This window comes from Polyodon spathula, chromosome 4 (assembly GCF_017654505.1).
Source record: "Polyodon spathula isolate WHYD16114869_AA chromosome 4, ASM1765450v1, whole genome shotgun sequence".
Classification (NCBI taxonomy): domain Eukaryota; kingdom Metazoa; phylum Chordata; class Actinopteri; order Acipenseriformes; family Polyodontidae; genus Polyodon; species Polyodon spathula.
The window spans coordinates 32401389-32545567 of NC_054537.1; the positions used below are offsets into that span (position 1 = coordinate 32401389).

The 144179-nt window shown below is 36.7% G+C and overlaps 1 protein-coding gene and 1 long non-coding RNA gene across 2 annotated transcripts; one reads left to right on the top strand and one right to left on the bottom strand.

Annotated features, from left to right (window-relative positions):
* Positions 1–32392: 32392 nt before the first annotated feature.
* Positions 32393–48166, bottom strand: LOC121314433. Its single transcript, XR_005950102.1, has 3 exons — positions 48084–48166; positions 42621–42681; positions 32393–32466 (listed from the first exon to the last, which is right to left on the bottom strand). It is a non-coding gene; the product is annotated as an uncharacterized LOC121314433 (long non-coding RNA).
* A 189-nt stretch (positions 48167–48355) lies between these two features.
* LOC121314432 (cadherin-2-like) lies at positions 48356–106744 on the top strand. Its single transcript, XM_041247703.1, is given in 16 exon segments — positions 48356–48559; positions 51324–51432; positions 87412–87635; positions 91092–91265; positions 91933–92088; positions 92552–92696; positions 93172–93344; positions 94332–94469; positions 95384–95569; positions 95850–96103; positions 96382–96491; positions 96830–97114; positions 97334–97567; positions 97801–97940; positions 98900–99064; positions 105770–106744. Coding segments are annotated over 16 exon segments (2757 nt in total). The 5' UTR covers positions 48356–48502; the 3' UTR covers positions 105977–106744.
* The last annotated feature ends 37435 nt before the right edge of the window (positions 106745–144179 follow it).

Genomic DNA, 144179 nt, shown 5'->3' on the forward strand with positions numbered 1-144179 from the left:
GATGAGGTCTTACTAATGCATTGTACAGTTTTAACATTACTTCCCTTGATTTAAATTCAACACTTTTCACTACAGTATATATCTGATCATCTTGTTGGCCTTTTTTATAGCTTCCCCACAGTGTCTAGATGAAGACAATAAGACAAATAAGTCAACCTAAACTTTGAGGAACTAGAAAAACCTTATTCTAAGAAAGACTGTTGAAAGTCATAGAGTATACTGTTATACTATAAATTTACATGTACAAATAACGGACTCACTCTCTATTAAATGTCATTTGCCCTGTGTCTTCCCAATTCTGAATCTTGTCTAGATCATTTTGAATGACCTTTGCTGCTGCAACAGTGTTTGCCACTCCTCCTATTTTTGTGTTATCTGCAAATTTAACAAGTTTGCTTACTATACCAAAATCTAAGTCAGTGTTCTTCATTGCAAGGCATGGGAACCACTGGCGGCCCCTGGTGGACTTTAGTGCGGCCCCTGACATGCTGCCCCTGACAATACACAAATGTGAAAAAGGCGGTGTGGCAGCCCTCACACAGATGTCTTATCAGCGAAAGTGGCCCCCCTCTGAAAATTAGTGAAGAACATTGATCTAGTCATTAATGTAGAATAAGAATAGCAGAGGACCTAATACCCTGGTACTCCACTGGTTACCTCGCTCCATTTTGAGGTTTCTTCAGTACTTTCTGTTTTCTACATGTTAACCACTCCCTAATCCATGTACATGCATTTCCTTGAATCACTACTGGGTTCAGTTTTAGAATTAATCTTTTATGTGGGACTCTGTCAAAAGCTTTCTGGAAATCGAAATAAACTTTACTCATTTGCTTTGCAATTATCCATTGTTGATGTTGCATCCTCAAAAACATCAAGCAGGTGTTAGACACGATCTCCCTTTCCTAAAACCATGTTGACTGTCTTACCATATAGGTAATTTTCCATTTTGGATCTTATTATAGTTTCCATAAGTTTACTATTGTGAGGATCTCATCCAGCCCAGGGGATTTATTTATTTTAAGAGCTCCTAGTCCCTTTAACACTTCTACCTCGGTTATGCTAAAGTTATTTAAAACTGGACAGGAACAGGTCGAAATGTGGGACATATTGTCTGTATCCTCCTTTGTAAAAACCTGTGAAAAGTAATCATTTAATATATTTGCTATTTTTTTCTCTTAGAAAAAATCTCTTAGACATTTAACCTCCTCTTTGAATGTTCTCTTGCTGTTGTAATATTGGAAAAACATTTTGGAATTGGTTTTAGCCCCCTTAGCAATGTTTATTTCTATCTTTCTCTTGGCCTTTCTAACTTCCTTTTTGACTTGTGTTTGCAGTGCCGAGTACTCTTTCTGTGTACTTTGTTTTTGGTCCTTTTTAAACGCTCTGAAAAGTCATTGTTTTCACTGAACATTTTTTTTTTAATTGATCTATTAAACCATTTTGGCAATTTTGTTTTAGAATCTATATGGCTCTGGGTAGAACCAACTTATGATGTTATGATGTGAGAGAGACCTTACCTGATCCCAGAAAGTCTATGAAGTGGCGTTAGCAAAGAGGTATGGGTGATGCTTGAACTTGGGGTGAGCCTTCCAGGAGCGAGTGGTGCAGTCTAATTGTGATAGTGGCCAAAAAGGATGGCACCAACTGTTTCTGTATTGATTTTTGTAAGGTAAGCGCTATTGCCAAGTTTGACGCCTATTGCCTCAGGTCGACAAGCTTCTCGATAGACTGGGAATGGCTAGGTTTATCTCCACTCTGGACCTGACAAAGGGGTACTGGCAGATCCCATTAACCTGCAGTTCTAGAGAGAAAACCGCATTTTTAACTCCTGAGGGGTTGTTCCATTTGATAACCATGCCATTTGGGCTACATAGTGTGCCCACTGCCTTTCAGAGACTGATGGACCAGGTTTTACACCCACATCGTGAATATGCGGCAGAGATTCTGCCAGGGAAAACCGTGAAACGTCATTAAGCTTCTTTATAAGACATTGTGAGTATTCCAAGCTTGAAATGTAAGTTTTAATATTTAAGTATTTTTTGCAGCCATAAGAATGAGTGTAAATAGATGTAGTCTTTCTTTTTGTCATTTTTACAGTGCAAACTTCAGCACTAGAGTTGTACTTTCAAGCTGAGAGAACAGTCCAACAATAATATTCTCTAAATAACTGGTACTGATTATAAAGTTGCCTTCACAGTAGAAAATTTAGCTAATAGGTATTGGAACCCACGCTAAATCTCTTATTTGGAGTAGCATGCAATATGCAGAATAAATATACTGTTTTTTTAAGTTAACTTATATATTTCATTTTTGTTGCTGATGTGGAGCTGTAATAAAGGGGGCAGTGTGCCCTGGACTGGATGGCCAGACAGTTCATTCCCAGGGTTAGATTGACTGTAAAAAAGGGTGTGTAGGGTTAGGGTTAGGGTTAGGGTTAGGGTTAGGGTTAGGGTTAGGGTTCATTTTTGTTGTTGATGTGGAGCTGTGACAGAGACAGAATGATTCTTGGTGATAAATCTCCCTCCTGACCTGTGAGGGCACTGTATAAAGGGGACAGTGTGTCCTGGACTGGATTGCCAGACAATTAATTCCCAAGGTTAGACGGAAATCAGTCTAGAAAGGGTGAGAAGCTACAATACACTAAACTGGAAGGGATACAACATGGCAGCCACAGATTGGAGGAGTGGTTGCACTAGTTTACCAAGGGGTCATGATTGACGGTACAAAAGGGGACATAGTGAAGTGATCTGTTCCTGTATTTCATTGTATTTCTGTCACACCTGGTCAGCAGCTTCATTTTATAATAATCTGCCATCAGTATCACACTAGCACAGTACACTAGAGAAGAAATAATAAAGTAAATGAACATTCAACCTAACAATGACAAGAACTCGGAAACAGTGGGGTTCAGACTAATAACAGGACCATTTAAGGAGATGTTTTTAAAAGAGCAAGAAAATGAAAATACAAGTGAAAAAAAAACACCTGTTGCTATAAATCTCACTAAGTTGGTATTTTGGTTCAGTGAGGGAAACAAGTTAGCTTTTTAGCTTTACCAGGTACCAGAAAAAGACAATTTTTTTTCAAATAACAGCTTGTCTGTAAAAAACTAAAATCAGAAGCCTTTGAACAGTGTCTTTATTTTAAATGTATTATTTATATTCTCTATTGTACTGTGCTTGTTGAAACAAGGGCGAGAATGGCGGCTGGTTGTTTTCAAATGAAATACACTTTTGCATGTTTTAAGAAACATAGAATATATAAAATAACATATGGGTCAGCAAATATTATTACCACACACAAATATATATTTCTTGTTGGTTTAGGGCTGGTAATGCACTTGTATCAATCAATCAATCAATCTTTATTTTATATAGCACCTTTCATAGTGGACCACCATCACAAAGCACTTTACAAGATGCAGTAACAAGAAGAAAATCCATAATACTTTAAATACAGATAAATGCATAATATATGATATACAGTAAAAAAAAAAAAAAAAAAAAAAAAGCGTAATTCATTAAATACAGTGGAAAGTGTATAATACATGATAGTAGCATAATACATGAAACAGTACATTAAATACAGTGGAAAGTGTATAATACATGATAGTAGCATAATACATGAAACAGTACATTAAATACAGTGGAAAGTGTATAATACATGATAGTAGCATAATACATGAAACATTACATTAAATATAGTGGAAAGTGTATAATACATGATAGTAGCATAATACATGAAACATTACATTAAATATAGTGGAAAGTGCATAATACATTAAATAATAGCAGCAACACAGCATCTAATAGCACATATCAGGCTTAAAGAGCATGGAAAGCTAGAGAGAACAGGAGGGTATTTATTAGTCTACTTGCTCTGCGCACTGTGTTTGTTATGTGTGCTGTTTGCTTTCCAAGCTGTACTATTTGTCGGTTCCTGTTCCCTGTTCATGGTTTGGTGTAATTCTCAAATTGACTCAGTACGGCCCTTTTTTATTTTGAAGGTTTATATTTGTATTATAAGGGTCTCGATTGGGCTTAAAATATTTGAAGTGAATGATAAATCTATGTAAAAATTTCACTGTTCCTGCAGTCTTTAAAAAAAAAACTCAACTATTTCTGAAATTGAAAAACAGAAAAATTAGATCCGGAGCAAAACATTTCTATTGTGACAAATCTACCGATGGTCATAACAGATGTTGTTTTTTGCTATGACATGCATTACTCATTATTTTTTGCTAAATACAGAGAATTAAAAAACAGCAACAGCACTATACATCAATCACTAGAAATACTTAATGAAGAAAAGTAATTGATAAACTGAAAGCTCAATATTTTCATAATTAGCTACAACATTTAGACTTATGCCTTCTGGTGCTTTACCTGTCTAACAGAGCCTAAACTATTACTTTGAGAACCTGAAATGCAATCACAGAACAACAAAATACAAAGTGATGAGAGTTTTGTTAGACCCCCTTTTTACTTGACAAAACAGCTGTTTCTCCCTTTTATTGATTCCTGCTGACATAGCATCTGTTGTTTGAATCATTGTAAGTGGTTGGTGACATACAGTGCCTATAGTAAGTATTCACCCCCCTTGGAGGTTTTCATAGTTTGTTGTGTTACAACCTGAAATCTTAATGCATTTAAATGTTTTTTTTTTCCCTTTGATTTACAAACCTACTCAACACTTTGAAGAATTTTTATTGTGAAACAACAGTTAATTTAAAAAAAAAAACCAAAAAACTGAAATGTCTTGGTGTCACAAAGACGGCTGCAGTGGGTGATGTCAGACCAGAAACAGGAACCAACACAAAATAAACAGAGAAGTGGAGTTTTGGTGAAGCTAAGTGCTTGCTTGCGCTCAGCATTTAATAAATGAACAGACAGAAAATAAAAGGTTGTAAGACAAACAAAACACAAGACAGAGCACTTTTGCCAAAATAAAGTGACAAACAAAACTCACTACACAGACAAACATGGTGAGAAGTTCTTACTTTAACTATTACTATTATTGTTACCTCCGTCTCCAATCCCGTTCTCCACTCACCGAACACACAACCCCAAGTGAGCCAGATTTGTGGAGTACCTCAGCTATTGTTGACACATCGATAGTTTCTCCCATCTCAGCCATGGAACACTGTAGGTCTTTCAGAGTTGTCATTGGCCTCCTGCTGGCTTCTCTGACCAATGTCCTTCTTACGTGGCTTCTCAGTTTGGGAGGATGGCCTGCTCTAAGCAGATTCTGGGTAGTGCTGTATTCCTTCCACTTCTTAATGATCGACTTGATTGTACTCCAAGGGATTTTCAATGCCTTTGAAATCTTTGTATACCCTTCCCCTGATCTGTGCCTTTCCACAACTTTATCCCAGAGTTGTTTGGAAAGCTCTTGGTCTTCTTGGTAGTATCTTTGCTTTGAATGCAGTACCCAACTACGGGACCTTACAGAGACAGGTATATTTAATCAGAAATCATGTGTACCATTTTTATTGCACACAGATGGACTCCATTTAACTTAGTGTGAATTCTGAAGGCAATTGGTTGCACCAGATTTAGCTTATTTAGAAGTGTCATAGCAGTGGGGGTGAATACTTATCTAATGAAGACTTTTCAGGTTTTTATTTTTAATTGATTTGTTTTTTCACACACCCCCATCCCCCCATTTTTTCACACACTGAAGGTGTTGAGTAGGTTGTGTAAATCAGGTTGTAACACAACAAACTGTGAAAATGTCCAAGGGGGGTGAATACTTAATATAGGCACTATATCTCAGTATCTACATGTCCAAGATCCAGAAAAGTTTGATATTAATTCAAGTTTTTTAAAAATATACAATTTTCATTTACATAAACATTTGACAGGACAATTGCAGTGTGTGAAAATAAATTGGACCTGACTTATCTGACAGGCGCTGAATAAATGGACCGCTAAGGGTTAATGGGTAATTAAGGCTCCAGCCACAATATAAAAAGACCCACTCCAAGCTCAGACGAGGAGTTGTTGAGAGGAGTTTAGAGGAAGTACTAATGAGAGCGAATGCTATCCAGTGAGCGAACCACAGTACGGTTTTCAAAAAATAATTATTGTTTGAGTTATTTTACTTTGGCACATGTGCCTATTTGTTTATTGTCTGTTTTTTTCAGTGAATCTTTTATTTGTTACTATGGCAGTTTGGTCCCGTACCTTTTGCTTTGCACTTATTCCTGGTCCGTGATGTTATCCACCAGCCATCCTTGTAACAGACTTCACTTGGAAATGTTTTAATCTTGCCAAACAAAGTAGACTGCTCTAGGAATTTGGATTCCTGACCAATTCCACATGGCTCAGACATTAGTGATGAAATAGATGGCATCCGATGACCTGCACATCCTGTTTACAAAGTGACAGCTGGTGCCAGCAGGTGCCTGTAGCACTGCTTTCTAAATCTGGCAGGTTCACAGAAGTGACTCTACAGTAGCTCAAAATGTTCAGGCTCTGTGGATAGGCACTGCATGCTGTCCTTTATTGTGGTGGTAAGGTGGTGATTCTGTTCAAGGGCAGACGTTCGGTACAGAGCATCTATCTTTCCATATGTCAGGATGACGTTGTAAGGAAACTAAATGGTGCTGAAATGACACTCAGTCAAGATAGTTAGATTCCAAATTCCACAGTTTGAATTATTCAAGTGGTATCACTTGTCCTTGTGACTTTTGTTTGACTAGCTTCTGCTTCTGGTTTTAATTCTCAGCTTTATTTCTGGCTTGATACTGTCTCTGTATCCTTGGACTGCTTTATCTATTTTTACAACAGAGAAAAACATCTCTGTTGATAACAGCATACTTTACAGCTGTGCTTAGCACAGTGTGCTTTATAACATTTGTTTAACCTTCATTAAACCTACAACATGTGTAGGAGGAGTGGAGATTTTACTAAGCTACAATTTAAAAAATAATTATAATTCTTTCCAAAAAATTAGTGATTTAAACAATCATCTAGTACCATGCATTGGTTGCAAGTAAATCTAATAAGTAAACCTGTATTGCCAAATGTTGGATTTTGCTATTGTAACATGTCCAATGAGTTGTTTTCTGACATTTCTGGTAAAACTGAAGAGAAGCCAGAAACCAAAGGGGAAAATTACTGTAAAAAATATATTTATGTAGTGCGGTGCTTGATAACAGAACTTGTCAATAAGGGTTAATAATTACTACTCAAAATTTATATTTCAAATTGTATATTGCCAGGCATTTTAAAACTAATCACAGCAATGCAAAAACGTATTTTATGTTACATATCATAAACCTTTAAAAAATACATTATTTTGTTTTAGTATAGATTTGTCTGCAAAACTTTAACCAGCAACCTTTTAGCAACTGAATTGAACACATTCAGGGTTTAACATCAATTGACTCTCTCCCTCAGTGTGCAACCTTTGAATATTCTTGTTCATTGTCTCACTGTTTCTGATATTTTTGCTTATTTTGCATTCTGCATTTACTCACGCTAGCTTTTGTATTCTTCTTGTGGTCCATCTCTTACTTCCCTTATTTGTTTTTCTGTTTCACTCTGCCTGACCAGTTTGTGTTGACTTACAAAATCTGTCATGATAGTAACATGCAAATAGTTTTTTTTTCTGTTATGGTAAATGTGTAGGCCATAAATAAGACAATTTAATCTATGGACATGTATAAAGATGAACATTTAAAAACAGTAATAATATATTATTTGCAAAAAACTTTGTCAATGCATCAGTTAGGGTTGACAATGACAAAAGTAGGAAAATGTGATGTAAGGAAACACAAGCAACCACAGACAGCCATCATCAGTTAAGACGAACAACATACAACTCTGCAGAAAACACAAGAGACATCCATCATCATGGTTTATTAGGTGTATGAGGTTTACTGCTATGCCAGTCTGTTGGTAGGTCATGTATATCTGGGCACTGGTTATGCAGGTCTAGTAGGAGACAGAAGCATAATAGTGGCACCAACATCAGACTGTACCTCTATGAATTCCACTGCTATGATCAGTGTCCAGTGTGGCATTCACGTGTCTGTCAGTTTGTTGGGTGGGGGTGGGGGGGGTGGGGAACTGCATGCAGGGCAACATGAAGGGAAGTGTATATGTATGGTAAATCGTGAGACATAGGTGCATGATAGAAGGACTACCGATAGTGTTGTAATATGAATCCATGTCCTAAGTTTATTGTATGGAATTACAAGTGTTCAATAGCATAATACAGTCTTTTATAAATGAGGAAGGGGTAATGGGCCAGCATTAGCATTCATAATAACATGGATAGGGCGAACGTGAGCACTTTAATAACAGGACACCCATGTGACAGATGTATGACAAAACGATATTGTCACTTGCAAAAATTGAAGTGTATGAGGTACATGTATGAAACTGTGTTTACATGGGCAAGTGGAATGTGCTGTGTCATGTCAGTTTGAGAAGGCAGCACCAACAGCACGGATCAACCAAGGGTTTTTCAGTGTCATACTGGATGAGCAACAGAATATACTTTAATGGGAGGGAGGGCCTCACCGTCAGACTATGTTGGCAGATAGCACACACATGCGTTCTGTAAATGTCAATCCTTATGCAGTGCGCCTTCCCAGACAACCTTGGCAGCCTCCCAGGTCTCTAGGGAACACTTAGAGGTCATACACCTAGTGGACCATGGTGATGGATGTCTCTTGTGTTATCTGCAGAGAGTGGTGTGTTGTTCGTCCTAACTGATATTTTCTGTCTGTGGTTGCTTGTGTTGCCTTGCCCCTTCCACTGCTCGTATTTCCCTGGTTTTGTCATTTTAATATCAACCCTAACTGATGTATTAATTAAGTTTTTTGCAAAGAACTCCCTTCCTTTTTGAGAATATATTTATAATTAGAAAGTCTGTATATTCTATTATAGAGCACAAAAAGTAAAAGTGGCTATAACTGTAAACACGTTTGATTAAACACGTCATAGGTGTATACATGTTAAACACTGACCCAGGTTTATATATAATATACAATTAATTTTTCTTCAACTATTCACAGTGTTTAGCTTTTCCATACTTCAGCGTGTTTACATTATAATCATTTTATATTTTAATTTGTGTTTAGAAAGTAAACATCAAGATGTGTTTATTAGGCATTTCATTTTATGTCTAATTCTTATTTTTTTACAGTGTAAGTAGTTCTCTAGATACAGTTTAAACATATGTATTCATGGTATTGATAAGAGTAGATAAAAACATATACTCTATACACCTCCATTTTCTGATACTCTTAGCCCTTTGCAGATGGTCCATTATAATTTCAGATGAATTCGCTTGATGACGTAATTGCACACAACAATGTGCAAAGTATGTTTTTTTTTTCAAGTTAACATTAAAACCTTGTCTTCAGACAATCAACCAAACCACAGTTAGTCCTGTATGCAGGTCAAGATTGAAAGGTTTGCTGAGCAATTCGGCGACCACAATGTATTCACATACAAAGAAAGAATGACCTGAGATCATACTAAATCACCCAAAATGTTTAGAAATAAACAAAACATTCACTGTAGTGAAATATCTGTGTGACAAACTTCAGGCATGACAAACCAATCAAAATATATTTCACTAAAGCCCTTAAACAATAGAGTTGAGTTTTTGGATGCAGTGCAGCATTTCAGTATATATGATTGCAGTGTTTACTCCATGGCATCAAAGAGCAATACTTTACCGGAGAGCTTTCTAAATCGTTTGGCAAGAACCAGAATGCTTACAGATCCAAAAGAAATATAATATTATTTTATAGATGTTGCTGGAACGAATGCCAGAAATAGAAGAATATCTCCTGGATTATTAACTTCTACACACAAATAGTGAAGATTCTGCAGTAGATGAGCCTGGGAACATTCCAGTTTTTCTTGTTTAGTTTGCAATAGATGTTAGATATGTGAAATAAGCCCTGGTTATAAATATACTAATTTGTGTATAGATAGTAAATTGTTCAATTGTTTAGTGTAGACTAGCAGTGTTGTAACCAGAGTTGACATTCTAACGAGGTCAAACTTAGGTTTCAAGCTATAGCTGCATTATTTATATGACTGCTTGGTATTTACTATTCAACCTCCAAATCTGTGGTACATGGCAAACCAACAGAGAAAGGAGTCTTTTGTTATTTACCAGAATTTTTACACAGGTATCAGCATTGATGATTAAAAAAAACAACCGAGGACATGGCCTTGGTGTCCTCATAGGTAGTAACAGCCATGTAGACTAGTGTGCTACTCTTAGAATAATGCATCAGCTAACTTTGTTGTTGTTAGTGTAACCCCCCCCCTTTTTTTTTTTTACATTCTTGGTTCCTTTTGCATTTTGCCATTTATGAATTTGGTCCAATGTAGTATATTACTTGTATAGCTATTAATTAGTTATTATAATGCAGTATTTATTTATGTATTCTTTATCACTTATTCACATTATTGTGTACCTATATTAGCTTTTTCTTATACTGTGTGTGTGTGTGTGTGTGTGTGTGTGTATATATACACACACACACACACACACACACACACACACACACACACACACAGATATATATATATATATATATATATATATATATATATATATATATATATATATATATATATATATATATATATATATATATATATGAATCAGTGACTGGAAATCCTGGCCTCCATCTGTCATATGATTAGTTCACATCAGTGTCAGTCCCGCCCCTTTTCAAAGGAATGCTCTACCCTGCACTCACAACAAGAGAAAATGGCTGAACACAGATTCTGTGTCACTGTTTTCTGACTCGACAGTGTAAACAAAAATGACAGCCAGGATATAAACTGGATTATGCAGCAGCTGCACGGAGAGCTGGATGCCTGTATGCAGTATGAAATTTAAAAAAATAAAACAAACAAACAAAAAACACATTTTCTGTTATTTATTTGTTATTTATTTCTTTACTTATGCTGTATCAGCTATATTTAAACTAAATATATTTGCTGGTAAATCCCTTTTGGGCTTATAAGGGGGGAGGTGGCCATTGGGTCCAAGTGTGCCACCAGCAGAGGGTAATGCCTGCTGGGTCCCTATCCAACCTTGTCTCACTTATTTTCTTGAATGATGTATATATTAAATATGAACTACTAACTCAGCCATAGTGGAAAATTAACACTAGAACCAACAGGGCAGTCATTTTGATGGTTTGAGGTTTTCAAATTTAATTTACTCTGCGAGTCTGAAAGTTATGCGGATGTCCGTTTTATGACTTTTCCTAAATACATGTATTAAATACCCTGACAGTGTTTAAAAGGCAGGATCATGAAAATAAGGCAGTTATAATCCTGCCCACCTAGAACCACCAAAGCATTTTGACTGCCTTTTATAATAAATGTTTTTATTTTGAATATAACCTACAATATTTTAACTTTAAACTGTAAAGCACCAGGCTGCTGCAGCTCAACCTGGATTCAGTACTGCACCGAGTGACACACACAAGAGAGAACATATGTTACTTTCATTAAAAAAAAAAAAAAAAAAATTAGCTGTTTACACACTAGTTTCTTTTGAAATGTTTATTTTATTATAGTTTTCCATTTTTGAAGTAGTGTTATATATGTGGTGGTTTACAAAATAAACCCTTTTATGCTTAGTTGTTCATTTAATTACAGTAGTTTCGGCTGTGCATATGTTTGATATGACGTGCTTGAATAAAACTTTTGAGTTGTATCCGATAGTTTGTCTTTCATTTTAATATGGATGTTGTTTAAAATGTAACTGTCATGATGACTGCTGCCGGGTATGGTTTTAGATATGAGTATAACCGTGGCAGTAATAGTATTAAATGCCCCCTCGGGATAACTATTGTTACCTCCAGGGCATTATAGCCCCCCGTCAGTAACAATAGTCTTCCCTCAGGTCAATAATTTTCCACTATAGCCCTCCTCTCCAGTCCATATATATATGATATATATATATATATATCTATATATATAATATATCATATATATATTATATATATATATCTTACCGTCCCCAAATTCTATGCTGCACTTAGAATTTCAGAAGCTACTGCAGCTCAGTATCCACAACAAAACAACCAGTTATGAACACAAAGTCTGCCAATCCCGTGGGACTCAAGGTTACACAAAGTCTGTTGTAAAGGTTGAAGTTTAATTCAAGTATGTTGGATTGTTTCTTCCCATATATGGATCGTAGCTGATGTCTGAGACAAGAAGATAAAATAAGGAGCTCATATGTCTGATGAAGAACATAACTGACCTTGCAGATATACTGTACTCTACCGTACAGGATAAAAATAAGTGTAAACTGTAAGAAATTCTAGTCTGCAAGGTGGGGATTTGGCTCACGTTTGTCTTCTTCTGAGCACCACTGTGCTAAAATGTATTGAAGGTTCTGCACAGCAAGTCTGCTTTATATTTAAGTTTAGTAGAGACGTGCTGAGAGTAGGAGGGAGGGGTCGAGGGTAACACCAAGGTTCATGGTGGATGAGGTGGGGCAGAGGGTGGTGGTTTCAACAGGAATAGAAAGAGAGATCAGCAGTGGGAGAGGAAGAGGGGGGGAGAAAAGGAGGTCTGATTTGGAGATGTAGAGTTTGAGTTTCCAGGAGATGGCTGAGAGGTAACTACAGGTTCCGGAGGGGAGGAAATGTCGGAGTCAGAGGGAGTCAGAGTCAATTTGTATTTTGTTTTTTCTCATTGTACTCTAATTTGTATACTTTTAAAGGTGATTATATATCTTGTGTGTATTTTTGCACCTTGGCATTGACACCAAGACTACAAATGATAGATGTTTACCAGCTATTCCTGGTAAATATTTTTAATATAAAATAAATAAATCATGTCCCCTCACTATTTTATTATGAACTGGGTTAGGACCTGCCCTAAGTCAGTGAGACAGGATGGTTGAAGACCAATTACCCTTCCAAATAAGAAAGACACTGTGATTTTCAAATCATTAATGAGAACTGGTATAAATGTCAAGGTACAGAGTACCTGAGTAATTGAAGGAACTCTCTGGACAGCAACGGCCTGAAACCCCCCTTCCCAAAGGTACAGTGGCTCTCAAAACTATTTACCCCCCTTGGACTTTTCCACATTTTATTGTGTTACAACATAGAATCAAAATGGATTTAATTAGGACTTTTTGTCACTGATCAACACAAAAAAAGACCATAATGTCAAAGTGAAAAATAAAATCTACAAATTGTTCTAAATTAATTACAAATGTAAAACAGAAAATAATTGATTGCATAAGTATTCACCCCCTTTGCTATGACACACCTAAATAAGCTCTTGTGCAACCAAATGTCTTTAGAAGTCACATAATTAGTTGAATGGAGTCCACCTGTGTGCAATTAAGTTGTTTCACATGATTTCAGGTTAAATACACCTGTCTCTGGGAGGTTCCACAGTTGGTTAGTACATGTCCTAACAAAAACTACTTCATGAAGACGAAGGAACATTCAAAACAAATCCGGAATAAGTTTCTTCAAAAGCACCAATCATGGGTAGGATATAAGAACATTTTTAAGGCATTGAGTATGCCCCGAAGCACAGTAAAGTCCATTATTAAGAAATGGAGAGAACATGGCACAACTGTGAATCTGTCTAGAACAGGCCATCCTCAAAAACTGAGTATCCGGGAGAGAAGGGCACTAGTCAGGGAGGCCACTAAGAGGCCTATGGCAACTTTAAATGAGTTACAGTCTTCCACGGCTGAGCTGGGAGACACTGTGCATACAGCAACAATAGACCGGGTGCTTCACAAAACTGGCCTTTATGAAAGAGTGGCAAAATGAAAGCCATTGTTGAAAAAAACCCACATCAAATCTCGGCTAGAGTTTGCCAGTAGGCATGTGGGAGACTCTGAGACCAAGTGGAAGAAGATTCTATGGTCTGATGAGACCAAAATAGAGCTTTTTGGCCTCAATGCTAAGCTCTATGTTTAGCGCAAGCCTAACACCGCACATCATCCTGAGAAAACCATCCCTACCGTGAAGCATGGTAGTGGCAGCATCATACTATGGAGATGCTTCTCTGCGTCAGGGCCTGGAAAGCTTGTGAAGATAGAGGAAACAATGGATGCAGCAAAGTACAGAGAAATCCTTGAGGAAAACCTGCTGAAGTCTGCAAGAGACCTGGCACTTGGGAGAAGATTCATCTTCCAGCAGGACAATGACCCCAAACATATTCATAATATATGTATGTATGCATCCAATAAACCTTAAGAGCCTGTTATTTATAATATAAAAAGGGGAAATAGAAGTCACCCATATTTAAAAGATTAAAATCTAGTTTGGCTGTAACTTATTGATTTTTTTTTTTTTTAAATACTCATGCAGATAATACGTAACTGTATAAGGCATAAGAATCATAATGGATATTGACTGTGTTTAAATATTTGAGTAGCAATATATTCCCTAAAATTACCATTGAGATCACTTAAAAACAGTGAGTTGTTGACATCATTATTAATTTAAAAGGCAAGACTGGAGAGAATCTTATGCAGCAAGGCACGGAGAACTACAGTACCATTACCAGCTTTGTCAGAGCTGTGATCTTGGTAAAATAACGTTGCAGAAAAGAAACCACAGCAAGAAGAATACTTCAGTGGTGAAGGTGAACCCAGTGGTCTTCCAATAACTTTTGTAGGCACTTTCATATAGACTGGAACAGAGAAAAAAAGCACATGCAATAAAAAAGATTGCTGACCCCACAAGGTTATCTGAATAAGGAATAACTGCCACCTCTACTGGGGTTCTAAGCAGTGAAATAATAATAAAAAAGATACATTTATTATTACACTAGTACCAAGTAATATCTAATAAAGCTGTCATTTAAAAAATTAGCTATATATCAACCAATGAGGGTTTTGTGATTTCGTGTTTTTGTAAACGTGTGACACTGACCATATTAAGTGTAATTGCCTCTTGTCTGGCAGTTAATGCTGTTTACAACTAGTTATTATTATTTTTTGTATTATTTTGAAAAAAGGGTAAGTAATGTAGGAGAGCAGTTATGCCTCAGTGTGTCATCAGTGAGTGTCTCAATAACGGAGGCAAAACTAGCTTTCATCATTCTTTTGACTAGAAGCCTTATTTACTTAAGAAACCACATGTCCTGTACCAGTCATACTTGGCTTTGAACATGTCTCATATTTCCAGGAAGACTTGTATTGGGGATATGTTGGGTGATTCTCTAGTAAAAAGAGACAGCCAAAAGAAGCAGCAATATGAATAGGTTTGAAATAAGAATGAATAAGAACAAATTGTTTTACATTTTTGTGTAATTGACATATCAAGTCCAGTGTGTCATTAAGTTTCACCATAGATTGTATTGATTTCCATTTGTAAAAGTATATTAGACAAAGGAAACAAACAAAAAAAACTGTACTATGACACTAAGGAATTACAGCAGTTACAACTGAATCCAAACATAGATACTGTACAACACCATGCATTGCCAAAATGTGAAACTCTTGGTTTATATTGGATTATTATTATTATTATTATTATTATTATTATTATTATTATTATTATTATTATTTCATCCAGGCCTTGACATTTGCTTAACAGTCACAATATAGTGATTACACATTTTTTAAATACCAGGATTGACTGTACTTGCCAATAAGATATAAGGTCTGATTTTGTCTAGCCAGTCAATGCAGACTGCATAGTCTTTCATTACTTACCAGCTGTCATGGTGTTAAACAGCTCTTTTTGCTCTACTCATTTTTTGTATGCCGATATGCTCCTCACTCCTGCATAGAAGAGGTCTATTTTCACTAGTTTTGCTCTTGCAATACAAAGTAAATCCTTGTTACTATTCATGTCTGCATTCCTATTGTAATGAACAACACACCCTTTTGTATTCACTCTGGTATGCTAAACAGGAGCAAACAGCAGAGTGAATGAAAAATACCAGTAATTAAAAACACTTTAATTGATTTAGCGTTTGAAAAAGATTAACCTCTAATTATTCATGTAAGTCCCAGATAGCGGTTTAATTGTTGTTTTTAACAACCAGTATTTTAAGGAAGCCAATATGGGACCATTGGGTTTAAAGCCAAATGCATTTTTTTTTTTTTTATTCATGCAATTCTTAAACAGTGGCGAAAGCCCCATCCGCCTCTCCATTTTATTAATGTAATGTTTATGCTGTTACTGTAGGCTCTATTCATCAAAGTGTCTTATTAAGGAATGTTTTGCAGCTGTTTTAGAAATAGTTGGAATACATCCAATCCTTCTGTCCTTTGTCCTTGTTTGTTAGTAAGAAATCCAAAGGTTTTCAACTCTGAGGTTTTTCAACTCTGTCAGATATTACCTCTGTTGATTTTAGCATGAGGTTGGACTTCATCTAAACCCCTGTAAAAATGTGTATAGATTTGCTCCATTGTAAATGCAAGTGACCAGTCCATCTACAGTGATAGCTGCTGTTAATCCAGTGTTTTTCATTTTGAAATGCCTACATTTGCTAAATATAAAGTTGTCATATCAACATGCTGTTATTGAATTGAAGTATGTTCATAAATAAGCCATAAAGCAATGAGAATTTAGTCATAGTTACTTCAAAAAAGATGTATGCCACAGTCTATGCATTTGCAATATGTTATTATGCAACAGTAAATATACATGCTTGCAGGAAATTATGCAATGCTGTCATTCTGGACTGCTCAATAAAATGTAAATAACATCTGTGAAGATCTGTGCTAACTGTCTGGTGTATGCGTAGTTCTACAGGAAGAGGGCAGCAGCCTTGTATGATCCGACTGTCAGTCATGGCAATGACACGGAGAGGTGGGGAAGAGGGTGTGTTGGCTTTCCCTCTCTCTAAGTGGCCGAGAGGCGGGTCTTGAGGGGATTGATCAGCCCATAATTACTGCACTTGGTTATGCATTTGGGTGGCCATGATTGGGAACACCCAGAGATGTGGCTGAGAAGGCCAGTGTAAACAAACATTAGCAAGAAAGTCAGTGGTTGGAGCGAGAGACAAACCAGTCAAGCACGGCTGAGGAAGACAGCTAATTTAGAGAAAGTAAGTAATAAATAAAATTGTTACGTACCCGAGGGAACATGTTTGACTAGGAGGGGAACCTTGGCCACCCCAGTGTATAGTGCATAACAGAGTGTAGGACGGAGACCCGAGCTGACTGGCTTATCGGCAGTGGGGGCACTGCATAAGCAGCACCTTTATTTTGTAGTTTTATTTTCCCTTTTCATTTCACGTTTTGTTATCATTATTATTGTGAGCGCCTGCGAGTGCGCCAACATCAACCTGACAGTCTACCTGTGTTGGTAACCCTGTGGTCCTGATTACCGTTGCCATTATTTAGGCCATGGACAACAGCGCCCCTGCAGGCCAAAATAAATCAGTGCGTCAGAGTAGCGTTTCAACTACAGTTCTGTCCCCTGTGTATCAGTGAATTCCCCACCACCCTACCATAAACATTTATAAATATGTATTTATAAAATTACACTTTTGTCCCATTTTTTATATATTTTAAAATGACTCTATTCTGAACATAAACTTTCACAGATGTGGAACACACCTTATTTAACTCTATATATATATATTCATATGAGCTTAACATGCAGCCTACAGCACTCAGTATTCCCAGGTGGTCTCCCATCCAAATACTACCCAAGCCCAACATTGCTTTGCTTAAGCATTGCATGGTAAGTTCGATTTGAAGAGCTTTTTTGCCATCAGAGATGTTGCCCAGGGGTCACTACAAGGAAGTAGCTCTTCTTGACCCCCATTTAACCCTATGCCGCCAACGCAGAATGACCATATTTGGACATGAATATGACCAATTTGTGTTTAAGCACTTGTAGTTTTGTAACCATAAATCAAAACCCAATATATTAAGTAGACCGGACAATTTTCCAAGGATTTCAAATTTGAAAACAAAATTGAACGTAGAGCATATTGTAACTTCACAATTTCTATCACAAATTTCACAGAAATCGTTTATTTGACTTCTACAGTGATACATTTGCATTTTATTTTCCTTACAGTATTTTACATTACTCTTCACCTCCCCTGTTAATTTCATACTTTTATTAAGTAGAAGCAGCGCTACAGTAGCTTTACACAGTCCGGCATCAATGCCATGCATTTGGTTACTACAGCAACAAGGTCAAACAAACACGGCTTCATGATTGGTGAATTACTCATACTGTACAATGACGTAACATGCGAGCGAGAGGCGGGAAGTTTAAAATGGTTGTTTAAATAGTGTTGATTTATTATTAGCTTGCAGTGTATGATTAACTAAATGCAGACAGTTGACAAATAAAAAAAAATCTCAACTCATTTCCACAGATTGTGTTCAGATCTACGAAAGGAGGGCGTTGCATGCAGATAGTGGGATTCTGTTTTTCTCAACTTGTAATGGATCGTCTTTGGATCATCTGAGAAAATGAACTATTGTCAAGCATCTTGATAGTGCAGTACACAAAAACAACGAAAATCAAACTTGAAGTTCAGGCTAAACAATTACCAAACAAGCAGGTCACAATCACAGGATTGAAAGTGCAGAACCACGTAATGTCAACACATTTGAATTAGTAGAAGCCTTAGTGCAACAAACATACCAATACAACGGCTGGTCAATGAAATATTATGAATTTTAATTTAAAAAATCCCCAATTGTGGAGCCGTGCCTAACAGTGGCACACTGAGACAAGAGTATCTCCCTAAAGTGTAGAAGCACACAAAAAATATTTAAATGGCAAAATGAATGATTGAGTCTGTTTGCATTGTATGCGACGAGGACACTGATGATCAAGCCAACTGTGTTTGGTACATTCTTTTCATCCCACAGAGCTTGACAGCTGCTAATTTGGAGGAGCTTACTGCTTACTTAGTAGATACACTGCTTCATTAGTGCGCTTGTGGAGAATGGCATTGATTTCAATTGTGTGTCTGCCCTTGTAATAATAGACAATGTAACAGAGGGAGAAACACTAGATGTTTATGTCTATGCTCAGTCGTATACAATGTTTGTTTTTTTAATTATTATTATTTTTTTAGGTTGATAGGCTCCAGTAGCATATATAATTTATTAATATTTTGACTGTATCTGTGGTTTTAAAATTTAATGAAAAATATTTTCTGTTTTTATGATTTCGTCATTTCAGGTTTGTATTTAACTTTTCTCACGTGTTTAATATTTGGTACAAAAGGCAGCAGAATAGTCTATGGGAATTACACAGTCATTGTAAGTAATGTGGCAACATAAGTTTAAAGGTTTACAAAACTCAAAAATGTTGCTGAATATGTCATTCAAGGTTGTTTTTTAAAAATCAATTTTGACTGATTGTTACTGTTTTTTGCAACCAACACAGACCATTTTAAAAGACTTGTTTCCAGCAAGTATGTTTTATTTTTAAACATTTCATATTTTTCAATAGAGACTTGCGTTCCAATGTTACAATGTACTTATACACCCTCAGCCAGTCCGGGAGATTACGAGGCAGGTGTATATGCAACACTTTTGGCTATGTAAATATATTTATATAGGCACCATGTACTTTTGATATTTAACTAGGCTATGCTTAAAATGGCTTTAAAATGTACAAAATAAATTGTAAATGTCCAATAAATGAATGTACACAGAGTGCGAGTTGAGGTGCTGTCATAAATACAAGCAATCAAATGGCATATAATGTTAGTGATGTTTCATCAAACACCTCTTGAAATATAAATAGTGAACTTGTAATTGACTGAGCGAGTGCTTTGCTGTCTTTTGATTAATATTACAAAATGAATCACATGGAGATTAAGTTGAACAAACAAATATGTATTTGATATGAAGAGTTAAACATAAATGTTCCATTAACAATGACTTTCTCTGCTTTGTCTCACAAGATGCTGCGATTTGGGACAAGATCCCCGCTCTACTCCTACAGAGCGTATTTTTGTCCTTAGTGTTTCATTGACGTTAATGTTCTCGCTGATTCAGCACCAAAAAGCCTTTCATAATTCCCCACCACTTTGTCTTCTAATACATTTAGCTCCTGGTCTGTAGGCGTATAATTAGCTTAGTGAATACAGCTACCACTGATGGCTTCCTCCTGCCATGCCGTAATTCTGGTCATTTACCACCGTTATGTAAATGAGGCCCATAGCATTTTAGATTTTATTATTTTTTTTATTATAAAACTAGAATAAACAAATCAAAACTGGGAATGTTTCATTGCAAAAAAAAAATAATTACCACAAACACACCATTTTATATGTTTAATAACATTGTATACAAGATAATAAATCAGTAAACTATTTACAGTACATTTTCAGAAAGATGAAACAGAAAACATGCAATAAGAAAACAGTAAACATTAAGGCAACATGCAATAAGAACACAGTAAACATTGAGGCAACATGCAATAAGAACACAGTAAAGCGAGAGGCAATAAGGTGAGAAAGATGATGAAACTGAACAACAAGCACCCTGTTCATGTACAAAGACCTACTTATTTTTTGTTTTAATGGACACAGTCGGATTTGGGCGAGAGCCAAATCTGGAAAAAGTTCTGATTTTTAACGAAGTACAGCGGCTTTCCTTTGCATTCTTGTGCTGTGCAAACAACCCAGGTCTGTTGCTGTTTTTGAACTTTGTGGTAGCATAGCCAGCAATTCATTGGATAGCTCATTCATTGGATAGCTCATCGTTTCCAGCAAGTGGAGAGTGTGAAAGGATGAGATTAGTGTCGAGGTTGGTGCAGACGGTTTGTAAAAGGGAATGGCGTCATCTATATTTAGATTTCCTAACTGGCGACACAGGTTTTCCCTAAAATTAAGGTCCAAATAATTAGCTGAATTTCCAGTTTCTGGATGTCTGTGTTTTTAGGTCTGGAACAGCAGACAACTATTAAAGAGTTTTCCACCACATCATAGAATTAAAAAAACACCAGAAGAACAGGATACCAATGTGTATTGTCGTGTCGTATATTATCCTGCAGTTGAAGCAGGGTCTCCTCCAGATCACTCTCCTCTTCATCCACCTGCAGCAGCTCTTCGTCAAGGAGGTCCTCCTCTATGGCGTCCATGCCCTCGATCTCCTCCTCAGTAAGGGCTTCCTGCTCTTCAGTGACTGAACCAGATGCTGGAACTGATTGTCTCTATCCATCTTTTGGTTTACACACACCCACACAAAATAACAAAATAAATACTAATTAATAATAATAATAATGATTCTCCATCCTTTTCCACACACACACACATACACACACACAGAAAATGTAAACTAATAATAAAATACATGTGTGACTGTGCAGTGGGTGTGGGTGTGGAGCAGACGTGAGTCACTTCTGAAATTGCAAATACCCTACCACAATGGTAGGGTGAACTTTATTAACAAAAAAAACACAGTTCAAAGCAACAAAAATATAAATCATAAGTTCCAACAGAGCGAGTCCCTCTCAGCTCCTTTGGTGCACTTCTGGGGTGGCGAAAAGTGCAGGTGCTCAGGTGCTTAAGTGTCCAGCTCTGTTGTCCGGGGTGTGTGGTGTCCAAGGTGAAAAGTGCTGGCAGTGGTGCGGCAGCTCCTTGGCGTCAGGGATCACTCTGACAATAAACACAAACAGGTAGCACAAAAAATACCCAAATAAACAAACACACAGCTCAGGAACCTAGCTCCCGCATTACCTCAACAAGCCTCGCACTTACACAATGACAGCCCTTATATACCAGGGAACTCCACCCCATGATCAGCGCGACTCAGCACACCTGCCAATTGTCTAATGCAACACAGCTGATCAGTGATTTTGTCCCCTAATATGGTCATTCCACCTTGTGTGAAAGGGGCTCAAGATAACTGTTTTGCTGCTTGTGTTACATGATCAGTGAATTTGCCTATATAAAGCCTTCAAAAACTTGTACTAAGGAATGTCCACTGAATGTTTCATTACTGAGCAGTTTTCCAGATATGACAATAGACTTCAACAAAGATCAAGCTTTTTTTGTACTTTCTATTGTGCTTGCCAAGGCATTCCATAAAAGCCTATTTTGATCAAATTCTACTATATTGCTCTTATTAGCTTTGTCTAGAATCATGGAAAAAACGGCACTGTTGTTGAGGCTAACATTTTGTATCTCTAACCCTAGGATTCCATTTTTAATTATAGTGGGCCAGCAATACTATAGCAAGCAATAAATTTGCTAGATCAATTATTAATTTTTCCCCAACATGGTATCACATATCAAAAGCCAAGATCAATGCAATCATTTTTACAGGTGTGTATTACAAGAATATGCCCATGCTTCTGTTATTACGATCATATATCTACTTTATCAACCAGTCGACATAAGAGGCTATTGATCAAGCAAAATTCAGCTACAGAAATATATATAAAAACTTAACTTATACAATTAATGTTATCTTTGGTGAAATTTAGGGGGCGTGAACGAGGACTTTGCGATTTCCTAATTTCTCCTATCATCATTGACTCCCTATTTAAACCCAGTCCCAGCTCAGCTCTTTCTCTTGCGCTAGCTCTTTTTTTTTTTTTTTTTTTTTGCATACGTTGCAGGAAACCTCCCTGCAGGATTCTCCTCAAAATATATCATTCATTTCTCTATCTCATTCATTTCTCTGATGGAAGCTAAGTAACGTCTACTTCTAATGCAGACCTCTACCCAGCAAACAGACCTGCAGCCCCGGCACTATGGAGATCAAAACGCCCCCGCCAGCAGGCTCAGCCTCCGGAGCAGCTATTTTATAAGGATCGGCCACTCATAATTTCGATTTTACCCTGGCAAAGCTGAATTTTTCATTCGTGCTCCACCCCTGCTCGCTCAGCAGCACCATTAATGCCTTGTCAGCAATAAACACTTGTTTATATGGCATAGACAATTGCTCCAGCACCACTGCAGTTCCTCCTTCAGCCTCTCATATGCCAATCTCTGCCACCTCTTTCATTACATCTTCTGTTTCAGCGGCTCCATTGCTTGCCCCAGCCAAGGCAGCTCCGGCCCTGCCCCATCTATCAGCATTCCAGAGTACAACCTGGTTAACGGATCTGCTTCAGATTCCCAATCAGCAGCCGCCATCCGACATCACGTCCACTCCCTGTTAATCCAAAGACAAGTAAAAGAAGAAAGCCAAATTCCACACACGAGACACACATATGGTCAGCACCGCCTCGCGATCACAGACACATATATGCTCCGCACCGCCCTGCGGTCACAGACACACACACGCTCTGGACCGCCCAGCAGTCACAGACATACATAGACTGTGCACCACTTTTAAATCATGCCCATTCATCCCTCCCTCTACCATCCGTTCGGGATCTGCGGGGGAGACAACTTTCTCCTTATAGCCCCACCTTCGGACTCCCTCGCTCAAGCAATCTTAAATCTGCGATCACCGTTTTCTTCAGTAGGCGTCCCACTCTCAGGATAAACCATTGGCCTGACTAGAATTCCTCGGAATCACCTGGGACACTGTAAAATACGAAGCCAGCCTTGCACCTGTCAGCTCATTAACAACTTCCAGTATCAAAATCAATCTCTAAACGCAACCCATTATCTCCCTTTGGCCAATACAATTTCGCAATTCCCATTATTCCCAAAGCAGAACATTCACATCACGCCTTCTTGCTCTCATCTGAACTGCAAAAACCTGGATTCTCACAAAGAAGCCCTCCTACAGAGCTTCCAATGCTCCAGTTCCAGCTGCTGATCGATTCTGTATTAACTAACACATAGGATGGTTGGCGTCTCATCTCTCTAGACATCAGAATGTGGTACACCTTGCTGCAACACTGGAACAATCAACTAATGAAGTTCCAGCAGCTCATCTTCAATTGTGTGGATATCAGTTTTCCAGAATTTTATCATCCAAGCTCGCCATCTTCCAATCGTGCATTCATCCCGGCAGTACGTCTGAAACTCCAAGGAATCACCAAGCCCCCCCCCCCCCCCCCCCCCCCCCCCCCCCCCCTTCCTATAATTGCTCCAAAAGCATCATTACCAGACACTTGTTCCCTTCTCACCTCACCGCTGTTGTCATCAGAGCAGGTCTTTCTCTCCAATTTCACACCACACTCTCCTTTAGGATTGGTGCAGCCTTTTCAGCAGCCAGAGCCCTCATCAGCCATCACCTGATCAATACCAGATTTCCCACCATTTTAACAATGCACAATGATTCTGTAATGATATAGTCAAAAGTGTACAACTCAAAGGAGAATATGATGAGGTTGTACAATGCACTGCTGAAACTGCACTAGAATACTGTGTTTTATAGTGGTCACCACAATACCAAAATTACAATAGCAACAGGACTAATCCCAGGGCTTAAAGGAATAAGCCATAACCAATACTTTAAGCGCAGCACAGAGATTGGCACCAGAGGACACAGTTTGAAATTAAATGGAGATTAGTCCTTAAACTTGACAGTTTTGAGATAAATTCGTTTCTAGGACTGTGGCCAAGTGCCCGCCCCTGTGCGTATTTATGTGTTCTGTGTTGCGTGTGGAGTGTTAATGTTGGTGTATAGATATTGCTACACGGCATATAAATGGGTCAGTGTAGCACAAGTAATTTAAAATATCTAGTTTTATTTAGGCACAGGGATTGCACAAACACTTCATGTGCATTTAAAGTATGTAATAGTATGTGAGCACGGCATTGCACAAATTAGTTCATGTGCTGGGATTCAAGTGAATAATTAATTAGTAATTGAATCCCGGCACAACAGTATATATAGATGCACATTTTACTCACTTGGGGTTGTGTGTTCGGTGAGTGGAGAACGGGTGTGAAGAGGAGGTAAAAACTATTTAAAAAACGAAAATAACAATTGCTAAAACATGCTGGCTTATAAACCAACATACTTCTTATTGTTTATTGTCTGTTTGTTTGTTTAGCGTTCACCCCGTTTGTTAGTGTCTGTTTCGTTTATTTTAAGTATGTTTTGTTTGTGTATTTATTTTGGCCTAAAGTGCCGTGTGATGTTTTTGTTTACACCTTTTATTTTGTTCATTTATTAAACTGCGCAACAACACAATTCACATTTCTCCTCACAGTACTGTGTTTCTTCCGGGCCTGACATCACCACTACAGCCTACAGGACCCAGGCAAGCTTTGATGTAAATTGTCTTCTGTTCATGTATAAGCGTTCATACTTTCTTAAATCGATGTTACCTTATTTCTATAATTTTCAAGCCTTTAATAACAATTACTGTACCTTTAATAATGCATAAAATAACATTAACATACATAAGTACTTAGTACACAAGTATCTACTGATGATATACAGCTAGTAACCTATTGTATCATATTAAGCATACAAACATTCAGTAAATGTTTCTACACTTTGATACTTGCTGTTAAGGCATTGTAATAACATGCAATTGAAATGAATACAATAAAAGTTCTTAGCTGCTCAATAACAGACAGGATCTCCAGCCCTTGCTGACAAAATAGAAGAAAAATCAAGAACAAGGTGACTGTTTTATTTGCTTAACTGCAACAATTTAAAGCACACAATGCTCCATCTAAGGTCTTGGTGGTCTGAATAATTCAGTAACTTTAATTTGCCTCAGTTTGCTGGTCCTTTTTTTGGCAGCTAAATCTCGTTGTTGTTTTAGCAGCAGACTCTGTATTCGAAATACATTTGTAATTCATCACGTGATTTCAGGTGTGTTTGGTTGATTAGACAGTGCGGTTGATTAACCCTTAGCTGTCCATTTGTTCAGTGCTTGTCAGGCGCATCAGGTCCAATTTATTTTTACACGCTCTGTTTATTTTACATGCTCTGTTTAAAATGTAATTTTTTTTCAGAGTAAAATAGGTTTAAAAGACGCTGAAACGTAAAAGGACACTCAGTAATGCATCTCCAGCCAAGCCCCACCCCTTGTTCACTGTATTTTTTTACATATCTTTTTATAGACAGACATACTGATAAATCCTCTCCTGATCACTCGTTTTATCACCAAACTCCTCAGTAATGCGATCCAAGTCATTATTTTATTATTTATTTATTCTCAAAAAGCACTGCAAATGTCTGTGATATTCTTTGAGCACTGTATGCTATCTCCTTTGTTTATGTCCGTGTTATCTCTGTGGTGCATAAGGCTATCAGATCCGACTTTTTTTTTTTTTTTTTTTTGGCTTAATTCGCTCCTATTGGACTCGCTCGACCATTGAAAGGTTTTCTTGGTTTTTTTCAGAGAGAAAACAACTAGAGACCTGTGCTTTACATCTTTTTGATGATGTCGACATCAGACCGCAAAGAGTTAAAGATTGGATAATTGAGTCTCGACTAAGATATATATATTATATATATATATATATATATATATATATATATATATATATATATATATATATATATATATATATATATATCGTAAAAAACAATGTATAAATCACACCAGTGTATAAGTCGCTCCCCCTTTTTTAGGACCCACCTAGAAAACAGACATACAAAGGTTTTTACAGTATATATGTAAGGTATAAACCATGATGTGCCGTGCAGTTCCCATGATATATACAACACCTGGGGTGGTGACAAAGCCCGAGGCGTTAGCCTTTAACCACCCCAGAAGTGGTATATATAACCGCATGGCCCAAAGTGGTTTATACCACTTATAACACGGCTACCTACCAATTGTGGGAAGAAAACGAATTGAAATAATTAAAACACATTTAAAATTAAGACAAAACCAGAAACTTTTATTGCGTATACAGCCGCAGTGTAATATAGTCCCAAATTGTATTGAATTTATTTCATTGTTCACTTATTAAAAATAAATTGCACATGTTCGTTTATTGTGAATTTCTGTATTGAAAGTGCCAGCTCACTTCCCAGCCTTAACGGTCCAGCCGTGCTGAACTCGACTTCTGCCAGGAAGGTTCTCAGTGAGCAAAAAGGGACCCCAGGCCAACTCTATCCTATTCTCCGCCCATTCTAGGAGGCAGATCAGTTCGGTCTCACCACCGCGATGGTGGCTCTCTGCGAGCCAAGAGGAAACTATGTCCTCTTTTCTAATTCATAAAGCACTTCTCTTATTTCAATTCCCAAGGTTCATCTTACCCTTTCTTCTGTCGAGGGAATTTCACATTGAACCTGCATTGACATAACAACTTGAAATTACTTCCACTCAATGCAATTTAAACAGTTTATGTAATGCTGTAGCAGTCTGTGTGAGAAGGTAATGCCTCAGTGCTGTCTTCCTACAGATATAGTGTCAATAAAACCTTGAGTATAAAAGTGTAAATGCCTCATCATTTGTATTACCTAATTGTTTTCTTATTATTCTTTATTTTAAAATAAGTTTTGATATTAAAAGAAACCCAGAATAAATGTTTAAGAAACAGGGTGTTAACATCAAGTGTAAAATCATGGGAATTATATACAATAAATGTTTGTTAAATGTTCTCCCATTTTACTATATTATGATGCTGCTAGCTATAAAAACTGTGGGACAGATATACAAGTTGGGGAGAGATGCAGTATTAACACTGTATGTGTTTCAATGAGTAAATAACAACATTTAAAGAACAACAGAGGGCACAATTATATCGAATATTTTATTGTTAGAATTAATTGATATACATTTCAACATTGAACTCCCATATAAACTACTTATTTTCTATTAAAAAAACATATATGGATAAATGGTAGCATAAAATCAAACAATAAAGGGTTTTCACATTGTCATAATTGTTCAATTACGTTAAAAGACAGTGTATCACTTACTCTATTCTCTTGTTTGGTAGGACTATAAATCTGCTATCTTTATAGTGATGCCAAAAGGGAAATTTAATCCATTTGATATGGTTGTTTTTTAATGACCAAAGCATGCTTATTAGTTATACAGCTGCAACAAATCAAACAGTCAACATAAGTACTGTAGACTTTTCCTTACTTTGTAAGGAATTGCTTTATAATTTGCTTGTAGCAAAGTTATTTACTGGAATGAAATAATGATGGTCATTATATAAATTCTTTTCTGTTTGGTAAGTTTTATAAAAACTATATAGTTCTGCTCAGCACAGACTGTGTATATAGTTCTGGTAAAGTATACAAATAGCTGTATAAAGTATGTGTATTCAATCCCCTGTATAAAAGTTTATCACAGTGAACCATGCATATATCATACATTTAATATACAGAACCTTGGTTAACCATGACTTTTACAATGCTTACTTAAAAGGTGCTTTTACTTTGCTTTACAGAAAGTTAACTTTTATAAGGGTCTGTGTTAATCTGGAGTTGAGTGTGCAGAGCTCCTTCAAATTTTAGGTTTAATCTCTAGCAAACCACCCACTGAAGCCACCTCTTCAGCAATTAAGATAGTGGAAAAAGACAGCAGCAATCAATTTCTTAAAAAAACAAAAAGTACACCAGTAATATGTTTCTCTATGCTCTCAAGAGGCAATTTAATACAATCCTTGAGATAAAAGAATATGAAAAGCATGCAGGAAAGCTGTGACTTGTATTTTGTTTGGAAAGAAAACACTTTTTATGTAACAGTAAAACAACAGCTTTTGGGTTACAAATTTAGCTCCATTAAGCCAGTGTTATTCTAAGAATTGTTATGTATATAATATATCCACAATTGTAAAAGTATTCAACTGTCATGGGAATTGACTTTTACATGATAGCTTGAGGCCATAGATGTATTTTTTAAGTTTTTTTTTTAATCTTATGAATGTTGTTTTGTAAAGCTATGCTAAGACTTATTTTAAGTATTATGCATCAATTTTATGAAGCATAGACATCAGCCAATTAGCTTTTATAACTTTCTTAAACAAAAAATCTTGATTTCACAGAGATATTCTATTTCCCTACAGTTCTTATTAGCAGTTTGCATGGTCTGCAATTTTGCTTCAACAGCCTTTGGAACCATATCAACCCACAGAAGGGCACAGCTCCCATTGGGCACAGAAGTGTGTGGGCATTTTAATGTAATTGTACTGAAAAGGAATTATACTGTAGGATCACAAATGTATTGTTACTATTCTAAAATGGGTTGAGAGAACAAATCTCACTAATTGGCTGAACACATGGAACAGCACACTGGTTGAATCTTTTTAGCCTCATCACTTAGCTTTTGTTTTCTTAGAATTTATATACAAAATAAGATCTCAAAGGTGTGCTTTGTTACCCCTCAGCGAGGAGGATGGTATATTTCACAAGTGTTACTTAACTTAGACAGAACAGACTTTTGTCTGTGTACTATACAGACAAAAGACACATTGGCAGATGTGCCTGTATGACCAAAGTAAACCATTTAGATATATCCATACAGGGGTGCAAATCGTTTTGAAAATTGGTGCTAAACTGTTTCGAAAGTTTAGCACCAGATAGCAGACTGGTGCTAAATTATCAAACCCTGCCCGAAGCAGCTTCCCTCTCCTCCCCCGAAGTTAAACTTTCCACACAACACAAACTTTCTCGCCTGTGTATGTGGATGAGTGTGGGTGGGTCATGTGAGCAGTCCAAACCCAAAGAGAAACTATCAGCATCTATGGTTGCTAAAGAATACTTTTTTTTTTCAATAAATAACAAATTAAACAGAATTTCATGTTGGCGGCACAATATGAGGTACACTGGCACTAAAATCTAACTTCATAGCACCAAATTTGCACACCTGCCTTACATAACTGATTTCTGACAGTACATTTCTTTAGGATATATCACAGGGGCGACTAGCACGACAGGCACTTAATATAGAGGATATGCCAAGTGCTTAATTTGTACAGAGAAAGGTACCGAGGAGGAAGCAGTGTTAATAAATAAGGATACAATTTTGTCACTGTAACCTCTCACTCGCATCCAGCACCTGTGTGCAATTTAAAAAAAAAAAAAATGTAAACCTGACATCACAATATTTTGGACAACTTGTCTGCCTCCAGACATGTCCCATAGCCATAACATGACAGTGTATGCCATTGACGTTTTAAGTAGGGGACACATCTCATTTGCATACCTCTGACAATTGGTTAGATACAATCTCTAGGTTACAATCCTAGGCATTTTATAAAGTGGAAATTCCTCTATTAAATTAAATTATTTAAAAATAAATAAATAAATAAAATTAAAATATATTGTGTTTTGGGAATATCAACGTTTTGTTTAAAAGGCACGCAATAGAACGTATTTGTGTTGTTCTGTGTCACAATGAAAAAAAAAATCTGGTCACTGATATGTAGTAAACTGTCGTAAAGACTGTTCACATAAAGTAGTTTAGTTTTATCGTTTTACGTCAGCAGTTGTTGGAATGTACTAAAGCAGTTAGGTTTTATCAAGGTTCACTGAGCAGTGTCGCATCATTTTATTTTGATTTTACAAACAGTACAGTCACTAACTTTTGAACTGCCTTTGAAAACAGGTTTCTTCGTTTTACTGCCTCTCTTGATGTGCTAATGACATGGTGTATTGCTATATGGATACCTCTTTTCACAGTACTTACATGCTTCATTTACAAGTTTGGTTTAGTTCTCCTGTGTGGAGGTTTTTCTGTGGGTTTGTTTGATTTGTCTTTGTGCAACCATGCTTTCACTGCCGCTGTCTGCCTTGGCCGTCGGTCACTCTACCACTATATATACACGCTGCTGTGCAAAAGACATGTTGCATTTTTCTACTTAGATGCATTATGAGAATCAACAATTTAATCAAAGCCTCCACTAGTGTTTTCTACTATTATAACAACCTAGACTTGCATAAAGAAGGATAAACATTGAGTGAAATAGCTCACAACACTTGGTTTTCAAGGTGTGGTATCCAAAGCATAATCAACAAATGAGCAATACTTCAAGATAATATCTTTAAGGAATAGAAAGAAGACAAGCGTTGAATTGATAACAAAACAGGCAGAAGGCACAGGTGTTGCTGTCCATCCATCGACAATCCAAAGCACCTTTGACCATTGTTCCATAGTCCAACTTCTGTGTTCTTGTGCATATTTTACTTTTTAGTCTTGTTCCCTTTTCTTAACAGAGGTATTCCTAAGAGTGGCTTTTTCCTCGGCCTGCTACCATTGAGACCTTCACCATGCAATACTCGACCTAGTTTCATAAAGAATTCGGAAGGATTCTAATTTTCAAATAATAAGAAGACTTATAAATAGTGTCCTCAAATTATTGGATCAACTCAGGGCTCAATTTGCCATTCCTATAGTTAACTTTTTGAAATACATTATACAGTGATGAATGGTCACCCCCAAAGACTACTCATTTGGGTTTCTTTCTTCAAAGGCAAGGTGCTAAGAAGCTGATCTTTCAAATGTACTCTCTGATGTTTTCAGATAATGATGACCCTCTGCCAGGTTTAACGAAAGAGTATGGCGAGAATCTAAACTTTTTTGGAGGGGGGGTTGCTAGCCACCAGTTAAACTAGATTATGAAAAATACAGCTTGAAACTGTGCAAGAATGCAGAACTTTGATTAGGAATGACAAGCTCTTTAGCAAAAAGGGAGACAGGCAGTGCAAAAGTCACATGTAAAACATCTTTACTGAATAATAGATTTCAAAAGCAGACATTTTGTCTTTTTTATAGCCAACACTAAATAAACACAGAAATAATATAAAAGGACGTTTCCTTACTTAAACAAATGAAAATTAAGGAAAGTGGGAATATAGCTTATGAAATATTTGCATACATCTGTTACATTCATTGATATGTTGGTCTGACACTTGAGTTTTAAAGAACCATATGCTATGTAATTCAATTATTTCATGTATTTTGGTAAATCTTTGCAGGTAGTCAGTTATGCAGCGTTACCATGAACCACATAACCCGGTTATGTGCTCGAGTTGCCCCCCCCACACCTCCGTTTCCATGTTTTTTGTCCATCAACTCAGTTCTGGGAGAATTCAGACCAATTTGGGCACACTCCAGTCGACTTGAGTTGGCCATCCATGGAAACAAGGTATTAGTTATATTTGGACTTTCTCTTGGAGGCAGATCTGCCTCAGAGACCAAATTGATTTTCAAAAAGCGGTACTTATTCTGATATAAATATCTGAACTGGACAGTGCCAGCCGAAGGTAGCAAATTATTCACACTACCCAAATTAAATAGTAGTAGTTATTCGTAACAAGTTATTTTATCAAAATAGTGTGTACACTGGCCACATCTAGCTCTACCTAGGCTGCTGCATATTGTTTGCAATAAGAAAAAAAAAGTCATATTTAATTATTATTATTATTATTATTATTATTATTATTATTATTATTATTATTATTATTATTATTAATAAATTATTTAGCAGATACTTTTAACAAAGAGACTTACAGAAATTAAACATATAAAAAGTATATGTTGCAGGCAATAAAATGCAAAACAAACAAACACATATACACAAAATATACAAAATAAATATAAAGGAAAATATAAAGATATATGTAAATAGGAATTCACAAATACCTGTTCAATAAGTGGGTTTTGAGAAGACGGCGGAAAGCAAAAAAAGAGTTAACAGTCCTGACGATAACCGGTAGCTGGTTCCACCACAGGGGGACGAGGGAAGAGAAGGAGGGAGCACGGGAGAAAGGAGAGTGAAGAGAAGGTGTAAGAAGTCAGCCAGTAGAGGACGAGCAGTGAGATCAAGTGGGAATATAAGGAGACACATGGGATTGAAGAGAGAAAGGGGCAGCATGACGAACAGAGTGATAGGCAAGAACAAGGGTCTTAAATTGGATGCGAGCAAAGATAGGCAGACAGTGCAGAGTGCGAAGCAAAGGGGTAGAGTGAGCACAACCTCGCTAGACTTGTATTCCACACTTTTTGCAATATAGCCTAGCATTCTATTTGCCTTTTTAATTGCCTCACCACATTGACAATTAATGATGACTCCACTGTAACCCCGAGATCCTTTTTCAAAGTCTTTGTCCCTTATTTCCATCATGTTCTTTGTATACTTATAACATTGATTATTATGCCCAATATGCAATACTTTACATTTCTTAAAATTTAAATTAATTCGCCAGAAGTTTGCCCAGTTACAAAAAAGGTCTAAATCCCTTTGAATTAGTTGGGCTATGGATTCACTACTACCCCAAGCTTGGTATCTTCTGCTAATTTAACAATCTTGCAATGTTTGTCCAAGTCATTTATATAAATGAGGAACAGTAAGGGTCCAACTACAGACCCTTATGGTACCCCACTAAGCACAAATCCACATAAATCATAAGTGTTGCCATCGTCTACATTAGCTGTAACATCCTCAAAAAAGTCAAATAGGTTTGTTTAGCATGACCTCCCTCTTCTGAACCCATGCTGGCTATCCCCCTATAATATTGTTGCTGTAGAAATAGTCTGCAAGCTTACCTCTTAATACTGCTTCCATCATTCCATCGTCTTATCTTCACTTTTAAATAATGGCACATTTGCAAGCTTCCAGGCTTCAGGGACCTCATCTGTTTCTATACAACTATTTATGACAGTAGCCAGTGGTCTACATATTTCTACAAACTAGCAGCAGGAGAGCAGGGATCTCACTCATACAGTTCTATAAACTGCATTTTAAATGATATTTCATGTTTATTTCAGAATAAATTACAATGTGTGTTCACTGGGAAGCTGTTTGTCTCAGGGCATGATCCAAAAATACATATTCCACAAAAACACAACACAGGGATATACAGTTGCAGACAAATGTATTGGCACCCTACACTAGTTTTTACTATAATTCCAGGTAACACGTTAAGGAAAAGCATTTAGTAAACTTTAAGCATTTAGGAATTTAACATATAATATTTCTAAAAACACACACAAACATATTTTACAAAGAGTTTCATATATCCCCTCTGTTGCCATCTCTATTATAGCTACAGAGCCAAGGCCATTTAATCCATTAGCCCTTCATTTCAAATACTGCCAGTGTCTGGGGAAAACTTAAGCAGGCTTTTTGTGTGGTTTTCTTGATCTTTATACTGCCTGCAAAATGTAACAGGGTTGCTTTCATGAGGTAAAATAAATACAGTTTCTGTCTCATTTAGTAACAGTAATGCAGTATGTGCAATCGATAAACACTGGCAGTTCTATAGAGTTACTAAGTTAACTATTATGATAAATTCCAATATTTCAACAATAATTCCCAGTCAAAAATAATTTCATTATTTTAATACAAACCATTTACTGCATCAAATCTTTATTCATTAGTGTTATATCCTACACACTGGAGGCAAGTATAGAACAACTCAAGCAGTATATTGTACCACAGTTGCATTTATTTTGCAATATCAAAAATGCACTTTAAAATAATGTAACTTTCTCCAGGCCTAAAAAGTGGTGTTAAGTTCAAGCACTGTTTTTTATACACAAATAAGTTTACTTAACTTGAAAAACGTCTGAAGCTATGCTGGAAAATTCCTACTTGACTTGATTGAATGAGCACAAAAAGCTTAATATAAAAGCTGAAAATGAATTTCAATAAAGTAAAGACAAAGACAAGTTAATAATAATAATAATAATAATAATAATAATAATAATAATAATAATAATAATAATAATAATAAAAACATTATAGCCTACTTCACTAAAGTAAAAATGGGCTTATGTTATTTTGAAATACCAGTGATTTAGATTATTACTAGTGTTTAATAACAGTAGTACTTTATTTAGAGTTGGTGTTGAATTTAAACCTGATCGTGGGCCCTGCAGCAACACAAACCTACAAATTTATAAAAGAATAAAGTAAACATAAAATGTTTGGTTTTCTCTTGCCTTTATTTAAATTAATATAATTTAATTAATACAGAATAAAAATAAACTAAACTAACAACTACCTAGCCTATATTATTTTAATTAATTATTTTTTGTAGTCTCCAAACTCCCCAGCACGCTGCTGTACGTGTTAGTGAAGAGATGTGTTGAGAATAGGAGAGGAGGGTCCAAAATAACACCTAGGTTTCTAGCAGGAGAAAGATTGATAGTATCAAGGGAAAATGAGATAGAGAGGTCAGAGAGAGAAGTACAAGTAAAGGAGGTCAGATTTAGAAAGGTTGAGATAATGTGAATGTGTCCAAGATGAAATTGCTGAGACAATCAGAAATGCGAGAGGAGATACGGGAGTCGAAGGAGGGGATATGGAAGGAGGAGAAATGTATAAAATAATAAAAAGAAGGTTGGTTCTCTCTTGCTTTTATTTAAATTAAGTGTTACAGGGTTTACGATGCCCCGTTAATGGCTTCTGTGATCTCCTGATGCTTTTACGACATCCTGACAAATTTCTAACGTCAGAAAACTAGTCCACGGCAAAGCAATTCGTGAAATGTGTGAGGGGCTACAGGCTGATTTCTTGAGGATGATGCCAGCAGCCAATAGGACAAGCTAGCAAAATTAGCGACGAAGAGAAAGGTTGTGCCCCTCAATGTGTGGAGACTCGAAATTGAGGAAAGGATGGTGGAGATGTGGCAGGAACACCTGTGTCTCTGACATAAATGACATTTCCTATCATGATCGCTCATTGAAGGAACAAAGATGGAGGGAAATTGCTTCTGAACTTCAGGTACCAGGTAAGTAAATAATTGTTATAACTTGTTAATGCCAAAGCATATACTGTGTGTGGTAGTATGTGCTCTCATGGCAATCAATTTCTGCAGTCACTCGTATTCAATATTCCTTTCAACCCCTACTGTATACTTATATTTCTAATTTAATCAAAATGCGAGGAGGGGTGTGCATCTGTGTGTGTGAGAAATAGAGAGAATGTAGATTACATTGTTGGATATTTAAACCTATGACAAACTTGTAGTAGCCTACTATTAAAGTTGTATTCTACTCTGTTCAAAAGCGCACCACTCGCTCTTAATACAAAATATTTATTAGTTTAAAGGTCTTCAAATTATTAATCAGTATTTGGTATTCTGATGAAGATCGCTTGATGGCCAATCTCCCACGCCAATCTTTTCATCTAATAAATATTTTGTACTACGAGCGAGTGTTGCGCTTTTTGAATAGATTAGATTTTATTATTTTGGATGCACCTCGACTCGAGTTGGTTCAGAGAACAGACAGCAAGGAAATACATATTGACATTGCTATAATGTTATAACAGTTATAAACTTTTTTGTCACAATATTGAACATTTGTGTATATGGCCCTGAAGTATAAGTTCTCATGCTAGAATTTGCAAGAGTATGAAACTAACAATATCCACAGTCCTATTATACACACATAGTACTTACATGTTCAAAATGCATGACTGTGTGCTTTCAATTATATAAATATGAAGCATTATACTGCAACATGTATTTATATTTATTTTTGGTTAGTGGTAGAAGTCCAAACAAAAGCATCCTCTCTGCAGACACAATATGGAAAGCTGCTGAAACCTTGTCCCAGTAGCTGTGGGACAAAAGATCTCACTTCCAGGCAGAAATGGATTTCAAAGAATCTTTTAAATGAATCTTCTCTGTGTTTTTTTCTTTTTTTCTGTGCAAAACCATACAAAGAACACATCGATCGCCTCCTCGCTTGAGTCCATGATTCTCCCGAATTATGTCTACAATTCTGCAATGAAAACAGGTGCAATATGCAACAAGCTACTTCGTGTAGTGTGTGTAGCTTGTAATCCCCGATCTACAGTGAGAAATCGTAGTTCAATCGGTAAGTGTGAGTGGCGCTGCGTCTCCTGATTGCAAAAATTGTGCAGTGTAAGCCTGGCTTCAGGGAGCTTGTAAAAGTCAAGATAGTTAGACCAGGACAATTCTCCATCTTTTACACATTAGAAATCATACTTAAAAGACATATTTTATACTGAATTAACAAAGACTTTAAATCGATATTCATTTTAACACAATGGAAGGAAAATTAAAGTGACTGTGTTTCTGTGTTGAGGCGGATTATATATTGCAATTGAATGATCTAAATTGCACATTAAACTCTATTGTACTTGAAACTGCAGCAAGCAGGTAAAACACTGGTTATTCTCCTTAACAGAAACATTATCATTGCCTCTGGGACCCAGCTCTGAATCTGGCATTGGATTCAGTGACAGGAAGTACTTTTCAGTGGGATTGCAGAAATGTACCTAATTATGACATCTAATAGTGTCAGCCCGTGTCCTAATAATAAGGCTCTTTACTATTATAAAACCACAGAACAAGGCCTCTCTATACACTTCTCATATTTATACAGTTGGTACAGCTGGTAGCAAAAAGGCTTGACAGGTTTTACACAGCTGAGCACAGTAGATTTGTGTTATATTGTCATGAAAAAATAGAAACACGTTCTACATGTAGAACACATTTTTAACACACTTAATGATGAACAGTGGTTACATCAAACATTTGTGTTTACTTGTGGTGACAGACCAATACACCTTGTCTGGCTCCAACAACAAAGGCACAGGAGATTCGAACAGCAGTCTCACATTTCAGCAGACCAAATCCAATCCCACAATGCATTGTTACTACGGGGCCAGAAATGTGTGGTTTCCAGATGACAGTGCTCCTATACACACTGCAGAGTGGTTTGGCAAACATGGCACAGGCTTTCTCAAAATACACTGACCCAATCAGTCAACATAACAGACCATTTGAACCTCCAGGGGGTTATTTTGGCTTACAGACTTTCCAACCCTCACTTTTTGAAAGAATCAGCGGCACTAGAACACATTTTATCATGGGGATGCTGAAAGCCATTGAACAAAACTGTAACCCATGTATATGATGGAAGCCATGCATTCGGTTGTTATTATGTTAAACATGTTAATAAAACGAAGCCAGCATCAACACTTGTATTTAAGTACAATGTTTACAACATGCTTACCATAAAATGTTTAGATCAAATAAATCGAAAAGTAACGTATACTGTTGTGATCCACTTAAATACTGCAATTTAGAAACATGCACAGTTGTATTTTATTTACAGTAGTTTTCATGAGGGAATGGACTTCTAGCAGGTATGTGTGTTTTTAATATTGCTCCACAAAGCAGCACCCCCAAGGGGTGCCGCTGAGAATTAACAAAAAAACCTTGTTGTGACAGTCAGCACCGATTGGTCTATTGTCATTCGTATTCAAGAGCAATGTAAAAAGGTGCCGTGCACTGCACACACAGCTCATAAGATTCACGAAACTAGCAGGATTTATAACTGCACCAGTATGTACCCAGCACTACTAGTTCCCACAGCCCTGGAAAGAATCAGTGCTGTCCTTTTTCATTTTTATGTTTTTGACAGTCTTCGGGCAATCCAGGTGAAGTGCATAGATCAGCCAGAAGGGGCAGCCTAAGCAGTAACTGACTGTACTAAGCTTGGCTTTGAGGCTACTATTAAGTATACAATTGGGGGTGTACCTATTTATCGAGGATCTCATTTTAACAGAAAACAGAAATATGTAGTGTGCTGATGCAGGTTTGCTGACAGCGTATACTCATTCATTATACAACCTAATAAAACCTAAAACAAAAACATTTGTTATAATTTACTCATTTAAAAGCTACTTTCTGGATATAAATGTTAAATTGTCAATGTGCTGTCTATTACTGAACTGCCAATAACTGATGCTTTGGGTATAAGTATAAAACAGTAATTTATACATTTTAAAAAATAAAAATAAATAAAATAATAATATAATAATAATAAGGCCGAATAATAATAATATAATTATATATTAATAATGATTTCTGACTAAACACGTTGTTATATTTTACTGACAACCAACTGAAGTAAATTTCAGAACCCATGCAAAGGAAAAAAAACAACAACAATCTGCAGCAGTGCCAGCGCATTCCTTCTGGAGATGAAATTACATACAGTAAGTCTGTTGCTCACAAAAATATTACAGTGTTTATTCGAATTTAAGTCACACCCCCAAATACAGACACCAAAAAAAAAAAAAAAGACCCTGAATGCAAGTCACATTTAACTCGTAATGAAAAAAACACAATTAGCGGTTAAATTACTTTTTAATTTCTAGGTGCCGGCAGGGAACACTGTATCACTGTACATTAAAGCATCAGAGTATGTCACCTACTATATTACAAATGCAAATGGGAAAAGAAAATATGTACAGTACAGTACTTTCAGCATTGAACGACAGTCATTGCAGTTTATGGTATCTGGGAAAGGGTAAATTGCCTTGAACTTTATTTCAGTCTGCTTTATTGTCCTTGTTTGCTTAATTTGGCCAAGCAAAATTAGTGCAAGACAGAAATGTGTAGTTCATTTTAGGTTTGAGTTAGGACTTTGGCGTTTACACTAGTGGGGTTCCTGTAGTTAAACCAGGCACAGATCATTTCGACAAGTACTATACTGTTAATATTATGGTATTGCATAGCCTTTCGATTGCGTCTCCATGTTCTGACACATAGATGCCGCAGTTTCTCTTTTCTTCAGCAAACAAAATTACTTTTCTTTTAAAATCTGCATTAGAAAATTTTCATGAAGTTCTCTGTGCCGCCATTTAAACATACCGGTACTGTACCGAGAGTAATTACTGTAGTGGGCAGTACTGTGTACAGCTGGTCTTGTACAAGCGCACCACAATAATTGACATGCGCAAATGTAAATTGGTATCCTAACTAAAAACCTCGAATCCAAGTCGCGCCCCCCAAAATTTAACTTTTTTAGCCACAAAAGTGTGACTTAAATTTGAGTAAATACGGTATATAATTTAGAATTATATACATCCTCTTTAGTAACAACACTCTGGCACGTTGACTACACATAATGGTATTTGATCTAATGTTAACCTCCAAAACTACTATTTTTTTACAGAAAAAAAAAGACTTATAATAACTGCTGGAAATAGCGATTATTCACAGACTAACAGCAGTTAATATTGTGCATTTCGGATTCTATATCATGGTGAACCGGTGTAGTATCAAATACTGTACCCCATACAATTCAGTGTCTCCTGCTCACTGCGCACATGTGCAGAGTTATACTTTTCCAGTCACTACACGTGTTCTGATGATTTTGTCAAAGCGGGTTCACAGCGATTTAGTAGCTCCTGCGGTAACGCGCAGCTGTTGCTATTGATCAGCAGCTCCTGAGATAAGAACGCAGCGAACTCCCTAAACTCTTAATAATGCACCAAAAATACGCAACATAACATAGAAAAAGTACATTGAAAAGCATGCAGATTGAAAGTTATCGCATAAAGAAAATCAACAAGGCAGCAATGCAAACATTATTTCTTTTCTTTTTTTTGTAATATCTGCACTTTCTAAATAAATGGCCAAATAAATAAATCTTTATTTTATTTAATGCCTTTCACAGTGGCTCACCATCACAAAAGCGTTTTACAATATAGTGAGGAACAATGCATAATACATCAAATAGAGTGAAATACAGGGCATAGTACATTAACTATTAAACAGTAAAAAAAAAAAAAAAAAAAAAAAACACATTAAATACAGGCATATTACATTAAATACAAGGCTATGATGCGAATTCTAAACATTGTGGATGCGTGTGTCAAACAGAATCATAGGGCTAGGATGTGAATTCTAAACACTGTGGATGCGTGTGTCAAATACAAAATTATATGAATAAGATGTGGTGAAAAATCTGAAATAGCAATTTAGACAACAGCTAATAACAGATATCAAGCTTAAAGAGCATTGAAAGCAAGAGTGAATAAGTGGGTCTTGAGAGTTGATTTGAAGTGAGCAACTGTGGGAGCTGCATGCACTAAAGCTGGGATAAAATTCCAGAGAGTTCGGGACATGAAGCCAAAAGAGCACTCTCCGAGTGTGGTGCACTTTTGCTTGGGTATAACAAGCAAGACCGAGTCAGAGGACTTCAGCTTGTGTACAGGGACAGGTTGGAGCGATACTCCGGACCTGTGTGATGAACAGCCTTGTAGGCAAGCAGGAGAATTTGGAAAGTAATCCTGAACTTTACAGGTAACCAGTGCAGCTGGGCAAGACAGGGGTAATGTGATCATGTTTTTTTACATCTGGTAAGGATCCTAGCAGCTGCACTTTGAACCAGCTGCAATCAGTGTAGAGTTGCAGTAGTTGAGTAGAGAGGAAATGAATGCATGACATCTCTAAAGTATCTCTGCATCCGTGAGGGAAAGGTAGGGACTGACCTTTGAGATGTTTTGGAGGTGGTAGGAGGAGTCTTTGACTACAGTGGAGATTTAGGCATCAAAGGAGAGGTTACTATCCAGAAGTATACCAAGCAATATTGAGATTCTTGATTTGAGTTTTCAATCCGACTACAAGTTGTTCAGATTTGTTAGTGTTGAGCTAAAGAAAATCAGCAGACATCCAGGCCTCGATGTCTTGGATGCAGGCTGAGAGCCGACCATGGTAGAGTGACATCCAAGGTCTAGTTTTAGGTAGAGCTGGGTGTCATCTGCATAGGAGTGAAACATGAGGCTATGTTGGCAGATGAGGTGACCCAAAGGAAGCATGTAGATGTTAAAGAGAAGAGTCCCAAGAACAGACCCCTGAGGGACACCGCAAGTGACCAGGTAAGCGTCAGCACTGCTTTCATCATAGAACACAGACTGCATGCGTCCAGATAGGAAAGAGGACATCCAGGAGAGGGGAGCTCCAGAGATTCCAGCATACTTCTGAAGGCGGTCAAGAAGAATGCTATGATCGATGATATCAAAAGCAGCAGTTAGGTCAAGGAGGACAAGGACAGAGAGAGCATCAGCATCAGAATTAAGCAGAAGATCATTTACAATCTGGAGCAGAGCAGTTTCGGCACTGTGATGCGGCCGGAAGCCGTACTGCAAAGATTGTTATCTGGAAGATGTTTCATCAGCTGGCTGGCTACAGTCCTTTCAAGAGTTTTGGAGAGAAAAGGAAGATTGGATTTTTGAGCACTGGCGCGACTTGGGCAGTCTTGAGGGCAGCAGGAACCAGGTCTGAACCAGGTACATGTTGAGAGTGTGCATAATAGAAGGAAAGGGGAGCTTGATAGAAAGATGCTCAAACAAAGAGAAGGCTGGGAAAAAGAGAGTTGAGGCGGCAAGCACAGAGTTAGTAATAATAGCAGTGTCCCCACCTCTACCAATGAGGTGTGGCTTGTCAAAGAGCAAGTAGCAATTTGGGGTGGATATATGTAGTGAGTGCTTAACCTGGAAGTGCCAGGTTTCTGCTAGACAGAGAAGATCAAGATTAGTACCAGTTATAAGGTACTAAATATAATTATTAGTCAAAGAACGGCAATTTAGGAAGGAGAATTTACAGTTTGTAGCAGGCAGTACAGGGGGAAAGGGAGTTAGAAAACGGTAACCGAAGCAAGTACTTACCAGTGTTCATTCTAGGAGAGGAGAACATTAGGTGTCAGAGTGGAAATGTGGCCTCAAATAGCCATTTGGAGAGATTTGGAAAAGGTCCTCACTCTACCTGTCCTCGCTCTGACTGCCACAGCTCAGACTGCCCTTGGACGTGTGGCCCTTAGATTGCCACAGCTCAGACTGCCCTTGGACATTTGGTCCTTAAATTGCCACAGCTCAGACTGCCCTTGGACGTGTGGCCCTTAGATTGGCTGGTGCTTAGAATGGCTGGCGTTCTAAGACACTGTTTGCCAGTCTATACTGTCCTGCAGGTCTAGCGCTGGTCCTGTTTACACGTGATCTAAATTCACTTCAATCTACCACAGCTCTGAACACTATAGAAAATCAATTACTTCACCCAGCTGATGTAGTTACATTGGCAAACAAGCATTCAAATTTACTTACCAATCACTATTCTGTTCCCTTCCAACTGCAAACAGCAACACAATCCATGTTTTAAGCAGGTCTGTTGATAGAATCAACAATAAAACACATGCTTATATAAATACATGCTCTTTCATGATGAGTACACAAATTTTTTTAAATACAATGTTTGGTATCACATATTTGTATATCAGGATGTGTGCAGCTGGGACGTGTAACGGGAGACGTGTTGCTAGGCAACCAATTGAGCAGGCAGGGGGAATTGGATTGGCTGGGGGGCATGCCAGCGGAGGCTGCGTGCAGCTGAAAAACCATCTGCGCCACAGCTCGAGGCGACTACACCACCATGCTAGACAGTGGGCCAATTTGTTAACATCAAGGAGGAGAGTGTCCGCTCTGCAGCATAACTACAATTGAACTCTTTGGGTGCAAGATGGTCCCTGTGAAGGCTCTGCCCAGCCAGGACTGTCGAAAAGACCCGGTCACTGGGAAGCCAGAACTTTGGTAGCAATAAGTTTGTTTAGAGAATGTTGAGCCCAACCAGTATAGAGAAGGTAAGGTAGTGTAGTAAGGTCCTTTTTTTATTGAGGCAAACTTTTATTTTTAGCTTTGTTTCGTTTTCTTTATTATATCTGACACCTGGGCTACCATTGCTGATACCCTAGTGTCAGCACGTTTGTTGTTAAATCTGCAGGCCTGTGCGGTGTGTCAACACCCAATGCTCTGACTTATTATTATCATTATTATTATTCAGTGATGATCCACACACATAACACTTCCCTCTGTTACACAGGGTAAAACATATTTTTCAAAGAGAAACATGTTTGGGTATATGTATTCCCAGCAAGCATTTATAAGCACTGCATATCCTATAATGTGACTCGTATTAAGAAACCAAGGGGAAAAAAATGTTCACAGCTGGATATGCTATATATTGCAGCTGTGGAAAATGGTTTCCCCTTGGCTTCTTACTAAAATGGTCACATTATTGACTATGCAGTGTTTATAAATGCCCACTGGAACGTCAGGAGTTGACAGTGCGAATTTTACATTTCCAAGTACCCTAGAAGATGCATTTCCTAAGGGGAACCATTTTCCACAGCTGCAATATACAGCATATCCAACCATGATATTTTTTTTCCCCCTTGGTTTCTTAATACAAGAGTCCCATTATAGGCTATGCAGTGTTTATAAATGCCTGGAGGGTTGATAAATCAACAATGGCAGAAGCGCAAAATACAATAAACTCAAGAAAAAACAAACAGATGTTGAAAAATGTCCCTTTGCATATATCGTTTGTCTGCGTTCACCCCAGCAAGCCAAAACCAAGATGAAAAGGAGTATGCAAGGTTACAAGGTATGGTATAGAATAATTATAATGTGTATTTATTATATTGTACTTTATTAGATGTGAATAGTGAGGGTTTGTAAAATGTAAGAATGAATGTACTGCTAGTAATGGTAGTGGCGATCAGATCCCTGAATGATTGCTAAGAGCTTAACACTTTTGTGAGTGAAAACATTATAAGTCTTTTATGTGCTTTCACGGTAGGAACTAATATGAAACGGGAGGGAGATTTGAGTTTAAAACGTATACATGTTGCTAATTTTCATAAATGTTCATCGTATGTGGGAGTGGGTAAAGCCAGTAAATTGCACAGATAGGGGTCCTATATTCTCAAATCTTACACCAAATGATTACTCCGCCTTATAGAAATGTAAATATTTTTTTAATTGGCAAAAAAGGCTGCTGAACTACGACAAAACTGTGGGTCTAGTGTTAGAAACTGGTAGTTCATCAGAAAGTTGTATACGCAACAAAATATGACCTGTGTAATGTCAGCAAGTGGTACTGTCAGATATCGGTACATGTGCAATCAGTTGCGATCTGATTGGTGTTTCGACAATGTGAAAAGGAGGTACATTGTTTTTTTTGCAGCTGTGCATAAATGGTACATGCTTATTTAACCCTTTCAGGACCAAGCATTTTTCAGTGGGATGCACCCCCAGGACCAAGCATTTTTGGCTGTACTTTATTTGACGCTTCCTAGAAAATGTCACTATAAATCAATTTTTTACAGTAGCATCTTAGAAATGGTGTCCTTTTTTTTTTTTTTTTTTTTAGAACTCTCTGGGGTACATTATAAAGTACGTAAAGTATTTTTAATCATGTATTCTGCTTTCAGGTACATGGATAAAAACATGTTATTCTATGACCCAACGGACGTTCGAATAACTCACTGCAAGTTTTGTTGAAAGATACTGATTGATTGCAATGACATAATACGCATTTATTCTAAGAGTCTTCATAAGCAATAATGAACACTACTCGATTATTTTCTCAAAATAAATATTTATAAATAAAACAGTTATTAATTCCATTATTATCAGTAGTCAGAAAAATGCACCCGATAACTTTAGTTAATGAAAAGTTTTCCTCCATGATTCACAAAAGCGGTTGGAAAAAGTTAATAAATGTAATTCTCTGCGGGAGTTTAAATATTGTTGCGTTCTCGGTTAATGCAGGGAGGCGCATCACACAGGGCGAGGTATTCCACACACAGACGGAGGGCGGACATGAACCCGGGACCTCTCGTACTAAAGCATAGCGCTGATACCGCTGTACAAAAGAGCCAGCTCCTTTGGAAGGAGCATATATCAGGCTTACCGTAAAATTTTAAATAAACGCAAAGTATTTGCAGATCACTAAAATCAGCAAATACTTCAGATGCAATCATGAAAAAGCTGCTGCACACAGCCTTATAGAAACGACATAAGTAAATTACAACATTCCAGCAACGTCATTAAAGGTTGTGTCAGTGGGTAATAACAGTTTGTATTGTAATAATAATAAAAACAGTAAAATCCACTATAGACAGCTCTGTAAATATCAGAACACAAGTGTGTATAAAGGTAGGCTTGCATCACAATTAAAAAAACAAACATGGTTTTAAAATTAATAAAAGCAGCAAGTATCATCTTTATCATCTCTTGTTCACCCTCAAAACATGTACATTGGTAAGCATGGCCAATCCATGAAAAATTAACCAGCAACGAGTCTTCATTGCAAAACAACCGCATTAATTACTGTGTTAATATGAAAAATAAGTTCATATGGTTGGCCCACAACTATGGGGTGCCATGTGTAAAAAAAATATATATATTTTAACATGTCTTTTTTTTCCAGATTTAACTTAAATCTTGTATTTTTCCCCCAGATTTACAAATGTTGTGAATATATATATATATTTAAATGTGTACATTCAGATATAATTTATATATCTAAAATACAAGATTTAACATTTAGCTAAATATTTAACTGGCCAGCTAATATTTAGCTAAATGTTAAATCTTGTTAAGATCGTTAATCACGTAAACATAGAAAAGTGACATTTTAAGAATATCAGTTTTCTGATTCATGTAAACGTACTGATTGATTTGTTCCGAATACTTTAAACCCACCCCAAATACTGAGTGACAGTACATTCCTACATTTCTATTAAAGACTCCCCTTGTGAGATTTAAAACATGATTACAACCAGGGTGGAAGCTTGTTAGCGGTATTTAAAGCTGTACTACACTTAATGTGGAGGATTTAAAAAAGAATTGTGTCGAAATGTACAAAAATGCCTACACACAAAAACCCCGGAACAACGTGCCCATGACTACAGGGATTTCGCTGTGGAAGACAGCAAAAGGTACAACTTAAGTGTGCAAGTACTGTCGAGTTACTATACATATTTTGACACAAAAAAGGGGTAAAGCATTTTGGAAAGTAACCGAAAACACTAATTTCATACAGTATATCAAAAACGAACATCCTGAAAAAAAAACGATTTACATAAAACTCGAAGCCCTAATTATATTGTAGCGTTCTGCCTTATGCGGGTTCGTATGGGAACAAATGAAACACCGGAGACAGTGTATAATCCAAAGCAGTTATAACTGCTATTTTTATTTAAAGATCTGGTGCGCTTTCAAGTGCTCTTTCCTATTCTTTTTAAATTCCTACCTTTGCTTCTCTTTCAGACTAATTACACTTACTCGCCGCGGGCAACGCAGTGTCCATTTTTATATCCCCCGCCCGCCCACTCCCATGTCTCACATCATTGGTCCATTCAACATACAATATTCAATTAAGCTCTGGTAATTGGTTCCTTCTCCCATTCGCTGACTCCGCCCCCATTGATAAAAGTAGGTTGGCCGAGCGGGTCACTCGAAGCTAAATCCAAATAAAAGATGAAAAGAGAGTGAGCAACACACACTCGTATTTATTGCAGTCCATTTTACAAGACTGTCCCCAGTCGGTGTTGCACCTGTCTGGGCGCGGGTGCACCCGCCGCTACAATATTACCCATAACCCGGCGTCTAAGAGACCCAACGTCTATTTCCCATATTTCCCAGCAACCCCGGTGCGTATTAGAGATTTTTACTGTATGCCTCCGTGTGTGATTACATCATCCAACAAGTCATGCTGCTGCCTACCCCTGTGCATGCTACACTATTGTTACATTTTCTTTGCACACTTTTTATTCGATCCTGAGATCAGTATCATCTGATTGAGGGTCCTATTCCATACGAAGCTACACAGCCGTAAGGTTTGTAGTAAATACACAAAGCAAATGTTAATTTTATTATACGTTTTGGGTTCTTTTTTTGCAAACAAACTGGAAACCATTAATTTCTCTAAAAAGAAAAGAAAAAAAAAAACAATTAAAGAGGAAGACAAAATGAGAAGTCCACCGCAAAGTTGCTTAAGTAAAACAACAACAACAAAAAAGTATTGCATATGATACATATTTGCATACAATTTTCTTAATGGTGGAAAAATATGGTAAATTAAATTTAAAAAGATTTTTAATTAAATTTTTCTTGCTTTTGTCGTTACTTTTTGTATTGTTAAAACGTTTAAACTTGCCGGTGATCGCAAATCCGTACGCGCTCGTTCGCTTTTACGCATGGTGAAAAATAGGAGTAATGGACCAGACTGATAAATAATAATATAATAAATAATAATAATAGTAATAGTAATAGTAATATAATATAATAATAGTATAATAATATTATAATAATATTTGTTAGTGCGAGACAACCAGGCAATTGTCGTTAGTCAGTATCATTGTACATTTAAATAGAAAGAGCTGGTAGTTACTGAATTAGGAAACAACTCGAGCAATGAAGATAAGGAAGCTTTACTGTCTATGTGTCCCTCATATGTTTAAATGTTGTTATTATTATTATTATTATTATTATTATTATTATTATTATTATTATTATTAGAAAGTACACATGAAGATAGTCTTCCACTGCGAATAATTTGTTTTAGAAAAATCAATATTTTAATTGGCGTTCCGGTACTTTAAGATTTAGGACCACACCACTGCTTGTAACCTACAAGATTGGGAATCACACTGAGATTACCCCTAAAAAGTAATGTCAACATTAGAGGCGGGAAGAAAGAAAGTGAAGAGAATGTTTTCAGACCTGCACATCTCACACTGCAAACTGCCTGCGTCGTCTCGTCTTCGGAACCGTTGGGCGGGGATAGAAAGAAAGCAGAGAGATTTTCTTTTTGTCATGGTCAAGGAGGCGGGTTTTTTAATCCCAGCCAAACTTCCGGACTTTCAAGGAACATACATTAGACAAATAAGTGAAATAGAGGATGTGACCAGCAGGGAGAGACAGTGCGGTGTCTGTCTGTTCAAGGGGTTTGGTATTGGTTGGCTGTAAGGGAGTTGCAGCCTCAGTACCACGCTGGGAGCTCAGTAGGGAGGAGTACAGAGCAGAGGCTGCTTGTTACTGCTGCCGTTGTTTAAAGCAACATTGTCAACAAATCGGTCAAACTCTGGAGTGGAACAAATATTAAAATACTTATTCTAACGGAGGAAGTAAAAGCAATAGCTATGTACCTGAGAGGAGGCGCAGGGGTGCTTCTGCTGTCGTTGCTTGCAGCTTTGCAGGTAGTGTGTTGTTTTTGTTTTTTTACGAATCCTATTTGTAGCCGGGTGGTGCGGGTATGTTTTATGTTACGATGCTGTAGAAAGCATTTTGTGCCCGGCAGTGGTTCGGTTGACTGCAGGCATAACAATAACAAAAAAAAAAAAGATCGTAGAAGAAAAAAAGAGATACTATTATAACACCGGCAAACTAATATATACAACCCAAGGTATTTATTGCTGAATTGTGCATTATAACGTGATATTTTAAACGAGTGGTGCTCTTTCTATCAACATATTCGGAGTGCTTCCTCGTGTAATTGCACAAAAAAGACTTCGGGATGAAATGAATAAGATTCCTGAGAGGAATTCTAGTATGTCTGTGACTTGGTTTGGATTAGTAGATGTTGTTGCTGTAGTGTTTTGTTTTACAGCCTGTATGTTTCTAGATATGAGGAAGTACTCGCGGTTTAGTTTTGCTAAGGTTACTGTCCATGGTGTTTGAAGCAACGAGTGTCCCGTATCTAATGGCTTGCTGGGTGAATTTGGATACATTGCAGCACTTTAACGTTTGTCACAAAAACGGGGATAATTACTACCAGTTTTAATGTTCCGTTTATTTTGTTATAAACACGAGACCCTTTCGTGTTAATATTTGTTTTCAAAAGCGTACAGTATTTTAATTCACTTTTTTTATGCTGACCTCATGTATTCGTGTACTGTACTGTGCTAAACATTTTTTTTCTTCCAAATAAATATGTTCAGATTTATTTATTTTTGTTATTGCCTCGTTTTAACATGTATAGTTTATATATGGAGATATCTCAGGTATTTTTTTTTTTTTTTTAATGGCTTTGCTAAAGGTGTTTTTTTTTTTTCTTTGCGGTTTGATTTTAAGTTGAAAATAGTGCACGTCGATATTTACTTGAGTATTCCGTACTTAATTCACCCTTTAGTGTCTCAATTGATAGCCGTATTATATAATACGAACTATTACCGGAAGAACATTAGTGCTTCATGTATTATAATTGCAGTTAGATCAAATTGTCGCTGTTTTAAGAGACCTTGACAATGTCTACATTGCCTGATTTTCAATCTTTAATGTTGGAACATAATTGGGTAGTTTTAAAATTGGCAAATTGTTTTATGGCCTGTAGGTAAGAATCAAGATGTTCAGGACATGTGTTTCTCTCTCTCTCTCTCTCTCTCTCTCTCTCTCTCTCTCTCTCTCTCTCTTTTTGTAAAAAAAAAAAAAGATTGAAAGTGGCAAGTGGTAGCGATACCCATGGTGCCCAACCGCTTTGAAACTCCCAGTTCACATTCTTGAGCGTCCCACAATTAAATTAGATTTCGAAGTGGGTGTGATTGAACGGGGTCTACGATCAATGTTGGTATAGACTTGGCAGTTAATTCTAGAAGATGCAGTTTAACAAATTCATTATGTTTCTTAGAGATGACCCACATATTCGAGGGAGGTGTGCAGTTTGTATATTTAATTGTCAATGGTTACATGGACAGAGCTTTTTCATGTGTTTATGTATTTATTTTTTTAAATTCAGCTTCATTCATTATAGATTAGCTACTGTATTGCAATGCCTACCGCAGAACCAATGGATAGTTTTTAGAGTTTAGGGTTCCTTGGATAATTTAAGTTGTATTTATTTTTTAATGAGGTTTAATTGTTTAAAATTAACTGAAAAGTGGCAGAGAATTACTTGTATGTCGTTCAGTGATTTTCATTTTATCATTGAATTGAGAACTGTGGGGGGAGAAGAAAGAAAGACCAGTTTTACTTGAGTGCTTAATAAAGGTTTTCTGGGTATTCACAAAATAGTGTACTTTCCTTTTGAATTGCTGGTGTAGTTAATTCAAATTGAATATTCCAACACATTATATATATATATATATATATATATAATATAATTACCTATAGAATATAGATATAATATATATATCTATATATATATATTTAATAAAAAACAAAAAAAGATTTTTATCCTAGGAACATGACCAGTTCCTTTGTCTATGTTTTTGTCTAAGAATTCGAAAATGTTTGCTAATTAAAAATAGTGCCCTTTTTTATAGGGGACAGGGGGCTTTGTTGAGCCATTGTGTGCGTTCTGCTGAAAAGCAAAGAGGGATCTCAACAGAGGTATCAAACAAAAGATTTGTTTTCACTGAACTGGGTTTCAAATGGCCTTGTTCATGATTCATTCATTCACTGCCACTTTGCACACCTAAGAACCTTAGAAAGTTCTGGAATTTATATTAAATACAAAGCTCTCTAAGAACTTATTCAAAGTAGTTTTGTTTTATCATGTAACAAATTATTATTATTTTTTTTTTCTCCCTAACAAATTAGTTTAATGCACAACCAGCTGCAGGTCTGCTAAATTGTTTTAGCGTTGACTTGACTGGTTGAATGATGCATTATTTAACAGGTGGCGTAGCTATTCTGATAAGTCGTCTTAACGCTTTTCAACATTTTTTGCTTATTTACATAATCTTTCCTTCCACTTGACTGCAAAATGGGTGTTCATCTCAAATGTCTAGTGATCGGAGGCAAAAGGCTTGTGTTACACTCAAACCTCACAGAACAAATGGGGTCTGTTCATGCTTAGCTGTGTTCCCTGGCAAATGGTTAACCCTTTTGCCTTCATTACCTTAATTGCAAACCATTAGAAACAACATATGTGTTTGTAGAGCCATGGGATGCAGGGTAAACTGGCAACCATTTTGGAGTGGAATATATGAAGAAAAATATTTATTACATTTTTATGTCCCCTAGATACCCATTGAAGGCAGTGGATCCCAGTTGTGCAACACTGGATTTTCAGAAGATGTGTACAATGCAGCAGTGTCTGGGAATGTACTTGAAGGCCAGCCTCTTCTGAATGGTAATTTCCTTGACATTATGACACTGTTTTTTTCAGTTGGGTTATGGGTTCATTGTACTGTAAAAGCAGTTCATGAGTAAAACAATATATAATGTTAAAACATATTTTAATCTGTTGACAGAATTGCATTACTACACACTTTTATTCAACAAGGAAAATAATAAATGCTACAATTCAAATAATTTTCACCTGAAATGCTGAATAAATCCAGAAAAGATAAATAAATGTAAACAAATGCTTTAAGGGAAAATACACTGAGCAATAAACTTCAATTCTAACAAAAGATCAGCAACTTTAAAGATTAAGTAGCAAGGTTCTGAAAAATACAGCGTTTAAGTAATGTACCTGTAATTTCTCTCTTCATTGTTAACATCCTGACAGCTTTTTACACTTAAACCTTTAAAGTCAGTTTCAAAGCTGTTTTCAAAATGTTCGCTTTAGTACATGGTGTTTGAGATCTCTCCTCTAAATAACTGCATGAAGAATAATAAAGGAAAATATAACAAGTGCTTGTTTTTTTTTTTTTTCCATACCATGTCATGGCTCGTTATTGCTGTGTTACCTGTTTAACAATGTGGGCAATAATCCTTACGCTATCAGTGCACTAGAGCGGACATTTTGAAGAGCTTTGAAACAGACTTTAGCGGTTTAAGTGTAAAAAGTTGTAAGGATGTTAATGAACAGAGAAATGACAGGTACGTTATTTAAACAGGTGTAGCAACACGTGGGCACGTGTAACGCTATATTTTTCGGAACCCCGTTATTTACTCTTTAAGAGGACTGGCTTTTTAGTGGTAAAAAGGAATTGTTTTGAATAATGTCAGTGATTTACTACCATGCTAAAATGTATTCCCTTTGCCTCGTTTTTGTATTTGTTTTTGTTATTTGGCGGTCTGTATCGATACAACTGTAGAAATACAAGAAGATACTGTGGATCTGGTAGAGAATTTCCTGTTCGTACCACAAAAAAACGCTCCTTCAAAGTGCAGTCATAAAGTGATTGACAAACTGTTAATACAATTCTTGGTAATGCCTTCACACAGCACACAATATATGTCAGACCTTTTTGTTGTACATGTAGAATGTTTGAACTACTGAGGTTTAGAGCAGTTTATGTCTTTTATATTTTTTATTTATTCGGTCATGGAATAAATTATTTTTACCAGCTGCTGCAGTTTATATCGAAAGGAGAAAAGAGATGAACAAAACTTGAAAATTTAATACAATTTTTAGTAAAATATTTCCATGTGGTGTAGGTTTAAAGTAAACTTAACTGTGCAGCATAACTGTCTTCTAATTGCATACTGGCAACTGTTCTGCTTGTTAGTCTTTAAAAGCATAAAAAGGGAAGCACAGTGTGCTAACAAGTGCTTGGCATAATTTAAGCTAGAAAATAGTTATAGGTTTGTCTAAATGTTATAGTAAAAGTACCATGCTCCAAGATATCCACACCATGCTGAAAGGGGGTTGGGTGGATGCCTTAGGCTGAATACACAACAGAACCAGTCGCATTGAATTTCGCACTTGCTTCTGAAGTTTCACAGTTTGAGGAGGATGTAAATTCTAGGAATGGTGCATTTACAAAGGTGTTGCTTTTGAGATTGATGTTATTTCCCTTTCTTTTGAATTTTGCAGTCAAACCATTGCCCCCTTCCATTGTTTGCCCTTGATTGATGAAACAAAACTTTTTGGATATTTTAATGTACCTTTAGGAAATTATTTTTTCAGTCTGGTTTAATGTTCTGAGAAAGCTTGTCTGTCATAATTTAAGGACTCTTATCTAATTTGTAATTTTATTTAAAAGACTCCAATTATACAAAAGTAATAGTGGAATTGTACTTTTAATATCTTAAGTGTTATTAGTTTTTTTTTTTTGTTTTAACTATCTTTAAGTGTAAGTATAATCACATTATTTTTGTTTATGCAGATCTAGGCTATAGTGGAACAGGGGAAGAGTTGAGACATTTAAGTTTACCTCAGCCTTGTGTACACTAATCATATATAATTGATAAGAAGTTAAACGGTTTCTGGCTGAGTGATTATGTGCCTATGGGTTGCGAGAGAACTGTTCTTGTTGTGATTTTAGGGTACTGCATCTTTTTCTTTTAAGGTACTCCCAAAGGTCTCTGGGGGCTTCTGAGTAAATCACCCTTCTGCCCTTAAAACTCACAGCCTAAAATTGACAGTGCCCATATTAAAATGTGAAATATATTATTTTTTGCATAGTTACTAAAAATGTTGTCCAAAACTGTATAGTTCTAATAAATGAAATATTTACATTTGATACCATTCTGCCTTTTAGTGCAGTAAAAGATCAGAAGATCAGCAATTGGACAATGAATAACTGCTACATTGATTTTCAATGGAAGCATTCAGGCAAATCTGACCAAGTTTACTGGAAAAATGGGAGGGAGAAGAGTGAATAATTGTTTAGCTTTAGGCTATTCACTTTTAATTGCAAAAATTAGGTTATATTTTCTAGTTGTAAAAGGGAAACCAACTAGAGTGCTCGAAGGTTTTGGAAACATTGAAGTTTAATATTCCCACCATATATAGATACTGTAGGTTTCGGGGACTTTGCTATTTGCTCTACGGGACTTTTTGTCTTTTAGCAATGTGTTATTGTGTACGATTCTAAATAATATTTATTTTAATTTAGGGAAAATTAATGTGTAAGTCTGTAATTCTTAGAAACATTGCATTGTTTTACCTATTAATTAGCTATTCATTTTTAAATAAATATATTTGTCCTAGCTTGAACTACAACAAGCACACATTTTCCAAACACCTTTTATAATACTGGATGTATCGTTTTAAAACGGACACCTTTGTATTGCAGAATCTAAATCTAAAATAGATTTTTTATTTTCCCTTCTGTTCTTTTGAGAGGCAGCAAAGACATATTTTAAGGCCATTTCATGATGATCTTATTGTTCCTGATAACTGTGGAATTAACATATAATTACAGCAGATCACGATTCACACTGACTACTGTACAGAATTATAGGAATGATATAATTAGGAATTCTGGAATTAGTGTACCATGTCCTTTATATCTATCACATCTATTGAAGTCTTTCAAAAACAGTTTGTCTAAAATGTAGTGAAAGTGATGATTTGTTTTAAACATGTACCACAAGGTATTTCTTCATTGCCTAAAACCTGTAGAATTCACCACAATTGTATTATGCTTAAACTAACACTGTACCGGTTTCTAAAGGAATGGTTTAAAAGAAATAGGTTAATGAAAAGCCCCAAAGGCTGATTGACCCTAATGCGGTTTTGATAATGTATGTATTTTTTATTTTTTTTTGTGAGCCATGTAATTATTGTTTAGAACTGTATTTTATTTTTAAACAGTCACTTATTGGCACGTGCTTGGTATAAGTACATTCGGCACTGATGGCAGTGCAGAATGATGCATGTGTTCAGGAATGAATCGCAACTGGGTATGATGATTTAATAAACTTGTGTCATTCAGCTACACCCCGACCCTTTATCAGTTAAACAAATACAGTGTGCTGTCTTTACAAACTTGATTGTTAACCTGTTCTGTTGTTTACACTTTATTATTATCACTGTCATTATTATTCCCTAGTTCCTAAACATTACTAGCAAAGGCACTTTGCTCACCAACATGCACAATACATAATAAACCCTATTCTATCGCCAATAGAATAACATTAACACCCTCACATGGTGCATCAATGATCTTAATATTTGTGGATGAAAACAGTATTTTATGTGTGTGTAAAAGCAAGCAGCTAAAAGAAATGATCTGCATTTTTAATGTGAAGACGCACACTTCTGTAGCTGTGTATATCGTTGCACGCAAAATAAACAATGTTGGCTGAATATGCCAAGTTGCCAGCATTATTGGTCATTATTGAGATCCACAAGCCTACAGTTTTTATATTTATCGCTTAGTTACTAAATAACAGGAAGAAAAGGTAATTGTGACAAATTCAGCATACTTATGAATGCACTGCAGCTTGTATATTATTTAAAAGAAACAACCTGAATATTAACCTGCTAGATTTTTTTTTTTTTAATTTTAATGTTTTTTTATAATTCGAGTTGTGTGGTGGAGAAGTAATTACCATTCAATATTAGTACACTACACCAGATTGTGATTGCAGGCCCTGGGCCACATCAAACAGCGGCCTAAATCTGGGTTGCCTTTTTCTTTTTTGGAATGTTCACATATGAGTTTGCTATAGTGGTACATTTAATAATGTACTTTTAAAAAAACAAAACAAACCAAAAAAAAAATCTTGAGAATCAAATTTCCTGAATATGTCATAGTGACCTACTTGAGGCTTAGCCACAAAGTTATCTCCCATACTGTGAAAACAGTTTAAGGTACTCAAATAATTAACATAAATTTTGGAAGTCAATGCTTGTGTATAGATACAATTGCAGCTCAGGAAAATGTGTTTGATGTAAGTATTTTTTTCTCACCAATAAGGCAGCATTTTTTTTTAATTTAATATTGTCAGACCTGCATTCTGCTCCTTGCATTTTTTGGTGAGAAGCCAGTTTTTTTTTTTTTTTTTTTTTTTTTTCCAGTTTGAATGATCAATAAATCTTGGTTCTTTTGTTTGGTCTGATCAATACAGTGTAATGAAGTCTGTACTCCAATTCCCAGCTAAGCATTGCTGCCAAGGATGGGAGGATTGGGCTGTTTTTTCCCATGTACAAGCACAGTGTTTTTATTGCTGCATGTCAGTATTTTCTGTTTTGTTCTGTTCTGCTCATGATTCTGAATTTGAGCTGTACCACAGTGTATATTTTGAAAGACCAAAATATACTATTGTTTATACTTTATATTAAATATATATATATATATATATATATATATATATATATATATATATATATATATATATATATATATATATATATATATATATATATGTGTGTGTGTGAAAATATATAATCGTAATTAATAAGCTGTCATAATTAAGCTGTCATTTTCTTAAAGGCCAAGTGATAATTAGAAATGTTACTAGAGGGGGAATATTCGTGGTCTCTGAAAGATCAAACCCTCACGAGCACTGCATCTGTGTTTCCAATTAACATTTTAAATTCCTTGCCCCGATTTGCCTTTTGTTAAGGAGAGGGGGAAAGGAAAAAAAAAGAGGTATTGTTAAAGTAGCTCTCAGCAGGATAGAGGGAACACTTTTCTCATGTAATTGCACTGTAAAAGACAATGCAACTTTTAACCTTAATGAGCGTACATCCTGAATTAAAAAAAAAAATAGATTTTATGCAAATTGATAGCAACCTTAAGTGTTCTAATTTTGGTAGTACCTGTACATTATTCAACTTAAAGAATAATTTACTAACCAAACTACACCAAATGAAAGTGCATTTTAATCTGACTTAGATTTATCTATGCCTGCGAATAACAAATAGAATTACATGGATTGTGTTTCCAGGGAGTATAAGAACCTCTTTGTACGGTTTGGGGGTGGGGGGCATTTTTTATTCATGCTTGACCTTTAGCCATTGTTCCTTTGTTTATCAGGGTTGACTGTTAAGCACATTGTCTGCATGGATTCTAGAGCAAAGAGCTGTCTGGAATGTGCTCATGATAAAGAAGTTTACACTCTGGTAGGCTGTTTCCCGTAATGCTGTTGACTTATCTGAGACTCAGAATTGATGACTAATTTCAGCAAATGTTGATTAGAGTGAAGTAGTGTTAGCATTCACTCGGTGCCCTCAGTCCACAGAGGAAAAGGGATGTTTACTGGACTGTATTATTTGTGCTTTTGAAATAAATAAATCTGTAATGAACTAGTAAGATGGAGTTATGATAATGTTTCGGAAAGACTTCCATGGATAAAAAAAAAAAAAAAACTGGCCTATTCTACACAGGCGCCTGCAATATCCGTGGGCAGATCCTGGCTCCAAATGCTAGAGCCAACAGCTGTGGCCAGAAGGTATTCTTTTTGTGAAGCTTACTGTAGACAGTGCCAATAATTTTCATTTTCAAGACCGAATGAAAATTTGGTTCCTAGTATTGTGGCAAGAAAAGATTAGTAGAGCATTAGTTTCCCATTTCCTTTCTTTGTGATTTAGTATCAGTTCCATTACTATATATTTAAAAAAAAAAATAGTGCCAGAGATCCTTTATAATATTAAGTAGCAAAAGCATGACATTTGGTTTCCCATCAAATATGGCAGGCCAACTTGGAGATCGATAATTTCTTTATATTGTTCATTATTGTGAAATCGGTGCTGGGGTTCCATGACATGTGAATATTGCACCTCTGACGTATTGTGATCATTAAACTTTGGAAGATGACTTTGTCAGAATAAGACTGTATTTTTTTTTTTTAAGGAAGTTTAAAGCGCTTCTAGATTGTAAAAGATAAAAACTAAGCTTTTCTTTAATCACAATTTTTTTAGTTCCATATTTTTTTTTCTATGGGTTATACATAGCCTATGATCTTTCTTAGTATAATTCTATATCAATATATTAATAATATAAACTTTTACAACAGCCACAAAGTAGACTTATAGTGCTGGGACAAACACAGGATTTTCATGTTCTGGATATTCGCTCATAATTTAAATATCCGTTCGGATATTCATTCGTTTTTCAAAAAGTAATAAAAGCCGTTATATTGCTCAAAGCGCAGGCAGAGACAGCATAGCAGCAGGGGGCGTGGCCGTGACCCTTGTGTATGTGCCTTTATTTTACAGCAAGGCCTTACAATATGTAACACGTTAAAATAGAAAAATATCCCTGGAGTAAAGAATAAGTTGTGTAGAACTACAGAACAAAAGATGCCAAATAACAGTTTAAGTTACACATTGTTTTGTTTATTCCTGAAAATAATACTACATAAAGTTGACACCGCATTTTATTTATTTTATTTATTCTTCACAATAAACAATGGCCACATACAGTAAATGTTTTCATAAAGTAATAACATGGGGTTTACTTGTGTCTTTTTGTAGCTGAACAAGCAAACAAAACTCAAATTTAACTTTAAACACTTCAAATAAAACAACCGTGGAAATGGTGTTGTAAAGTGAAGGGGAAAAAAAAAACCTCACCATTTTGATTCTCGTTTATTACATTCCACATAACAAAGTCACAAAAAAAAAATATATTATATATACAATCTATATAAAAATCACTACATGACATTTTCAGGAAGTTGGGTACTGTTAAACCAAGGCATTTCAGAATGACGTGCTTGTCTTTTCTGGCCCATGAGATTCTGACTCGCTCTAAAGGAGCACAATGTGTTTTTGTCCCAGATGGCTTTCCATAGAGATCACTATGCATGCACGTTCATAATCTGGTTTGTTTTCTTTTTGCTGTCTAAAATTTCTAAATAGAGGCTGAAGAGCTGTAGTGTTGATCCTGTGTTATATATACACACACACACACAGTGCCGAGAAAGTTTGTGAACCCCAATGATAATTATGATGAAGTTTTACCAATGATAGTTTTACCATGATAGCCTTCTTGAATAAATAGGATTTATATTAACCAACTCCATGTCTTTTGAAACAAAATTTAGATTCAGGGTATGTGAAAAAGTAAGTGAACCCCTGGTTTTATCAGCTCAGTTAAGGGGATAATTAGAATCAGGTGTTTAAATAATTAGGTAGATCTTCAGGGGTAAGTTTGGGAGGCCCAACCCTATATAAAGATCCGGAACTTTGTGAGTTTGGTCTTCACCATACAGGTGTGTGGAAACATGTCATGCCACTATCAAAAGAAACCTCTGATGACCTCAGAAAAACAGTTATTGATGCTTATCAGTCTAGAAAGGGTTACAAAAGTATTTCTAAGGATTTGGGGCTCCACCAATCTACTGTCAGACAGACAGTCTGCAAATGGAGAAAGTTCAAGACCACAGTCACTCTACCCAGGAGCAGCCGTCCTACCAAAATCTCTTCAAGAACAAACCGGAAAATAATCAAGGAAGTCCTAAAGAACCCCAGAGTAACATCCAAGGATCTGCAGGCCACTCTTGTTGGCTAATGTGACTCAACTATCAGAAAAAGACTGAACAAGAATGGTGTTCATGGAAGGATAGCCAAGTGGAAACCACTGCTATCCAAAAAGAACATTGCTGCCCATCTGAAGTTCTCCAAAGAGCACGTAGATGATCTTCTGGAAAAATGGAAAAATGTCTTCTGGAAAAATGCTCTCTGGACAGACAAGTCAAAGGTAGAACTTTTTGGCCTAAATGAGAAACGTTATGTTTGGTGAAAACCAAACACTGCGTTCAAACAGAAGAACCTTATCCCAACTGTCAAGCACGGTGGTGGGAGTGTGATGGTTTGGGGCTGCTTTGTAGCCTCAGGACCTGGACAGCTTGCCATCATTGACACAACCATGAATTCTGCATTGTATTAGAAGATTCTGGAGGAGAATTTCAGGCCATCAGTCCGTGAGCTGAAGCTGATGTGAAAGTGGGTCATGCAGCAAGACAATAATCCTAAACATACAAACAAAAGAATTGTTGCAGAAGAAGAAATTTTGCATTTTAGAATGGTCTAGTCAAAGTCCGGACCTAAACTCCATCGAAATGTTGTGGCAGGACCTGAAGCAAGCTGTCCATGCAAGGAAGCCCTCAAATGTCACCAAGTTGAAGTAGTTCTTTAAGAGGAATGGCCAAAATTCCTCAAAACAGATGTGAGACTGACCAACAGTTACAGGAAACGCTTAGTTGAAGCCATTGCTGCTCAATGGGGTGCCACCAGTTACTGAATCTAAAGGTTAACATACTTTTTCACACATGGCTATTGAATGTTGAATCATTTGCGGATAAATAAATGTTGAAAAAGTAAGCGTAAATGCTCATACAGATTGATCAATCACCTGTTTGCACCTTGTTACCAAGTGACTACTGTACTGTGTGCTGAGAAACTGCGCTGACTTCACCAGACGGGATGACAGGAAAAAAATTCTCTCAACTCTGTCACCTTGCCGACCCATGAAGCTCCACCTGAAATTGATACCGATGACACAAATAAAATGTTTATTTTATTGTACATTACGTGTGTTATTTATAAAAATGCTGGCTGGCTGGATATGAATTATCTACAATAATGAATGTACTGATGTACACATGTTGTCTTCAGTAAAGTCCCAATTTAAAGACAGTACGTTTCACTGTAGCTCTCGGGATGAAATTGTAAGCTAGGTGGCTATTTTTTTTTTTAATTGTCAGTGGAAGAACCATTTAAGAAAGTACAGTATAATCTGACAGAATTGACAGACAGTGTATCTACTAGGTTTAGATACCAATGAGAGCAAAACAAATACAAAAGAAAAACGAGGAAATGCAGATCTTTTCACGAAAGCTGGGAGACTTTGTATAACTAGATTTTATATTTTTAAACACTGCAATAACAGTTCTGCTTGTGAAGCATCCACATTATAATTTGAGAGAATTTGTGATTTATTTGCACTGTGCAGGGCCTTATTTTTCCCCATTGGTGCTTGAGCCCCGGAACACTCATGAATCACCTCCTGTGCAGCTGTTATCAGTGATTAAAGCCTAGTTTTCAAACAAACTGATTATCGCTCACCAGTACTGTATTGGTATAAGAAAAATGTGTTTTAAAAAGTACTTTCAGCTTTCAATCACTTTAATATGCTGACGATAATGTAAACAGCACCAAGCTACAGACTGCGAGTCCCAAGCTTTAAATGTGTTACTGTTTATAGTTAAGAACTCAACTTTATTAATATACAGTATTGTGTTATGTTTTAAGCAACATACTACGATAATGTTCGTTATGGTAATTGTTTATTAGTTTTAAAATGTTTAGTAAAACGTGACCTATTATTTGGCCTCGTTGGTACAACCGGCCCCCTTTGCTAATGACATCTTCAGTCAAGGTCATAGCCTTGTATAAAGCTCCACATTGATTCAAAAGATGCAATACGTTTCAGTAAATTCAAACGATAAACTTTGCATCCCACGCAGAGGGAGAACACAAACGTAAAACGCCATTAAGTGGGGTTGGCATTGCAGGGGAGATGAAAGGAGGTTTCAGTTCAGAGTGACTGTTTTCTGAGTATTACTTGTGAATGCTTATTCACCATTGCTACACCCCGTTAGAAAATTGACTTCTCTGCATTTTTTTTAACACAAGATTAAACGTGAGAGTGTATGTGTATATTTGTTTTAAGTACTCGCCCGGAGGACTACTGAGACACAGACATCAACTAGTCCTCACCAAATTTATTTTGCCGCAGGTGAGCATGACTTTCTAATTATATATATATATATATATATATATATATATATATATATATATATATATATATATATATATATATATCAACATATATATCTCTTTTTTGCATTTGCCCTACGATGCTTTCTGATTTTTAATTTTTTTTTTTTTTTTTTTTATCCAAACGTCAAATATTTTCTTTAGAATATTCAGATTTGTCCCAGCACTAATTTTACTTGATTCTAAAATGAAACCGAAGGAAAGGAGATACAGCAGCTTGACATGTATTAAGGACATACAACAATAGCACTTTGGACCTGGCTTTCAGCAGGCACGCTGTTATATTTTAATTCTTGAAATCCCAGACACAGCAGAAAACTGGCAGTGCTGTTTACTGCCTGTGTCCTGCAGTCAGCAGAAACCAGAAAAAAGTTGTTGATTTTAGTGTTGATTTCATAGAATAACTGGTTCACATAACTTAAAAAGAGGCTAATTGTATTGTCACATAGGCTATATCATGGGAACACTTTATTTGACAGTAAACAGAATGAAGGCCCATGTATGGTTTGATGGAAATTTTGAATTCGTTGCTTTCTAACCAGCCCTGTTTGCTGACTAGTTCACTGGGCAGTGATCAAAGCTTGCTGTTTTCTTCTGTACAGCTGTTTGTGCCTGCTGTTAATTTTCATAATTATTTCTTAATCTTTCACTGGATGTAACCCATCTTGTCTGGCTTCAGCCTTGGACAATACACTGCTATTTGCCACAAATAACAACATGTAGTGTATTGTACCTTATAAAATATATATGGTTTCTTCTGCTTTAAAAGCATTATGACTCCTTATGCACAGGATTCTCGCTATGCACATTCTCACATGCACAAACCCAAGTTTGCCTTCTATTCCGATGTATCAATGTTGTGTTTGTTTGATTTGAACTTAAACAGTACAACAGAAAAAAGATAAAGGGCGATTTAAGTATGTTTCATGAAAGGCCTGTCTCTTTCAATTGAATGAGTAAAATACATACCCGAGATCTCAGGGAATCGTGAATTCTCTGTCTGATTTCGATTAATTTGGTCAATATTCCATCCCTAAATACCCTGACTTGAGTTCTATAAAAAATAACCTTAGTTTGGGAAAATAAATGTGTGCTTTCATAATGAAAATGTCACTATTAGTTCTCAGTTACAGCTATCCATACCCCCTAAGACTTTCAAAATTGCCTGCATTTTTTAGCCTTCATTTTACATATCAGTTTATGTGAAATACATGCTTACTAATTGGGTAGAAATTTCTGCCATTATGGTAACTGTGATCTGTTACAGATATGTTCAGGAGGGTATATATGGGTATTTTTATATGTTATTATATATAAAAAAATATAAAACTTGTTTACGCTGCAAACAGGAAGCTAAAGAATAGAAGACAAGCAAGTTCAAATAAATGTTGCGTGCTACTGGATTCAAATCAATTAATGTAACAAACACATTCTTAATGAATGGCCATGCAGGCAAAACAACTGAGCTCCTCAAATATAAAGTTTAATATTATGTGGGGTTGTGTTCTTTTGTTAAATGCTTCCCCTTTAATAAGAATATGTAACGAGGAGGGAGCGCTTATTCGCTCTCAGTTTTGTATTTATGGTTTTGTAATGTGTCAGCCACTAAACTGATCAGTATGGTTTCTTATTCGTCATTCAGTATGAAACCAGTTAATAGTACTCCTTCACATGAGATCAACTTTTCAGAAAACGAGTCTATTCTGAAAACAGACTTTCTGAAAACAACACTTTTTTTCTGTTGACTTTCTATGATTTGAAATATAATCCAATTACACTTCTGATAAATTCAACTGTGTACATGGGTAACATTTTCCAGAAAACATAGACCATTTGTCGCGACTAGGATGGGAACAGACAGGGCTTGGTTCAGTCTGCAATAAGACTGAGGCATGAATCATCAAATTCTTATGCTGTATTCAACAGATAATTATCATATACATATCTCTTGTTCTAATTCCCCAGCATGTGCAAACTCTCCACTTCATGCAACAGCTCATCTGTTTCTGCATATAAGCTGCTATACCTTTGCATGCAGTACTGTAAATTCTCAATGCATTTTACCTAACTAAAATTAATTTGCTGTGACAATATTGGAAATTTATATGTGAACAACTCCATTATTACAACTATAGTTTTCTAGTTTTCTTTTGATTTAAATAATATTACTTTTATTTAAATAAAATATTTAACCTTTATTTATAACTAATCAAATTGATCTGTGTAAACTGATCGGTGACTGAAATGTGACATCCATTTATGATTGTTTTGTTTCTGAGAAATAAATATTATAACTGAATAGATGCCTTGGACCACATATTATATCAACCAAAAACATGAAGCAGTTTGCATTATGCACAGAGAGAGAGAGAGAGAGAGAGAGAGAGAGAGAGAGAGAGAGAGAGAGAGAGAGAGAGAGAGAGAGAGAGAGAGAGAGAGAGAGAGAGAGAGAGAGAGAGAGAGAGAGAGAGAGAGAGAGAGAGAGAGAGAGAGAGAGAGAGAGAGAGAGAGAGAGAGAGAGAGAGAGAGAGAGAGAGAGAGAGAGAGAGAGAGAGAGAGAGAGAGAGAGAGAGAGAGAGAGAGTTTTGTTTTCTTGCAACTTTGTTATGTGAAATGTAATAAATGAGAACCAAAACGGTGTACTTTTCCCCCTTCACTTTAGAACGTCATTTCCATGTTTTTGTTTTATTTGAAGTGTTTAAAGTTAAATTTCAGTTTATTTGCTGCTTCAGCTACAAAAAGGCACAAGTAAACCTCATACTATTACTTATGAAAACATTCCGGTGGCCACTATTTACTGTGAAGAAATGGCAATGGCAAGGAATGAAAACAGTAATCAACAACTTTATGTACTATTTGTTTCGGGAATATTGGAATTCTTACTTTCATGTAAATGCACTGATTGTTGATAAGGTTTCAAGCCTCTAATTTGCTTTTCCTGTACTTTAACATAGTCAAGCAGAACAATGAAAGACACAAACTTGGTTGATGCTTTGTTCAGTTTAAACTAAACAGTTACTTATATATTCTAGAAGTAGTCCAGTAACTACAGTGGGACCGTAGATTGATCCTTTGATTCTATGTAAAAAAAAAAAAAAAAAAAAAAAAAAAAAAGCATTCACAAAGACAATTACATTGGTCTTTCTAAATTAGATTTGATATACATGGAAACAAATGTTGTTTAGCTCTTGTAAGCTACAGAACAAAACATTTGTGACATGAATGCCACAGAAGGATTTTCACTTCATACTGACTGAGACTGTTTGTGCAATATTCCCAGGTGTGTTCATCTATGTTCAGACCTACAGCTCTTTTTCCTCTTTTTTAAAATTGTCACATTTACACTGTTTTATCTTCCATAATATATAAAGTGTTGAGGTTTAATGTTGGAAAAGAGACATGGTGGCCAGTGTAAGTGATTCAGATGAGCTATCACTACTTTGTTAGCTCTGTAGGAATTTGTTATGTGGAGCACATGCAACGGTCATTCTGCTTGAACTGTGCCAAGGTCAGCATTTATCTGCTTCTGTGCTCATTTGGAGCAACTTGTTGAATTTTTCAACCACTTACAACAGAGCAACTCATAGAACCATGAAGTAAGAAACTATGCACGGTTTATTTTGGTCCAGTGAGCTTTTCTAAAACTGCATAGCAGAGCTATGAAATAAAACCAGGTCTGTGAGGCATGCATTTCTGGAGTGGGTGCGATTTGATGGAATAATCTCAGCTGAGATAAGACTTAAGCACATGTTCAGTATGCCTCTATTACGCATTGCTAGAATGCAACTAACCAAATATAGGTTATATATTGCAAGTGGTTGACAGATATTTGTTCACATAGATAGTTGGTAAAAACTATTGTGCAGGGCTGCTTACAAGCATTCTGTAGAAGTAGATAACTTGCATGTCCACCCCACAGGACCATTAAAAAATTATAAAAAATTAGGACCACTTAGTAAAAGTGCCTTTCATTGTTTTACCTGAGAAATGTCAAGCTAACAGTGAGAAGGGGGCTTAAGTTATTGTCTTTCTTGTTGTTTTCTATTGAAATTAAATAATTTAATATTGAATTGGTCGGAATTTAAACCAACAAAGTGCATTTCACTGTTTGGTTTGAATCTTCATCTGTTGTGGATCCCTCCTATTCCTCATCTTTTGCATCTTGGAAACAAAACTGGCATCAAGGCCAGATGCTACACATTACTGATGCAGGTACTCCTCTTTAGACATTCAAAAAAATAACTTTGCCTAGTATTGAGCAAGCATATTGATTTTATATTGTGTCTGTTCATACCTTTGTAAAGGGTTAATCAATTTACAGAGTGTAGTTCTGTCTTCAAAGTACAAGCATACACATGGTGACTGCAGATGCACAAAATAAGTCAACGTAACTGCAGTAGAATGTTTTTGATCAGACCTTTTAAAGTTTATCAGTTTACCCTCTGTTTCTCTTTGAAAACCAGACCCTGATAAGAGGTTGGAGATAAGGTTTTTAAGTAACCCCAGCTATTAAATCTTGTATAGTTGAAGATAGCTCTCAAATAACACAGTACCACATAAGGAGTGGCAGCTTTATTTCAACTTCTACACAGTTCAGGGCCTCGTTTAGCTATATAGGTACAGTATGATGCTTAAATTGGTTAAAATCACTTGCTGTGTTTTGGAGGTGCAACAGGCCATAGTATTTTGTCTAAATATACAAAATTGAACTGAAAGCATTTGGTTAAGGTGTGCTGCAGACCCTTACTGACCGAGGATAAATTAATTGATGGAAAATGATATTGCTTTTAGTAACTGACAGCATCTCATGTTCTTTTATTAGTCTATAACCACAATTTCCCACATCATTATATGGGGGACAAAACTGTGGACATAGGCTTTTACACCAGGCACTTATTTTCTAATAGCATTGTGTTACAGCAGTCTGATAACCTCGCACAGTTGGTACCCAATGATGGTGCAGTATAATTGTATTACCAGTTGCTTTTGCAAGTAGTTGAGTAGCCAAACGGCACACTTGCACAGCGTTAGACTTGGCTTTGGGAGCTCAATTGAAACTGGTGCTGCTGACGACAAACAAATTAGATTTTTTTCCAGTGTATCTGGCCTACTGCTGTAGTGTGCCTCGCTCAGTGAAGGCTGGAAAATGTCCTTTAGCAGCTGTGTGATAAAACTAAGCGCCAGTCTATCGGGAGAAGTGAGATTGGCTTTTCTCCCATGTGTGTTAAAGTATGTTTTATCTGTTGGCAGATGTGACAGCTGGACCTGTATTTTGGACATTGCCAAAGTCTTTCTGTAACCATTCTACTGTTGGGGTGAATAAAAAAAAATCGTTTAAATTGGCTCTTGGTTTCAGTCAAAACTAATGAGGGCATGTGTTAAGAATTAGTATACACATAACCTGACCACTGTTTAACATTTTACAGATGTGACATGCTTGCGTTTCTTTCATCATTTTAATATAATCAAGCATGTTAATTAACAAAAATTAGTCATCTGTGTTTGGACAAGAAAATAAGATGATGATCTCGCTCTGTCTCTCACTTTAACAGACTACCGTGTCCTATTTACAGTAATAACAAAAAAAAAAAAACATAGCTGCTTTTTTTTTTTTTTTTTTACTGGAATGTAAAGCAACCTTGTCATGTTAAATCAATTATTCCAACTGCTTCTACAGTACTGTTTTTGCTAGTTTCTAGTATTTCAGTCTAAGGTTTTTAGTGATTGGAAAACATTACATGGCAGCCTTGTGCTGCCCTTTTCATCAACTCTTGTCTAAAAAGCAGTGTTCATTGCAACATGACTGATGTGGGTTAGTGATTTAATCTACTTTTTTTGTGGCTTGTTTAAATGTGGAAACATTCTCAAGCCCACTGGGTTTTGCTCGTAGACTAGTTACTGAAAGATAAATGACATGTGTTTCTTCCTGAGGAAACTTGTGAATTGCTTTAGGAAACATGGTTTTAAATAGGAGGTCTTTCTTCTTTTGTGTTGCAATGTGGGTTGTGTTTACAATGGCAGAAAGGTGTGAGGTACTGGAGATGAAAACTGGTAGAAACCACCTGCTTCCAGCTTTTTGAGGAACCAAATGTGTAACCAGCAAGGGAAAGATGTTCCTACAGTGTGCATAAAAAATTGCATGTACCAGCTGGTCCACCTATCCACATGAATACATTAATTGTTTTCAGTTTGGAGGAAAGGGTTACTTGCATACAAGTGGAATTATGTGAATATTTGGTGCTATTGTTCATTCTATTCTGATTTCTTACTTTGGAAGTCAGAAACTGCAGTCCAGTCCTTTACTATACATTTTGCAGATTAACTTGTTTATACAAAATCCTCCTTTCAACAAGGGCTTACCAGAACTATTTCAAAACTGCTTCATGTTATCTTTTCTGCAGCTTTCACATGTGGTGTGTTTTTATTTATTTATTTTCACAGGGGTCAAGTAATAATCTCTAGCAGCAGGCAGGTTCTGACGTTATTTATTAAATCCCAGGCAATATATAGTGTACTGTAAGCACATAGTAATTATAGAACTGAAGCTTTAGCAGTTTTGTACACTTGTGAGGTACACAGCTGGTTTAAAACTTTTAAAGCAATCTTATTCAACTAATTTTAATGAAAAAAAAATCTGTGGTTGATTGGCGATGTTTCAGTAGTTATATGTTATAATTGGGCTCCTGTTTTGGTTTTATTACATTTTTCGGTGCTTATTTTTAGCTATTTATGCCTTTTATGAAGTATTGTTTTGGTTTCTTTCCAAAATGCTTGGCTGTTTTTTTTGTTTTTGTTTTCTGTTTACAATATGTATAGTAACTCGACCGTACTTGCACACTTGTTATACCTTCTTTCCTTTGTCTTCCTCAACTAAATCCTTACGGTCACGGGTACATTCTTCTGGGGGTTTTGTGTCAGAATAATTTTACATTTCGACACAATTTGACCTCCATATTTAACTGTATATATACAGCTTTAAATCTCCATTCCTACTGTAATTGTAATCTCATTTTAAATATCACAAGCGGAGTCTCCAGTAGAAATGTAGGTATTTGCTGTCACTCAGTAGTTGAGGTGGGTAAAGTAGTCTGATCAAATCAATGCTAGATACAAGTCAGGAAGACGGGACATTGCCCAACTGCACTGGGAAAGGTAGTGAAGTCAATGTGAATTGAGTAACAATTTCCAGTGTTTATTGGCTATGACTGATTTTAGATTTATGGAGGTGGGGGGTTTATTGGTTAAAACGGAAAATCAAAAACACTAGGTATAATAGTACCTGGGTAACAGACTTGGATTTGATTTCCATTACGTGAGAGTAAGTGTTGAACTTCATGCTGATTTGAACTCGGCTCTCGCCAAGATAAGCACCAAGACGTAGCTTTGCTGTAAACTAATGTGATCCATCTGCATCTCCATCCACTTGCATTGTTTTCCATCTGATGTAGATGTCCTTCTGTCTGGTGTTGATTTCTGAAGTGTAATGCTGGCTCCAGGGATCAGCTCATTTTGCCTCCCCAGCGCATCAGTATACACAACGGCTGCGATGCTGGCTCCGGGGATCAACCCAGTGCGGTCTCCCCAGCGCATCAGCATGACAACCGTCTGGATTGAGCTAAGCAGGATACATCTCTCTGGGGTCTTCAAGTGGGCACCATCCATCCTCAGTGTTTCGTTGACTAGCCCACAACACCTCAAGAGGGCTCAACAGTGATTTTGGCGTCCCAGCATCACCCCCCTCTATCCCCCACTCAGCTCAGCCCAGCTTACTTGCCTGTACATGAGTGTTGCTTTCTTTTCTATTGTGCTTGAGATCCCCATCCAGAATCTTTCCATCTCAACCACAGCCAGTTACTGCTCTTTCTGCTGCTTCAGAGAAGTTCTTCACTGTGCGACGCAACTCTTGGCCGCTGAACCTGATGTCTCAGAGAAACCGGGTTGTAGAGTGTGTCACAAATCCTCGACAACCCACCTCCACTGGGTAAACTCGGACTCTCCATCCTCGCTGTTCCACTTCAGCAGCTAGTTGAGCATACTGAAGTTTCTTCCTCTCATACGCCTCATCCACGGCATCTTCCCATGGCACTGTTAACTCTACTAGATGAACAAGGCGTGCTGATCCAGACCACAAGACAATGTCTGGTCGAAGGTTAGTGGTGGCAATCTCAGGTGGAAAAATAAGCCGTTGAACAACATCTGCCAGCATCTTCCAGTCTCTAGCAGCTTCCAGTTGTCCTAAGCAGGGCTTGATTTTAACACCTTTTCTTGGTGGTTGCTCTCCTGGACGGAGGAATATTGTCTTTTCTGTGTAATGCTTTGATGGAACTGGTGGCTACTTACTTTTCTTTCTTTTTTTTATAAATAAAATGTGCACTTCATGTGAGGGAAGTGCTACTTGCTTCATGTTAAGTTAGTTGGCTGTTGCTGATCGATTAGACACAGTTTAAGCTGAAAAGGCGAGGGGGAGGTAATGTTGTATGGGCCCCCTACCCTCAAGAAAAGCCATTAAAACAGCCTCTAGGAACACTCGGCTGTTTTAAAACATTGAGTTTGACTGATGTGATAATAAAATCTGTGTAGGTTTCTTAATGTTTAACTGAGATGCGATAGGGGTGGGGGATTACGTGTAATTTCATCTAAGTTGTTGTTTTGTGTGTGTGTGTTTATTAATTTAAAAAATACAGCCCTACAATAAACAATGAAAACCAAAGGCTTGTTATAAATTCTGGTACATTCTTTTAAAATAACCTGTTAAGCAATGTCCATGCCCAGTACTTTAATTTGTATCTACAAATATACAAATCGCTAGCAGACTATTAAGCAATTATATATATATATAATATATATATATATAATATATTATATATATATCTATATATCATATATATATATATATATATTATATATATATGTATTACTATGATATATAATATAGATCTATATATATATATAATAGATATATATATTATGTGTGTATATATATATATTAGTATAATATGTATATATATGGACATATATGTATATATAATAATGATATAGATATATTGTTTATATATATATATATTTTGTAAGCATAAAAAAATGTATAGCCTACTAAAATTGAGGAATCTTGTTGGAATCTGGTATTAATTTAGCTTTTTATGGTGCATCAGTACTCTAATATGGCAGACGTGTGTTGCTAAATGATCTTGATATGCTGGTAATTATTTAGGTCTCTATTAAAATACTATTTAGCTACTGTTTCACATTATGCAAGTTATTATCTCTGTCAGGGCATGCTAAAATCCTGTCTGGAAATTAAAAAAAGGAAGGAAAAAACACACTGAATGTTGCTTTTATTTAGAAAGTTTTTTTTTTTTTTTTTTTTTTTCTACTTTTCTTTGTTTGACAAAACAATTGTGCTTATGTTGCAGAATGTGTGGTTGCTAATCTGTGGGATAGAATCCCAAAGATGAAGCAAATGTTTGTGGTTCAGCTATGCCTCTCTCACCATTACATCTGTCACTTCCAAATGCTCTTGAAAAAATCCAAGTGCTGCTGGTGCAGTTAATCAACGGAGATGGCATACAAACATCTATTGTAAAACGGATTACTTTGTAGGCCTAACAAACAGCAAATAACAGTCCTGCAATTGTGCAAATATTTTATTTGCAACAGCTCAGCAGTTTGACCTTGCTGTGAACCTTCCATGATGAAATATGTTCGATACTAAAGCCATACTAAATGTTGGAACTGCAAGGTTTGTTATTAGCTTCCAGTAATTAACAATTAAACACTAATCCTAAATGTACTGCATTCTGCATTTCCTTTAGCAATATTTCTCTAGAACATTTTGTGGTTTTTTATTATGTGGGTGATTTATGTTAATTCAGGGAAAGCCTATACATATTTTATTGTTGGGGTTAAACATGCTGAAAACGGTTGCACCATGGCAAATTATTTTCCGGTTATGACAAAAGGTGAACTTTTTAAGGCTATAAACTTAAGTGTAGAAATAGTTTGATCAGTTTTGGCTTCCTTGTTTCTATTTTTTAAATACATCCTCAGTAGTTTTGGGCTTCTCCTTTTCAGGCCTTCATTACATCCATCATTTCTCATCACAGATCAGTGGAGAGACTGCTTTATGGGGGGGGGGGGGGTTAAACATTGATTCACAGGGCCTTTGTCTCTGCTGCATGAAAACAGATCTCTTTTAAAGGGCTGCATTGAATTTCAATGCCAGCCAAAAGATACATTTCAAAGGTGAAAAGGGGAATCGACAGCTAGAGTTCCAGGGAAGAGGGAGCAAACTTTCTTGTCTTCACCAGTAAGGATGGTTCTTTTTTATTTTATTGTTCCTTCTATTAACAAAGCTAGAGGCATGCTGCTCAGCTCCATTGTGCCTACCCTCTAAGAATTCCATGATGTAGATAACCTTTGGCTACCCCTCCCACTATATGCAAAGCAGGAGGCCAAGAAAAAGGAGTGGAAGCATTGAGAAATGAAAGCCATTTATTACACAGTTCTCTTAATTCGATATAATTAACTTTCAATACCCATTTATAGTGGGACTATACAAAGATGTAACTGAAACTCTTATGGACCCCAGGTGCAGGTATTGTGCTGGGAGAAGCTGAGCTTGGAAGTGTAATAGAATATAGGGGAGTGTTTTGGTCACCACCCTTGCCATTTAATAATGCCCACAAGTAAGCCTTTGCATAAAAAGGCGTATGTTTTCACTGAAAGACAAATCTCTATAGTCTTGGGTAGTATTTGAGAGAGAGACATTTTCTACAACTAGAGTATGGAGTGTACACACCTTGAGTTTTTAATTATGAATAGACAATTTTTAAAGAATTATAAATGGTCTTGGAGCTTTTAATGTTAAGTAAGTTTACTCATACTTACACTTAATTGGTTAATTGTATGAAAAGGTCAAGCTAAGAATGAAAATAAAAGGAACCAATCAATTTATCATAACTCCCTTTGCTCTGCCATAAAATCCAGTAATGAGAAAATCCAGTAATGCTCAAGATAATTGGTTTCTCTGTGACCTGTTGATTGGAAAAGGGTATATTTGAAATACCATGCAGAGCTGTTTACTAACTCGGTCAAAAACATATATTTTTTTCCTTTTTCCTTTTTTATTTTTTTTTTAAATGTGTACCTCAACTTGTGGCTTTGAAAGCAGTTTTTCTTAATGAAACTATATTAAATTGTTCAAATAAATCTGCATGAGTTTCAGGCTTCAGTTTGTTTTTTATTGGGATGTTAGTCTGCTTGGTAGTATTTAGTAATGCGATCCATTTTTATTTTGATGAAAAATTGGCAATTGAACATAACAAAACCTTAAACCAGCGTGTAATGAATTAAGTTGAATCCACATTGTTGAACTGTGCTAATGCAGCTGTTGATGCAACCTAATTCCTTAAACTAAAAGTGTTATAAACACTTAATTGTTAGAAAGAACAGCTGATTCTTAATGGAAGGGATATAGTTTTCCTAGACAACTGTCAGAAGAGTGATAATTGAGCGATAGTAAAAAAAACCTATTGTATTGTTTAAACAAGGAAGCATTTTAATAATGTTTAAACTAGAAACCATTTTAATAATTGCTGTTTAAACAAGATACCAAACATGAGTATTTTTTTTAGGCAAGGAGAACAAGGTAATGATTGGGGTTTATAATGGATAGACGTTGGAAATGTATGTCAAATTAATTCATTATCATTAATGCTAGTAGATTTGTTTTTAAAAAATTGAAAACACCATCATTCAGGCAATATTAAGGTGGCTATACAGTAATCCACTCCAGCAACCAAACAAAAACTTGCTGGTACCCAAGGCTTCTAAAATCCATGCTTTAGAAGTCTTAAATTGGGTCAAAGTGGGGGAAAACGCATTGCATAAACCTTGAAAACAAAAACCTAAAGCCTGAATGTGTAAAAAATAGGATTACATTTATATTGGAGCTATAAGTGGTTTAATTTCTAATCAGTACTACATGTTATGTGCAATGCAATGTACAAGCCAATTAAAAATGCAGTATGCCCTTATTAGGAATTTAAAGTCGGTATCCACGGAACTGAGAGCAGAAAATGTTGCCATTGTACTGGCATACTTAAGTTAATAGATTTAGAAATGAATAGGCAAGTCCCCCAGCATGTACAAAGGAATGTATAAGCTTCAGAGCTCAAATGCTATTTTAATACCTTGAGGTGTAGCAGAGGACAAAGAAATTGGGACACCACCTGACACACTTAAGCAGCAATCTATTTTCACCCAGTCCTGGTGGTACCACCCTGTCACTGGTGCATGTAAGTCTGGCTTTGTCTTGCTGCTTGTCGTATAGAGGTGAGGGGGAGCTGCTGATGGAGGAGGGTGAATTCATACACTTTAGCTGGTTATCGAGTCACTCTTCAAAACCTCCAACATAAACATTACAGGAATCTAATGTAGCAATTTCTAAAGTATAGTTAGTTTTTGCATGGGTGTGGCAATCGTTGAGTTGTTAAGCTTTTTGTGTTTAATTACAACGGCTACCACGGCAGTGGTGTGAATTGACAGCAAAACAAAGATTGTGTTGATTGGAAATAACTGATTAATTTATTAGAAAGAAAAGTTACAGAGGCAAACTGATGGAGACTTGCAGACAATATAACACATTAAATGAGTCTGTTGTTCAAACAGAACACTGACCTTTCCGTTATGTGGGGATATGGCTGCTGAGATAGAACATCTGTCATACAAATACATAAATACTTAGTAAAAATGTTATTGTTCTGTAAAGGGCTTGTTGACATGAAAGCATGCTTTGTTGCTTATTCCTTGAAGCTTTCTACAAATTTACAGTATCCTAATGATTATGCTTTGTCATTTACCATGCTGGGTTTTGTTTGTCAGTTGATTCTGTGATGTAGGGAGAAGACAGCCAGCATGAATAAGCAGCTTTGACATTATAAATTGGTTAGCTTTTATACCTGTCTACCAAGTGATTTTTAGATATTTTTTCTTTAAGAAAATAAAAATTAGGAAAAAACTAATGATTTGAGGATATTTTTTAATCTATCTGAAGTCCTGGGTATACTGAATAAATGCAATAATTACTAATACAAGAAAAGCTTATAAGAATTTAAAAATACACAATCTTAACCATATTGAGTTAAATAAAGACAATTTTTAAAACCAAGCAATACTTAAATCATTGGATCTCATTAAGATTTCTTGGAACAAAAGGTAATTTTATTGTTTGACACCATGGATTTTTTGACACCAAAAGGGTCATACACAACTTGAAGTTATACAGTAGAAAATGGTTATTCCCCTCCATCTTGTTTAAAATATTTCAAGTAACAACTTGTTTTAGCAAAATAAAATCAACACTGCATTTTCAAAATAATTCCAGTAGTTCCATTATGTTTAAAATGTGCAATATTCACTTTTTATATACTGTATGAAACTACTGTTTTCATTAACATCCCAAAATGCTTGTGCGGTACACTTAATTTGTACTTTCTTTCCTTTTGCTGTTTTCACCAATGAAATCCTTTATGGTCACGGACACATTCTTCTGGGGTTTTTGTGTGTCCAGGCATTTTGTTTACATTTTGCCACAATTTTCAAGCCTTCTAATTGTAATCTAATTTTCAATCTCACAAGCAGTCTCCAATAGAAATGTAGGAATGCTGTGACTTGGTAGGTGGGGTGGGTTTAAAGTATTCAGAACAAATTTATGATAGTCAGGAAGGAGGGACATTAGCTGCACTGGGAAAAGGAGTGTTTGTTTTGTGTTAGTTTTTTTTTGGTAGTATGTTTTGTTTTTTAAATTGGGAAAGGGGTGGTCAGTGTGAACTGAGTAGCGATTTTTGGTGTTTATTGGCTGTATCCAACTGTGCTCACTGGGCTATCCAAACACTTGGATATTATTTTGTACCCTTTCCCTAATCTATGCATTTGTATTACTTTATCTCTAACTTCTGTAGAATGCTCTTTGGTCTTCATTTTCCTTCAGATTCACAGCCAATGGTAAGGTAACTGTGTCCTCGTTAGGGCAATTTCTTTCATCGGTGCAAACTGGGAGCTTCCACAGCACAGGGGTTGAATACTTATGCAAGCAAGATATTTCAGTTTTTTATTTTTCTTAAAAATATTTCCCAACATAAAACCAATGTCACCTTACAATAATTGATTCTGAGTTTCAGTGTTTAAAAATAAAACATCGAACAGAACATAATTTCAATGTACCATTTGTAATTCAGTAATATGAGAGAATTGGTCAGGGGTCTGAATACTTTTGCAAGGCACTATATATTATATATATATATATATATATATATATATATATATATATATATATATATATATATATATATATAATACACACACACACACACACACTACTGTGCAAAAGTTTTAGGCAGGTGTGAAAAAATGCTGTAAAGTAAGAATGTTTTCAAAAATAGACATGTTAATAGATTATATTTATCAATTAACTAAATGCAAAGTGAGTGAACAGAAATAAAATCTAAATCAAATCCATATTTGGTGTGACCACTCTTTGCCTTCAAAACAGCATCAATTCTTCTAGGTACACAAACTTTTGCACAGTACTATGTGTGTGTGTATATATGTGTGTGTATATATATATATATATATATATATATATATATATATATATATATATATATATATATATATATATATATATATATATATGTGCCTATAGAAAGTCTACACCCCTTGAACTTTTTTCACATTTTGTTCTATCAGTGCCACAGACTTTCATTCATTTAAATTAGGACTTTTTTTCCACTAATCTACACACCATACTCCACACTGTTAAGGGGAAAAAAGTTTTTATTGAGAAAAAAATATATATATTAAATACAAAACTGAAAGGTCATGGTGGAAGCACCTTTGGCAGCAATTACAGCTGTGAGTCTGTTGGGATAGGTCTCTACCAACTTTGCAAACCTAGATTTGGCAGTATTTGGCCATTCTTCTTTACATAACTGTTCAAGCTCTGTCAAGTTCCTTGGGGAGCACTGATTGATGCAATCTTCAAGTCATGCCATAAATTTTAGATTGGATTAGGTAGGGGCTCTGACTGGGCCACTCAAAGACATTTTACTATTTTGTTCCTGTCCCACTCCATTGTAGCTTTGGCTGTATGCTTTGGGTCGTTGTCATGCTGAAAGGTGAACTTATGTCCGTGTTTCGGCTTTATTGCAGAGGGCAGCAGGTTTTCCTCAAGGACTTCTCTGTACTTGCTCCATTTATTTTCCCTTCTATCCTGACAAGTGCCCCAGTCCCTGCTGATGAGAAACATCTCCATAATGTGATGTTTCCACCACCATGCTTCACAGTAGGGATGGTGTTCTTTGGATGATGTGCTGTGTTGGGATTGCACCAAACCTAATGCTTTGCATTTAGGCCAAAAAGTTCCATTTTAGTTTAGTCAGACCACAAAACGTTTTGCCACATGGCTACAGAATCTGTAGTGTTTTTTTGCATACTTCAAACAGGATTCAAGGTGGGCTTTCTTGAGTAATGGCTTCCTTCTTGCCACCATACCATACGTGCCAGATTTGTGGAGTGCTTGGGCTATTGTTGTCACATGCACACATTGACCAGTCTTGGCCATAAAAGCTTGTAGCTCTTGCAAAGTTGCTATTGGTCCCTTGGTAGCCTCTCTGATCAGTCTCCTTCTTGCTCAGTCATCCAGTTTGGAGGGATGGCCTGATCTAGGCAGGGTCTTGGTGGTGCCATACACCTTCCACTTCTTAATTGTCTTGACCATGCTCCAAGGGATATTCAAGGCCTTTGATATATATTTTTTTCATACCCTGATCTGTGCCTTTCAACAACTTTCTCCCGGAGTTCTTTTGAAAGCACCTTTGTGATCATGGTTGATGCTTTGAAATGCACTACCCAGTAGAGAGAAGCTACAGAAAATGCTGAATTTATCCTGAAATCATATGAATCACTACAATTTAACACAGGTAGAGACCACTTAATGTGGTGTGTGATTTTTGAAGGTGATTGGTTATATATGAGCCAATTTAGGATTGCTATTACAAGGGGGGTGGACACTTACCCAACCAAGCTGTTTCAGTTTTTTATTTTTAATTAATTTTCTACATTCCAGGGCTGCTCGGTATTTCAGGACGAGGCACAAGCTGGTCATAAAGAATGTTATAAGGATTTGCAATATTACTATGCCTTCTGTGATCTTTGAAGCATTAAGGAGAACTTGCTGAAATACCTACTTAAAATGTGAGGTCTCTCTTCCCTGATCGGCTTGCGCTTTACAGCAGTATTGGTAAATTGTTATTGATCCTTGGGAATCTGTACATTTCACCAGAAGGTACAGACATTCATTGCTAATAGAGATGGATCTATTCTCCATTTGATATCTTTTTAGAAAACTGCCTTGAGGGAGGCGATTGCATCCCTGTAAAGTAGGTTAATAGTGACAGTTGTGAGAGATGTTGCTTGTTTTTGCTAGAGCAGTGGTAGACGCATTTTATTTGACATAATATATAAGAAAGATCGTTAATACAGGTTTTAATATTTGCTTCGGAAACTGATTTATAAAATGGTATTCAGTACCTCCTAGAAATGTACCAGTTTTTTATTTATGCTTTTGCAGAAGCCATAATCTAACTACAGCTTATATACTGTATACACAATTCATTTTTAAAATGAGTTCTGTACCAGAAAAGTACACATTTATTCTAGACTGTGTAAAGATGTCAATAAATCTTCTTCCATAAATATAGTATATTGTATAGTAAGGGGAATTGTAGCGCAACTCTATAGCTGGGGTAAAGATTGTTGCTAACAGTAACTTTTTAGTCTTTAGTATAATCGTGATGTTTAGGTCTATACTTGTAATAATTGCTCTACAAGCCCATCCTTGATCATTATTGATTTAAAAGCATTGCCATTTCAATGCGTTATTCTTTATTGAAAAAAATAGCTGTAAATAAATCCCAGATTTAAAATAAAATAAAATGAAAAAAAAATTCCGCAAACCTTTGTGGTATTATGTGGTTTACAATATAAAACATTAATCATATTTTTTGGTTTTCTATAGAAACCCACAAGCTTAAGCATTGTTATATTTTTGTAACAAGTAAGCAGAGTATTGGTTAATGCAAGATTTCTAGCAGCTTGGACCTTTTTTTTTTTAATTTGTCATTAATTGGAAGCTTAAAGAACAGCAAGGGTTCAACAGGGGATCACTTTAAATACAATGTCCATTGTTGCCCATTGTTAAACATTGTAAAACCTTGTTCTAAACAGTCAAATAAAAGGCAATTCATTTACTGTTTTGCCACAACGGGGGGGGGGGGGGGTATTAGTATATTGGGAACCAGTTCTACCCTAAGTGAGCCCTAGTGGATAATGTATCATTTATTTTACTATGCTTTGCTACATATTTTCAGTCAAATTTCTGAAAATTCCGATTGTGAAAGTATTGTATCCTAGTAACATTGCTTTGTCAGGCATCTTGTTTGGTTATTTTGTTTGCTGCTTGTTAGCAAGGGTCATAGAGTGCTGAATTTTATATATGGAACACTTGCACACTGCAGACCTTTTAGTCTAGAATTATAACCCCATTCAGAACAGCAGACCAATAACCTAACATATCAAGATATACATCTATTCATAGGCACAGAGTACGTGGGGGCTCCCCTCAGGAAAAGGGCTCTCCGGAGCTGGAGAAAAACCATAAGTGCATAATATTTCCGTCCATCCGTTGTCATTAACCTTTTAATACTTTACAGGGTCGTGGTGAGCTGGAGCCGAACCCGGCAGACACAGGGCGTACATAATATTTTGTGTGTTAAGTATACATTGTTATATGGAGCGTGCTGGGCGTATGACGTGGTTAGCAACGATGCCTGAGCTATTACTATAGTTACCCCTGAGTGAAGGATTCACTCAGTTTTACGCCAAAACAACTGAAACTGCAGAAGGGCTGGATTTGGAAAGATTGAAAAAATGTGGTGGGGGTGGGGGGGATTACTTTGTTCATTTGTAATTCATTTATTTTCTGTGTTGTGTTCTCTATATCTGTTTCAGCAGTGCGTGTTAGTCTCTTATGTGTGTGAGGGCAAGTCAGCAATTCAATCCCTTTTCAGTAATACCCACATTATTAAAATACTTTGTGTAGCGTGATATGTTAACTTTGCAACTAAACATATTGCCAACGTTCAGTTGCCATTCAAGTCGCGTCATTATTTAGCCTGTGTGATTCGGTATATCAGTCTTTTTTGTCGTAATTTGCGTTATTCATTTTATCTCATTTGAGGCTTCCCTCTGCAAAAGTAAAAGTCGGCGCCTGTTCATCTATTAGTCTTTTTTTATTTTTTTGTATAAGACTCTAAAACCTATTTAATTAGTTATGATTAGGTAGTCTTTCTGGTACTTTGTACTGAAAGGGTTAATACAAACTCAGCATTGATAGGGTTCTTTTCATGTAGCTTGGTCAGAAGGTTAAAACATCTCTGGTGGCAAAAAGAAAAGGTCTTAACAGCTGGGTCTGTCCCACTCCTTAATGGTTAATTCTGTAATTGGATACCATCAACCTAAACGGTTCCTACATGAGGCATGTGTTACGCACTTTAGACGAAGTCTTCAACTCCCATTCTGAAAGAATCCCTAAACGTAATGTAAGGCCTACATTGATGTAATGTTTAACTAATATAAAAAGATAAGCACCCTTAAGTGCATTTTTTATTCAGTTTCGGAACTGTAGATGTGTTCAGGTATCGCTGATTCAGTGGTAGAGGACAAGTTTGTAACAGTTGAAGCATATCCTGCTTATGCATATTATCTTAAATGTACAGTAAATGTAAAAAGCTTTCATACTTTTGTTTTTGCATTACAGTACTGAAAATGTTTACATAAAACAGAAATTAAATCTGAAAAAAGCACAGGCATGCTTGGCCTTTTGAGTGCACTATGTTTTCACATTTGCTAAATGCCTGATTTTGTTTATTTTGTGCCAGTGATTTTAATTTAGCACAAAAGTTGGTAAACTAGATTTAAAAAAAATAAATAAATAAGTATTGGAATATTTGCCTGACACCTGTCCCTGTAGCTGTTCAGTGAAACCAAGCCAATACCTAGTGCTTTGAATCACAACATAAGACCCTACACAGAATTCTTCCAATGTGATACTGTGTTGGCTTGAAACCGAATCAAATGCGTCAAATCGCTATTTAGGCCATGTATAATATGGATACCCAAGGGCGCACAGTCACAGCGTGCAAGCCAGCATGTTGGTGTATTTTCCCGTGGGAGTCGATAGAACATTTCTTGCAATGGAAATTGAAATTGCTATTAGTTTAGTGGACCCCTGCAGCTTTTCAGTGAATCCTGCTCTTTAGTGTCTGAATCACCTGGTGTCTATCCATGATGCAGTTTGAGCCTGGAACCATTGCACAAGTGGTGGCAGAGACACCAGGCCACGTAAAACCATTTTAGACAACACACTGCCTCAGGATTCAAAATGACTTTTCAGTGCAGACAGTTAACAGGCAAATCTATGTAAACGCCAAACCAACATTACTTTTCCAGTATTCATTTCTTTAAGTGGAAGGAATCAGCTGAAAACACATTTAATGAACTGCCTGTTCAATGTGCATTCTTCTAATGAAACAATTTGTAATCGCTTAATCACAACAACTGATCTGAAGTATGTTCATTTTATTTGATCATTAAAAATAAATTAAATTAATAAATAAAGTGCAAGAAAGAACCAACACAATGGACGGTTTTACCCAAGGGAGCCCTACTTCTCCACCTGTTCATTATGGAATTATTTTGAAGCCAACTCATCCTGGGGCTTGATGGAGCTTTTTACCATAACACCATTATGTAAGAAAATACATTTGTGCACTGAAATTTAATGAACTTAAATTTAATCATCAGCTGCCTGAAGAGTCTTCATAACCTCACTCCCTTGTTCTCTGTTATATCCCTAAAGAAAGTAGGTTCCTGCTGACTTTCTAGTTTGCATACACATTGGAAGTGGCACTTCTGAAAGTGTTTAGGTTTGGTATGGTAATGAGTATTTGATGTTACTGAAACACTTGTTCTCTAGATATTGCGTTCAGTATGTATAAATAAAAAATGATAACTCATTAGACAGAAGGAATAGAGAAAGCATTGGACCCCCTGTGTTTTCTGGTCAGTGTAATATCTAATCTGTGATTAACTACTGTTAACTAGATTATTTTTATTTTATTGATTTGATTTTTGTTTCTGGGCAATGCACAAGACCGAAAATAGTATGGTAACCCCGATTTCCTGCATTCCTTTAGATTTAAGGCTGAAGGGTATAAGTTTTTGTAAGCAAAACATGCATGTGAGCTATACATTAATGTTATCCATGCTAATTTTAGAAGTATTTGTGAATACAGTAAATGTGTCCATTGATTCTTAATTATCAGAATGACCTGTATAACATTCTCTATGTATGTATGTATGTATTTATTTATTTATTTATGTATTTATTTATTTATTTTTAGTGCTGGGACAAATATTCGAATATTCAAACAAATATTTTTTGGCATTTATTCTGATACAAAAATCCGATTGTTCGTATTCGCTACAAATGACAAATACCTTGCATTTATTTACCATCTCTCTGAATTTGTGTGACAGTTTCAAAAAGTGGCAAATGAAAAAGAGCTTTGTGTGATATGTGAGATTTAATAAATATTAAAAAAAAAAAAAAAAAAAGCGAATCAACACAGCAGCTCTTGAGCCTCTATTTAAAAGTTTTAGACAGCAAAAAGTAAACCAACCAGATTGTGCACGCACATAGTGATCACTATGGAAAGCCATCTGGGACAATGTCTTGCGCTTCTTTTGGTATTAGCCAGCATCTCATGGGACAGAAAGATGAGCACGTCATTCTGAAATGCCTCACTTTAAACAGTACCCAACTTCCTGAAAATGTATATATTATACATATTTGTTGCGACTTTCTGTTATGTGGGATGTAATGAACAAGAACCAAAAGTGTTTTTTTTTTCTCACTTCGCTTTACAATGCCAGTTTCAAGGTTTATTTTATTTACATTGTTTTAAAGTTAAATTTCCGTTTTGTTTGCTTCTTCAGCTACAAAAAGGCACAACAACATGGTTACTGTACTTTACGAAAACATGTCTGTGGCCACGGCCACGCCCCCTCCCCCTCCCCCTGCTTCTGTGCTGTCTCTGCCTGCGTTTCGAGCAATATGATGGCTTTTATAACCTTTTGAAAAACAAACAAATATCCGAACGGATATTGAGCAAATATTTGAACGTGAAAATCCTGTGTTCACACTAATATATATATATATATATATATATATATATATATATATATATATATATATATATATATATACACACACACACACACTTCATAGCAATCTAGCAATCTCTTTTTTTTCAAATGTTAAAACACGTTTTCTGTATTGCAGCACTTTGTATGTGTCATTCTAGAAAAGTTGCTTGCCACTTGGTATAGAGTGCTTGGTTTAAACAATTGGACTTCTAAGCAGTTGTTATCTTTCAGTTTGTAAAATAAACTGATCTTTTCATTTTTCCAGTGTCCACACAAAATGGGTGGGGCTTTTTAAAGTTTGGGGGTGCGGGGGTGATGAGTAGTAAAAGGATTTCAGATCCTGTTGTGTTTTTTTTTCTTTGTTTTTGTTTTTTTGCAATATGCCCCTGATTCTGACTGTTCTGACTGTTCAGACAAGGCGTTGCTGTGTATGGGCTTAAATATTACTGAAATATACATACATTAAAAATAGTGAAAACTTTATTTGACATTATAGGATTAAGAAACTTTGGACGTGTTTATTTTGGGATGAAAGTTATATTTAGAATCAGTGTATTAAAGGGATACTTTGTCTTCAACATGATTCTCCTTTTTCTACTTATGAAAAGACTTCAAGGCTGATTTGGGGAAGTGAGGAGGGGAAGCATGGTATTGTTGCTCAGAGAAAGCTTCTGTCTGAGATGCTTCCCCAGTTCAAATTTCCACAATTGAGCTGATCTCTTCAGATGTATGTAGGCATGTTTTTGTTGGGGTGGTTAGCAATCATGGCAAATAATCAAATCTAAAACCTGAAAGATTTATTTTTTTTAAATTGATTTAATTTGTTATATTAGAATTGGAACATGTTAAAGTTTAAGCCTGATAATCAACAGAGAAGAAACTCCTTGACATATGCTAGTAAATCCGATTACAATGTAGGCCTACTGCCTAGAAATAAGATCAGCATTCTACAATCACAACAAATTCGGTATGTATCATCCCGTGTAGATTACAGTTCAGACGCAAAATAAAAATGCACTCCTGCGTCAAGATGGCGGCCTGACACATTTTTGTGGAAAAACCTTTTAAAAAATGTTCTTCTTGGGAACCGGTGAACCAATTGGTCTAAAACTTTGCATATGTCATCAGCAACTAAACCCGCTGCAGGTTTATGAAGCAGAAGTTGCTGCGATAAACTGAATATCAAAATGGCTGCCACGAAATTTTCCAAAACGCGTCTAAACAACTGCAACTAACTCCTAACTTGGTAGGTGTCATCCTGGGGCTAGTGGAATTCAAATATGGGACAATTAGTATTTTTTCATAAAAGAAGATGGCCACCAGACCTGTGTTTTATTTTTAAATTTAAAACTGCTTCAGTTGAACACGGTTTAGTTGGTAAGTCCAAAGATGACAAGCATCATTCCTGTGTCAATACAATTAGACTTTTTTTAAAAATGGTGTTTTTTTGCGTAAACCAAGATGACCATGTGACGCATTTCTTTAAAAACATTTTCAAAATCTTCTTGCGAAGCATTGATCTGAAACATTGCAACATTGAAATCGTGAAACATTGAAAAAGTCTGCTCCTTATCTATAAGGCCTTAAATGGTGCAGCCCCTGTTTATTTGAGGGATTCATTGCAAGAGTACATTCCAGAGCGCAATTTACGATCCATGGATGCAGGATATCTTAAATAACCTAGGACTAGGCTCAATACTATGGGAGACCAAGCTTTTTGTATTGCCCTCAACGACTATGGAACATGCTGCCCAGTCTGTGTGGTTTTAAGTCTCGCTTAGAGACACCTTTTTAAGATAGCTTTTGCTGATTTTTATTTTAACTTTTGACTAGTTTTATTGAAGACATTTTCTGTACCTTTTGTATATTTTATGTTTGTATTGTTTTTCATGTACAGTGTTTTGGGTCTGAGAAATGCGCTCTAAATAAAATGTATTTATTATTATTATTTTATGTCATCAACTACGAAACCCGCTTCAAGTTGCGAAGCATAAGTTGCAGCAATAAATTCATATCAAAATGGCTGCCAGCGAATTCACTGAAACCCGCCCCAAACATCAAACTGCTTCTGTTTGAAAACAGTTTAACCAACTAACTCTCTGAACTTGATAGGTATCATCCTGAGGACAATGGAATTCAAATAGGGAAAATTGTATTCTTTTGTAAAACAAGATGGCTACCAGACCTACATTTTTTTTTCTTAAATTTTAAGTTTTACCTGCAAAAGACTGAGAAATTAGTGGAAGAGCAGAATTACGCAACTATTAGAAAATAATAAGCAACACTCAGTAAGAAATTACCTCGGCCACATGCCCTCCGTGGCATATTAGGCAGTGTAGACTGATGGCCTCAGATCTCTTGAGTGACAAGGAAATCCTCTAACCTCCAAAAAAGCCAATTGAGTTTTCTACTCGGATTCTTAGTAGTAATAATGTGGTTTTCCTGCCCAAGAAATGTTAATAAAAAAATAACTGAAGTTTAAAATTCATTGTTGTAGTTTTTTTTTTTTTCTGTTTTGCAATGTTATTCTCAACACTTCTTCAATTGTTAAAAATAAACCCGTAGTTTGACAGTTTCTGTCTTATGTCGCCATGTCTTATAATAAATAAGCAAAAACTGTACTAAAGGCAGTAATTGTATCTGGGGTTTCTGCTGACCATTGATAAATCACTAAACTAGCGCTTTCCCCAGAAACTCTCCATAGAGTGACATCCTTATTATGCACAGTTGGGTGTATATTATAATTATTATTAGCTTTTAGAAGACATTCTAGAAGTGATGAGTAACGTCATCCATATATTTTTAGACCAACTGTTTTGGGAGGCAATTATTAAAAATAAAGTACAATTGACTAAGCTGTGAGCTGTTTTTATCCTGCCTGTGCTGCTTATTGATCTCCTTTTCTGTCACAGAAATAAAAGATTAAACTCATTCAAGTGCATCAGTGTACAGTACTAAACGATAGAGATGTTTCAGGATGGTGTTTAGAAAAGTTAATTGACAAGTGTCTTTAATTTTAGACCCAGGCACTATGTATCTACATTTCTATTTTAAATTACTACTGTAACTTGGCTGTATTAAGAAATCTTTGAAGTGTCAGGTGAATATGGATAGCTCAGTAAAAACAGTAGTAGATAATGAGAAGTTACTGGCCTGTGGGAAGGCTTTTTATTCACAGATAATATTCATTTTGACAGTGATTTGTCAAAATGTTTCCAAATTTATAAATTTCCTCTTCGTCATGTTTGTTAAATATTAAACAAACTGACACATTCTTGCCCACAGGTTGTAGCATTTTATTTTAAAATCGGCTTGCAAAGATTATCCACTCTTCCTCCTTTTTTGAAGCCATTATTAAAGAAATGTATTCTGTAGCTGCATCACATTTTAACGAAGTTTTCATTTTTCTTCTATACATTTATTTATGAAGTGTTGTTCCAAGACACAAACCACATGGGATTTGACAAATATACTGTATTTGTGTTGTCTATTAGATTGTAGTGAATACTATAGTGGGATTCAATGATATGACTGTAAACCGCAGAATTGTTTGCTGTTTCACTTAACTTTTCAGAATGTTGTAAATGTGATTAGAAATTGTCTTAAATATGGTAGCTTTTTTCACTCTTGCATGCAGATATTGTGAATAATGCAGTTCATTCTTAGCAACACAGTTGGTAGTTTACATCTGCACTGTTTTCATAGATTAAAATACTGTGGAATCCATTTGCTTGTGAGAAATGTAGGTCACACGTAGTGGAGAAATTAGATTTAAAATTTGACATAACTGTAGTTCCTCTTTTTCTACTGAGGATTTCCATAAGATCTGTAATGGGTAGTGTGTGTATATGCTGCCCTTCAGGCAGAGAAATGTGAGGCGTTTAAATTAACAGAAAATCACATACACATGCCATTATTGATTACTTGGGAGATGCTCAAGGCAATATTAATACCACATTTCCCTCCTCTCTGCCAAAAAATGTATTCCATAGAGAAATAATTCCTTACACTTATATCCAGTAAAAAAATAAGAAGTATGCAAGGATGTGCTAAAACATGGACATTTTAAATAGTACTAGCAATTTCTAGCCAGAGCACATAAATATATTGTAAATGACAACACATATGTCTAACATTTTTTAAATACTAGCTATTAAACCAAAGTAAATGGTTGAAATATATCGAAACTGTCATTTTCTATAAATTAATCGGTGTGATGACTTATTTGAAAAATGACCTAAACCAGTAACTGAAACTGATCCTGATCATCTTCAAACCTTCCATTACTACCAGTGAAGTATTTCTATATCCTCCAGTTTGTTGCATTTTCTTTATGTATTTACCGTGTTTGTCGTTTTTTTTTTTTTTCTTCAGTGAGATTTGTAGGTTGTGGAAGGAATGGACGACTTCGGTATGAAACCAGTGACCCATCACACTTTAGGATTGGAGATGATGGAGTGGTTTATGCTGTAAGAAATGTCCACATTTCTTCCAAGCAGACTACATTTTCTGTGAAAGCACAGGATACAGAAACCCAGGAGCAATGGCAGGCAGCAGTGAGATTGACATCCAGGCTACCACACAGTGAAAAGAATAAGGTGAGGAATGTTATAAACCAATGGTTTATGTTAACGGATATTTTCAATTGCAGCCAAGACTCTTTGCCTGGTAGGGTTAACAATTAACAATAAACAATTAAAGTCCCTTTTCGCACTGGCACTCCTGCTCGGGTCCGGGCTCTCCGGTTCGCAATTCTGTGTAGTCTGAAACCATGTACTTGAGTTGTACCCTGGTTGACCTGAGGTGGGTCATCATGCTATGACCGAAGTTGAGCATAACAAAATGCATGAAGGCAGCTCTTATGCTGACACAATAACAAACAGCCACGCCTGCGTGAAGGTTTCACTTCCGCTAGGGACGTTTTTGTTTGTTCTGTTTAGCCATGTTTTTTGTTACTTGAGACACACACCATGAACCAGATTACAGCCGGGATAAAGAAACATTTGCGCCAACATTAGGCCTATGGTTCAATCCAAAGAAGCTTAGATGGAAGCATCCAAAATAAGCTGCTTCCCAGTGCATTGATATGTGCATTTCTTTTACTTGCTTTATCAAAAGCAGTGTGAAATTGCATAGCTGACCTACATGACACCAGATCCTCACCCAGGTAGGTGTCAGCCCAGGTAGAGCATGCCAGCGTGAAAGGGATTTATGATAACTGTTTTTCTAAAACATATATGAATTTCTCCATGTCACTGTGATTTAATAACGTCAAACTTCAACACAGCAGTGTGTATGCAGAAAAGATGCACAGCCAAGTTATTTACTGTAAGTGAGTTTTCAGTTAACATTTCACTCCTAAATTCTAGAGGATCTGTGTTATATCGATGTTGATGGATATTTTTGCACATAAAGAGCAAGGGTAAAGTACAGAAGTACAGTTTGCATTTGCTTGCCACATCAAAAATGGTGCTGGCTCCGTACCAGGTTTCCCAGATGTGGTAGTAAATTATAAAGAACTATTTTCAGAAGTAAATATACTTTTTATACATTTGTTTTACTGTTGCTGTTTGTAGTAGATAAGCAACTGTACTTTCAGCTAAATCAATAGTAATTTTTCAGCCAACTTAATACTAATAGTAGTTAGTTGGTTTATCAGTTACTGTGTCCTTTTGGAATTATTTGGTGAAAGGTCATGAATACATAAATTAAACAGGGAGAAAAATTCAAATTAATATGTGTGTGTGTGTGTGTGTGTATATATGTATATATATATATATATATATATATATATATATATATATATATATATATATATATATATATATAAAGGAATTGGACTTTTGCATTGCTGGCAAGCCTTGTGTAGTATATGATCAGACCTGGAGATTTAGGACCACATGTTCATATGTGACTTTTTTCTTTCTTGTTTTTTACTGATCAACCATACGATTTATATTATTAGTTGTATATTAGATATTTGTTTTATATGATTGTAAACTGTACCAGTTTATGTAGAAAGGGTTAGAAATGACGTCATTCACCTACCAAGATGGATGCCCAATCTCCTAAGCAAGCCATCAAGAACATCCTCTTTCTTCACAGGTTCCAAATAATTACTGTATTAATTCTCTCGAATTGAATAGGGTTATAAATATCATGTTCCGCGTAGCTGCAAGACCTGCTTCTGTGAATTTGAAATGTATAAATAGAGTTCAAAGATGATTTGCATTACCAACTCTTTTGAAAGTGTAAAGAAAAACAGTTATGTATTGTAGGATTTATTTTTTTTGTGTGTGTGTGTGTTCCCCTTTTCAGCATAACAGGATTTAAATCATAAAGGGCATTTTACAAAAAGGTAGACTCTACTAAGCTTTAAAAGATGGTAGACAGTAAAGCCGCACAGATTGTTGCTGTCATCTATCACTTGGTCAGCAGTTTTGGAAACTATCTCCAAAGTTATACTGACTTGGTGTATGTGGCTTTGCTTCTGTTTTCTTATACAAAGGGAAGACAAAGCAAGTTCTAGTCATATACAGTTTTCATATATGCCCTGAAGGTTGAGTTTTTTTTCACCATTCTATTCATCTAATCCACGTGATAAAAAGCAAAGCTCTTCAAATAAAGTTTTGCTCAGCAGGTTTGAGTACAATTTACTTAATAACGCTTATACCCTTTTTAGTATAATGGTGGTGTTGTCTAAACTCTATTGCAAGGGTTTTCAACCGGGGGTACGTGTACCCCTGTGGGTACTTCTAAGGGTCATAGGGGGTATGCAGAACGACTCAGAAATGCAAATAAAAATAAGCTTAAAAAAAGAATGATATTGAATTTTTACAGTATTATATATTATCGCTAAACCACTGCGCATAAATATTTCACTTTCGTTTAGCAACTCAAAGTGAAACTTGGGTGAAAAAAAAAAAAAAAACTGAATCTATTACGGCCGTACGTTCCACCTTTTACCCATGTGTGATTTCAATTGAGTGGATTTTCATTCTGATAGATGGGTCTGGTGATTCTGCCTATGGAGAGCGATCTGTGCTGCTCATTAACTTTGCAGTTTTCAGCTTGTCGTTTTATTGAATACTAAATCCGTGAAGCCCAATATTTCAGCATTTTTTAGAAATATAAATGCTCCGGTAAACAAATAACAATTGCAATACTTGTATTTGAACATTTTTTGTGTTATTTTTAGGCGCAGCTGCATTTTTAGAAACAGCAATAGCGGTTGGTTGAAATTTGATACATTTCTTACTGCTAAAGAAAAACGTAGGAAGAAAACACAAGAGTACAGAAAGTGCAAAGCTTCAGAAAGTTACACCGAATCCATTTGGATCATTTTTATGTTGGCTTTAATAATAATAAAAAAAAAAATAGTGTCAATGTTATTATAGTTGTAACTTAGTTAATTTTGTTGATATTGTAAACTGTTTTAAATGGCACATAATTATGCTGAGAAGTAAATGTGATAAACATTTACAGTGCAGACTGTTTTGTATTATTTATAATAACTTTGCTGAACAGAAAGTGAATAGTGTTTCCAAAGAGATTCACAAATACTGTCTTTTAATACTGTGCATCCAAAGACTAATTAAAAGTTTTAAGAACGAAGCCTACTGTCTGGTATTCTGTCCTAAGCCAGCAGCTCCAAACTGTTGTGACATAAATTATATATTAAATAAAACAGAGGAAAAAAGAAATGTGTTAATCAGAATATTCTGCCTTTTTATTGCAACTGTGGGACCATTCAGTCAAGTGAAAATTATAAAGCAGTACTTGAGTTGAAAACCAGACAGAAGGGGTACAGTTTCAAAAAAAGGTTCAAAACCCCTACTCTATTGTAATAAATTAACTGGGTATACAAAACTGAGATTTTAGATTGAAACAATGCCACTTTTGTTTGGAACTACTAAATCTGGAGGAAGTCGTAAATAATGGGAGTTTAAATTATGCTTTAAGATAATCTTGATTGACTGATTATTTTTCAATTAATGATTTAATGAAACTTTTGTTATCGGCCAACCCTCATTTAATTTTATTTGAATTTTCAGAAAGGGAAGAAAGCCAGTGCCCCAGAGTTTCGCCAGCAGATCCGGGAAATTGTATTTCCACAACACCACTTGGACCGCAGTGGTCAGTTGAAACGCATGAAGAGAGATTGGGTCATCCCCCCAATCAATGTTGCAGAAAACTCCCGAGGCCCTTTTCCACTAGAGCTTGTCAGGGTAAGGAGAATATAGATAGAAAGATAGATTTTTTTGTTCTTTGTTTTTTTGTTCTCGATTTAACCACTTTTTTTTTTTTTTAAATGTTAATATATTCTCAAAGGTACATGCCACTTGTAGAGAAGAAAGGTAATATGTTTGAAGTTATTTTAAGTTTGTATATTATCTTTTTGACATGCTGATAGTGGGTTGCTTATAGATCATTTTGATAGATAGATAGTGTGTTTACTTTTTTAAAAAGAAAAAATGAAGAGGAAAACTGTACCAATTTACATTTTAATGCATTGAAAGGCAGTAAATATATATGGCTTCAATGGATCTATTTATTTATTTTTTATTTTTAATGAGGTTCTGTTTCCTGAATATACGTTGTCAAGAACACAGTAGAAAAATGTAATTAACCTTGCCATAGGAAAAGAGAACCCTTTTTATGAAACCAGCACTGCCTGCTTTGTGTAACCCGGAGCTGACAGCACTGTTTGGTAGATTTGGTTATTACTAATGTACCATGACTGAAGTAATTAAGATTGTCAGATTTTTGTTTTTTGTCACTGTAAAAAAATAAATAAATAAATAAATTTAAAAAAGTGCATTCTTGCAAGTAAAGCTGCTGCTTCTTATCTTGTTGCCTTTCTTTTCCTTTTGCTTCCCTTTCCTCTGGTTTTAGATCAGGTCAGATCGGGACAAAAACCGTTCCTTGCGCTACAGCGTCACAGGACCTGGAGCAGACCAGCCTCCTACTGGGATCTTCATCATTAATCCAATTTCAGGAGAACTGTCTGTGACTAAGCCTTTGGATCGGGAGCAAATACCTAACTTTCATGTAAGGATAATGGCTGGCAACATGTGCACCTTTTTAGTGCCCCTCCAGACATGTAGATACCACTGCTGCATATCTATGTATCAGACTAATAGATGATTCCATGGAAAGATATAACTCACTGTGACCATCCTCAAAGTCTCTTTTCATGATAATTGAATAAGACATAACATGTATCTACTGTAACAAAAAACACCTGAAGACCAGTTTCTGATGGCTTTGAAATGAACCGGTTCTATATAATCTTTATGTTTTAGAATTACAATTTTAGGTAAGCCAATTGAACTGCAGCAAACACTGTTTATCTAGTTTTTTCGACTGCAATCTTAATGTTCAAGTTATGCATGTGGTTTACGCGTTATGGCTGTTTAAGTGTATTTAGATGACCTCCCCTTGTCGGTGTTTGTTGTTTAAGCCACACAGAATGTGTGTAAATTCCTGCTGTAATTGTTAATGTTTTTTCCAGTTGCGAGCACATGCAGTGGATCTGAATGGAAACCAGGTGGAAAATCCCATTGACATTGTTATCAATGTGATAGATATGAATGACAACAGGCCTGAATTCCTGCACCAAATCTGGAATGGAACTGTTCCCGAAGGGTCAAAGCCAGGTAACGGATAACCTGTTTGATAATATTAATGCTGTTTTGCTTCAAATCAGCATACCTATATTTTACATAAAACAAAACCATATAGGCACTAGTGTCTTTATGCTCTACCATGCAAATAGTTATGTTTATTGGAAATGCTATTTTTACTTTGATAAAAGTAAAAAATAATGTCATAAGAGAAGGTTACTGTTGGTATGTTACAAGATTGGCTGGTGTGTTAAATGTTGTACTTGAGGTAGTTATGGACGTTTTCTTAAATTGTGGCACTGATATGGATACACCATTGGGTATCCTTTCCTTGCAGTATGATAAATGTAATACATTAATACGATAAAATGTGCACCTATGGCGCTTTGGGTGTGATTACAAAACATAATGTATTCCTTTGCCAAAGGAAGTTAAACCATAGCAATAGTTTGCTAAAATCAAAGTAAAAATTGTCTGAACAAGTTTGCTCTTTTTTATTTATCTCTAGGAACTTATGTTATGACTGTCACTGCTATTGACAAGGATGACCCCAATTCTCACAATGGTATTCTGAGATACAAGATCCTGTCCCAGAATCCTGAAAGCCCTTCTTCAAACATGTTTACTATAAACAATCAGACTGGAGATATTATCACTGTAGCAGCAGGACTTGACAGAGAGGTATAAACAATGCTAAACTAAATTGCAATTGTAAACCAAAGGTCTTGCACAAATAGGATTAACTAAAACTGCAACTGGCATTTGAAATGTGTGCTTTAGTGATTCATAATTAAACCAGTAGTTTGGTACAGTACAAAAGCATATGTTACTGGTTTTGGAAATAACAGAACTGAATCATTTTGAAGGTGTCGTCTTCCTATTAAAATGTATACATTGTTATAAATTAACACAAGTAAGATGACGGTTGTACATTTTTCCAAGGTAAATAAACCCAGTCTGTGACCTTGGTATTCTGTATTAGTTAAACTATTTTTAATGTAAAATTACATTTTTTTAAATTGGGAAAGCTACAAATGTTAAGGTGCCTGCTTCAAGTAAAGGTGATGTCTGAGTGATGTAAACCCCTTTTTTCTGTAAAAGTAGCAATTGCCCTGTATTTGTTATGCCTTGCTGACTTTATAATATGAAAGAGAAGGTCAGTTGGTCTAATTTGAGAAAAGGCAATATGCGTGACTGCCTCCTGTTTTGTTAATTACACCCCAGGGTTCTGTTTTATGTGCACCGGCTGGGGGAGGTTTCCTCTGTGAATTAATCTGTCTGCTTCCTATTACCTAGCAACCAGTACCTGAACAGTTTCACCAGAGAGTGAGTCAGCTGCTAGATCAGAACCTCCCTCCAGGCTCTGGGATATTAAACCAACAAGCTGCACTGCTCTCCCACGACTGTTTCATAACATTGACTCTGTACATCATAGGAATTAATGAGAAGAAGTATCTGAGATGCTATTAAAGTCCCTTTATATGTGCATGGTGGGGTGGGTGGGGGGATACACAACATGGTAAAGACAAACAAATCTACCACAAATCGTACTGCATACAGCAGTGGGTTTCTGAGTTGCATCTAAGGGTGATTAAGTATCTCCCCAATGGCCTCTTAACTTTTGTGATTAATTTATTAAACATGAGGGATTGTGTTTTTATTTGACAGAAAGTACCACAATACACGTTAATAATTCAGGCGACTGATATGGAGGGAAACCCAACATATGGCCTCTCTAACACGGGAACTGCTGTTATCAAAGTGACAGATGTCAACGACAACCCTCCTGAGTTCACAGCTCAAACTGTAAGTGAAAACCTATAATTTTTTCTTTGCATTCTTTTTTTTTTATATTGCAGTTATTTTCCTGATATAATGTAACCTTGTGTTTAAAGTGTGAAGCTCCAAGCCTTATGCTGCATGATATTTGGAAAGAAAACTGAGGAGCAAAGGATGCGTTGTTTGTGACCCAGTACTGGGTTATTACCTTTTGATTAGATTGTTGTAATTCATTGTTGGCTCTTTTGTCTGGCTTTTTGTAGACTCAAGTTTCTTTTTCAAAGCACTATCTTGACACATCACTCCAGTACTTGATTTTCAGCTATAATGTTCTTGTTTCAGTGTTTTAATTTTCTCAGTGTCCTTCCCAGATTGCTGGATACATTTTGCCCCCATTCACCCAGTTAGAAATGTGTGTCATTCGATATCATAAACGTTAAGTCAATGACTACCATTTTAAAATCAATATTTAAAACTTGTTTGACCAGATTTATTTAGCTTTTGACCTGATGGCCATACAAGCTCTATGTTACCACTAAATAATTTGTTTCTAAAGCATCAGTAGCTCTAGTGGTTTTAATTCAGGTATGAGCTTGATTTTAATAGAGTGGTTCCTTGGGAACTTTGTGTTGCTTTTATACACGACAGGGCTGCTAGCATGTATATCATGTGGCTAAGCAGCTCAATGTAAATGATGAGTTTGACACCAGACTCAAGGCTGTGTTCTGGTGAGCATGCCAGTAGTCTCACCTATATTGATTAACTGTCAAGCAAACCAAGTCAAGCACCAAACAACCAAAGTTAAATTCTTCAAATAATAATAAACTCTGCCACCTTTTGGTATATATATATATTTTGTATATCTTAATGTCATTAAAAGGCATACATTTTTAACCATATGATGATGTCTAAACCATTATTTTATGTTTTAATTTATGTAGTTCTATGGAGAAGTGCCAGAAAACAGAGTGAATGTTATTGTTGCCAACTTAACTGTTACTGATAAGGACCAGCCCAATACACCTGCTTGGAATGCAGTCTATAGAATAACAGGTGGTGATTCAACAGGGAGATTTGCCATTCCGACTGACCCAAACAGTAATGAAGGCATGGTTACTGTTGTCAAGGTAAAATGCAGATCATTTTGAGATTGATAAGAATTGTTTTATATTTTATTTTATTTTTTGTTATTTTTTTTTTTTAAATGTATTTGTTTTGTTTATTGGTCTGAAACACTGATATAAAATATTTATTATGAACTGAAAATAACCACATTGCCTTTTTCCAATGATACTGATAAGTGTCAAACCAATTTTCTTTATTAGATAATATTTTGAGTGTGCTGCTGTTGCATGATTTGTTCCCCATTATGAAGCATGACATTAACATATTTGTATTTCTCTACAGCCCATTGACTATGAGACCAGTCGGATGTTTGTGCTAACTGTAGTTGCGGAAAATCAAGTGCCTCTGGCCAGGGGCATCAATCTTCCTCCTCAGTCAACTGCGACTGTCTCCATTACAGTTATTGACATGAATGAGAGTCCCTATTTTGATCCGAACCCCAAGCTTATCAAACAGGAAGAAGGCTTGCCAGCTGAAACACTGTTAACAAGCTTCACTGCCCAGGATCCTGATCGTTATATGCAGCAAACAATGAGGTACAGTAACATTTCTTCCTTCTGTTTGAAGAGACATCTTGTTTACAGAGATTATTGGAAAACCAAATTGTTCACTGTTGAAATCTCTGCTTAAATAAACGTATTGATTAATTCAAACTGTTACCTGCTCAATTGCAATGGCTTTTTTATTTTACTTTTTCTTTAACTCTACACCATTTTTAGACTAGGATGGCAATTTACACAACTGTGGTACTTTTACTCATATTTTATTTACTCTTGAGTATTAAAAGCTTAATAAACACATTTTCCTTTTTTAGGTATTCAAAACTGTCGGATCCTGCAAATTGGTTGAAAATTGATGCTGTTAGTGGACGGATATCTACAATAGCACATAAAGAAATCGCGACAGTAGCAATTCTCTCCATATGTGAAAATAATTACGATGGATGGAACGTAAGTGCATAGATGTGTATGCTGTGTTTTTTTTTATTTTTTTTTTTTTAGATTGAGGACTTTTATTTCTTGCAAAATGTGTGATGTGTGTGAGGGAACATTTTCCCATTTAAATAGAAATGCCTTGAAGATTAACTAAAATACTGAGTCTACATCCTCTGGTTCAATTGTTTATCGTGTGTGTGTGTGTGTGTGTGTGTGTGTGATTTATATATATATATATATATATATATATATATATATATATATATATATATATATATATATATATTATGTGTGTGTGTGTGTTAATCATCTAAAGGAACTGCATAGTATATAATTTCATTTTGTTTTTAAACATGTTTTAATGTTTCCCCTCCTTAGGAGTTCCTCCTGCAAGCGGAACTGGGACACTGCAGATTCTCCTGATGGATGTCAATGACAATGCTCCGCATGTGTTTCCTGAAGAGGCAGAGATTTGTAAAAAGCCTGAGCCCAATGCCATCAACATTACAGCAATTGACGGGGACATTGACCCCAATGCTGGCCCTTTTGCCTTTGAACTTTCTAATAAGCCCTTAGATGTAAAGAAGAACTGGACCATTACCCGTCTGAGTGGTATGCTAGCAATGATTTGAACATGTTAAGTTTGTGGAACAGGTTAAAAACAACATTGCCGTTCTACAAAACTAATGTAAAAAAAAAAAAAAATATTAGCGTTTATATCAGTTTAAAAAAAAAAAAAAAAAAAAAAAAAAAAAAAAAAGTACCTAAAAAACTATAAAAGTCAATGCAGTACCCATATAATTTGTTTAATAATTCTAATTTCTTCCACAGGCGATTATGCTCAACTAAGTCTCCAGATTGGTTATCTTGAAAGTGGAATCTATGAGCTCCCTATAATAATCACAGACTCTGGCAATCCGCCCATGTCCCACACCTCTATCCTTCGAATAAAGGTGTGCCAGTGTGACCACAATGGAGATTGTGCTGACGTGGAACGGATCATTGCTGCTGGTCTCGGGACGGGAGCTATCATTGCCATTCTGCTCTGCATCATTACCTTGCTCAGTAAGTACACAGCTCTGACCGACTATGCCAAAAGCTACTACATACAAAGTTATCCTCCTAAAAGAAATCCTTGCAGATTATGTGGATAAAAACAAAATCACTGATCAAGCCTCTGTCAAGCTTTACAGCTGTATCCTCTTATAAAAATGTGTTTTGAATTAAAAACAAAACTATACGTTTCATTTTATTGAGATTTATCCTTTTTTTTTTTTTTTTTTTTTTTAATGTTCCAGTTCTTGTCCTTCTGTTTGTGGTTTGGATGAAGCGACGTGACAAAGAACGCCAAGCCAAGCAGCTGCTGATCGATCCTGAGGATGATGTTCGTGACAACATCCTGAAGTACGATGAGGAGGGTGGTGGAGAAGAGGACCAGGTATGTTACTTGAACACAATACGCACACAGTATTTGAAAAGATTTTGAATGCCAGTCACGCTTCATGTTAAACAGGCAATAATTCACGGTAATAATGAATGGCGAGTAATGTTGTAAATTTGTTTTCTTGCCCATAGGCCTAACCTTTATTAATGTGAACCTGCTGAAGCAAGCAAAGACCATTCACACTTATGATTTCTTCTAATTTTATTGGCTAGCTAAAATGAGTTCTAACAATAACGATTATATTATAAATAGAATTTACGATAGACTGCTGTGTGTTTTTTTTTTTTTTTTTTTTTTTTTTTTTTTTTTTTTAATTAGCCATTAGCTATGTTGGAGCACACGCAGTTTTTTACATAGATATTTTAATAAAGAAATAAACATGCACTGTCTGGCTACAGACATGGTAAAGATTTAGGGGTAGGAGAAATACTTCATTTTCAACTAATCGCGTCAGTCACATTGAGGCTAATCCAAGATATTGCCAATTCTCATCTTCTTTGACCTATATTAATAAATATGAAAGAATGAACACTATGAAGCTGTTATGGCAAGTCAGTAGTTTTATCTATATTGTCAGCCCAGCAGGAAATGAATTGCATTGTGCCCTAAAACATTATCCATCATTGCCATAGCACATCAAATTTATCTCCTAGTTATCAGATATTTGTTTGGTTTTATTTGCTTTTGAGTTTTTGTAGTGTAGTTTAGTGAAGTAAGATTAGCCTGTCAGCCTTGCAGCATAACTAACCATTTTAGTATTATCACTCACGAAAAATGATCTTATTACAATTTTTTTCCCCCCATAAATATCATCATGTGGTCCTAGATGGGTACTGTTTGCCATGTTGTGTTCACATAATGATGATCTGTTTGTCATGCATTCTGCAGTCGCCATATGGCTTATGGTTTTTTTTTGTTTAGTTTTTTAACCAATTTTCCCATCTGCTTTACAGGATTACGACCTGAGCCAGCTTCAACAGCCTGATACAGCAGAGCCGGATGCCATCAAGCATGTTGGAATTAGACGTCTTGATGAGAGACCAATCCATGCCGAGCCACAATATCCAGTAAGATCAGCTGCTCCTCACCCTGGGGACATTGGCGACTTCATTAATGAGGTGAGAGAGAGAAAGCACTTACTTGCTTCACTCAAGGTCTCTTTAGGGTATATTGCTGTAGTCATGTGGCACGCCAATTAAAATGGGTATGAAGTTTAGGGGTTTTACCAGCTTTTTGTTTTGGTTATATTCATAAAATTGTATGAATTATTATTACTGTAGTCACAATCACACCAAGGGGAAGGCTCTCTTGTTTCACACAACTTAACTGAAAGTATTGGGTATGGGATTAAAGGTTGTTAATTTATTAGTTTGTATTAATTTGGTAATCAGAGAAATGCATTTCTTCTAGTTACAAGTTCATTTTCACTCTATGCAGAGCAGATTAGCACACATTACGGATACATTAAATCATTAATGAATTAAATACAAGCTTTGTCAGGAGAAATTAAAGTACTCATCCTGATTTTGAACACCACAGGATCTCTAGTTTAAACTTCCATAGTGACCACATTTAATGCAAGAAACTAGTCTGTCTTGAATGGAATTACCTTTACTAGATCTCAATACAGGTCTGCAGTGTTGAAAGAGTTACATTATTTAAGAAAATGAGAAATACTATTCCTTTTTCAACATTTGTTTCTAGTCTTTTGGATTGGCACTCCTGTAGGGCTGATGTACCATGCTACAAAGTGTTTTTTAGAAGCATAATATAAGCCATTAGCGTACAAAGCTACCAGAGAACGTTAACATTTCATGGTAGCCTAAGGCTGCCATCAGCTTCAGCCCCTGCTGATACATTTTTTAAGAGAAATGTTTCATGAATTTCAGACCCGCTTCAAAAGATATGAAAGCCTTTGTTTCAGATTATATAGGAATATAACAGCAACTGTATTTCTGGAGGGGCATGGGCTCTTGATTTATCCTATCCAACAATTTTTAGACATAAAACCTTTTTTAGTCTGAAACATAAATTAACTTTGTGAAGAAATGATAGTGTCTCCATAATTATAGACTACTGTTTTAATTCTACTCTTTTAATACTCTCTCTCTCTCCTCTCTCTTTCGCTCTCTCTCTATTGCAATTTAAAAGTTTAAAAAGTGGTCAATGTAAAAAAAAAACAAAAAAAACAAAAAAAAAAACACAATACATACACCTTACATAAACAGTTATAAATAAAATGGTCCTTGTGTACCCTTTAACTCGCCCCTATTATGCTTATGTGTCACATCAGGTATGATGTCATACATGACATCAGCAATTATATGAATATTGACGTACCTAATCACAGGACAAATGTACCATGACTACCCAGAAGAACATTACATTAGGAAACAATTTGTCTGTGCTGGACTGTAGCTATCATGCTTCGTATGAAAATCACTCTGCCAATGTAGACACAATCCTAGACAGAACAAGACATTGCGCTCGCTGTCACTCGGGTCACTGTTTGGGTCACTGTTTGCATTATTATCTATAGACGTGATATAGGTGTTGCATAGTTACTGCTGTTACTTCCAAAACTAGGCGCACTTGCCACTGTGCAAATACTGAACTGCAATATGGTATGGACACATTTATCCAGCCGTTGGTTTCCAAAATGCATTTCAATATGTATCTCGCTCGGTAAAAGGATAGATTTTTTTTTTTTTCTAGAACCGTGCCATGGAGAATGAAGACCAAACTCTGGTGTTTTGTCTCGTTATTGTCATATGAGTTCCTAAAACAGCTGATGGCACAATATTCTACAGATCAATTAATTTTTCATCACTTCTTTTGATTTGATTGATTTTCAAGGTGTGGTATGCAAAGCATAATCAACAAGTACAGAGAAACATCATCTGTAATGACAAACCCAGGATTGGAAGACCCTAAAAGCTGTCTAACAAGGATGAGCAATACAATGTCCTTAAGGAATAGAAAGAAGACAAGCGTTGATAACAGAACTGGCTGAAGGCACAGGTGTCATTGTCCATGAAATACAGTATGGTCACTCTTGAAATCAGGACTTAAAGGATGTGTTGCAGTAAGAATACCTCTTAAGAAAGGGGAACAAGACTAAAAGGTTAAAATATGGACAAAGAGAACAGAAATTGGATTATGGAACAATGTTCAAATGTGTTTTGGACAGTTGGACGGACAATGACACCAAAAATTATAGATAGATAGATAGATAGATAGATAGATAGATAGATAGATAGATAGATCTGGAAAAAATTGAGACCACTGCAAAATTATCAGTTTCTCTGGTTTTACTATTTGTAAGTATGTGTTTGGGTAAAATGAACATTTTTGTTTTATTCTATAAAATACTGACAACATTTCTCCCAAATTCCAAATAAGAATATTGTCATTTAGAGCATTTATTTGCAGAAAATGACAACTGGTCAAAATAACAAAAAAGATGCAGTGTTGTCAGACCTCGAATAATGCAAAGAAAATAAGTTCAGATTCATTTTTAAACAACACAATACTAATGTTTTAACTTAGGAAGAGTTCAGAAATCAATATTTGGTGGAATAACCCTGATATTCAAGCATAGCTTTCATGCGTCTTGGCATGCTTTCCACCAGTCTTTCACATTGATGTTGGGTGACTTTATGCCACTCCTGGTGCAAAAATTCAAGCACTTCGGCTTTGTTTGATGGCTTGTGACCATCCATCTCCCTCTTGATCACATTCCAGAGGTTTTCAATGGGGTTCAGGTCTGGAGATTGGGCTGGCCATGACAGGGTCTTGATCTGGTGGTCCTCCATCCACACCTTGATTGACCTGGCTGTGTGGCATGGAGCATTGTCCTGCTGGAAAAACTAATCCTCAGAGTTGGGGAACATTGTCAGAGTAGAAGGAAGCAAGTTTTCTTCCAGGACAACCTTGTACTTGGCTTGATTCATGCCAAAGCTGCCCGATTCCAGCCTTGCTGAAGCACCCCCAGATCATCACCGATCCTCCACCACATTTCACAGTGGGTGCGAGACACTGTGGCTTGTAGGTCACTCCAGGTCTCCGTCTAACCATTAGACGACCAGGTGTTGGGCAAAGCTGAAAATTGGACTCATCTGGGGGTGCTTCAGCAAGGCTGGAATTGGGCAGATTTGTCTTTGTGAAGGACGCATGAATCAAGCCAAGTACAAGGTTGTCCTGGAATAAAATTTAGGGTGCCATTTAGGGTGGCTTAGAAAAACTAGAAAAGTTTAAAAAAAAGAAATAGAGGAATTTTAGTGTTGTTTGTATTGACCATATATATTATATTATATTATACTATTCCCTTAAAATAAAAATAATATGGCCTTGACTTTCAAGAGAGGTCATTCAACTCTGTGCCTTACTGTGTTAGTCCAGTGAAAATGGGCTCTGTGGTTTTGTTTAGAAAAGACATACATATTTCAGGTTCTGTGAATGGTCTTAACCAAATCAAAGATTTGCAGATTGTGGAAATTATAAGTCATGCAAAGCGCTCTTCCTATGTGTTTGTACATGATCAGTACCTTCTACGTCTGCCATAGGGCACCATAACACTTAGACTACGCCTGTACACACCCACCAAATCAGCTGCTATTGCCCTCTAGCATGCCCTGAGCATGTTCAATTGAGTCCAAGATAAACAGTGATAAACCTTGCATGTTCCAAAACGAGGTGCCGACCATAAGAGTTAATAGAATAGTTAACAGCAATGAATCAACCATGCAGACTTTGCTCAATGCTTGACCTCTAGCAGTCAAGTCTTAAAGAGATTTTTGAGTGTGCGACCAACTTCATCTCTCGTGCAAAGTGTACATGGTTGATTTGTCATTGCTATTAAGTATTTTTTAACTCCATAGAGACATTTGTGTGTGTGTGTGTGTGTGTGTGTGTGTGTGTGTGTGTGTAATTATTTATTTATATTATATATATATATATATATATATATATATATATATATATATATATATATATATATATATAGACACACACACAAGTATAAGGTAACAGACTAAGGACAAATATTTAGTAAGTTTGAACCACTTTTTAATAATGGAAAACATTTTTTGTAATTTATTTCAATTCAAGTATTCATGACAAAATTATTGTGCGTATATGTGAGTTCAAATAGTGATAAACTAGTGACAGTTGAAAACTGAATTCGTATAAAGAATAGTACCTCCTCACTTACTTTTCTGTCAGCATGTGGATGACCTTAACTGGATTGGTGAATTATCAATGAAGTAAAGAGGTAGCACTGAATAAAACATCTATGGTGTTTTAGAAACTACATTTACTTTTATTGACTGATTGTATATAAGGATAATAGTTGGTAATAGCTTTTTGTAAATATCTTTTTAGTTTTGAGGCTCTGTATTTAACCCTTTACTACCCTGGGTTTGTTCCCATCCCTAATGCTTGTTCTCTGAATGTCAGATATGAGCAGGAAAGGGTTAATACCAGTTTTTGTTCCAGATTTGTACCAAAGAATTTAATTTCTAAACTGTTTGAGGCTCATTTTGTAGCATGCTAGTTAATAGATTGGTACCTACTGTGTAACATGCATTTAATTATTCTTGATTGAATAGTTCCTCCAATAAAAATGATTATAATTTAACTTGTTCTGATGGCAATCAAAGAAATGCTAGACAGGCAAGCTTAAATGAAGCAAGCTTTTTTTTTTTTTTACTTACTTGAATAGCTTCTTTAATGTTAAACAGCGGACACTATAACTAAAGTAGCCCTCAGTTTAGCTCCTGCTATTCTTTAAGTGGTCCGCAATAGTGCCTGGGGACTGGTGGCTTGAAGCCCTGGGAATAATTAACTTCTCAATGTAGATATAAATAGGTACGGCGCATTAGGATCAGCAGAGCGATCCTACATTCTCTCAGCATAGCATTTTGCCACAGGGCATTGTGAGGGTGGAGGTAATATTCCAATGAGGAGTGTTGAGGAGGTTTGGAGCCTAATCTATTATCAAACAAGAATGCTTTCATAATTGTGTTCTCAATCTCTTATGGTATAAACTATTATTTCCATTTGAACTGTGATTTTTGGGCCTGTTGATGAAAGCAATAACTGTCAAAGCAAAAAAACTGCATATTGTTTTTTTTTTTTACATGAAAGGGTGTACAATAAAAATGTATAGGTTAAAAATTATTACCTACCACTCTAAACACATTTATGTACTGCCATGTCTTGGATATACGTGAACAGGTTGATCTTTAAAGTAGTTTAACATAATCTGTTGTTTTGACCTTCATTTAACTCCTTTATCAATATATTAGCTGATCCAACACACTGGAAGAAGAACATTTACATTCCCATAACAGCAAAAAACCATGAACAAGAGGCCATCTTTCTTACAGCTGTCAGAAACAATAAATACTGTCAAAAACAGTATTATGGCTTGCTACCTGGTGTTGTCGTAAGGGCTTAATCCTATGTTTGTCTTCCTGTGCCGTCTTGTTTTTTGTAATGCCGTCAATCTGTGAAAAGAGCAGATTGTCTTCTTGTTGTTTTATAGTACCTAATGTCTCATTAAATAATGTGCCAGTTACTATGAGACAGTAAACAGTCCTTATTTAATTGATTCTTTCCAGAATTATCAAAGCCCTAACTTTAAAACCATACACAATATATAATGTATGAGATACAGAGACTTCATGAGTAATAGCATATTTTAGAGGAATTTCACATGCACAGTTATTCCAGACTACTGGGAAGGTAAATTCTGTAATAGTATTCATATGTCTCCAGCATAGTCTATTGTGGTATAAATAAAGCTATTTATAATTTGGCTAAGAAACCATTGATATTTTGTTCTTTTTGTATCTGAGTAGTTTCAAATTACATCCAACATTTTAAAATTGAACTTGCCTATTTTATCCCCATTCCTGAGCTTTGGTCTATAAAATAAACTTCATGCCTTTGAAATTGTATCCACGTTGTTCTGTACTGGAGTTATTTGTACTCCATTGCCCAATACGGTTTGCATTGTGTGTCTCGCATGTGTCTACATGGGGCGGTACAAACCTCATTCATCTACCATGAAGCTCTATTAGCAATGGTTTCCCGCTTTATGAAAGATACTAAATGTATGTTAAAAAAAAAAAAAAAAAAGACTAATACCAGTAATTGTGTACGTATTCATTCGGGTCGGTCATATACTGCAACATAAGGTATCAGAAAAATGCTACTGCATAAAATAACTAGTAACAAATTAAGAGTTTTGGGTAGCAAAATGCTACCAAATATATATGTTAACTTTGAGCCTTGATAATATATATATATATCGTGCTTTTCCTTCTGTGCCATGAGATTCTGGCTCTCCCTAAAACACCACACTGCGTTTATCCCATAGAGATCACGTGAGTGCACGTGCATAATCTGGTTTGTTTACTTTTTATTGTCTAAAACTTTTAAATAAAGGCTCAAGAGCTGCTGTGTTGATCGTGTGTTTTCATTTGTCTTTTTTTTTTTTTTTTTTTTTTTGCTGTAACAGTACAACACTCTGTAAATATTGGTGAGACAATAACTCTGCGCAAGATATTTACGAAAAATTCGCGTTCTAGCAAACAGTAAACATCGTGATTTTTTTCACTCAAAAATACATAGGTTTAAAACAATTTTTTATAAACAACATCCTGAAATTGCGGAAAAAATGAACAAATGTTTATGTGCTACACGTATGAGACGTTTAATTATTATTTCTTTTTTTTTTTTTTAATGCTTAAACCTGCCCTTGGTAGACAACATCTGTCAGCTGAAGACTTTAATCTTTTTTTGTTTTTTTGTTACAGGGACTCAAAGCAGCAGACAATGACCCAACAGCTCCACCCTATGACTCTCTGCTGGTGTTTGACTATGAAGGCAGTGGATCTACTGCAGGCTCTTTTAGTTCCCTGGCCTCTTCCAGTAGTGGAGGCGACCAGGACTATGATTACCTGAATGACTGGGGACCTCGTTTTAAGAAACTTGCAGACATGTATGGTGGAAGTGATGACTAATGGAACCTTTTTTTATGGGACCAGGACAGCTTCTTAAAACCGGTATTCCCGAAGGCAGAACAAAAGGCTAGGCTTTAACTTCGTAGTCTACTAGCACAGATGCTTGATGAAGGCTTTGGCATAGGCTACAATCCAATTCCAGCTCACAGGGAACATCGGTAAACTGACACGGTTTGAATCGTTGATATTAAGAACGCTCAGTTACACTTGAATTTCACAGTACAGAAGCACTGGGATGTTATGTGCCTTTTTGTACATTTTTGGATCTGATTTAATTAGTTATGTTCAAGGCTTTATTGGTACTGACTTCTTGAGTGATTACGAAATTGAAGTATGTTAAACTATGGTATGCTTCTACATGCTTTTTGGTTAAACCATACTGCTGTTAAATACAATTTATTAAAAAAAAAATAAAAAAATTAAAAATCATAAGTACTTTAACTGATGGAAAAGTTAGCTTGTCGGTGAAGTAAAACCTGAAAACAGCAATGTACAGTGTGCTAGACTTTAGATTTAGTTTTTATTTTTATTTTATTTTTTTTTTACTAAAAAAAAAGAAACAAGTATTCAGCTGGTTGCAAATAAAGGGATTGTCATAAATCATAATTTTGTAGCAAATCAGTTTTCTGTTTTTCTGAAGTGGTATAGTATTTTACAAAAATGTTTATTTTGTTCTAATCCATGTACGCTTTGTTATTTGCCTAGGTCAACCTCTGGTACTTTAATTTGTACTTCACTGTTAAAAAATAAATAAAAAAAATGCGTGTACATAATGTTTTTTATGTAGTGCAAAAAGATCCAAACTTATATGTATAATTTGGACTACGGATTCAAGTGTTTTGCATGTTTTTATCTTTTCATTATAAACGTATTTCCAAAATTGATTTGAAAAAGACATTGATGCAATGGGTGAAATGGAGTGGAAGGTGAGAAAAGAAACCTCTTGTAAAAATGCAGATCTCATTAGCACAACTGTTTGAATTCGTACCAAAAAGGGGGTGTTAAGATACCGGTAGCATTAATAAATGAAACTGCTTTAAAACTGGAAAGCTTTCTTACAGCAGCTTTGCAGATAATATGCACCAGAATACAAATTATACATCTCTGACCCCAACAATCAGAATAAAATGCTAATTTTGGAGCAAGTGACTGTTTCTGAATTGTTTTTTCCACACGACTGTGTCTGGATCTCTCTTTAAGAAAAAAAAAATCCTAAACTCTTCTTGCTGCACAGTATTTATTTATTTATTTATTTTTAGCCTAATTTAAATTGGCTCTGTACCGTTTTCCACAGATTTTAAATGTTTGAACCCATTTTCTAAAGAGTTTGGATTACGTTTACTTTTATCCTAATCTACAGGGCTATCCCCAATCTCATGACACACGAAGTTCAACAAACATGAAAACCTGTTTCCCTGAATCGATCTGGCTTCTCGGATGATGTTTGCATTGTACGGACACGTGGCCTGTTGGTTGAGAAAATGTATCCTGTACCACTGTAGTATGTCTCTCGGTATGGCTGATATTTTCGGTTATATAGTTTAGTTTAGTTTCATTTCATTTCATAAAAAATGCCATCTGGCCAAATCAAAATTTCTAGCGTACCTTACCATTCCAAATTTTCTTTTGACCTTGCGATTACAGTTTAAATTTAATTTCACCAAGCTATCCCTCATGCTTGGAATAAATTCAGCCCAACCTCTCTTAGAACCTATTTTTCATTTGCTTTTATATGTCTGCTGTGTCTTTTCATCTACAATTTCTCTCCATATCCTTATCTTTCTTTTTCTATTATATTTTTCCTTCTATAAAAGAAACATTTTAAAATGTTTAACTTTATTATGTTTGTTTAATTTCTGTAAATCGCTTTGGATTAAAGTGTCTGCTAAATAATAATAATAATAATAATAATAATAATAATAATAATAATAATAATACTACAATATATTATTTTAGAGGATAATTAATAGTAACAACAAAGTATCATTTTTTATGTATTTTTTGTATTACAAAATAAAATGATTGTTTAGAACATTCCATTATGTTCAGTTCTAATGTGTTCCATAGGTAATTCATCCATAACTATAAAACACTCAAGGCCTCCAATTTGATTTAAAAAAAAAAAAAAGAAAAAAACCAGAGCGAACTCCCATTTTGCATCACAGCCAGTGGTTGGCATAACGTTTGGATTGTGGCCTCATTTATAGTACATGTTAGCTTGGAGCGATTTTTCTGACAGGCAGTCTCCCCCTCTGCACTCTCAAACCAGGTAAGGGGAGATTTATTTGAAACGCAGGCTCTGGAAAGGGAACATCAATAGGAAGTGGTGAAGAATAAGTGTTTTAATAGAAATGTTTCTTCATTAAAATAAATAATGTAGATGTGCCTTAATTAACCTTAGCAGTGCTGTGAAAAATTTGAAATTTTTATATGGGGGGAAGAAAAGATTAAGTGCATACAAATATATATCGTACTTCATTATTACTGGAATTCATTTAATCCAATGTGTTTTAGATTTAAACATGCACCAGTGGTGGCTGGTCAGTTGACATGCAGAGGAAGCACATTGTAAGGGAGTTGGGTTTTTATATATTCAGAACGTGTGTGAGATGCACAAAGGAAACGCTAAACTCCAGTCTATTGGATTTAATCAATCAATTTTAAACATAGATATCAAACAATCACAAATGTGAACAAGAGTCAGTATGCATAAAGCTCACCATGACATCGTCTTCCGTCAGGTCTGTCAAGGTCAAAACAGCATTCATCTGTAAATAAAACACTCCAACACTCTCACTGCCACCACCTAAGATGTTCTCTGGCCCGTAGAAGATGGTGATTTAGTCTCTCAGCTGTCAACATGTTACCACTGACCAGACTCCAAGGTACAGTCATTCTGCTGATGTGCAGATTATTTTTTCCTGGAATTTCTCATGCTGTAGTCACTGCAGTCTGAAAACAATTACGCAGATGGTTCACTCAGATGTGCCGGTACTGGGCCGGTCTGGTGGTGCTCTTCCTTCCACAACGTGGCCTGTTCCTCACAGTTCCTGGTTTCCCTGGACTAGCCTGCTTATTGTTGAAGTAGAATATCTCATTCTCCGAGCAACTTCTCTCACAAACAGGCCACCTTTCATTACTGAAGCAGGGCGTGGTCGTATCTTTCGCTGTTCTTGAATTAATTTTTGTGCGTTGGTATATAAAGATGGCCTTATTTTGGGTTTGTGACCCAGAGACTAAACTTGATGTTTCCAGCACACAATGTGCACTTTTATTGTACAAAATAAAAACCTAGCTCTTCTGAGCACTTTGTAAACATAGACAGGTGCCTAACATGCAGGACAGCTAAGCTGTTTACCTGACATACAAAACATACCAACACTTTTAAATGAATGCACATAAACCAAGCGTAGGTTTACTTCTTACACAGTATCATTTCCAAGGAATGACAGTCGGGCTGTTCTCACAGCAGCAGCCCTGAGCAGCCTGGCTGCTCTCCTTTTACTTGGCAGCTGGCCTCAGTTTGCAATAACGAGGCCAACTGCCAAAACAATAAACCAATTAACACATTAATAATTAAACAATTTTAGGCTGGCATGGAGGCTTTTAACCCCTTCCCTGCCACAAAAGACACATTTACACTTGCAGGGCCCCTGCCCTGCCACACATATATATATAACACAACCATAAACTGGTTGACAGAGGTTTTAAACCTGAAAATAGGTCTTTAGAAAAACTACTTTATAAACTCAATTTCAGCCCATCAATTATAACCACAATGTGTCAAAAATTTGCAAATTGTCTTGAACATAACAGCAGTTTCTTAATTTACCCCCATTAACAGTTTTAACTTGCCATGCCTTATGAGGTTTTACTGTGATTTTTCTCTCCTATTTTGTGTATATGAAATTTCCAAGCAATAAGATATTCAGAGATACATAACATCTTTAATCAGCTTGTAAGTTTTGTAATCATCATTTTTTTAATTTTTTTTTTATTATATACTTGCTAGAAATTAGCAACACAGGTGATTTAATTCCAAACTACTGTACCAGTATATGTAATGTTAAATTTTAACATTTAACAGAAAACTGGCACTATATGCTAGTACCTCATTGTATAGTGTATAGAGTTTATACTTGGGTTCTGCCTGAAGTTCCCTTTCAAGCAAAGACTATAGCCATTACAAAATTTCCCTTGTTCCCCTTTAAGACATCTGAACCTGAAAACTTTATACCAAATACACTAGACAGAAGAGGATGACGTAATGCTGCTGCACCCCCACGAGCATAAAGCCACTTCTCACCCTGACAGTATCGTCATTTTCCTTAACATCAGAGTTGATAAGTAAATCCGCCTGTATTTTTTTTAGCTCCTTTTTTTTAGCAATTGCGTTAAAAAAGTACAGAATTATTTACAGAATAGCTAAAAGAATTGTTATTATTTCTGTAGTTTTTCTGTATTTCATCCAGCGCTGGTTAAGTCCCACCGCAGTCTTGTGTACTGTGGGAAGCCTGCGGCTCTATTGCCGCCCCTCCCTGGATCTCCCCATGCCGCCTACTTGTCTCAGCTAAAATGTATATAGTTTAAGAATATTATTGTTGATAATATTATTAATAATTGTTTCATTATTAAATTACAGTATTGTTTACCTTGTGTTTCGCTTTGCGTTAGCTATTGGCTGTATGATATACTTTGTTTCATTTTTCTTACAGGATGGTAAGTATTGAAACCTGAGCAGCTACTGTGGGCATTCCTACGTTAGCAGCTTGTTACTGTTTTAGTGCAAATATCCAGCTGCGCTATTACAAAGGCTTGTTCTGCTGACAAGAAATTAGCCAGTGGCTGTGTGCAGGTGGGCATCCCAGCTACTCGCCACAAGCCTTACCCGATCCTAAGGTACCGAGGTTACTGTTCCGGTGCAGGCTACTGCTAATCTCCTGTTTGCACTGACCAGTAGTTTAGTCAGTGGCTGACTTGCAGGTGGGCATCCCTGCTAACGTGCCACTAGCAGTAACTGCGTTTATCGCCCCCGTTCTCGCTAGCATGTTTGAGTGCATCAAGTCAATACCAAATGTCGGTACCGAGGCCCTGTGTTGGCACTGAGTGTCAGCACCAAGTGCCATGTCGGTACCAAGTGAACCGGGTCATTACCGAGTGCACTCAGTGTCAGTTCAACTTATTGGGTCCTTCTCTGAGAACCATAGGCCCTCATCTCAGCAACTGGATGAGCTATGGCTGCCCAAACTTAGTGAACAAGCGATAGGCAGAAACCTGGCAGCATTCGTGGCTGTGAGCAGGCAGCTCTGGCTCTCCCAAGTATGCGTGCTTGCACCTCCTCCCTAAGAGACCCCCTCCACCATGTAAGCCTGCAGCTCAGTGGCACCCTAAGCCTCCGTTTCAGAGGAAACCAATACAGCAGGTGGTACCACCAGGAGGCAGCCTGCAACCGCGTTCCGTTTAGGCAAGCGTCCTTTCAACCGCCTGGTGCCTTGGCAACAGGCACAGGCTGCGTCTCAGGCAAAACAGCAGCCCTAGGATAATGCTGCCACAAGAACAAGGCTCTTTCTCCAGAAGCCACTTGGACTACTAGGAACAGTGCACCACAGACCCATGGGTGCTCAATACTATGCAAACTGGTTACTCTCTCCAGTTCTAACACAGCCCCCCTTTTCTAAGGTGTGACAATAAAATCTGTCGTCGACCCGCAAGCTGCTGCTCAGGTAGCTCAGGAGGCAGCAGCTCTGCTGCAAAAGATCCATTTGCATAGTAGACCCCCAAACCAAGAATGGAGGTTTCTACTCCAGGTATTTTCTGGTACCAAAACTGGATGGCGGCCTCAGACTGATCCTCAATCTCAGGCAGGTGAACCTGTATCTGTCAGAGACGGCTCAAGATGCTGACTTTGCAGCAGCTGTTGCAGTCCATCAGGCTAAGCGACTGGTTCACCACGATGGACATGAAGGATGCTTTTTACCACCTCGCAGTAAAACCAGTGCGCAGGAAATACCTGATGTTCGCCTTTCAGGAAACAGCGTACCAGTTCTGTGTTCTACTGTTCGGTCTCTCTGCAGCCCCATGCGTTTTTTTATGAAATGCATGGAAGCTATACTAGCCCTGTTGAGACTCGGAGGCATCGGAATCCTCAACTATCTGGATGTCTGGCTCATTTGCGCCAACTCTCCAACAAGGGCACACAAACACACAGGGCTCTATATATCTACCATCTACATCGGCTGGGCCTGAAGGTAAACCGTGCAAAGTCAGGTAGTACCCATCCAGATAGTAACCATCTCGGGGTGTTGCCCAGATTCAGCACGCATTTTGACAACTCTGTCGGACGAAAGAGTGCTGAGAGTAACCACCTGCTTAGAGCATTTTCAGATCGGCAAGGCACTACCAGTAGAGGTTTTCCAGAGGCTTCTGGGCTTGATGGCAGCAGCATCAAATACTCTTGCACTGGGTCTTTTGCACGTGTGCCAACTGCAGGTGAGCCTCATTTGGGAGTGGTTCGAGAGAGCGAAGGTAGACCTCTTTGCCTCTCAGGTTCCGACACATTGTCCCTTGTAGTTCTCCATAAAAGGAGAAGGAGGACCTCTAGGGATAGATGCACTGGCACACTTGTGGTCAACGTGTCTACTCTATGCGTTTCCGCCACTTGCGCTACTACCGCTGCGCTTGAAGAAGGTCAAACAGGACTAGGCCAGGCTGCTTTTAATAGCCCCATACTTGGTTCTCCCCTCTGACGCTGGGAGATGCCGATGCGCCACGACCTGCTCAGTCAGGCGTAGGGTACTCTGTGGCACCACAACCCATCGAGCCTACTGGCACCTGAATGGCTGCATTTAAGCTGTCTGGGGTTATGAAACAGGGTTAACGACACGCTCCAAAATGCCACGGCAGCCTCTATTTGTTCTCAGTATGGTTACAAGTGGGGCATGTTTCAAGAGTGGTGTTTGGCTCATGGTTTCAAACCCACGATATGCCCTATGGCAGTTATACTGCAATTTTTACAGGACCTTTTTGATAAGGGGAAATCTCCCTCTACTCTCAAGGTCTATTTGGCAGTCATTTTGGTGTGATGTAAAAATCAGGAGCTCACTTTCTGGTGGGGCAATTTTTGAAAGGCACCTGTCGACTTAGACCACCGGTGAAGGATTTAGTTCCTTGCTGTAGGTTAAATGTAGTGCTTAATGCATTGACAAAACTTCCATTTGAGCCCATGCAGTCAGCTGAGCTCAAATGTTTGTCTTTCAAGACAGCTTTCTTGCTTGCCATCACCTCCGCTAAGCGGGTGAGTGAAATGCAAGAATTTTCAATATCGAAAGCTATTTTTTAGAGGCAAGAATGAAGGTTACACTTCATGCTAACCAGCTTTTCTGCCGAAAACAATCTTGTTTTTTCACATTATCTAGTTGTTGGAATTGGAGCCCCTCCCCCCTTTCTAATCTGACAGGGAGCGACAGCTCCATGCGCTTTGCCCAGTACAGGCATTAGCGTATTATGTGGACAAAACTACAAGCTGGCAAAAGTCTGTTATGGACCTAAGGTACAGGGAAAGTCTCTGTCTAAACAGATACATGGATAACAGGTGCAATACAGACTGCTTATGAACTGGCTAATCTGCCCCTGCCCGAGAAGCTCACCAGCCATTCCAGCAGGGGTCAGGCGACTTCATGGGCTTTGTTCCAGGGTGTATCTATTCAGGAAATATTTGTTCCAGCAGTTTGGGCTTCAATACATTTGCCAGGTTCTATAGGCGGAATGTCGTGGACTTGCGGAATCCTGGATTTGACATGAGAGCACTTGAAGGTGGCTTCCCAGTTCACCCTCATGACAGAACATTAGAGGCGAGTCTATTCTAATGTTTTTTTAGTTACTGGAATACTGTTTGGAGCACAAAGCGACGTTTGGAGCAGCACTGCGTCACCCGTTTCAGGTTTCAGTTTCAGGTGTCTTAAAGGGAAACACCCATTTTGTAATGGTTAATATTCCTATTTCAGGAAATCAGGGTTGTGATAATATGATAACTTTTTCCACCCTGGCAAAAAGCATGCTTACTTGTGTTATAGTAACAGACATCATACAACAAATAAATACTTGAGTAACAACTATCACTGCCACGTAAACAATATTGACAGGTTATATGTAAAAATGTACCTTTATGCACATAAAAAATAAATTATAGTAGCAATCTAAATAGTACGGAAACTGCAGTACCTGAGCTATTAAAAAAACAAATGTATGTAAACTATATATAATTTTTTGTGTTCAAGGTGATTTTTTGGCAATGAATATTTCACATAGGCTACATGAGATTTGTGTATTTAAAAAACGATTTTTAGAAGGAACCTCAATGTATGTGACCTTAAATCTAATTTAAACTGTAAACTTCAATGAGCTGTTTTTATGAGCCCCATGCAGCAGGCTCAGTCATACATAATATTTTTTAATCGGACACTGGAACTGGTGGGTAAGTGCTTGACAGAATAGAAATGGCATTATAGTCCCCAAAGGTGAACCTGCTATGTCTGATAACTAAATTATATCAAGAGCTACCTTTCAGACCAGGGCTATTCTTCATGAAGGGGATTATTGAAGTACCTGTACATACTGATCTGCTGTTCCTGGGTCACAGACACACAGAATAATCCCTTATATCCTCTGCTGCCTTCTGAAAGTAAATCGAATTGGTAAAAAGTGCCTTCATTTATTAAAACATGATACAGTATGTCACGGTACTCAGGAACTGCTGTTGCAATCATCAAAGGTGTGAAACAGATTTCCATGGTTACTTGATGATATTAAATACTGTTCACCTATTACAAAACTAACCATTTAGAGGGCAACAGCTTTTCACAACAATAGATCATGCAGACAGATTTTCTTTGGTTTGTCCCTTTGACCTATTATTGAGCCGATGATGGCAACAAAAGAAATAGAGTACAGGTACAATTCATTTATTCTTTTTCGATTTAAAGAGTATTATTATTTGGGAAACCTGTTCATATGTGGGCTCTAAGCTACCTTGGGATCTGTATGCACACTCATAGTCCCTGAACTAAAGTGCATGACCACTGATATCATATCTCCATGTCATGTCCAGAGCAATGATGTGTTTACACATCCGGTTTCAAAGGAGATGATTGACACTGACACTGGAGCCTGTTTACATTACCACATACAGGAGCTCTAAACCCTAAGTCTCAATAAAGTGAAGTTTCCAAACAGTTATTTGTGTATTTGGTGCTAAAACGAAACAGCTGAGTACTTTTGGCATGCCAGTAACGTAGAAGTGTGTAATGCCAGCCAATGTCTAGAACTTCAAAGGATTCCTAACTGTAACACTCACAGGTCACATGCAATGGTTCAACTGAACCAAATGAACCTTTGCTTTGTGATACTGTTTGCTTGCCTCATTTGGTTCATCTAGGGTAAAAGCAGCTGAAGCTTCATTCCCATTACTACCTTTAAGTTCTAAAACAAAGATTTGCGAGATCATTTTAATAAAAGTGGGCACCTTTTTTATAAAAATGAACATTAGGTTTTGCACAACCATAATATATACTGTACTTTTAAACTTGTGTTTGCTTTGCTTTGTGGGTTTAATAACAGTGTTTCTTTTTCTGGACCCACACAGGCAAATATTTAAATTAGATTACAAGTCCATTGTATTCAATTGTTCAGTGTTTCATTGCGTCAGTTTTTAAACTGTATTGTATAGACCGATAGCTTCCCGGAGGTAATGTTGTTTTGTTTGTTTGTTTGTTTGTTTTTTTATCATAGCTATGTTTCCATCAACAAGACAAACAATTTTTCCAGCGAACTTGTAAAATTTCACACAAAAATATATGCAAATCTTATCATACAAAAACAGGTTTCCATTAAACTGGATTCTAGCAAACAAACAGCTGTATGTAATGATGTCATGAGCTTTAAAGAATGGTTATCGTCATAAATTGTCTTGATCTGAACAAAACAGTTGAAAAATGTGACATTTTGAAATCTAACATTAAATACTGTACTGCTATTATGGCTTCCAGTAGACTTTTGCAATATAATTTTGTAGTTTCTTTGATTAAATTGTGTTAATTAAAATTTCTAAATTATGCTCATGTAGTTTTTATTAAATTATGTCTCAATCCTAAAAATTAGGTGATGCAAGACTTTTGGCCATAGCTGTAGATTTGATTACATTTTAATTACATGCCCAGTCCTGGTAGAGATATTGCGTTGACCACACAACTACCACCATATTGCATTTCCATGCACATCATTTATTGTACAGGATACATTTTTTCCACCCCTATCGAACGTTTTTTTTTTTTTTAATTTGTTCGCTCGCATGAATTAATCGAATTCCGTTCATTTCCATCACAATCGTCAAGCTTTTTTTTTATATGCATGTGTTTTAGCGCATATAAAAAGTTTAATGGAAACATAGCTAGTGAGGGAAGAGGGTATCGACTACAGAGCAGAAAATGCTTTTCACATTTACTCCAGAAGGGTGTGTTTAGGTTTTAGGTGTGATGAATGTTAAAGATGCACATAAAGACAACCGTGTCCACAGAACACCTGAAAATGAGAATTCAGTCTTGGAATAATTATCTTGGTCTTCATCTGTTCCTTCAGTTCTATAATTGACTTAATGAAGTGGATTTAATCTCCCAATAAAGTAATGGGTTTATTAGGTGGGTCAACACTGAAGTATTAAATTAAAGATCAGAAAATCTAATTAAGTCTGTCTAAAGGTAAGGGTATGCATTGTTAACAGTGAAAATATATATTTGTTTTCTAAGTGAGAATGTGTATGTCTTCTATAAAATTACCTTAAACCTACTGCAGATTGTAATGTTTTATTAAAATTCATATTTATATAGATTTGCTATTCAGTAAATTGTGTTTTTGTTGCTGTAACGTACAATGCATGAAGCATAAAAAAAGGCAAACATTGACTTTATAGCCTTACAAAAAGTTAATTTTTCTTACAGTATGTTTAGTTTTAGATCATGTCGGTCTATTGTTTTCAGCATTGCAATGAAATTGAGATGCAAATTAGGTTGATTGTGTGATGTCCCAAGTCACCAGTCATCTGAGTATATATATAAGCTAAGGCAAAAAAATAATCCATATGTTTAAATATTAACAATTAATCTCTTAGCCAATTTAGAAATCCCCAAAAATATGTGAAATATGGATTTTCATGACAAGCATGTTTATTTTCAAAAATTCAAATATTGTAAAAGTAAAAAACAACAAGGAGGATTAAAGTGAATTGTTTGTACCGAGAGGTTTCTTGATAGTTTTACGCTAGTCGAATGATTTTATTAATTTCTGAAAATTTGCTTTTGTAACTTGCACTGAAACAACTCACTAGTTTCTTTTTTTTTCTGTATTATGTCTGTAAATTATGCTCAAACTTGCAAAATGTCCACCTCCACCCTTATGCCGATCAGATTTTTATTTTATCTACATTTTGCCCTAAGCTTCTGTGGCAGCTTAGCACAGGGATGTGTGTGTGTGTGGATTATTGGATGGCAGGGAGGGGTTTAAAGTCATCCCTGCAAAAACATATAGGTGTATAAATAAGGTGAACCTTGCTTTTAGCATGGTTAGTGTTGGATTTGATGTTGGTGAGAGGTGGAGGATTTCATGTTGTGTGCTGTCCCGTCTTGTTTGTGTATTTACGTAGTACTGTCGTACTGTAAGTGTTTTGTATACCTTTTTGTTTTGGCCCTTGTGCTGTTTGTTTGGTTCCTGTCTTTTGTGTATTATTATTATTATTATTATTATTATTATTATTATTATTAGTACCCCGGCAGAAAAAGGAGGTGAGGAGACATCCACCACAGCCCCAATCATCAACCCACCCCCAAAGATTCACATGGGCAAAGATGGACATGAGGTGAGGGGGTTGTGTTTTAGGGGAGGTAGATGGCTGATGGTGGCCATGTGTGCTGTGCACATAGGGGAGAGGTATGTGGCAGTGTGGCAGGGCGAAAGCACAGAGGGGTGTGGTGTGTGTGGATTATTTGTTGGCAGGGAGGGAGTTAAAATCCTCCATAAAAAAATACGGGGGAATGTCACAGGTGTACAAATAAAGTGATTACAGGTGTTAGCTTGGTTAGTGTTGGATTTGATGTTGGTGACAGGTGGTTTTCATGTTGCATGCTGTCCCATCTTGTTTGTGTATTTACGTTGTTATCTTGTCATAGTACTATAAGTGTTTTGTATAGCCTTTTGTTTTGGACCTTGTGCCATTTGTTTGGTTCCTGTCTTTTGTGTGTTACTATTATTATTATTATTATTATTATTATTATTATTATTATTATTATTATTATTATTATTATTAAAAAAACGTGAGCATTAGCGCTTCACTCTACCATCTGTGTCTGAGTCTCACTTCCTGGTAGAAACAACCTTGCCAGTAATGCTGTCCTCTCACAGCTTCCTATCCAATAAATTTTTTCAATCAACCACAATAGGTTATTATGCAATGATATTAGTGTCTCTTTAAAACCTTCATAAACAATTGACTCTTCCTTGTTGAGATTCCCAACATGATTTTAATTTAAAAATCCCCAAAGTATGATGCTACTGAACCTCTTCCACACTTTATTGGAGGAGCTGAGCACTGCTATAGCTACAAGATCACCTACAATGTTCCTGATGCTATGTGAAGCTTTCTCGGCAGGGCCAATCTACTCCAGCTGCCCAGACTGCTTGTCTCGGCACCACAGTGCTGCAATCTTACTCGTAGGCCCCAGCCCAGCCCTTCGCCCTTGAAGCAGTCATCATACAGACCCGCTCGTCTCTGAAGACGCCTCCGACCAGCCTCAGCCAACATAATAAAGAGTTCTTACCTTTCTATAAGTTAGTGATCAGCAGATGTGTCAGCCGCACAGAGGGCACAGTGTGTGGTTTTCACTAACTCTACTGTGTGGAATAAATTTTTTTTTTTTTTTCCTATGGGCAAATATCGGGACTTTCTTCCTATGTATCAGGACGTGGGACATTTACTAGGAAATCTGGACTGTCCCCACCATATAGGGACTGTTGGCATGTATGTTTATCATCATCCAGTGTTTTCAACTGTGAAATTGATATATATATATATATATATATATATATATATATATATATATATATATATATATATATATATATATATATATATATAGCTGATTATTATGCATTTTAATAACATTTTACCTGTCATTGCAAAATATTCACAAAGTGTTACTCTGAGGTTGGAAAAACAGCAGTTAAACCTACTGCTGGTGGACTACAGTACACTGCAACATAAACCACTGCTGGCACGTTGAAATTGAAAAACCCTGTTTGACCAGTCTTTTTGAAGACTCATTTTCAGATTTAAACCTCAATTAAACTGGTTTAAATCAAATGTTGCAATTCAGCTATCAATTGGACTAAATTTGGTATGCTGCAATTAATCCGTGTTTTTTTTTTCATCGTCTCTCCTGTCTCCAGTCTCCCCGCCTCTGTGGAATAAAATCCAAAGATGGGTGCTTCTTTTTTTTTTTTTTTTTTTAAATCTTTTTTTTTTTTTTTTTTTTTTTTTAATGTAATGGCTGAAGTCATGTGACACTGTACACTGACGTGATGCTTTATTCCAAGCATATTGAATAGCTAATGAAATGTATGTTAGTATTACTATGTTTGTTATAGCGTTTGCTTTTAACTGTTGTCTATTTAAAAACAAATATTACTGTAATTTTTGTCAAAAACATGCAATTTGCGTTACAAGGCCTGTTGTAAAAAAAGTAAACAAATACAGAGAAGGATTACCCAACCATGGCATCTTAAAAAAAAAATAATAATAATAAAAAAAAGTTTAAGGCATAAAAATACATTCAAACATGAAGTCGCCTGCCATGGAAATCATGTGAATTGTTTGCATTACAACATTTTATTGAAAAATAAACAGCTAAATGTGAATATTAATATAATAAAGTAGAGGTGCACAATTGCACCGGATGCAGTTTCTCATAGGTATAGCTATGCAAAAGTGAATTCCCTTTAGATCACATGACGTGCGCATGCTTGGTAAAATTAATGGCGCTGAAGGGATGCATTATCTCATGGGGTGTAGTTTCTCATGCTACACCAGCTCAATGGCAACCTGCTGATCAAAGCTAAGTGTTTTCAATTCATTGCTATACAGTACTGTGTTTATATAACATCTCGCTGCCAGACCAGCTAAGTGCTTTCAATCTGTTGCTATATTACACTGTTTAACCCATGATAAAGATCACTGGAATTTATTAGCAGCAAACACACTTATGGTTTTCTGAAATCTTAGCCTTTCAATATCAATGACAAATCTTGTAATTCTTTAATTGAATCATGCAATACCTGTCATTTACTCTTCGATCTAAATTATTTCAAGTGCATTTCTCGCTTTTTTATAAAAAAAAAAAAAAAAAAAAAAACAACACTGCATAGATAAAGATGCACTGGTATGATGTCATAAATGACATAGATAAATATGCACTGGATGATGTCGGTGTAAAGAACTCTCTTACTGTTCAGGTGGATGCAGTAAAAAGTGCGTCTGTTGATCAAGCCAGTGAATGCCGATCAGCTGCGGACGAAAATCCGGAACAACATTTCATGCAAGAGACTGAACAAGACCAATCTAACATAGAAACCAACAAAAACTATTGATGCAGCTAATGCATGATTTTTCTTCTGTTTTTCATTAAGGAGCTGTGAACACGCATAATATCTTAACCCTTTGTGGTCCTATGTTGGACCAGGTCCGACATTACAATTCAATTTCCAGTCGACATCATCAAAAAGACATAAAGCACTGGTTTCTAGTTGTTTTTTCTCTGGAAAAAGATGAGAAAACCTTTCAATGGCCAAGTGAGACTGATAGGAGCTGAATGAAACTGAAAATAAGGCGTATCTCATAGACCCATGCATTACAAAGATAACACAGACATAACAAAGGAGATAGCTGCTTCTGCATACAGTGCTCAAAGAATATCACAGACATTTGCAGAGCTTTTTGAGATGTTATAGTAAAAAAATAATGACTTGGATCGCATTATTGAGGAGTTTGGTAATAAAATGAGTGATCAGGAAAGGATTTATCAGTCTATAAAGAGGTATGAGAAAAATACCTCAAACAATGGGTGGAGCTTGGCTGGAGATACAGTACGCAGTGTCCTTTTGTGATTCAATGTCTTTTAAACCTGTTTTACACTGGGAAAAAAAAATTAACCAGCGTGTGTGAAAATAAAATTGGACCTGATGCACCTGACAAGCTCTGAATAAATGGACGGCAAAGGGTTACGGCTCAGAACCTGCAATGGAGGCCTGGCTCTACCAGAACAGAGTCTGGATCCTACACTTGCCTTTACGCTCAGAGCTTCCACTCTTGCCACCTCTTCCAGCACAGCGGCCCCTGCTTTCCTGTCCGCTGCTCCTCCTCGGCACCGTTTCCGGCACCAGCCAGCCCCTGCTTCAAGATTCTGTCGTCAATTCGTGGCTAGTCATTGCCCAGCTGGCACAATCATGCCACATCCAGTAGCATCCAACCAATGTTCACCTAACCGCTCTGCCTCAGCCTTCAAAGCAGCCCCTCCTACCAGTGCAGCCACACAGAGCGCAGCTTCCAATATCTTCATGCACGTCAGGCTCCCAGATAGCCTTAGCATTCATGTTATTCTCCCAGCTAGCCTCAGCATTCATGTCAGGCTCCTAGCTAGCCTCAGCATTCACGTCAAGCTCCCAGCTAGCCTCAGCATTCACGTCAAGCTCCCAGCTAGCCTCAGCATTCACGTCAAGCTCCCAGCTAGCCTCAGCAATCACAATAATCTCCCAGTTAGCTTCAGCAATCACATCAGGCTCCCAGCCAACCTCAGCATCCACTCCTGACTCCCTCTACCAGAAGCAAAGTCGGTGGCTCCACCCCACCTATGAAACAGCCTCCTTTTCCAGCATAGCCTCAGTAGCTGCAAAGCATCTAGCAATGCCACTCTGCTTCACTTTCAACCCTGCTCCTTCCACTTGCCCAGCCGCACAGCACACATCTGCACTTCATCTTGCAGTACTCTGCTCAACCTCAACCTGCCGTTGCTCCAGCCTTCGAGGCAGCATTGTCCAGCAACTCAGTCGCGCATCCTGAAGCAGTTCTCAATGGAAGCTCTGCCTTCTAAGCAACTCCATTCATCAGGAGATCCACAGCCACACAACCTCGCAGCCCTCAGCCTCAGCTGACCGCACTTCTCATCTAGGCTATGGGGCAGTCCTGGCCAATCAATGGTTTTTTGGCCAATGACCGCCTGAAATAGCGATTAGAAGATAAATCAACTGAATTATTGGAATTGTACTCAATAGTTGCTGCTGCATTCATCTAGGGCAGAGCATGATCTAGAAAATCAATTCTGTTCTATAGCGACAATTCAGCCGGAGTCCAAATGATCAATAAATTCTGATCTTCAGTACCATTCATCATGAAACTACTGCAAAGGCTCATATGGCTATATGTGTCAAACAAATTCTTAATTCAAGCCAGGCTTGTGCCCAGTTCCTCTAATAAACGCTGCTGATGCTCTCCCGTTGGCAGATCTCCAAATTCCATCAGCAGTGTCGCCTCTCCCTCTGCAACCTCCTCCCTTCCATTTACTTCTCTCTGCTCAGGGCTACATGTCAGCAGCTCTGGCTCCAGCAACCAACTCATCATACAGATCAGCATGGAATTCACACTCCTGATTCTGTGCCCAGCACTGAATCATCCCTGCACAGTTCAACCACAATGGGATCCTGGCATTCATTGTGCACCTCTGGGACATCCTTCAGCTGTCACCCACTACCATTAGCTCCTATCTGTCTGGGATTCAACACCATTACCAACTCTAGTGCATCCCAGCACCCACCCTCCTCTCACTGCCTGCAGTCAGCCTGACTCTTCGCGGGATCGAGAAGTCCCTCCCACCAGCTTCTCCTATTAGGATGCCGATCACGACAGCATCCTCCTTAAGATTGTTTCCATCCTCAGTCATGGATGATTCAATCAATCGGATGACATCGTGATGGAATTAATCTGCAAAACTGTCTTCTTCGGGTTTCTAAGATGCGCAGAGTTCATGGTCGCATCCTCTTGCAGCTTCCCAGCTTCAGGAATCAGAGCAAGAGATTTCTGTTGCAATCAAGACCAGAACTTCCTGCTGTTTCTGAGGATATCATAAAAATGGTCAACTTCATTCTGGACAATGTATTCAATTATCAAAGATTAACTCTCCCCTTTGCCCCTACAGTTCTCTGGCAAAACTTATTACTCAAGAAACCCAGTCTCTCAGATCCACTGTTCACTGACTGTTCAAGGAACATTGTCACTAGGAACTGGTTTTCAATTCACTAAAGCCAGTCTGCAGTAGCAATTTTACACTACTCACTCCTTCAGAATCGGAGCTGCAACTTCAGTTGCCAGAGCAGGCCCAAATCAACATGTTTATAAAACTCTAGGTCGCTGGACTTCCTCAGCAGTTTAGACGTACATTCAAACGTCAACATCAGACATTGTTTCAGCCCAGCAATCCCTATTTAGCTTGCCTGGAGTTGGGGCGCCCAGAGGTTTCCACCTTAAAAAATAAAAAAAAAGGAAGGTGGTTTTTCCTCTCCGTTGTGCAGATGGCTTTCTGCTAGTTTATCTTACTAATCTTGCTATGTCCTGTTTGTCTTCTATTCTGCAGAGTTGTGCAGGGCGCAGTCTTCCTTCCCTCTAAGTGCCATTGCTGTGTAATCATATGGGCCTCTCTAGCTTTGAGTCGGGGCCATTCTCCTCCCCCCTGTGGGTTTGCATCCAAACCTCCGCCCTGGCTCTCCTGTGAGTAAGGAGCTAACACTTTCTGTTTTCCAGGTCTCGGGGGTCATCAGACCAGTCTTCAGTCACCAAGGTTCCTGATCACGAGACTGAGACTTCCTTTCCTATCCACTTTCCCCCTCAAGTAAATAGCGCTCATTGAGCTTGCTATAAATCACTTTCTATAAAAATCACTCTGTATACACGTTTCACCGATACTCTGTGAATTAAACATTGAGCTGTCATGTCTCATAAGCTTTTTCATCTTCAAATGACTCCACTTCTCCATTCAAGCTTCACAAGGGTGCTATGTATTAGCAGAATGTTTTTTGTTTTTTTTGTTTTTTTTTAATTGGTGTCAGACTGTGTGCACCTTAAAATACATTGGGCCTCATTTCAAAAGTGTACACGTTTATGATTTCTGTATTTACTATTGCAATTGTATTTATTATCACGCAAAATTGTGTGCATATTATGGCACACACTCTTGTGCAACACTATGGGAATCAGAATGAATATGTAATTTGTATGGTATTTACTAAAGGGCGGTAGCGGGGCAGTAGAAAAGCCCTGCACATAAAAAGGGGGCAGGGCAAAGCCCTGCTGTAAAATGTTTTGTATTATGATTTAAATGTGCTTATTTTTAGAACGGGGTCACCCTCACTGCCACTGTGTTATTTTGTCTGTGTTTATTTATTATTTATTGTATGTGTTATTGTTTTGACGGCGTAGCCATGTTATGATTTATTTATGTATTTAAATATGATGGCGTAGCTGTGCGTTTTTGTTTTGTTATTGTTTTTATTTTGAAACGTGTTCTGGCAGAGGCGAGGGAGTAACTCATCCTCTGCCAGGAATGATTAAAAAAATTGTGCAGAAGGTGTCCATCTCCTGAATTAATTAAGTGATTAATTTGTTGCTAAATCGGGAGATGGTCACCTACATAAAAGCCTGCAGCTCTCTCCCCTCAGGGTGGGTGTACGGAGGAGAGTACGAGAGCAAGAGGAGAAAACGAAACTTAAAAAAAAAAAAAAAAAGACACTAAAAGGATCAGTGAAGGCAACTTTTTCTGTTCAGGATTTGTTTTGTTTCAACCTTTTATTTTCTGGGCTCTGTGAACATTTATTTTTGTTTAAATATATATATATATATTTTTTTGTTTTTGTTTAATAAACGGTGCGCAGCGCATCTTTTTGTAACTGCAGTTACCTGTGTGTTTTCAGTTCCTACTTCTGGCCTGATGTCACCGCAACGTCATCCTGTCACAGGCGGTAATTGTATTGTGCACATTAAAGTGAGTGATAATTAATTTGTTTGACACCTCGCTTTAACCACTGATAGGCATGCTATTTAAACCAAGTGATGTGGCTCGATTCGTTTGACTGATTCACTTTAGTGTATCAAATCAACAGATTTATTAGTTTGATTCACTGTTCACTAATGTGAAATAAATACTTTCTGAATTTTGTGGTTACGAAAATGTCTTTGAACAGAAAAAGTCCAGAAATGATACTTGATTGTCTAGGTCAGGGGTTTCAAACTCATCTGACAGCAAGGGTCATTTAATTTAAGACTGTTCACTTGGTGGGCCGTAATGTGCCTGAAAATGTCTATAGAAATACGTACATATACTACTTTACACAAAACACATTACCCCCACTGCACAGGCACAGTTTCAATCAATTAATCAACATATTACTTAATGTATTTTATGGTACAAAAATAGGGAGATATAACTAGAAGCAGCTTCCCTAGAACACTGTCAAAAAAACTCAATATCACAAATGTAATATAATGGAGGAAATAGAAGAGTATTTTGCTTTCAATGGAAATCTCACAGTAAAATAATTTTTAAAAAAGATGTTCCAAAATATAAAGTTTTTAACAGCACTGAAGAAAAAAAAGACACTGGCAAGCTGTGAAAATACAATTTAGTAAACAGCACCACTATGAAATCTACCTTTTTATGACTTCTGTCTGGACATTTGGCGCTTCTTTTCTGGCACAAATGATAACAATAATCATTACGAGTTCTAAATCTCCACATAACGCCTTAAGTAGAATGCAGTGTAAGAAAATTGGTACTTCTGCATTTCCTTTACTTAAAATTTTTCCAGCACTCTGTTAGCCAGTCGACTCTTTTGCCCAGTCATATATCTGTTGTTTCTTCCATGGTAATTCTACACTTTCCATGGTTTCTTGAAGTTAAACAAAGTCATTTCCTGTGGTTGTGTTGTTCATGCTTAAAATTAAAAGCTCTTCAATAACATTACACTTAATATGACCTGCATTTCGATAGTACACTCAGCAACCGTGTTACGAGACAGACTGATGTTAGAAAAAAAAAAAAATTCAGGGCATGCTGCATCAGCTGTTTTAAGCATGCAACTTTTAACAAATTCACCATCTGAAAAAGGTTTGGCAGCACATGCAATCTCTTTGCTAACAATAAAACTGGCATCAACAGCACTTTCATTTTCACTCCAGAGCTGCTTTCATTTCCAGTAAAGTCAAAATATGTTGCTTTGTGCAGCATGTCATAATGACATTGTATGTTATAATCTTTCACAACTGCAACCGTTACACTGCAGACATATTGCCTTGCCTTCAAAATTATTCAGTGAAAAAATAATCACCTGGCTAACGATTTTGGAATCTTCTGTGTTCCGCCTCTACCTTTCTCACATTTCTTCCAACTACTTTTTGGCTACTGATTTAAATTTTTACACAAAGTAAAATAAATAGTTTAAACAAGCCGTCGCTTCGCTATCCTAATCAAAATTATGTGTGATGTGTTTTTACACATGTGTGTGAGGAAACGGATCCTGTGTGTCATTTGATTGGCTATTTTGCTACTTTTGCTATTTTGCTGTCTGTGAGCTGTGATTGGTTTAACAGGAATGTCACTCATGCAATGAGCCAAATAGTGTGCATGTAAATTAATGCGTTCTGTGTTAGTAAATGGGGCTGTAAATTTAGATTTATCGCACACGTTAGGCTCATTACTTTACGTATGCACTACCTTTAAATTTACAGGCAGATTGTTTGTAAATGCAGATGAAATGCAGAGCCTGTTTATGAAAAATACAGCTTTTTGGCTATCAACCCCTAATTCTCTTTATGTTCAAAGTAACAAGACTTGTTTTGCATTTAAATGTATTCTATGTTAACTGTGTTAAAATTACTGTAAATATCATACAAATACAGTAAGGCAAGGCCCGACCCCAAATTCATATTCAGATTCATTATGCATGTAGGCAAGGGTTAATTTGTAAACAAAAAGGTACCAGATCTTATAAGGAAGAGGGATAGCATTTTGTACTCATCTGCTTGTGGATCAGGGTTTTGTGCATTGCTGTTGGTGTCAGTAACTGCACACATTACCTTTACCTAGCCATGTTTTAACATAATCTTCAGGTTTTAACAAGACCAGTGGCAAGCTGACTAATCTGATTAACAGGAGCGGCAAAACTGTTGTTGTATGAGCGGTAGTTTTTTTGGCGTTTTTTGGGGTGCGTAAAACGTTAGCATTGCTGGCAAGGCTGGTTACCGGCAGGAAGGAGACTCGGAAACAGAGAACTGCAGTTAACGGAGGCCCACATTTACTTACAAATAAACATGAAATCAAAAGAACAAACAATGAACAATGACCAATAATATAGTTAACAAAACACAAGATATCAAAAGACAAATAAACAATGCTATCAGGGTGCATTACTTTCCTTTGTTCAGAATGGGCACGAACCCTCACTGAACTCACTCCTGTCCTAAAAAATAGCGTGCATGAGCTTGCGCACTCGGCGCTGCTGACATAAACACCCATGTGGCGCCATTTTCAAAGCACCAAAACACAAATTAAATCACAGTCATCAACTCTCACCAGACAGGTAAGTGCTAAAATAAACTAACACTGCATTATATCTGAACGGATCGTCTCTCAGATGTAATTGCCATGATTTGTTATTTTAAATCCTGTTAACGTTTACTTATTTCTCTTTTGTAGTTTATTTGCAGGTACACGCTCCCTCCCCGATCAGACCAAGGCAAGCATCCCCGCTGGTAAGTACATTCACATTTATATTTTTTACGTTTCCTTCATGGCATTGGTTAAAAACAGCAAGTTCCTTAATTAAATCATTTGTGTTGCTCTGGGTTTTTGAGACTGGTAAGGAAATATGAAGTCTCACAGTGACACTATTAGTAAAAAAAGCGAGCTTGTTGGTTACTAATTTATGAAATTTAGTTACCAACATACCCCTCAGTGGCACATATAAAATGGGTAATAATCCATAAATAAATAAATTGAAGAGGGATCAGTGAAAAAGTGTGGGATAGCAAGATAAACATTTTGGAAGCATTTTCCACTAGCAGTGGAGCGGTGCTTGAGTAAAGCTGGCTGCAGAATTAGAAGCACCGGAGTGCAGCGGACTGGGGAAATAAAGGCCTTGGAGCTTCAAAGAGGAAGAGATTGAGAAGCGGCATTGAGGAGCGCTCCAGTCCGCTCACATGCTCTGCTCTAATGCAAAACTTAGTGTAGCAGGCCAAAAACTAAATACTGTAGTTTATGCATTTTAAGTTCTATAAATATATGTATTGTCTTGGGCTGTGTTTATACTGGGTGCGTTTAGAGGGTTTGGACTACATTCGGTACAGTTCAGTACGGTTGGTGTGAGGTGTGAACAAGTCCACCTAAGACGTGGTCTCCGTCTGGTTTGAGTCTGGTTCACTTGCTAAACCTCAACGATGAACTTGATCCTTTGCACATAGGAAACGTACTATACAGGGTAACCTGACTCGGAAGTAAACATTTTGCGTGTGGTTTAGTTCATATTCTGAGGAAACAAGTAGAGCAAAAACAAAATGTCTCAGGGATACATTAGGGATTGTCTCAGTTTCCAGCCTATTGTCCCAGTTGGATAGAGTACGCTTGTTCACTCGTTCCAGTGGAGCAGTGGTTAGCGCTGCTGCCTCACAGCTCCTAGGTCCTGGGTTTGCTCCTGGCCTCCAGGGGTCTGTCTGTGTGGAGTTTGCATGTTCTCTCTCGTAATAAAGGGTACTATGTATTATATAGTCAAACCTTAGGTAAAAAAAGCCCAAATGTTTTGTGCAAGAGGTAGCCTATTGTTTTGTGTATTGAGTTTATTTTGTAAGACGTGTTTTAAAAAATATTGACCGCATTACTGAAACATGAATATTCTCACATTATTGTGCACAGTGTGTGTTTATTTCTGTATATTGTCATAATAAAATGAATATTTGTTTAGTATTTATGTAGAACTTCTAACTGTTAAGATGTAATCATAGCAGTTGAAATAGTAAAAATAAGATTACTTAGGCTATTCAGAACAAGAAAAACCTTTGGATTCTGTGGGCCAACTGTCCCAAGACCAAAATAAATGTTTCGCCCCACGTTGCCGTGCCCCCACCCCTGTTGTAAATATTTAACAACCTGATGAACTAGTGGTATACCTTTATTAACACAAATCCTCTATGCCCCCGTCTAGGAAAAGGGAATGGACTGGGTTTGATCAAATCTTTGATGGTTTCAATACCAATTTAACAATGACCCATTCATCCAAAACTGTGAATCACCATTAATATTAATTGTGTTCTTTTTCCAAATCACTTTCCCAAAAATTGATCATATATGAAGTAGCTTCTAATGAAGTAGGCACACTCTCTTTTAACAGCAACCTCTAAAATGTATTATAAAAATGCACACACCTAAAGCTAAGTTGTAACTGGATAGCAGTAAAAATAGCACTCTATAGAAAATAAAGCTGAACTTATTATTCTAACTTGCAAAGATAACATTTCCTCACACTGTGGTGTTAAATTCCCTACCTTATTCCTGGCGTCTTGTTATTTTTAATATACAGCAAACTGCTAGTGTGTTGAAAATTCCATGGCAACCTGATGTGTGCTGCTCCACAGAAATTAGAATTTTCCCATAATATGAAAAGACCGTTGAAAAGACTGTTGAGTGTAGTGAGACCCTCTTCCACATATTCTTTACCCCCTAAAACTGTTCTTCCCAAATCTATGCAGTGGGTGGGGTTGATTAAGGTGAAGCACCCCTGTTTAGGTGGAAATTATTATTATATTATTATTATTATTTATTTATTTATTTATTTATTTATTTATTTATTTCTTAGACGTCCTTATCCAGGGCAACTTACAGATACAAAATATCACATTGTAGAATATCACATAACAGATAAGAGCAATTATAAAGTACAGTAAAATCAGTACAAAATAAGCGCAAAATAAAGAATATAACAAATACTTACATTTAGGAGCTGATATCCGTGGGTAGGTAGTTCCACCACTGAGGGGCAAGGGTGGAGAAGGAGCGGGCTCTCTGGGGGGGGGGGGGTAACAGCTAATCTGCCGGTGGTAGAGTGGCAAGAGGGGGTGTAGAGCAGTGATAGGAAGCCAGTGGAGGGAGAGGAGCAGCGGTGTAGCATGCTAGGAAGAGAAAAGAGAAGGCGAGCAACAGAGTTTTGGATGAGCTAGAGCGAATGGATAGCAGAGGCAAGGACAATACCAGGGCCTGAAGTAGGAGCTGCATGGAGTAGTCAGTGAGGAAAGGACAAATTCTACGTATGTTGCTGAGGAAGAAGCAACGGGAGTGTGCCAGAGTAGAGATGTGCTGAACGTAGAAGATGGAGGGGTCAAGGGTGACATCGAGGTTCTTGGTGGATAAGGAGAGAGAGAGGGTGGTGGATTTAAGAGGAACAGAGATAGAGAGATCAGCGGTGGGGGAGGAAGACGGGGAGGAAAAGGAGGTCTGTAGCAGTTGAGTTTGAGATGATGCGAATGCAGAGGAGATGACCGAGAGGCAGGTAGATACATGGAAGAAAATGCCAGAGTCAGATACGAGAAGCAATGGGAGGAGATGAGGTAACCCAGGGAGTGGGTGTACAGAGAAAACAGGAGGGTTTCCAAGACTGAGCCTTTGGGGGCACCTGTCGAAAGAGAACAAGAGGCAGAGGGTGAGCCACGCCAAGACACCTGGTACGTGTGATCAGAGAGGCAGGAGGAGAACCAGACAAGAGCAGTGCCAGAAAGTCCCAGGTTAGTGAGGAAGCACAGGAGAATAGAGTAATAAAGATAAAGCAGACAAAGACAGCAGAGAGGTCGAGGAGAATTAGGACAGAGGAGAGGGAAGTGGCATGGGCAGATAATAGAGATGGAGAGAAGAACAGTTTCACTGTTTCTCTTAAACAGCGAAGAGAAAGCTGAACGCACAGCTTTGCCTGGAGCAATTTAAGCAAATCGTTACCTTGATCTCTTTTGGGCTCATTGAAAAGCCATGTTTTCTTCCTGAAACAACATAGTAGATTTAGACCACAGAAAGAAAAAAAACATTGTCAAAAGTAGGGGTGTGCCCGAGTCAGAGCACAAACGAGCATTCATAATGAGTATGGAAATGTCTTCAAATACGAGTACGCACAAGTAATTTTGCTATTATTCCTTATTTGGAGAAAAAATATTAATGTAAAAAATGCATTAAATCAGCTGCTGACTTCAATAAGGTGATATTGACTGCCAATCTCACGTCTAGAAAGAGAGCCAATCCAGGGGGTAAAGAGGCAGAACCAATATGATACAGTCATGTTTTGTGTGTGAGCAGATGGAATGATTGGCTTAGAACCAAACCCTTTAAGAGATATATTACTTTCACTTTGAAAAAGGAATTTTCTAACAACTTTTAAAAAATAATATAATTTATTATCATTGATATTGGGTAACTTGGCCTTTTTCAAGGCTAGTCCTTCGGTTTGTGTGTGCTGGACCATGTAAATAGTTACAATTTTTTTAAAGGTGTGTTTTTCTTTCTTTTTTGTGTTTTTATTAGCTATTTGTCTCGCAAGCACAGCCATTTTGTGTGTTACTGTTTTTTTTCTTCTTCTGTCTACATTTTTTCATGTTTTTTTTTGTTTTATTTTTGGAAAACGTGTGTTTGTGCATTTTTGATGTTGGAGATTCAATAAGCAACATTGGCCTAATATTGAAAAACGATATTTTCTCCACCACAATAAATACCTAAAATCCCCAAATAACACTCACATACTATATAGTACGTCTTGCAGATGTGTTCTTTTGTGATTGGTCTCGTCATAATTAGATGATCACATCATACTTTACTAAAGGCATGTACTGTACACAAGCACCCCCTCCCCCCAATCACAATAATCAAAAAATAATTACTAAATAAATAATTACAAAAAATGTAAAAATTTTGTAGATTTGCAATGTGGTCTAAGTGGTCTCCACTTCACTAAATACATTAATCACCACCCCCTCACTGACATGCCATATCATTTGATAATAAATACATCCTTGCACAACAAGAATTAAAATAATAGACTAGGTCTTAAAAACGCTAAAACCTTTGTTAACCCTTTCAGTGACAAGGGGTGCAAACGGAGTAATCCTTCTTCAAAATACACACTGTACAATTTTGGGGTGCATTTGCACCCATTTCCGCCTTCCAAGGACAATAAAAAATATACATTTTCTTTTCACGGCAGAGCTAAGGGAGATGAAGAAACAGAGTATTACAACATTAGAACATAAGAAAGTTTACAAACAAGAGGAGGGCCATCTGGCTAGTTTGGTTGTTAGTAGCTTATTGACACCAGAATCTCATCAAGCAGCTTCTTGAAGGATCCCAGGGTGTCAGCTTCAACAACATTACTGGGGAGTTGGTAACAGACTCCCACAATTCTCTGTGTAAAAAAAGTGCCTCTTTTTTCTATTCTGAATACTCCTTCGTCTAATCTCCATTTGTGATCCCTGGTCCTTGTTTCTTTTTTCAGGTCGAAAAAGTCCCTTGGATCGACATTGTCACTACCTTTTAGAATTTTGAATGCTTAAATGAAATCGATGCATAGTTTTCTTTGTTCAAGACTGAATAGATTCCATTCTTTTAGCCTGTCTGCATATGACATGCCTTTTAAACCTGGAATAATTCTGGTCGATCTTTGCACTCTTTCTAGAGCAGCAATATCTTTATTGTAGTGAAGTGAACAGAACTGAACACAATATTCTAGATGAGGTCTTACTAATGCATTAGAAAGTTTTAACATTACTTCCCTTGATTTAAATTCGACACTTTTCACTATATATTCGAGCATTTTGTTGGCCTTTTTATAAGTTCCCCACATTGTCCCGATAAAGACATTTCTGAGACAACATAAACTCCTAGATCTTTTTCATAGATTCCTTCTTCAATTTCAGTATCTCTCATATGGTATTTATAATGCAAATTTTTATTGCCTGCTTGTAGTACCTTACACTTTTGTCTATTAAATGTAATTTGCCAAGTGTCTGCACAGTTCTGTCTAGATCATTTTGAATGGCCTTTGCTGCTGCAACAGTGTTTACCACTCCTATTTTTGTGGCTTCTGCAAATTTAACAAGTTTGCTTACTATACCAGAATCTAACTCATTAATGTAGATTAGGAAGAGCAGAGAACCTAATACTAATCTCTGTTGTACTCCACTGGTTACCTCGTTCCATTCTGAGGTTTCTCCTCTAATCAGTACTTTCTGTTTTCTACATGTTAACCACTCCCTAATCCATGTGCATGCATTTCCTTGAATCCCTACTGCGCTCAGTTTGAGAATTAATCTTTTATGCGGGACTTTGTCAAAAGCTTTCTGGAAATCTAAATAAACCATGTCATATGCTTTGCAATTATCCATCGTCAATGTTGCATCCTCAAAAAAAATCAAGCAGGTTAATTAGACACGATCTCCCTTTCCTAAAACCATGCTGACTGTCTCCCAGGATGCTGTTACCATATAGATAATTTTACATTTTGTATCTTATTCTATAAGTTTACATATAATAGAAGTCAGGCGTATTGACCTGTAGTTACCTTGTACAATTTTGTCTCCCTTTTTGTGGATCTGTATTACATTTGCAATTTTACAGTCTGTCAGGACAACCCCTGTCTCAAGAGACTGTTGCATGATCTTGGTTAATGGTTTGTAAATAACTTCTTTCATTTCTTTGAGTACTACTGGGAGGATCTCTTCTGGTCCAGGAGATTTGTCTATTTTAAGAGCTCCTAGTCAATTTAACACTTCTGACTTAGTTATGCTAAAGTTATTTAAAGCTGGATAGGAACAGGTCAACATGTGGGCATGTTGTCCGTATCCTCCTTTGTAAAAACTTTTGGAAAGTAATTATTTAATATATTTGCTATTTTTTTCTCTTCATCTATGATTTTGCCATTTGTATCTCTTAGACATTTTACTTCCACCTTGAATGTTCTTTTGCTGTTATAATATTGGAAAAACTTTTTGGAGTTGGTTTTAGCCCTCTTGGCTTTGCTCCTTTCTATCTCTCTTGGCCTTTCTAACTTCTTTTTTGACTTGCGTTTGCTGTTCCAACTTTGTTCTTGGTGCCTTTTAAATGCTCTAAAGTGCCTTTTTTCTCTGACTTTTTTTTTGTATTGATCTGTTAAACAATTTTGGCCATTTTGTTTTAGACTTAGATTTGTCTTCTTTCGGTATGTAATTATTTTGCGGCTCTAGTACTCCATTTTTGAAAAATAGCCATCCTTTTTATGTGGATGTTTTCTCTATTTTACTTTATTTTAGTCTCTGTTTCATTCCTGTTTCAAACTTCCTTAGTTTGTCTTATAAAAATTGTAAACCTTAACTTTAGTTGTTTCTTTGGGGGTTTTAACTAGCACTTCAAATTAGACCATGTTGTGATCTGAGTTTGCCAATGGTTCTCTAACCTCTGTTTTAGTTGTCCTGTCTTTTTGTTATTTGAAGACTAAAACTATAATGCATGTCTCCCCTCTAGTCGGTGCATTGACAGATTGCATTAGGAAGCAGTCATTTGTCATTTCTACCATTTCAATTTAGTCTGTCTACCTCCCCACCAGGTTTTCCCATTTTATATGGGGGAAGTTGAAATCCCCCATTAGTATGACTTCTCCTTTGCTACATGCATTTCTAATGTCATTGTATAACAGAATGCTGAACTAGGCAGTCTATAGCATGCCTCTATTATTATGCCCTTTGATTTTATTGTGACCCATATTGATTCTGCGTTTGTTTTTTTCTTCCAGATTTAACACCCGGGTTTCAAGGCTATTTTTGATGTATAGTGCTACACCTCCACCTCGTTTGTCCTGCCTGTCTTTCCTATACAGTGTTGTGTCAGAGATTGAATGATTTTTGGTGTTAGATATCCCTCCCGACCTGTGAGGGCGCTGTGTAAAGGGAACAGAGTACTCTGGACTAAATGGCATGACAATTTATTCCTTGGGTTAGATGGAAGTCAGCCATCCAGCAAAGGGTTGGAGCTATGCTACCTAAACTCAATGACCAAGATGGGAAATGGAGTGGCATCCGTGGATTGGAGGAGCAGTTGCGCTCATTAACCTAGGGGCCATGTGGGAGGGCATAAATAGGGGTCATAGTGTAAGTGATCTGTTCCTTTGTAAATGGTTAGATACAACCTAAAAGGAGAACCCTGTTATTGTTGAAAACCGTGAGTGTTTTCTCTTGCGTTTGATTGTGTTAGTAATTGTTTGTCTGTTCCTAGACTACCAATAACACTGTCTGGAATAGTAGTGCAAGTCAACACCAACCCGGACATCACTTTCACCCCTTTGTTCATGGAGGACTGTTTTGCACCACTAGCACTTATTCACTGTCACTAAAAACTGTGTTTAGTGTGGGTGTATTTACAAGACTGGACTTTTGGTTGCGGGTCAAACCTGGGTATTATAAATATAGAGTGATATAATTTGATGTATCACTCCATCATTATTATTTACAGGTGTTTGTCATAAGGCTCTGGCTGTTGTAAATTAAATCAATAAATACCCTTGCACCTGGAAATCGTTGTCTGTCTGTTTTGTATCCACCACTCTGCACTGCACTCACCTGTATTCACTTACCACTCTGTCACAAGCGTACACCCACAAATATTATATTTGTCTCCATCACTTTCGGAAAATCAAGCTTCCGTAACACCTATCACATTGAAGTTCTTGTTAGTGCAGTAGCTTCAAGCTCTAACATTTTGTTTTTGATACTTCCAGCATTTAGATAAATACATTTAATGGCTATCTTACCTGAGTTGTTGATGTAGTCTCCCTTCTGGTTTTTTTGTTGATTTCTACCCCCTTCCTTTCTAGTTTAAATGCTTCTGAACCTTCTCAAGTATCATTTTCCCAAGTGGTTCCTTTTTTATTTAAGTAAAATTTGTTCCGCCTATATAAATGTAGAATGTGGTCCAATGTTCAAGGAAGGTGAAGCCTTCCTGTGTGCACCACAATTTCAGCCATGCATTTAGATTATTTATTTCCAGCTGACTGTATGGTTGTTTACAAGGTGTCAGCAGTATCCCAGAAAATATCAGTTTTGGTATTGCCTTTTAATTTCCTTCCTAGCTCTCTGAGTTTGTTTTCCAGGGATCTTGGTCTGTCTCTTACAATGTTGTTTGGACCGATGTGGAGGTCTACTACTGGGTCGTCTCCTGTTCGTTCTAAGAGCCTGTCCACATTCTCAGTGATGTGTGTGAAAAAGGCTCCTGGAAGGGGGTCCAGACTGCACACTGAACTTTCTGTGTTTCTCAATATGGAGTCACCAATAATCATGACTTCCTTTTTTTTGCTGCATGGCCAGCACCGTTTATGGGGTCCTGGATGTTGTTCCTTTCTCTTGATGCTGGTTTTGATCATCTAATTTCTGAAGTGGGTTACATTTGTTTTGACATTTTGATTTCTGGTGGTTGTGTTTGATAACATTTATTTTTTTCCCTGTCTCTGCCTATCTGAACCCATCTCTTTGTACTGTCTTCTATTTCCCTGGTGGCTTTCTGTCTGTTAGGGGTGCAAAACTTTATTGCTTCTATACTTATTGATTTACCTATAAATATCTATTTGTTTAGCCAATAGTCATTTTCATGAAATTGTGGGCAGGATTTAATAATAAAAAAACAGTGTTACTGTATCAAACTCAAGGTATAGTAACAAGAGTGTTAGTAACAAGTGATTTTCAAATCAAATTTGTTAATCAATTCAATCCGTTAATGCTTTGAAATTGAGTCGATGAGGTAATTAATTAATGCATTTCTTGTTATAAAGATTGTCGCAGGTTATGTACATCATTTCCTGTCTCAACGACTAGATAAGAGGAACTCATTAATCAAAATGCATGTTAATGATATCAAGAAAAATTAATGGAAGCATAATTTGCTGTTATGAAAATTACTAGAGTACAGGGAGACAGCTCTCAAATGGTAAAAAAAGGAATATCTATTTTGTGTATGATTTGTAAACTTCATTAAAAATGGTGCATTTTTCCATGCAGAATGTACATTTATTTATTTCACTTAGCATTTGAACTGCTGAGTTACCTTTATCTGGCATGTGGGTAAAAATCAGATTTTAAAAAATACATAAATAAATAAATACAAATTTTAACTCCATTAGTCATTTACTCTCATTCGGGGGTATATTTTGCCACAGCTTAGTATATACAATTCTTTTCATGTGCATTTTGCAATCTTGTTTTGGTTAAAAAGAAAAATATACCAAAAGTCATGTTTTTCTTATGTTGACATCTACTTTTGTATGTATTTTAGCATGTGCGATTGAAGGCTTAAATACATACGTTTTAAGTGCCATTTGTGTTTGCAGTTGTTAGTTATATTATACATGTGTACCATGTATGAAATACATCATTATATATTTGTTAAGCTTTTAAACTTATGATAGAACTCCCTAACTCAATACACAATTTGTTTATAATTAATTGTTTAGTGAATTCCTCTAATCATAATTTTTTCTAATACTGTGATTAGAAGTAGCCACCACACACTTACAGTATTATAAGAACACTTTATATGCATACAAACGTGTGAATGTCAAAGTGTACTTTGTACATAAAGTGTGTGGGGAGTCTGATAACATTACAAATACATTTAGGCAAAATACATGAATGATCTCGATCACATTTCTAGTGGATTTGTGTGTTCTTGACGCCTGTTCTTCATTTTTATGTGGATAAGACACAGGTGTTAAAGCCAAGGATGCATTGCAAATCCGCAATCGCCTAAGAAATTTTATTGTAATATCTAATATGAAGTTTTCTATACCAAGATTTCAGTTGTATAATGCAAATAAATTCTACAGTAGAGGTCAGCTGTCATATAATGTACGTTTGCAGAATTCAAATAGGCTACAGTTGCATTGATAATTTCTTGGTAGTAACATTACACTGGGTGCAAATAACGGTATATCATTTTCACAATACAACAAACGTTGCGTAAGATTACAAATGATTAAAACAAGTGAATACCTCTCATTCATAACCACAAGTATAGAAAAGGCTACAATATTTTCATAACTACAAATATTGAATTATCTAGATCAATGGTTGTGACTGGACTGAAAGGCGTCCCTGTCGTAATTTGCCTTCCCGACCACCGGCAGCGCTGTGTAGGGTTGACCGTGATTGGATCAGGAGGCTGAACTCTGACCATGCAGGAAGTTCTGGGTCAGGCAGCCATCTTGGCCCAAGGTAGAACCATGCGGCCGTCGGGTCCCATCATTGCAATCAGCTGTGCTGTTCTCGTTGATTGGCTGACGTGGGGCAGCATGCTGATTGCAGGGGTGGGACTTGGCAGTATTTAAGCAGTATGGTTTTGCCATTCGGTCTCCCTGCGCTGAACTGAAAACACATGCTGTGCTTGTTGTGTTTTTTTATTCACTGCTGTTATTCACAGAAGCTTGAAAACCTTGGACACTGTGTTGGATTACCGGAGTGAGGAACCGAGGACTGGCCATTAATCTGTGGAAGGGAGCTAAGAAGCGATGAGAGGAAACCCACCGCAGTACCACAAAGAAACCCAGTGCTTCCTTTGTTGTTATTTATTTTGTAACTGTTACATTTTTTGTTTACTCTTTTTATTTCAAACCTGAGTTTACCATTGCTGGTATTCCAGGTGGTTTTCTTGTTTATTTTTTGCAATACTGGACTGTTTTATTTTTGTAAAATAAAACCCTGCCCTGATACCATTAATGGTACAGGGCTCTAAGGACTAAACTCCATTTCCTGCTCCTGTGTGCTGTCATTTCTGGTCCTTCCCAAAAGCTCCACCCACTACCCTCCCACAATGGTGCACAACTCAGTCCTGGAGGGCCGGTGTCCCTGCAGGTTTTTAATCCAACTGCACCCTAAAGTACTTTATTGGACCTCATTAGAAGCTTAATTGGTCCAATTAACTAATTTAGGGTATGGTTAGAACAAAAGCCTGGAGGGACACTGGCCCTCCATGACCTGGATGTGCACCACTGATCTAGACAGTCTGTAAGAAATTAATTCTGGTCCTAGCTCTCTCTCTCTCTCTCTCTCTCTCTCTCTCTCTTTCTCTCTCTCTTTCTCTCTCTCTCTGTATCACCGGCATCACAGCAGCGGTCTGTTAAATTTCTTTTTCAAGATGAGTTCTATACTCTTTCGTTAACTAAAACCCTCCTTTTCCAAGTGCAAATTAACTCCTGATAAATTATAACATTTAAATTCCCATGCAAACCAAAGAAATAGTGGCTAGAAGCACTGCTTGTTATGATATGTAGTTAAAACCAATGCTACATACTGATTTCTTGATTAACACTGGAGTTATTATTTACAATCTTTTGAAAATCCTGCCTGTCTTTCTTTGTGTGTATAATTAGTTTCTAGCACTGTATTTGATAACTCCATTCGTTCTGCATATTACCTGATATAGTACAGTATTGAAAAAATCTAATTTTATTCAGTGGCAAAAAGGCATGTTTTTCATACTATGTGCAGCTGCTGTTTACTTGCAGAACAGTGCTTTAATGTAGGGGAGCTGGGATAGATATAAAAAAAAAAAGATGCAGTCCTATAGATAAATTTTTTTAGCTGTATGTCAGTTTCATAAGGACTGTCTACGTCTGTATAATATGTTTCCAGTGCTGCATTCCTTACTGCAGCCTGCGCATTACCTTCTACAGTACATTATTGGAAAACAAATATGATTTTGTTCTGCAAAAAAAAAAAAAAAAAAGTCTTTCATATACTAGGCTACCACTATTGCACAGCTCCTGTTAACGTGTAGAATCGATGCCTGAGAGAGACGACAGGCAATTTGGAGTAAATGTGGATGGAGCCTATTTTTCTTTTTTTGTTATGTATGCAAGTTCTGTTTGAGCAGGTTTTTTTTCAACTAAAAGACTGAAGTTGCTTTTTTTTTTAATGCGCAATGCGTCTTCATATTGAAGCACAGCATTGTGTTCACACTATTTGTTTTTACTACATCATGAACAGTACACTACAAGATTAAGTACAATACAATACTTATTTGTGTAGTTTATATTTGTGCTTGTGGAATTGTAAAGGCATAAATAAATAAAATATTTAGAAAATGTTTAGCACTTCAAAAGAACATTTATTGAATACAAAACTGTTTAAATATAAACTAGTTATTTTGTTTGAAATGATAAATTAACCACGATTATGTATGTGAGGTGCATTTTCACCCCTTTCCACCTCGGTGTGAGCTCAATTATTGCCACTGACAGGGGGTTAAATAAACATTTAAAACACTGTATGGTAACTTTACAGCACTGCTGGTTTTAGCCTTGCCCACTTCTGGAAAAGATCCAGCCACATTACACACGTGGATGTTGACAGGGATGGAATTAACCCCATCACTGCCAAACTTACATTCAAAATAATGAATATTTAGTTACAAAGAGATACCCAAACACACTACTGCCACAGGATCATAAAAAAAGTTTTGGACATAAAACACATTTTAGTGCACATTAGCAGATTTAAAAGCATGAATGTCCTGTGTTAAAATGTCATTTATTACAAAATAATGATAACGATGATAAAAAAGATAAAGGTAGAATTCAAATCTATAACGATCGTTAATTTGTTACATTACCACTGTGTCATGTCATTGTCTTTTCAGTGTACAGAATCCTACCTATTATACAAGCAGTGGAATTCAAAGGCAATATCCCCTGAGAGCAGGAGATCTGCTAATGAAGAACATGAGTCCTTTGTGTTATCATTCTATGTGTGCTTTTAGCAAGTCAGTTTTACTTAAAAAAAAAAAAAAAAAAAAAAATGTGTAGTTAGGGTACAAATCAGCAACCTTGGTTTTATGCAGGGTGTGCTTACAAAAGTTATAAAAACCCAACTGGGTTAGGGTGACAGAAAGTGAGCGTATCCAAGTCATAAATCTCTCTCCCAAACTACGAGGACGCGGTATAACAGGAACAGTGTACCCCGGACTGGATGGGTTGGCAATTCCAGGGAAAGTTGGAAGTCCGTGTTGGAAAACATGGATCGAGAATTGATTAGGAGTTTGCTACGCATGTGGACTAGCAGAGCTATACTGGTGTTCTTTTCTGAAAAGAGACTAATATTGCAGATAGCAGGCTGTTTGGTTCAAATTGCATGTACTGCTAACCATTGATAGAGACGTTGCGTCTACAAGCTCTTGCCCAACAATGACTGCAAGCTAACGAGATAACAATGCTGTGGACTACAATTAGCACAGGCTCTAAAGACTTCAGAGAGATCGAAAGAGATAATGCCACTGGGATCAAAGGGGGTCGCAAGAAGATAGCAAAGGCAGATGTATGGACCTTTTGTCTCCAGGAGTGTGAAGAATGCACTGAGTTCAGAGGTTGTCACACTAGACTACACACACAGACACTCACAATAAATTAAATTACCTTGACCATTGGTTAAGTGTCAGAGAAAGGGGAGGTGGACCATCTATACAGAAGGGTATTTAATGTTATGCAAACATTGTAATGATGAGTATTCTGTTTGTCCTGTACCTGGGACCAGACTCCCTGCATATTTCAATAAACCTGGCAACTGATTGAAGAAAAGGACTCTGTGCATTTTCTTGAATCTACTTAATCACCATCATTTTTTGTAAGTTACTTCAGTCGGCCATCCAGAAAGTTGACAATTCATTCCAGGGAAAGTTGGAAGTCGGCCATCCAGAAAGGTAGCGGAGTCACAATACCAGAAATCATCGTATTAATGCGGTCGGCGATGTGGAAAACACGGATTGGAGGAAAAGCGATTGCACTCGCTACCAAAGGGGGTGTGACTGATGGTATATCAGAGGATTTGCGAAGTAATCTGTTCCTTTTATTATGGTTGTGAAGGACCTTTAAAGAAGTACAAGTGAAAACTAACTGTGTTTTGTGTTGTTTTGTCTGTCTATTAACTATTGTGTTTGTCATTGTTAGACGGCTAAATGATACAAAGCCAGCACTAAACATTGCTGTGTATAGCCAGTCTTATTATTTAAGCAACAATAAAGCTTATTTTCACTGTTAACTGTGTTGGTTTGTTATTCTACTGCACTGCATCATCACTGCACCTGCACACTGCAAACCACTTTGCCATAGTTAGATAATGTAATTTGGTCAAGGTTTTTTATATTCTTTTGGCTAATGATGTGAACTGCAGGTTCTCCAAAAATCTCCATTCTGAGTCTGTAACTAAGTAATGGCATTCCCATAGACTGCAGTGGGTTGTGATAAGAGACTGTATGCAAATGGATTCATGTTTGTGCTTTCATATTTATATTCCTTTTATCCGTAAATAGTTGGTCTGACTAGGAAAGATGTGCAAGATGTAACTTTGCCACATTAGCTGCCCTTCTCTAAATGAAAGAAGCAGTCTTTTGATAACATGCTCATTTATATTCATCCTTTCTCTCAGTGTACAAATACGCCATTCAGCCTCCTCAATCAACCACCATCGTAGGTAAATTACTTTATTTCACTCTACACATTTTTATGTGGGACTAGCAGTGTATTTGAATAAATTATAAATGGCAACTCATCTGAATCCTTTAGAACAGACAAGAAAGAAAATGCCTCTGTTGCGGTTTTTTAATTAAAGTCTTGAATCTGCTATTTTCTTGTGCTGGTAAAACAAAAAAAAAAATGTGTTGTACAAAAACAAATCAGTAAGCCTATGCATAGTTTTAAAATATGTTCTGGCACCTATTACTTCCAAAATCCCTGGTAAGAGGGGGAATATCAAAGTGTGAAGAAGTAATGATTAGCAGCCAGCAAGGGTCAATGCTTTTTGCTCTTCTGTGTCTGCAGTGTATAAATGACATGGAAGGTGAGACAATAAATTCACTCATGACACAAAATGGGTGGTTGTAAATGCCACATGTTACAATGGGCTCTACTAAAAAAAAATGCCCTTATACTCATACTGCAGAAAGTAGCTGAGTGGATGTAGGTGCAGGGGTGATGCAGTGCAGAAATGAAACAAACAGAGGCTTGATCCGATTTGGAAAAGGGGTCTTTTATTTGTAATTCCAGGTCTGGTAACCAGTAACAATGATAAACAAACAATAATAAATCACACGTATATGCCCCACAATAAAACATGCACGGTCACCAGTCCTCATGAGTGCAGTAGTGCTCGTAGTGGGTGATACACTTTATTCCGGTTTTAGTGCTGGCCCTCGGCGACAGCTCCAGAATCGTTTTAGCCGTCCAGTGCAACAAACAAGAAAATTATTTACACAAACAAAAAACTGTGTAAAAAGAAACTGTTTCACTGTTTGACTTCGGTTTTCTCACAGTCCTTCTCAGTTCTATCCATGTAAACCAGTGTGAAGAAACAGATTACAATTACCTGTCCCCTTTTATGCTGTCACACATGACCCCTTGGTAAATGACTGCAACTGCCTCTCCAGTCTGCGGCTGCCACGTTATTTCCCTTCTGGGTCAATGTGTTCTTTCAACAGAGTCTCGCCTTCTTCCAGACTTGCCGACTTCCCGACCCTGGGAATGAACTCTGTTCTTGCTACTTAGCGCCCTCACAGGTTGGGAGGGAGACCATGAATCATAGTATTTCTGTCATACCTGTACACTGTTTTTGGTGTCATTTGGTAATCATTAAAAACATTAAGATCTCTACAAGCCTTCACTGCTGCTAGTGCTACCCTATGAGCTACACAGTGTACTTGAATAAGCCTGGGATAGTATAGTTTCCTTAAACTTGCCCTCACACCAGAACACTAGCTAATGTTGCAATTGTATCAAGGCTTAATGACTAAGCACAATCTGTGAAATAATAGTCTCTGCCCTGCAATAGTTACACAATCAAGAAAATGAATTCTTTCCGCAGAGTTTATAATGCACTTCACATAATGGTTTCTCATCAACAATAATTCCCAGATAAACGGAAAATGCTAAATTGGCCTTAAATGTTCTGTGCCACAGAAAATTAAATATTAAATAAATACTTTTTTTATAAAAATAATACAAACAGTAATATATGTAGCTAGTCTGTTAACAGTAT